Here is a 144,179-nt window from a genome sequence, read left to right as displayed (position 1 = left end):
GTCAGGCGGTTCGGTATTCTGGTCCTTTTCAACATTGCCCTGTCCCAGAAACAATACTTGTGAAATGGCTTCATTAAGTCAGGAATGATCAACTCTCCTGCAGGAGTACAAGATAGGCAACTCCAAAATGGAACTTTGGAACTTTTTTTCTCAAAAGAGTTGTGCTCACCACATTACAGGGAGGACATAATGGCTCTGGAGAGAGTGAGAGGAGATTAACAAGAATGTTACTTGAAAATTGCAGCTAAGAGGAGAGATTGGATAGGCTAGGCTTGTTTTCCTTAGAACAGAGGAGGCTGAGGGGGTGAACATAATTGAGGTGGACAAAATTATGAGGGGCCTAGATAGGGTGGACAGGAAAGACTTGTTTCCCCTAGCAGAGGGGTCAATTACCAAGAGGCATAGATTTAACATGATTGGTATAAGGATTAGAGAGGATATGAGGAAAACATTTTTCACCCAGAGGGTGGTGGGCATGTGGAATTTACAATCTAAGTTGGTGGTTGAGGCTGAAATGTTCAACTCATAAAAAGATACCTGATCTTGCGGCAACCTGCAAGGTTATGGACCAGGTGCTGGAAGGTGGGATTAAAATAAGTGGCCAGTTTCTTTTTTCTCTATTTTTGGCCGGCGCAGACACGATGGGATGAATGGCCTCTTTCTGCACCGTAGCTTTTCTAAGGTTCTACAAAGGTAAGTCAATCGCAGCGCCACATCTCTGAAATTTCGGCGGGAAGATTTCTAGGTTTGACGTTCCCATAAGTAATAGGTTTCAACATCTTCAGCTCTAAAACCTTTGTCCCTGCTGAGCATTTTATTTTGAACCATGCTAATGCTTCATCCACCATATTTGAAAGTTAGATACAGATTGATAAAAGCATCTTGCTGCCTCCGGTCTTTTCTTTAACCTCCTTCCTTGTGGAGAAAGCAGAGATTCCAAGAGCAACCATTCCATGGGCATTGGTTACCAGCTACCAACTGGCCATTGCTCATGATTAAACAGATGACAAACACTGAATTGACGACAAGTGGGCATACTGTCACGCCCCAACTGTGTTAGAATGGGTCATTGATACAATCCAGAGGTCCAAGTAGGACCTCTGAGACCGAGACAGGGACTCCCAGTAAAAACAAAAAGGGTTCAATTTCAAGGCCATCCAAAAACTCAGGAAGGTTACAAATATCTCACATAATCCTTACCTCAGTGCTTCCCGATTCCTCCAAAACATTACGCAGGAGACGAATATATTCTGACGCAGCCCGCAGCACATGAACTTTGCTTGGTTTCCGATCTTTAGGAATCAAGGGAACTATGCTCTTAAGCTTTGAAAAGCCACCGTTTATGCTCTGGACCTAAATAAGAGAAATATTTATCTGTGAAATTAAAGTAACCCACAAAGTTTTATACTGGATTGATGTTTAATGCATCAGCAACATTACAGCTAAAGTACTTTCATACCGGGGAGGCCTTCTAACCCTAAACCCAACTAACATGCTTGAGGATAAAGTATAGGCTCAAAGATCGAACAATTCTTTAGAGAGAAACAATGGAGTGTATAAAAACAGGAAGGAGCCTTCTTTACCCTCATTTGTTTGCTGTGGTGGTTTTAATGATCCAGATTTTGAGATAGTAACAGCGTTCACTGTCATTACTCCTCAGAGACTGACTGGAGCTTCTGGAGCCTGCACATATGCAATTTTGTGATAACAGCACAGGCGGCCATTCATCCCATCGAGTCCCTGCCAGCTCTCTGTAGAGCAATCCAGTCAGTCCCATTCCCCCCATTCTATCCTCATAACCCTGCAAGTTTATCTTCTGTAAACTGCCCATTCAGTTTCCTTTTGAAATCATTCATCGCCTCCGCTTCCACCAACTTCGTAGGCAGCAAGTTCCAACTCATTCCCACCCGCTGTGTAAATAATGTTCTTCCTCACATCCCCCTTGCATCTCTTCCCCAAAGTCTTAAATCTGTGTTCCCCTGGTCCTTGTACAATCAGCCAATGGGAACAGCTTTTTTTTGTCTACCTTATCTAAACCTGTCAGAATCTTGTCCACCTCTATCAAATCTCCCCTCAATCTCCTTTGCTTCAAGGAGAACAACCCCAGCTTCTCCAACCCAACCTTGTAGCTAAAACCCCTCATTCCTGGAACCATTCTGGTAAATCTCCTCTGCACCTCTCAAGGACCCTCAGAGTAAATGATTAAATAATAGTTAATTTAAGTAATTAAATGAGGAAATCTAGAAGGTGCTGGCAGTGATTCTATGCTTCTCCAGAGGAGACAACATTGATTGCATTCTGGGGAGGACATTAATTAGAAATCACTAAGCTGACTAGAACTTAAATTCTTGTGCTCTTAGCCTTGCTGTTAAAAACACTTGAAAAGATTACAGTTTTTTGAATGAGTTGTTTTTAAACAACAAACGAATCTCACAATTACTGCCAAGTACCTTCTCTGGCTCAGATAGTAACTTTTACATTCACTGAGTATCAAATTTCTCCATTATATTAAATTCCATATATTTTTAATTTTGTAAACATTACTTTCCACCTTAATCCCATTTGCATGTTCCACTTATTTATTTCACTATCAGTAAAGGTTAAAAATTGAAAAATTGAAGAGGTTCAATCAACTTTTGCTTGTGTGTTTGCTGTCTGTGGGAATACTTCAATGTGAATGGCTGCCTACGCTAATCATGTTACACTGTTGCTGAACTTCTGGAGATCCCCATCACTTGGCGTCAGATTCAAATTGACTTTGGGAAACGGGAAGCCTGTGCTTCAGAGATCACCTGATCTTTGGGGGGAGCTTTCTCCGAGGTCAGTGATGTGAATTAATGGTTGGTTGATTTATTGTTAAAGATACACAGGTAATGGGCATGGGGCATGGTTTGATTAAGGACTGAGAAAGATATAAAGAGAGTCAGCTGGGACACTGGGTGGGTGGTTGGAGGCAGAGATCTGTAGTGCTGCATCCTGCGAATAAACCTACTAACAAGGAAAAGATCTCTGTTTTGTTTTGTACTTCACCACCTGGCGCGGATCTATTTAACAAAGAATAATGTTACTTTGCTGCAGAGCAAAGAAATCCCACTAATTTTGCAAACTCGATCCGGTTTAGCAAACATGGCAACTTCAATTCATCGATGGCCATTGATCAGCGTTAAAAAGCAGGCACCTTTTACTGATCCAACATACTTACAGCACTGTAACTTCCTCCACATCGGTCTATATGTTCTCAAACATATAAAGCAGATCGTAAATCGTTCGTAAAGTTATGTAAATGCCACAAAAAAGTCTATTATGCAGCCAGAAAAAAGTCAGCTCCCTTGAAACTCATGGGCTGAGCAGCAATGGTTAATTTTCAGTATTGTCTGTTCATGCATTTGGGCTTGTTCCAGATGTCAATATGAAGCCATTAAGTCAAATTTATTGCACATTGGATGAAATACCACTGAATTAGATAGTTCTCTCAGTTTTTCAAACAAAACAGTAATGTAAATATGTATATTGCAAGAGTATAATTCGCTTCATGTAACACTTCCCATCACAATTAAACTTTGTTACTTATTTGTCTGCTTAGATTAAGTAGTCCAAACTTGGCCTCCAAATAGGCGTAACTATTACACACAAAGCCCCACCCTAAGGCCCCTACAATCAGGGGAGGTGGTGGCAGCATTGTGGTATTGTCACTAGACCCAGGGCAATGCTCCAGTGACCTGGTTTCGAATCCCACCACAGCAGATGGTGAAATTTGAATTCAATAAAAATCCATAATTAAAAGTATGATGATGACCATGAAACCATTGCTGATGGTCGTAATGCCCTTTAGGGAGGGAAATCTGCTGCCCTTATCTGGTCTGGCCTACAAGTGATTCCAGGCTCACAGCAATGTGGTTGACTCTTAAACGCCCTCTGAACAAGGGCAATTAGGTGTGGGCAACGGGTGATACCCACATCCCATGAACAAGGAAAATAATTGGCCCTGTGGCCTACTTCTCTCAGGCTTTCTGCCAACCCGCAAGCTTCTGTTCAGCTCCCACTGATGTAACTGGAATGCTTCCTTGAGCAGAAATTTGAAGCACTATTTTAAAAAAAAACTCAAAGCTTCCAATTTCAGAATTTTAAGCTCAAGTTTGGTTTAGGGTCAAGGAAAAAGCACAAGGGAGGCAGGAAGCATACATTTCTAATTTGGAAGCTTTCTTCCCTCCAGAGCTTAATCCTTGAACTAGCTCAAACTTATGAAAAATACCCACCAATACTTCCCAGCATCAAACTTCCCCACTCCCACTTTATAAAGGGCCCTGGTACCTACTTCCCAAACATCATAGTCATTACCAGCTCAAGTCATTGAGGAATGTTCTCCCACTCCATAGCCACCAGACTCCCAACTGTACAGACACCCATTCCCCAGTACTGCTCGACACAGTTCTTATTTACCACCTCCCTCTGTATCCTGGGCTTGACTAAAGCAAAAAGCAGAGACAACTTTTCAAAGTCCTGCCTAAACAAAATGCACAAATCAAACCTTCCAGCTCCAACTGACCATTGATAAAATTGTTTAACTTTCAAATTCAGAAACAGAGTGTTAGTCAGCTTTCAGATGAGGTGTTAAACTGAGGCCATGTCTGCTCTCTCAACGTGTACCTAAAAGATCCTATGGCACTATTTTGAAGAAGAGTGGGGGTGTTCTCCCTCCCCAGGTCCTGGCCAACAATCATTCCTCAACTGACATCACTAAAACAGATTATCAGATCATGTCACGTTGGAGATTGTGGGATCTTGCTGTGCACAAATTAGTAGTTGCATTTCCCACATTACAATAATGACTACACCGAAAAGCCCTTTACGGGACAGAATGTGTTTTGGAATCCAATAAGCTCGTGAAGAATTCTATATAAATGCTCACTTTTACTCTCTGATACTCCTATGATGGAAACAATTTGACTTAAGCTACCATGTATCAATGTCACAAGATGTATTACCTGTATAACTTTAAAGCATGCGGGCATTAACCAATTAACCATGAAACTGTGATCCTTCCAACTTGGGAAGTTGCAAGACTTGCAATCATGGCAACAATCTGTCTCCAAACCCTCAAATTACAAGGCTTTAGCTAGGAGAACTTGAGCTTGCTTATATTGTCAAAAATTAAGTTATGTAACATCCCTCAGAGATGCTCTTAGTCTTCCTCACCCGGTGTCGCTCTCTTGCATTGGCTGCTCGCCTCTTGCCAAACAAGTCCTGCACATCAGTGCTGGGATCATAATGGCCACCAGGCTGTCTCTTGAATTTCCTCACAGGAACCAAAATGGGCAATGGGCCCAGAGTCTGATCCAGGACTTCACTCATTATTTCAGCCTCTGGCACCATTAGGAGCTGCCCAGAAGCAGGTTCTCCATCTTGCTCCAGCTGCAGGAAATCACAATCCTGCAACTCCTCACAATTAACCTCAAAATAAAACTGCATTGCTTTCTCATCCTCCATGTCCCAACACCTCAAATCCATTGCTTCATCTAAGACAAACTCTCCAGGTTATAGACGTGATTCATTGAAGAGCTCCTTCAGTTGACTGACTCCTCACCACATTCCCAATGAGCACAGGTGGGGCAGCGCGCAAGGCATTCTGGGACTTGTAGTTCCAGGAGCCGCTCAGCACACGGCAAGCGGGAGGTCGAACTACTACGCCCGGCGGGCATGGCGGCGGGAACGCATGCGCATTGCTTCCCGCCTCTCTCGAGGCGGCGTGGACAGAGAGAGAGATAGATGGAGAGTGATGAAGGGGGAGATAGAGAGAGGTGGATGGAGGGAGAGAGAGGGGAAAGGAAAGGGAGGATGATGGAGGCAGAGGGAGGGAGAGGGAGGGAAAGTGGAGGGAGAGAGAGGGAGGGAAAGTGGAGGGAGGGAAGAGGGAGGAAGAGGGAGGGAAGGAAAGTGGAGGGAGGGAGGGAGGGAAGGAAAGTGGAGGGAGGGAGGGAAGGAAAGTGGAGGGAGGGGGAGAGAGAGGGAAAGTGGAGGGAGGGAGGGAAAGTGGAGGGAGGGAGGGAAAGTGGAGGGAGAGGGTGGGAAAGTGGAGGGAGGGAAAGTGGAGGGAGGGAAAGTGGAGGGAGAGGGAGGGAAAGTGGAGGGAGGGAGGGAAAGTGGAGGATGGGGAAGTGGAGGGAGGAAAGTAGAGGGAGGGAAAGTGGAGGGAGGGAGAGGGAGGGAAAGTGGGGAGAGGGGGGAAAGTTGAGGGAGGGAAAGGGGAGAGGGAGGGAAAGTGGAGGGAAAGTGGAGGGAGAGGGAGGGAAAGTGGAGGGAGAGAGAGTGGAGGGAGAGGGAGGGAAAGTGGAGGGAGGGAGAGAGAGGGAAAGTGGAGGGAGGGAGGGAAAGTGGAGGGAGGGAGGGAAAGTGGAGGGAGGGAAAGTGGAGGGAGAGGGAGGGAAAGTGGAGGGAGGGAAAGTGGGGAGAGGGGGGAAAGTTGAGGGAGGGAGGGAAAGGGGAGAGGGAGGGAAAGTTGAGGGTGGGAGGGAAAGTGGAGGGAGAGGGAGGGAAAGTGGAGGGAGAGAGAGTGGAGGGAGAGGGAGGGAAAGTGGAGGGAGGGAGAGAGAGGGAAAGTGGAGGGAGAGAGAGGGAAAGTGGAGGGGGGGAGAGGGAGGGAAAGTGGAGGATGGGGAAGTGGAGGGAGGGAAATTGGAGAGAGGGAGAAAAAGTGGAGGGAGGGAGCAAAAGTGGAGGGAGGGAGGAAAAGTGGAGGGAGGGAGGGGGAGAGAGATGGGAGTGCGAGAGAGTAGGGGGAGAAAGAGGAGGGTGGGAGAGAGAGGGATGGGGGGAGCGGAGGGGGAGGAAGAGAGGAGGGGTGGGGGGAGGGGAGGGGACTGGGAAGGAGGGGAGTGGAGGGAGAAGGAAGGAGGAGGAAGGGATGGATGGGGGAGAGGGAGGGAAGGAGTGGGGAGAGAAGGGGGAGGGAAGGTGAGAGGGGGAGAGAGACTGGAGAAGAGGGAGAAAGGAGAGAGCGCGGGACCAAGTGCGAAGGGGAGAGTTGGGTTAGGATAGGGTGGGGGGAGAAAGAGTGGGGCAAGGATAGTGGGGGAAGGAGAGAGAGGGGCAAGGAGGGGGTGGGGAGAGAGATATTTTACTGCAGTCAATTTGATCGTGTTCCTAAACTCTGTCTGACGATTGCAGTAATGTAAGTGGGTTGTAGATTGCTGTGAGTGTTAGACAATATTGCCTCTCCTCATTCTCCCCCTTATGTCACGCTCAGTTCCAGGCTGCCTGCTCCTGCAATGGTGTGATGGATCTCTGCACAAGCGCGGTCTAGTGCACGTGCTCGGTGGCTATCTTCTGTGGCCATACTGCTTAGGCGGGAAACCTAGTGACGTTTGCTTGCAATGCTACCACAATTTAATCGTTGTTGCTCAGATTTTATTTCAATGAAAATGATGGAGGAGGCTTTCAAAAATAAGTGTAAGTGACAATGTGGATCCAAAATTGGTTCAAGCAGGAAGCAATGGTCAATGGGTGTCTTTGTGACTGGAAGGCTGTTTCCAGTAGGGTTCTGCAGGACTCCGTTCCTTGCTTTTTGTGATATATTTGGATTTAAATGTAGGAGGCATGATTTGCAGATGGTATGAAAGTTAGCCGTGTGCTTGATAGCGAGGAGGAAAGCAGTAGACTGCAGAAAGATATCAATGGACAGGTCAGGTGGGTGGAAAATGGAGTTAAAACTAGGGAATTGTGAGGTTACGCATTTGGGGAAGGCTAACAAGTCAAGAAAATACACAATGAAACAAGAACACAAGAAATAGGAGCAAGAATGGACCATACAGACCAGCTCTGCCATTGAATATGATCGTGGCTGATCTTGGGCTTCAACTCCATTTCCCTGCCCATTCCCCATATCCCTATAACCCTTAATTCCCTAAGAGACCAAAAATCTGTTTATCCCAGCCTTAAATGTGTTCAACAATGGAATACCCACAACCCTCTGAAGGAGAGAATCCCAAAGATTCACAGACCTCTTAAGTGAAGAAATTTCACGTCGCCTCAGTCCTAAATGATTGGCCCCTTATCCCGAGACTGTGCTCCCGTGTGTTAGATTTCCTGACCAGTGGAAACAATCTCAGTGTCTACCCTATCAAGCCCCCTCAGAATTTTGTTGGTTTTCAAGGAGATCTCCTCTCACTCTTCTAAAGTCCAGATAATATGAGCCCAATTTACTCAACCTCGCATCATAGGACAAATGCCTCCTCCCAATCACAGGGGCCAATTTAGTGAACCTCCGCTGTACCGCCTCTAGTGTAAGTATATCCATTCTTATATGTGGAGACCAAAACTCCACACAGTACTCCAGATGTGCTCTCACCAAAACCTTGTACAGGTGTAGCAAGACATCTTTATTCTTGTTTTGCAATAAAGACCAACTTGCCATTTTCCTTCCTAATTGCTCGCTGTATTTGCATGTTAATTTTGTATTCCTTGTGCGAGCACATCCACAATCACAGAGCCTTTACAGAGCAGAAAGAGGCCATTCGGCCCATCGACTCTGCACTGGCTCTCTGAAAGAGCATTCCACTGAGTCCCACTCCCCTGCCTTATCCCGTAACCTTGCACATTCATTATTTTCAGACAGCAATCCAATTCAGCTTTGAATACCTCGGTTGAACCTGCCTCCACCACCCTTTCAGGAAATTCATTCCAGACTCCAACCACCCTCTGGGTGAAAAAATTTTTCCTCACATCACGTTTACTCCTTTTGCCCATTATTTTGAAATCTGTGCCCTCTAGTTCTTGATGCTCTCTTAGTGGGAACAATTTCTCACTATTTACCCTCTCCATACCCCTCAGGATCTTGAACCCCTCTATTAATTCTCCTCTCAGCCACCTTTTCTCAAGAAGAACAGTCCCAACCTCTCAAATCTATCCTCATAGCTACAGTTCGTTATCCCTGAAATCATTCTTCTGAATCTCCTCTGTACTGTCTCCAATGCCTTTGCATCCTTCCTCAAGTGTGGCACCCAGAACTGGATGCAGTACTCCAGATGAGGCTTAACTAGTGTCTTATACAACTTTAACATGACCTCCTTACTCTTGTACTCAATGTCCCTATTAAGAAAGCTTAGGATACCATATGCTTTATTAACTGCTCTCTCAACATGCCCTGCTGTCTTCAATGGCCTATGTATGTATACACTGAGGTCCCTCTGTTCCTGCACCTCCTTTAGAGTCTCTCCCTTTATTTTATACTGTCTCACCATATTCTAGCTGCCAAAATGGATCACCTCATACTTCTCTGCTTTGAACTTCATCTGCCACTGGCCTGCCCAAGTCTCTCTCAATATCAATATTTACAAGTTTCACACCTTTTAGAAAATATTCTGCCTGTCTATTTGACCAAAGTGAATACCTTCACACCTCCCTGCATTATATCTGCCATCCTGTTTCCCACTCACTTAACCTGTTTTTATCTCTTTGCAACCTCTCTGTGTCCTCCCCACAGCTAACCTCCCCACCCAGCTTGGTACCATTAGCAAACTTTGATACATTACTCTCCGTCTCTTCATCTAAGTCATTAATATAAATTGTAAGTAGCTGAGGCCCTAACATAAAGGAGTGTAGAGGACCTTGGAGTGCATGTCTACAGATCCCTGAAGGTAGCAGGACCGGTAGATGAGGTAGTTAAGAAGTCCTCTGCAATACGTAGCAATGCAAAGTAAAATTCTAAAATTTGCCCAAACAGTGAGGATGATACCAGTCGACTGCAACAAGGCATAGATAGGCTAGCAGAATGGACAACATGTGGCAGATGGAATTTAATATAGAGAAGTGTGAGGTGATACATTTTGGCAGAAGGGATACAGGAGCCAATATAGACTTAATGGGCCAGTTCTAAAGAGCATACAGAGATGGAAGGATTCGGAGGTTCATCTGCATTGGTCTTTGAAGGTGTTGGGACATATTGAGGCTAGCAAAGCATATGGGATCTTGGGCTTCATAAATAGAGGCATTGAATACAAAAACAGGGAAGGTATGCTGAGCCTTTATAAAACTCTGGTGAGGCCACAACTATAGGATTATGTCCAGTTCTGGTCATCACGCTTTAGGAAGGATGTGAGGGTCTTTGAGAGGGTGCAGAGGAGATTTACCAGAATGGTTCCAGGGATGAGGGGTTTTAGCTACAAGGTTGGGTTGGAAAAGCTGGGGTTGTTCTCCTTGGAGCAAAGGAGACTGAGGGGAGATTTGATAGAGGTGTACAAGATTCTGACAGGTTAAGATAAGGTAGACAAAAGCTGTTTTCCATTAGCAGATTGTACAAGGACTAGGGAGACACAGCTAAGATTTTGGGCAGAAGATATGGGGTGGGTGTTGTGAGGAAGAACTTTTTTACGTAGCGAGTGGCAATGAGCTGGAACTTACTGGGGTGAGCATTGCTGGAAAGTGCAGAATTTATTTCCCATCCCTAATTGCCCTTGAGAACGTGTTGGTGAACCACCTTCTTGAACAGCTGCAGTCCATGTGAGTGTAGGAACCCCCGCAGAGCTGTATTTGTAAGGTGAAAATGCTTTGCCTGGTGTCTGGTTAAGTATATGGGTTATTGTTGCCTTAGTGGAGAGTAATTTGGAAATTTGTTAAAAAGTTATGTTAATAGTAATTTGCAGCCATGTGTATATGTTTAATTTGTTGTAAATTAATAACTACCTTGTTTAGTTTGATATAAAAACCTCTCGAGCTGGTAGTCTTATTCCTGGATGTAGAGCTGCAACTCAAAACATACCAATTGAAAATATAGGTTATGACAGTTGTTTAAAGTTTCCCTCTGGGATTTTAAATAACTCAGCTTTACCAACTGCTGTGTCATAACACTGAGGTGCAGTTCCATGGGTCGCCACTGATTTTTTTGTCTGACCAAATTGGAATTTCTTGGCTTTTACCCATGAAGTCGGAGGAGGGGTTACTGGCAAACCCGACTGTTGACCTGCCCCTGTCTAGGGTTGAACGGGCCACAAGTGGCCCTCTTGCTCAGTTCCATTTCCACCCATGCATCGCAGACTGAGTCATTAAAATCATTCAGGAATCTTTTTATCAAATCCAACCATTTTAAAAAGATTAATAAAGTTTCAATGGCTTTTTCTTGACCTTTGTTAAACACTTGTTTAACCAAGTCAGTCCTAGTGGCATTATGGGGAGCACTTACCTGAGGAATTATCAATTCCTGCTGAGTAATTGTCTCAACATCTACCAGGGTTGTTTGTTCCAGAAGCTTGGCATTGTTCAGTGTCATTCGTTATTAATCATAATTTACTTCCTGTCTGCCAAGGGCTCATCATTTCCACTCCTGAATCTCTGCCAAAGGTCACACCAACATTCATTCTTTCCAGTAGGCTGAAACAGCCCAGGCACAGCAGTAGCATGGAATTCTTTTAAACTGGTTGATCATTACAACGAATACTTTTTGGTGGGTTGTGTTTAGCAAGGCTTCCGAGGGTGAGGATGTCTATGTTTTGGATAGCAAGTGGTCCGGGAGTAACTGAAGGTGAACCACTCCTGTTTACTGTATGTTTAGGATAAGGCAGAGCCAGGGGTCTGTACACAGAATTATGAACATAGGAAATAGGAGCAGGAGTAGGCCATTTGGCCCCTCGAGCCTGCTGCACCATTCAACTGGATCATGGCTGATCTACCTCAACACTTTTGTCCCGGACTAAGCCCATAATCCCTTAATGTCTTTAATATCTAGAAACTTATCGAGCTCTGCTTTGAATGTACTCGGTGTCTGAGCCTGCACAGCCTTCTGGGGTAGAGAATTCCAAAGATTCGCCACACTCCGAGTGACGAAATCCCTCCTCATCTCAGTCCTAAATGGCCTGCCCCTTACTGAGGCTGGGACGCCTGGTCCTAGACCCGGAGCCAGGGGGAATATCTTTCCTGCATCCACCCTGTCGAACTGCTTCCCCACAAGTTTAATTTGAAGGTGGAAGTGTTTAAGGGAAGCAACTTAATCTGAAAAGAGTAACTCCTGCCCAGGTGCTGTGTAGGGCTCAACATAAATCTATATTGTGTTGTTGGGTTGGAGTAGTTTCAAGGATATCCCGGAGACTGTGAGTGATAAACACTCTAACTCCGATTTTAACATATTTACAGATTATGGAGAGCACTCTGACAAGTTTCGGATTATGTTTGCTTTCCTCTTACTTTCATTTTAGACTGTCCCAGATTCTCACGTGAGTGTACCTCACTCTCTTCTGTGGCATCACTGGCTGTTAGAGTTAGGGGTTCACAGCTTGGAAGCAAAGACTCAGTTGTTGGACGTGGGAACTCTGGCTTTGCCCTCAGGTTACAGAGTGCCGCACAAATGTCCTCCTGGCTCAGTGCCGTTCTCCATTTCATTCACACAGTTCAACAGTTCTACCTGAACTTCTCTTGGGTTCATTTCTTGCTGTGGTGCACTGTTGGCCCGGTCACTTCTACTGTAAGCGACAGCATTTGTGGGGCTGAGTTTCACTGCTGACCTTTGGATGATACCTGGTAAGGTCTAAATCTTTTCCATGGTACCCTTCGTGCCCTGGAGGCATCACACATCTTGTTGGTAGGTCGCCTTCACAGCCATTGGCCTCCTGCGAGGATCATCTGCCTCTTCCATCATTCTAGGCTTCATGCACTAAGAGGGGGTGACTTCCCCTGCCAACATCAGACAAACCTGATGGTGCCCTCAGCTCATCAGCTGAGGCTAGGTGCTAGGGCGTGCCCGCAGGTGTCCATTACCAGCTGCTTGGAGGCATAAATGAGAGCCCTGTGGGACGCCAATGAGCCTTGCTCACATTCAACACCAGCTGGCAAATGACCCTGAGGTGCCAGTCCCATCACAGAAATGCCCTGTTTGCCTACTCCAAGTTGTAAAGTAATGTTGCTGAAGTGTTGTTGCTGTAATGTTAGAGGTGGCGATGCTTCCAAAGTACTTCATTGGCTGTAGAGTGCTTTGGGATGTTGTAAAAGGCACTATATAAAAGCAACATTGATTTCCCTTTCCAGTAATTCATTGGAAAGCCTCTGTGTGCTGAGCTGGGCCTTGGATGGTGCTGTTCAGTGAAGCAACAGCAGATGTCCTCAGCGAGCTGCTGTTCATCGAACCACAAACCCAAAGAACTGAGCAAGAAAGGAGTTGTCACTGCAGATCCAGGGGAGCAAATACATTGGGGGCAGCTTCCGTCAGGAGTTTAAAACAACCTTCACTTTCTTGCCATCTTATTGATAATTAACAGGCAGTCTCAACAAGCAAGCGGATGAAATAATGAAGGTGCATTTTTAAAGTGCTTTGTGGGCAAGCAGAGGGGTAGGAGCCAAAGGGGTTACCCAGAAGGAAAAAACTGTTCGAACCAGTACTCTTCCCAGTTTTACTGGTGTTCCATTTTAAAGTGTGCGAGACCAGTTTGGACCAGTACTCTTAGTTCCCAGTTTCTACTATTTTGTCCTTCTGTGTATTTTTTTGTTTGCTGGTTGCAGGCAAGGGGAAGGATGCTGCTGGCCATAAAAAGTAAGACTTAACTTCCCTTTTAGAGACAGACAAAAACCCAGTAAAATTGTCTTACTCAAGCAGGAGCCCAGTTTAACATCTCAATGCACAACATCACAGTTTTGGCACTTCAGCAGCCTTGATAACACACTCGCATCCTGAATTGGGGCCTTGGACCTCCGGCCTGTTGCCTGAGGTGAGAATACTCCAAATTCAGCCCAATCAACACTATGCAAGAAAAGTGTAGTCACTGTTATAATGTAGGAAAACGCAGCAGCTAACCTGTGCACCGCAAGCTCCCACAAACAGCAATGTGATAATGACCAGACAAATTTTATTTTTATGTGATGCTGGTTTAGGGATGAATGTTGGCCAGAATGCCAGGGAGAACTCCCCTGCTCTTCTTCAAAATGGTACCATAGGATCTCTTACATCCACCAAGCAGGCAGGTGCCTCATCTGAACAATGGCGCCTCTGACAATGCAGCCCTCTCACAACCACAGAAAAGTCGTTTCCTCCAAGTGACCCATGAGCTGAGAATTTGTGCGTGTGTGTATGTAACCCCCTTTTAATTTGCGTTGGGTTATTCAATTTAAAAATAGTTAATTTTTATTCTTAAACAGGATAAAGGTTAGTTTATTATAAAACTACTGCTGAAGGTTGCTTAAGTAAAAGTGATGAAATGATTAACTGAAATACAGACACAAAGATTAAAATGCAGATGAAGGAAAAAAAAATACATAAAGATGAGATTTCAAATCAGTCTCTGAGATATTGTTGCAGGCCCATTGCTTGACCTCCTTCTTTCCAAAGTGAAGGAGTTAAAACTTTGAGGTTTGGTTTAGCAGCTGCAATGGCTTATGAAGTTAAATAGTTGGAGTTTCCCTTCTTAGGTAGACTCGATAGGTAGACCAGATGCTGGAAGACAGTATAGGCGCCTTTCCTTACTGGGGACTGCAGGTACCGACACTAGAAGATTGCCCAGTTTCTTCTCAGCAGCTCAGATATAATTTTCCTGGACATTTTACACTGTAACTTCCGATGGCAGGGCACCCCCAGCTCTCCCATATGATTCACATGTTTGTAGTGGGGTTCCCCTAGGGTTGTTATTGGGACCCTTGCTTTTCCAGATGTATATCAATGATCTGGATCTTGCTGTGCAAGGGACACTTGCAAAGCCTGTGATGATAACGAAACCTGGAAGCATTGTAAGCTGTGAGGAACTTCAAAAGGGCATGGACAAGTTGGTGGAATGGGCAGATAGGTGGCAGATGAAATTCAATGCGGAGATGTGTGAGGTGATGCATTTTGGTAGGAGGAACATGGAGAAACAATATAAAATAAGGGGTACAATTCTTAAGGGGGTGCAGGAGCAGCAGCACCCGGGTGTATATGTGCACAGAATGTTCAAGGTGACAGGACAGCTGGAGAGAGCAGTTAATAAAGCATACAGTATCCTGGGTTTTATTAATAGGGACAGAGAATACAAGAGCAAGGAGATTATGTTGAGCTTATATAAGACACTGGTTAGATCTCAGCTGGAGTGTTGTGTACAGTTCTGGGCACCACACTATAGGAAGGATGTGCACACATTGCAGAGAGTGCAGAAGAGGTTTACGAGAATGGTTCTAGGGATGAGAAACTTCAGTTGTGAAGATAGATTGGAGAGGTTGGGACTGTTCTCCTTGAAGAGAAAGTTAAGAGGAGATTTGATAGAGGTGTTCAAAATCATGAGGAGGCTGGATAGAGTAAATAAGGAGAAGCTGTTCCCACTCATAAAAGGATCAAGAACGAGAGGGCACAGATTTAAAGTGATTTGCAAAAGAAACAAATGCAATGTCAGAAAAAACATTTTCACACAACGAGTGGTTCAGGTCTTGGAATGTACTGCCTGGAAGTGTGGTGGAGGCAGGTTCAATCGAGGCATTCAAGAGGACATTAGATGATTAGTTAAATAGAAAGAATGTGCAAGGTTATGGGGGAAAAGGCAGCACAATGCCACGAGGTCATAATGCTCATTTAGAGAGCCGGTACAAACACGATGGGTCAAAAGGCCTCCTTCTGTGCCGCCATAACAATTCTGTGATTCATCCTGCTTCAGCTGAGTGATTTGTGATGTTTTGTCCCTCACACTGCCACGCAAAATGGCTTCTTACAACCTCCTTTATACAGTTCAAGCACACAAAATGGCTATTATCCCAAACGGTCAAATCATACTTCCATATTAGGCATTGGGTTAGTCCCTATCTGGGGGGCATATTCTCAGCCTATGTCTATTTAGCCAAGGTACTTAACTTTTTAAATGCCTCAGCCACTAACTTGATTGGTTCTCACTCTCTCAGCTTTGGAGCGATAGGAAAGAGCTATCCAGGGGAGCCATTGTCAATGAGTTTCTGTTTACCCTTGTGGAAGTGCACACTGATTTTCAAAAGTCTTCATGTGGCTGAATATGCATTCACACAAACATACGAACACACAAACATACGAACATACGAACACGGAGCAGGAGTAGGACATTTGGCCCCTCGAGCCTGCTCTGCCATTTAATAAGATCATGGCTGATCTGATAGTAACCTGAAATCTGCATCCTACCTACCCCCGATAACCTTTTACTCCCTCACTTACCAAGAATCTATCCACCTCTGCCTAAAAATATTCAAAGACTCTGCTTCCACCACCTTTTCAGGAAGAGAGTTCCAAAGACTCATGACCGTCTGAGAGACAAAATTTCACCTCATCTCTGTTTTAAATGGGTGACCCCTTACTTTAAACAGTGACCCCTTGTTCTAGGTTCTCCCACAAGAGGAAACATCTTTTCCACATCCACCCTGTCAAAATCCTTTAAGATCTTATATGTTTCAATCAAGTCGCTTCTGACTTTTCTAAACTCCAGTGGATACAAGCCTAACCTGTCCAACCTTTCCTCATAAGACAACCCGCCCATTCCTGGTATTAACCTGGTAAACTTTTTCTGAACTGCTTCCAACGCATTTACATCCTTCCTTAAATAAGATGCTTGCAATCCACTTGGAAACTTCTAGAAGCTTGGCCCATTGCAGTTGTAAAAGGCCAGGGGACTTTTGGCAGCCATTTTTACAGCTTCTTGTGTCTATTTAAAAGGAAGATTAGCTTCTGTTACAAAATGGATAATATCACAACTGCATGCTCATGACAACTCTCTCAGCACTGAATTGGAGAGTCAACCTTGAATCCCGTGTCCAATTCCTGGTGTGGGGCCTTGTGAGTTAGAGGCTCGAAAGTTACCCATCAAGTCACAGCCAACGTTTCACTATCAATGGTGACAGAGCCTATCCAAACAGTGGCCTCAGTTCAAAGCAGCCAGCTCAATTAGCACCCCATTCACAAACATTCACTCCCTCCATAACCGATGCACAGTGGCAGCAGTGTGTGTATCATCTACAAGACGCATTACAGAAATTCACCAAGGCTCCTTCGATAACACCTTCAAAATCCACGACCACTACCACCTAGAAGGACAAGGGCAGCAGATAAATGGGAACACAACCACCTGCAAGTTCCCCTCCAAACCACTCACCATGCTGACTTGGAAATATAGACCATAAGACGTAGGAGCAGAAATTAGGCCATTCGGCCCATCGAGTCTGCTCCACCATTCAATCATGGCTGATAAGTTTCTCAACCCGATTCTCCCGCCTTCTCCCCATAACCTTTGATCCCCTTACCAATCAAGTACCTATCTAGCTCAGTCTTAAATACACTCAATGGCCTGGCCTCCGCAGCCTTCTGTGGCAATGAATTCCATAGATTCACCACTCTCTGGCTAAAGAAGTTTCTCCTCATCTCTGTTCTAAAAGGTCTTCCCTTTACTCTGAGGCTGTGCCCTCGGATCCTAGTCTCTACTAATGGAAACATCTTCCCCATGTCCACTCTATCCAGGCCTTTCAGTATTCTGTAAGTTTCAATCAGATCCCCCCCTCATCCTTCTAAACTCCATCAAGTATAGACCCAGAGTCCTCAAACGTTGCTCATATGTTAAGCCTTTCATTCCTGGGATCATTCTCGTGAACCTCCTCTGGACCCTCTCCAGGGCCAGCACATCCTTCCTGAAATATGGGGCCCAAAATTGCTCACAATATTCTAAATGTGGTCTGACCAGAGCCTTATAAAGCCTTAGCAGCACATCCCTGCTTTTATATTCTAGTCCTCTTGAAATAAATGCCAACATTGCATTTGCCTTCCTAACTACCGACTCAACCTGCAAGTTAACCTTAAGAGAATCCTGGACTAGGACTCTCAAGTCCCTTTGCACTCCAGATTTCTGAATTCTCTCCCCATTTAGAAAATAGTTTATGCCTCTATTCTTCCTACCAAAGTGCATGACCTCACACTTCCTCATGTTGTATTCCATCTGCCACTTTTTTGCCCATTCTCCAAACCTGTCCAAATCCTTCTGCAGCCTCTCCGCCTCCTCAATACTACCTGTCCCTCCACCTATCTTTGTATCATCTGGAAACCAGGATGCCCTCAGTTTCTTCATCTAGATCATTAATGTATAAAGTGAAAAGTTGTGGTCCCAACACTGACCCCTGGGGAACTCCACTAGTCACCGGCCGCCATCCTGAGAAGGACCCCCTTATCCCCACTCTCTGCCTCCTGCCAGACAGCCAATCTTCTATACATGCTAGTACCTTGCCTCTAACACCATGGGCTCTTATCTTACTGAGCAGCCTCCTGTGCAGCACCTTGTCAAAGGCCTTCTGGAAGTCCAAGTAGATAACATCCATTGGCTCTCCTTTGTCTAACCTACTCGTTACCTCCTCAAAGAATTCTAACAGATTTGTCAGGCATTACCTCCCCTTGATGAAACCATGCTGGCTTTGCCCTATTTTACCATGCACGTCCAAGTATTCTGAAATCTCATCCTTAATAATGGACTCTAAAATCTTACCAATGACCAAGGTCAGGCTAATCGGCCTGTAATTTCCTGTCTTTTGCCTCACTCTCTTATTAAACAGGGGGGTTACATTAGCAATTTTCCTGTCCTCTGGGACCCACCCTGACCCCAGTGATTACTGAAAAATTGCCACTGACGCCTCCACTATCTCTTCAGCTATCTCCTTCAGAACTCTGGGGTGTAATCCATCTGGTCCAGGTGACTTATCCAACTTCAGACCTTTCGGTTTTCCTAGCACCTTCTCCTTGGTAATGGCCACCATACTCACATCTGCCTCCCCGACTCTCTTGAACTTTGGGGATGTCACTCATGTCTTCCACTGTGAAGACTGATGCAAATTACCTATTCAGTTCCTCTGCCATTTCTTTGTTCCCCACTACTACATTACCAGCATCATTTTCCAGCCCTCACGCCTTCTCCTCCCTCCCAGAAACATGATAGGGTCCCCCTTGTCCTCACTTATCACCCCACCAGCCTCCGCATTCAAAGGATCATCCTCCGCCATTTCCGCCAACTCCAGCATGATGCCACCACCAAACACATCTTCCCTTCACGCCCCCCGGCGGCATTCCGTAGGGATCATTCCCTCCGGAACACCCTGGTCCACTCCCCCATCATCCCCTACTCCTCAAACCCCATCTATGGCACCTCCCCATGCCCATGCAAAAGATGCAACACCTGCCCCTTCACTTCCTCTCTCCTCACCATCCAAGGGCCCAAACACTCCTTTCAAGTGAAGCAGCATTTCACTTGCATTTCCCCCAACTTAGTCTACTGCATTCGTTGCTCCCAATGCGGTCTCCTCTACATTGGAGAGATCAAACTTAAACTGGGCGACCGCTTTGCAGAACACCTGCGGTCTGTCCACAAGAATGACCCAAACCTCCCTGTCGCTTGCCATTGTAACACTCCATTCTGCTCTCTTGCCCACATGTCTATCCTTGACTTGCTGCATTGTTTCAGTGAAGCCAACGCAAACTGGAGGAACAGCACCTCATCTTCCGACTAGGGACTTTACAGCCTTCCAGACTGAATATTGAATTCAACAACTTTAGATCTTGAACTCCCTCCTCCATCCCCACCCCGTTTCTGTTTATTCCCCCTTCCTTTTGTTTTTTCCAATAATTTATATAGATTTTTCTTTTCCCACCTATTTCCATTATTTTTAAATCTTTTATGCCCCGCTAGTCTTTCCACCCCACCCCCACTAGAGCTGTACCTTCAGTGCCCTACCATCCGTTCTTAATTAGCACATTCGTTTAGATAATATCACCAAATTCAACAACTCTGTGTTCTTTTGTTCTTTTGTCTGTGACATCTTTTGATTATCTGTTCCTATCACTGCTTGCTTGTCCCTACAACTACACCACCACCACCACCCCCCACTTCTCTCCCCCCATCCAACCCCCCCCCTCCCCCGCCAACCTTAAACCAGCTTATATTTCACCCCTCTCTTTAGATTCACTCAGTTCTGTTGAAGGGTTATGAGGACTCGAAACGTCAACTCTTTTCTTCTCCGCTGATGCTGCCAGACCTTCTGAGTTTTTCCAGGTAATTCTGTTTTTGTTTTGGATTTCCAACATCCGCAGTTTTTTGTTTTTATCATTTTCCAGCGGCCCAATGACCACTTTTGCCTCTCTCTTACCCTTTATATATCTAAAAAAACCTCTTGCTATCTTCTTTTATATTACTGGCTAGTTTACCGTCATATTTAATCTTCTCCCTCCTTATTTCTTTTTTATTTGTCCTCTGTTGGTCTTTGTAGGCTTCCCAATCCCCTGGTTTCCCACTGCTCTTCGCCACATTGTATGCTTTCTCTTTAGCTTTTATGCTGTCCCTGACTTCCCTTGTCAGCCATGGTTGCCTCGTCCTCCCTTTAGTACGCTTCTTCTTCCTAGGGATGAATTTTTGCTGTGTCTCCCAAATTACTTCCAGAAACTCCTGCCATTACTGTTCCACTGTCTTTCCTGCTAGGCTCATCTCCCAGTCAATTCTGGCCAGCTCCTCCCTCATGCCTTTATTCAACTGTAATACCGTTACATCTGATTCCAGCTTTTTCCTCCCAAATTGCAGGACAAATTCTATCATATTATGGTCACTTCCTCCTAAGGGTTCCTTCACCTTAAGCTCCCTTATCAAATCTGCCTCATTACACATCACTAAATCTAGAATTGCCTGTTCCCTAGTGGGCTCCACCACAAGCTGCTCCAAAAAGCCATCTCGTAGACATTCCACAAATTCCTTTTCTTGGGATCCACTACCAACCTGATGTTCCCAGTCTATCTGCATATTGAAATCCCCCATGATCACTGTAACCTTGCCTTTCTTACACACCTTTTCTATCTCCTGGTGTATCTTGTGCCCCACATCCTGACTACTGTTCAGAGGCCTGTACATAACTCCCATTATGGTTTTTTATCTTTGCGGTTCCTCAACTCTACCCACACAGATTCTACATCATCTGACCCTACATCATTTCTTGCTATCGATTTAATTTGATTTCATACTAACAAAGCAACCCCACCCCTTCTGCCAACCTGCCTATCTTTTCCATGAAGTTGAATCCACCATCCCCCCCCCCCACCACACTCGCTAACCTGCTGCTTTGTTTCCCATTAGTCATACTTCTTGGAGTTTTACCCTTCCCTCCCCCCACTTTCTAGTTTAAAGTCCTGTTGACCACCCTATTTACCCTTTTCGCTAGAACATTGGTCCCAGTTAGGTTCAGGTGGAGACCGTCCCAATGGTACAGATCCCTCCTGATGCCAGTGCCCCACTAAATGGAACCCCTCTTTCCCGCACCACTCCTTTAGCCACGTGTTTACTTCCCCTATGCGTCACTATGCCAATTTGCACGTGGCTCGGGTAGTAATCCGGAGATTATAACCCTTGAGGACCTACATCACTGTCGCTGGGTCATAATTCTGGAGGAACACTCTCCCTAACAGCACTGTGGGTGTACCTACACCACATGGACTGCAGCGATTCAAGAAGGCGGCTCACTACCACCTTCTCAAGGGAAATTAGGGCTATAAATGCTGGCTCAGCCAACGACACCCACATCCCATAAATGAATAATAAAACAAACAGACTAACGGGTCTGGCACAATACATTAGAAACAGAAAGAATCACCCCACTGTTAAAGTTACAATAGTTGTTTAGAAATGAAGATCGAAATCAAGACAGAGCTTATCATAAACTCTCCACTGAAGTAACTGACCTCAGCTGTATTCACTTTATTTAACAAATTAGTTTGTTAAATAATTAACAATTGACCTTCCTGAACTGGTTCCTCCCTTAACACCCACTGTAATAGATAGTATTAATATCATTATGCTTGTGTGCCTCAGTGGATAGCAATCTTGCCTGAGTCACAGAATTTAGGGTTCAAACTCTCCTCCAGGACTTGAACACAAAAATCAAGACTTCATGCTCCAGTGTAGTACTGAGGGAGTGCCACACAGTCAGAGGCGCTGTCTTTTGGATGAGACGTTAAACTGAGGTTCCATCTGCTCGTTCAGATCCCATGCACTATCTTGAAGATTAGGAAGGAAGTTATTCCTGGTATCCTGGATACTCCTTATTCCTCAGTTAGCATCACAGCAGTTTATTTAGTGATGATCATATCACTGTTTGTGGGAGCTTGTTGTGTGAATATTGACTGCACTTCAAATGTATATCATTGGCCGTAAAATGTTTCGAGAGATCTTTCAGTCCTATAAAAATGCATGTCTTTCTTCAGGCTAGTAAAGGATGTGGCAGTGTTGACGTAGAGATGACATTTACCCTATAAGTCATAAATTAACCCAAGAGGAAATTCAGGAGAAACCTCTTTCACTATCATAGGAAGTGGCATGGATGTATTTAAGGGAAAGCTAGATGAACTGATGAGGGAGAAATGAACAGGTAGGTATGATGGTGGGCTGGCTAGTAGCTCGTGTGGAGCACCAACACCAGTACAGACCAGTTGGACTGAATGGCCTGTTTCTCTGCTGTACATTATATGTAACATTTGTAGGCAAAGCTAAGTTGGATTTTTCTGGGTCAACATGGTATCGCCAGAATCCATGACTCCAATTTCTTTTTGATGAAAAGGATGAACCACCCGTGGTTAAGAAAGGTGGTCAAGGAGAGCATCCAATCGAAAACTAAGGCATACAAAGCGGCGAGAACTAGTGGTAGGCCAGAGGATGGGGATGATTTTAGGAGCCAGCAGCGGATGACTAAAAAGCTAATAAAGATGGAGAAAATTGGTTATGAAAGTAAATTAGCAAGAAATATGAAAACAAACAACAAGAGATTCTATGGGTATATAAAAAGAAAGTAGCTAAAGTAGGATGCAACTGGAGAATTAATAAAGGGGACCTTTTAAGGCACAAGGGAATGATGCAAGGCTGGATTGTATCTATTTTAACACGAGAAGTCTTACAAGTAAGACAGATGAATGGAGGGCTTTAATTAACGTGGGAATATGATATCATTGCTATCACAGAGACATGGTTGAGGTAAGGGCAGGACTGGCAGCTCAATATCCCAGTATATAGAATCTTCAGGCATGACAAGGTGGTGGGGGGGGGTGTAAATGAAGAGGTGGTATTGCATACTACATTAAGGACGGATGGTATCTTAGAAGGTTCCTCAAATGAGGCCATATGGGTGGAAAAAGGGGGCAATCACTTTGCTGGGAGTGTACTATAGTCCTACAAACAGTCAGCGGGAGATAGAGGAGCAGATGTGTAGCAAGTCTCCGAGAAGTGTAAAAATAATAGGCTTATAATAAGGGGATTTCGGCTTCCCCAATATTAACTGTGATAGTCTTAATGTGAAAGGCTTAGAGGGGGCAGAATTCTTAAAGTGCATCCAGGAGAGCTTTTTGAGCCAGCACCTAGAAAGTCCTACAAGAGAAGGGGCGGTACTGGACCTAATCTTAGGGAATGAAGCCAGGTAAGTGGTAGAAGTGTCAGTGGGGGAGCATTTTGGGGATAGCGACCATAACTCTAAGATTTAAGGTAGTTATGGAAAAGGACAAATATGTACCGGAAATAAAGGCCCTGATTGGGGGAAGGACATTTTCAATGTGATAAGGTAGGATCTGGTCAAAGTGGGCTGGGAACAGCTACTTGTCGGAAAGTCTACATCAGACCAGTAGAACTCATAGAGTTCAGGGCCAGCATGTTCCTGTAAAGGTGAAGGGTAGGACCAACAAGTCCAGGGAACCCTGGATGTCAAGGGATATTGAGGATTGCATAAGGAAAATAAAAGAAGGTTTATGGCAGGTACAGTGAGCTGAAAACAGCGGAAGCCCTAGAAGAGTATAGAAAGTGTAGGGGGGTTCTTAAAAAAGTCATTAGGAGAGCAAAGGGAGGGCATGAAAAAACACTGGCAAGCAAGATGAAAGAAAATCCCAAGGCATTTAATAAATATATTAAGGGCAAGATTGTTTTGGATTGGGGGAGAACAGATTTTAGTAAAATTAGGCAGGATCTGGCCAAGGTAGATTGGGAGCAGCTACTTGTGGCGAAATCTACAGAGGAACAGTGGGGGGCATTCAAAAAGGAAATGGGGAGGGTACAGGCTCAACATGTTCCCTCTAGGGTGATAGGAAGGAGTAACAAGCCCAGAGAACCATGGATGACCAGAGATATTCAGGATACAATGAGAAAGAAAAGAGGCTTTTAACAGGTACAAGGGAAGCAAATCAGTGGAGGCATTAATGGAGCACAGAAAGTGCAGAGTGGAGCTTAAGAAAGCAATTAGGAGAGCAAAGAGGGGATATGAGAAAGCTCTGGCTGGTAAAATTAGGGAAAATCCCAAGATATTCTATAAGTATATCAATGGGAAGAGGATAACCAGGGAAAGAGTAGGGCCCATTAGGGACCAAGGGGGCAATCTATGGGTGGAGCCAGAGGACATCGCTAGAGTGTTGAATGAATACTTCACATCCATCTTCACCCAAGAGAATGAGGATGAAAGTATCGAACTCGGGGAGAGAGACTGAGAGGTTCTTGAGCAAATTGATATAGGGAGTGACAAGGTATTGGAGGCGTTGACAGGCTTAAAAGTGGACAAACCTCTAGGTCCAGATGATTTGTGTCCCAGACTGCTGAGGGAGGCAAGGGAGGAGATCGCAGGGGCTCTGACCCAAATTTTTAATTCCTCCCTGGCCAAGGGGGAGGTGCAGAGGACTGGAGAACAGCTAATGTGGTTCCACTATTTAAGAAGAGTTGTAGAGATAAGCCAGGGAACTACAGGCCAGTGAGTCTCACGTCAGTGGTAAGGAAACTATTGGAGAAAATTCTGAAGGAGGGAATCTATCTCCACTTGGAGAGGCAAGGTTTGATCAGGAATAATCAGCATGGCTTTGTCAGAGGGAGGTCATGCCTAACAAATGTGATTGAATGTTTTGAGGAGGTGACCAGGTGTGTAGATGAGGGGAGTGCAGTTGATGTAGTTTATATGGATTTCAGCAAAGCCTTTGACAAGGTCTCACATGAGAGATTTATAAAGAAGGCAAATGTACATGGGATACAGGATAATTTGATAAGGTGGAAATTTAAATTGGTTTGGTTGTAGGAGGCAGAGGGTGATGACAGAAGGATGCTTTAGTGACTGGAAACCAGTGTCCAGTGGCGTACCACAGGGATCTGTGCTGGGTCCCCTATTATTTGTCATTTATATAAATGACATAGATGACTATGTGTGGGGTAGGATTAGTAAGTTTGCAGATGACACAAAATTGGCCAGGTGGTTAACAGTGAGGTTGAGTGTCTTGGGCTACAGGAAGGTATAGACGGGATGGTCAAATGGGCAGATAAGTGCCAAATGGAATTTAACCCTGAAAAGTGAGAGGTGATACACTTTGGAAGGAGTAATTTGACAAGGAAGTATTCAATGAACGGCATGACACTAGGAAGTACTGAGGAACAATGGGACCTTGGTGTGTGTGTCCATAGATCTCTGAAGGTGGAGCGGCATGTCAGTGGGGTGGTGAAAAAAGTATATGGAACACTTGCCTTTATCAATTGAGGCATAGATTACAAAAGTAGGGAGGTCATGTTGGAATTGTATAGAACCTTGATGAGGCCACAGCTGGAGTACTGTGTGCCGTTCGGGTTGCCACATTATAGGAAGGATATGATTGCACTGGAGAGGGTGCAGAGGAGATTCACCAGGATGTTGCCTGGGATGAAACATTTAAGTTATGAAGAGAGGTTGGATAGACTTGGGTTGTTTTCGTTGGAGCAGAGAAGACTGAGGGGCGACCTGATCAAGGTGTACAAGATTATGAGGGGCATGGACAGGGTGGATAGGGAGCAGCTGTTCCCCTTAGTTGAAGCGTCAGTCACGAGGGGACACAAGTTCAAGGTGAGGGGCAAGAGGTTTAGGGGGGATGTGAGGAAAAACTTTTTTTACCCAGAGGTGGTGATGATCTGGAATGCACTGCCTGGGAGGGTGGTGGAGGCGGGTTGCCTCACATCCTTTAAAAAGTACCTGGATGAGCACTTGGTACATCATAACATTCAAGGCTAAGGGCCAAGTGCTGGTAAATGGGATTAGGTAGGTAGGTCAGGTGTTTCTCAAGTGTCAGTGCAGACTCGATGGGCTGAAGAGCCTCTTCTGCAATGAGAGATTCTGTGATTCTGTGATAACCAGGAAAAGAGTAGGGCCAATTGGGGACCAAAGTGGCAATCTGTGTGCAGAGCCGGAGGACGTGGGTGAGGTTTTAAGTAATTACTTTTTAACTGTGCTCACTATGGAGAAGGACGATGTAGCTGTAGAGATCAGAGAGGGGACTGTGATATACTTAAACAAATTAGCATTGAAAGGGAGGAGGTATTCGTGGTTTTAGAGGGCTTAAAAGTGGATAAATCCCCAGGCCCAGATGAGATGTATCCCAGACTGTTATGTGTGGCAAGGAAGGAGATTGCAGGGGCTCTGAGGCTAATTTTCCAATCCTCTCTGGCCACAGGAGAGGTGCCAGAGGACTGGAGGACAGTGAATGTGGTACCATTATTGAAGAAGGATAGTAGGGATAAACCAGGTAATTATAGGCCAGTTAGTCTTACATCAGTGGTAGGGAAACTATGGGAAAAAAATCTGAGGGACAGGATTAATCTCCACTTGGAGAGGCAGGGATTAATCAGGGATAGTCAGCATGGCTTTGTCAGGGGAAGATCATGTTCAACAAATCTGAATTTTTCGAGGAGTTGACTAGTTGTGTAGATGAGGGTAGTGTAGTTGATGTAGTCTACATGGAATTCAGTAAGGCTTTTGACAAGGTCTCACATGGGAGACTGGTCAAGAAGGTAAGAGCCCATGGGATCCAGGGCAATTTGGCAAATTGGATCCAAAATTGGCCTAATGGCAGGAGGCAGAGGGTGATGGTCGAAGGTTGTTTTTGCAATTGGAAGCCTGTGACGAGTGGTGTACCACAGGGATCAGTGCTGGGACCCTTGCTGTTTGTAGTGTACATTAATGATTTAGATGTGAATATTGGAGGTATGATTAGTAAGTTCACAGCTGACACGAAAATTGGTGGTGTCGTAAATAGTGAGGAGGAAAGCCTTAGATTACAGGACGATATAGATGGGCTGGTAAGATGGGCAGAGCAGTGGCAAATGGAATTTAATCCTGAGAAGTGTGAGGTGATGCATTTTGGGAGGACTAATATGGCAAGGAATACACAATGAATGGTAGGACCCTGGGAAGTACAGAGGATCAGAGGGATCTTGGTATACATGTCCATAGATCCCTGAAGGCAGCAGCACAGGTAGAGAAGGCATATGAGATACTTGCCTTTATTAGCCGAGGCATAGAATATAAGAGCAGAGAGGTTATGTAGGAGCTATATAAAACACTAGTCGGGCCACAGCTGGAGTACTGTGTGCAGTTCTGGTAGCCACACTACAGAAGGGATGTGATTGCACTGGAGAGGGTGCAGAGGAGATTCACCAGGATGTTGCCTGGGCTGGACCGTTTCAGCTAAGAACACAGGCTGGATAGGCTGGAACTATTTTCCTTAGAGCAGAAAAGGCTGAGGGGGGACCTGATAGAGGTATCCAAAATTATGAGTGGCATAGATAGGGTGGATAGGAAGAAACTTTTCCCCTTAGTGGAGGTGTCAATAGGGCATTGATTTAGGGTAAGTGGCAGGAGGTTTACAAGGGGTTTGACGAAAAAAAATTTCACCCAGAGGGTGGTTGGAATCTGGAACACACTGTCTGAGGTGGTGGTAGTGGCTGAGTAGTGGATATTGTAGAGGATAGACATAATCTCCAAAACGATATAGATGGGTTGGTGGAGTGGGCGGTAAAGTGGCAGATGGATTTTAACATAGAGACGTGTGAGGTCATACATTTAGGGAAGTCAAACAGTTAAAGGGATTACACAATAAATGGGAATATACTAAGAGAGGTAGATGAAGTGAGAGATCTTGGTGTACAAGTACACAGGTCCCTGAAGGCAGCAGTTCAAGTAGACAAGGTTGTAAAGAAGGCATATGGAATGCTCTCCTTCATTGGCCGTGGTATAGAATATAAAAGTTAGGATATAATGTTGGAATTGTGTAAAACACTGGTGAGACCACAACAGGAGTATTGTGTGCAGTTCTGGTCACCACATTACAGGAAGGATGTAATAGCTCTGGAGAGAGTGCAGAGGAGGTTTACAAGAATGTTACCAGGGTTAGAAAAGTGTAGCTACGAGGAGAGATTGGATAGGTTGGGGTTATTTTCCTTAGAACAAAAAAGGCTGAAAGGTGACTTGATTGAGGTGTACAAAATTATGAGGGGAATAGATAGAGTGGACAGTTTAAAATTGTTTCCCTTGGTGGAGAATTCTAGTACCAGGGGACAGAGATTCAAGATAAGTGGCAGAAGGTGTAGGGGGGATATGAGGAAGAACGTTTTTACGCAGAGGGTACTGGGTGTCTGGAATTCACTGCATAAGTTGGTGGTAGAGGCAGAAACTCTAAACTCTTTTAAAAAGTACCTGGATCTGCACCTTAAGTGCTATAAGCTGCAGGGCTATGGGCCGAGTGCAGGAAGGTGGGATTGGAAAGGGCACCTGGGTTCCTTGGGCTGGCATGGACAAGATCGGCTGAATGGCCTCCTTCTGTGCTGTAACTTTTCTATGGTTCTATGGTAGAGGCAGGAACCCTCACAACATTTAAGCAGTATTTAGATGAGCACTTGAAATGCCATAGCATACAGGGCTACGGGCTAAGAAAATGGGATTAGAATAGATAGGTGCTTGATGGCCAGCATGGACACAATAGGCCAAAGGACCTGTTTCTGCGCTGTACAACTATATGACTGTATAACTCTATGAACAGGTAAACGGCAGATAATTTAAACCAATATTTTCCATTGGTCTTCATGGTGGAGGATACTATAAACATTCCAAAGATATCAGATAAGCAAGGAACTAATGGGAGGAAAGATCATGTAACAATCTCTCTCACAAGGGACAGAGTATTTGATAAACTAATGGGACTAAAGGCAGACAAGTTGCCAGGACCTGATGACCTGCACCCAAGGGTTTTAAAGGAAGTGGCCGCAGAGATAATGGAGGCATTGGCTGAAAAATTCCAGAACTCACTGGATTCCGGGAGGATCCCAGTAGATTGGAAAACCATTAATGTGATGCCCCTGTTCATGAAGGGAGGGAGAGAAAAATCAGGAAATTTTAGGCCAGTCAGCCAAACATCTGTTGTTGGGAAAATGCTGGAGTCCATTATTAAGGAAGAAATAACAAGACATTTAGAAAAGCTTAATGCAATCAAACAGAGTCAACACGGTTTTGTGAAAGGGAAATCATGTTTGACAAATTTGCTAGACTTCTTTGAGGATACAACAAGCAGAGCTGATAAAGGGGAACCGGTAGATGTAGTGTATTTTGTTTTCCAGAAGGTATTCGATAAGGTGCCACATAAAAGATTATTGCACAAGATAGGAGCTCACAGTGTTGGGAGTAATGTATTAGCATGGATTGAGGATTGGTTAATACACAGAATACAGAGCGTCGGGATTAATGTGTTCTTTTCAGGTTAGAAAGACGTAAGTGGTGGAGTGCCACAAGGATCAGTCCTAGGGCCTCAATTATTTACTATCTATATTAATGACTTGGAAGAGGGGGCAGAGTGTAATGTATCCAAATTTGTTGATGATACAAAAATAGGTGGGAGGGCATGTTGTGATGAGGACACAAGGAATCTGCAAGGGGATATAGACAGGTTGAGTGAGTGGGCAAAAACTTGGCAGCTGGAGTTTAATGTAGCAAAGTGTGAGGTCATGCACTTTGGTAGGAAAAAAATCAAAAGGCGGGCTATTATTTAAATGGAAAGAAACTCCAAAAAAGTGCAGCACAGAGGGACCTGGGTGTTCTTGTGCATGAAACACAAAAAGTTAGCATGCAGGTGCAGCAAGTAATTAAGAAGGCAAATGGGATTTTGGCCTGTATTGCTCGGGGGTTGGAGTTTAAAAATAGGGAAGTCTTGTTACAACTGTACAGGGTGTTGGTGAGGCCGCACCTGGAGTACTGTGTACAGTTTTGGTCCCTGTATTTAAGAAAGGACACTGGCATTGGAGGCAGTTCAGAAGAGATTCACTAGGCTGATTCCTGGGATGAAGGGGTTGACTTATCAAGAATGGCTAAACAAGTTAGGCCTTTATTTATTAGAGTTTAGAAGAATGAGGGGTGACTTACTGAAACGTACAAGATTCTGAGAGGGCTTGATGGGGTAGATGTTGAGAAGATGTTTCCACTAGTGGGGGAATCTCAAACTATGGGACATAGTTACAAAATAAAGGGGCACTCATTTAAGACTGAAATGCAAAGGAATTTCTTCTCTCAGAAGGTAGTGAATGTCTGGAATTCTCTACTCCAGAGAGTTGTGGAGGCTAGATCAGTGAAAGTATTCAAAAAGGAGGTAGATAGATTTTTGAAATATCGGGGAGTTGAGGGCTATGAGGAGCTGGCACGAAAGAGGAGTTGAGGCCTGGGGCAGATCAGCCACGATCTTATTGAATGGCGGAGCAGGTTTGAGGGGCCGAATGGCCTACTCCTGCACCTATTTCTCATGTCTTATGTTCTTTCTAGCTGGCAGAGGTTTGTTGGTGAATCCTAAAGATGAATCACTGGACGGTTCACTGCTTTATAATGAGCTGCTTGGAATCTCTCTGCAGTTGGCAATCCTCCCTGTTGCCGAGGCTACATATACTCCCCAGGTGAAGCAGGTGAGGTCATTGGAAGAGGTGTGCAGATGTGGTACCGATGTAATTTGAGTACCCATTTTGCAGTCACTCGTTTGACCTCTGGTGATATTGCTATTACATTGCTATGTTCCCGCTTCAATTCAGAGCTGCCTCTGTAAATTGATCATATTATAATTACAGTCTCCAACCAGTGGAAAATAATTGGAAGGAGCTTCATGGAAATTCTAATACATTCCATACATGGTAATACCCCTGTAGTATAAGGTGTGAGTTTGTACCCGCCTCACCACTGCACCTCCCCCCCCCGTCTCCCCCTCACCATTTAGTTGCACCCCTAGTGTTGGGAGATCCTCTTCTCCAGGGGTTGCCCAAGATCACAATTGTGATTCAGTGGGTCAGTGGTTTTCAACCAGGGCTGGGTGCACAATGAGGTTTCAAGGGGTGTAAATATTCTAGCTACCATTGCCCCATAAATTAAACCTGTGAGGTAATGCATTTTGGTAGGAAGAACATGGAAAGACAATATAAAATCAGGGGTACAATTCTTGAGGGGGTGCAGGAGCTGAGGGACCTGCATAGATCATTGAAGGTGGCAGGACAGTTGGAGAGAGCTGTTACTAAAGCATTCAGTACCCTAGGCTTTATTAATAGGGGCATAGAATACAAGAGCAGGAAGATTAAGCTGAGCTTATATAGGACACTAGTTAGATCTCAGCTGGAGTATTGTGTACAATTCTGGGCACCACACTATAGGAAGGATGTGAACGCATTGGAGAGAGTGCGGAAGAGGTTTACAAGAATGGTTCCAGGGATGAGAAACTTCAGTTGTGAAGATAGATTGGAGAGGTTGGGACTGTTCTCCTTGAAGAGGAGAAGGTTAAGTGGAGATTTGATAGAAGTGTTCAAAATCATGAGGAGGCTGGATGGAGTAGATAAGGAGAAACCGTTCCCACTCATAAAAGGATCAAGAACGAGAGGGCGCAGTTTTAAAGTGATTTGCAAAAGAAGAAATTGTGTGAGATAAAACTTTTTCACACAACGAGTGGTTCGGGTCTGGAATGCACGGCCTGGAAGTGTGGTGGAGGCAGGTTCAATCGAGACATTCAAGAGGGCGTCAGGTGATTATTTGAATAGAAATAATATGCAGGGGCACGGGGGAAAGGCACTTGGTCATAATGCTCATTCAGAGAGCTGGTGCAGACACGATGGGTCAAATGGCCTCCTTCTGCACTGTAAAATTCTGTGATTCTGTAACTACTGTCTTGAAGGTTAGGCAAAGATGTGGGCTTGGAGAGTACTGAGATCAAAAATGCAGTCCAGAGAAGATAACATTGGAATTTTTGATTCCCTTAAATTGAGGTTTTGGTGTTTAATAAGGTACTTCATTGCAGACGTCAAACAGGGGCAAGGAAACCTCCTACTGATTACCACGTACTGCCCTCCATCAGCTGATGAATCAGTGCTCCTCCATGTTGAACATCACTTGGAGGAAGCACTGAGGGCGGCAAGGGTGCAGAAAGTACTCTGGGTGGGGGACTTCAATGTCCGTCACCAAGGGTAGCTTTGTAGCATCACTAGTGACTGAGATGGCCGAGTCCTAAATGACATAGAAGCTAGACTGGGCCTGCAGCAGGCGGCGAGGGAACCAACAAGAGCGACAAACCTACTTGACCTCATCCTCACCAACCTACCTGTCAGAGATGCATCTGTCCATGACAGTATCAGTCAGAATGACAACTGCACAGTCTTTTTGGAGACAAAGAACCCGCCTTCACATTGAGGATACCTTCCGTCGTGTTATATGGCACTACCACTGTGCTAATTGGGATAGTTTACAAACACATCTAGAAACTCAAAACTGGGTATCCATGAGGCGCGGTGGGCCATCAGCAGCAGCAGAATTGTACTCGAAGACAACCTGTAACCTCGTGGCTCAGCATATCTCCCACTCTACCATTACCACCAAGCCAGGGGATCAACCCTGGTTCAATGATGAGCATAGAACAGCATACCAAGAGTAGCACCAGCCATTTCTAAAAATGAAGTGACAACCTGGTAGAATTACAGCACAGGACTGAACAGCAGAAGCAGCATGCTAAGGACAGAAGCGATCCCACAACCAATGGATCAGATCAATGTTCTGCAGTCCTGCCATATCCAGTCGTGAATGGTGGTAGACAATTGAACAACTAATCGGAGGACATGTGCTCTCTTGCCCACATGTCCCTCCTTGGCTGGCTGTAATGTTCCAGCAAAGCCCAATGCAAACTGGAGGAACTGCGCCTCATCTTCCGACTAGGCACTTTGCAGCCTTCCAGACTTAACACTGAGTTCAACGACTTCAGACCATGAACTCTCTCCTCCATCTTGACCCCCTTTTTAATTGAATTTTTCTTTATTTTCTTTTATTGTATTCTTCTATTTATTTGTTCATTTTTAATCCTTTTTCTCCAACTCTCCCCCTCCCCCCACAGGGCCATCTGTCATTTGTTTCTATGTTGTGCTTTCACAGAGCACTGACCCTTGATCTGCTGTTAACACATTCTGTTATTTAACATAAGACATAGGAGCAGAAATTAGTCCATTCGGCCCATCGGGTCTGCTCCACCATTCAATCGTGGCTTTTAAGTTTCTCAACCCCATTCTCCAGCCTTCTCCCCGTAACCTTTGATCCCCTTACCAATCAAGAACCTATCTATCTCAGTCTTAAATACACTCAATGACTTGGCCTCCACCTTTTACCTTTATGCCGCTATCAGCATCTTCTTTAATCTTTAACACTCCCTTTGTCTTGTGTCCATGACATCTTTGTCAATCTCACTTATCCCTGACCTTCCAGGTTACTCCACCCCCTCTTAAATAATAAAAAATCCATCACGTCACATTTCTACTTCTCTTTAGCTCTGAAGAGGGGTCATACGAACTTGAAACTTTAACTCTGTTTCTGACTCCATAGATGCTGCCAAATAGTATTCTGTCCTCCATTTTGATCTTTTTAAATTTATTTTTTGCCCAACCCGCTTATGTTTTGCTTTCGCACAGCGGTGGCCCTTGTTCTGCTGTCTTAACTTCCTGCCACTATCAGCAGCATCTTTAGTCTTTAACACTACCATTAACACTCTCTTTGTCTTGTGCCGATGATATCTTTGTCAAATCTCTTCTGGACTTCCACCTATCTTGACCTTCTATTTTGCTCCATCCCCCACCTCAAAAGTATAAAATCCATCACATTTCTACCACTCTTCAGATCTGAAGAAAAGTCTTACAGACTCGAAACACTAACTCTGTTTCTCTGTTTCCACAGATGCTGCCAGACCTGCTGAGCTCTTCTAGCATTTTCTGTTTTTATTTCAAAACATACTTTTTTGGCTGTAAGGCACTTTGAGATGCCCTGTGATCATGAAAGGCACTTTGGAAATGAAAGTCTTTCCGTTTTGCTCCCTTTCACCTCTCTCTTGTTCTCTCTCCCCATCACTCCACAGCCACTTCTCTCTCCTCTCCCCTTCACTCTTCGTCCCCCGCTTTGTGTGTGCTCTCTCTGCCCCCTTCACTGTCTCTCCCCCTCTCTTCTCTCACCTCTCCTCTCCATTCCACGCTCTCTCTTTTCTCTACCTCATTCTCTCTCAATCCTTACTCTTTCCCCCCATTTATGAAAAAAACAAGAGACAAGTTGATCAAGATTTTCATCTTGCACTCATCAGGATAGAATCACAAGAACGCCAAATCTCAAAGGGAACCATAAGCAGAGTCCCCTTGCCAAGCAATCAGCACTCTCTTCTCATGCAGTATAAATTGTTGTTCCCTGTGAGGCTTGGCATTCTTGTGAATCTGTCCTGATGAGTGCAAGATGAAAAGCTTCCATAGGATGTCTCTTTTCTCAAGCTCTGAATGTACTAAGTTGATTACCTTAGGCAATTGTATAAGTTGGATCTAGCTGATAAGGATGATGACAGTTAAGAGGGACTCTTGGACTTCTGATAGCTTTTTGTATCACTTCTGAGCAATTTCATTTGGGTGCAATGTACTCTGTAGATAGGAAACAAACAAGAGCAATCTAGTTGTGCCAATAAAAACGGCCTGTGCAAACAGCCAGCTGCACTTAACAATGATGTTTCCTAAGATAACTTTACATTGTGGATAACTCGAGCTTCAGGGTCAGATGGACAGCCTTCCAGCGTTTTGTGCTGCAGTCTGATGATCAGCTTGGCATTCTGCCAGGCTCAATAAAGCATCAGAGCTTGGCTGTTAACATTGCCCTCTGCCGCCAGTCATATAACTGTAATTAATGTGCCCCTGAATGATTCCGAGAGTCACTTCATAAAGCACTTGGGCATTTTTGTTCAAATAAATAATGCAGCTCTTCTTTTCATGAAAAATGTTAGCTGTGTTGCCAAGCTGCCCGGGGTCCAATGGGGATGTAAGACACATGCATAAGTAACTCGGTGTGTCCTAAATAAGCAACCATACCAACAGATGAATTAGGAGCAGGGGTAGGGCACTCGGTCCGGTCCCTCGAGCCTACTTTGCTGTTCAATAAGGTCATGGCTGATCTGATTGTAACCTCAACTCCACAGTCCTGCCTATCTCCCGATAAATTCTTGATTAACAAGGTGGCAAAAGGTTATCTTGCTCTGCCTTAAAAATATTGAGACTCTGCTTCCACCGCCTTTTGAAGAGGAGAGTTCCAAAGACTCACTATCCTCTGAGAGAAAAAAATTCTCCTCATCTCTGTCTTAAGTGAGCATCCCCTTATTTTTAAACAGCATTCAAACAGAAAGTTAAAAATTAACATTAAAGCGAAACAGAAAGGGCATACAGCTCAGAGGCTTATATTTGCTCAGGGTGGGAGAGAGCATGTAATAGTCCAATAAATTTTTTTTGAGTTACTCAGACACAGATCTCACTGAGCATCCTTCATTGTGAGCTATCGTGAAAGTGGAACTATGGACTGAATAGTTAAAAAAAAATAGCCTTGGGACTTGCCCTTATTTCGAAACATCAGTGTTGAGTCATTCTGGATCAGCTCTAGTGACTCACTTTCTTAAAATTCAATCGTCTCGCTTTATCCAAAAGAACTTTTCCTGGAAATGAGAGGAATTGAATCTGTGCACCCAGGAGAGCTCGAAGGAGATAAATGGACTGGAGAGAACCCAAAATTAAATGTGTCTTTGGGTTAGGGTCTTGTACTATAGATTCCTTTAAAGAACAGCAATCTCGCCCCTTTAAAGTGTCAATATTCCATGAATTCTTTCGGTTCACAGTTCCACTTTCACAATAGTTCACAATGTTTCCAATGCTGACTGTTGACATACAGAATTAGATATAGGGGCCAGTGCTGAAAATGAATTGGATCAATGGCTGATGAGAAAAGATAAAGCATCAAAACGATTACAGCAATATCTTTTTTGCATTGTGACACCATAGCTAGTGTAATTGGGAGCTGCTATGATTGCCTGCACTAAATTAAGAGGTATAGAAAGCAGTGCAGATGGAAGTATGAAGGGAATGGGCGGAGCTGTGGCCAATGGCACTTGGTATGGGCCTGTGGATCCAAGATAAATGTGGGAAGACTGGAGCTACAGAGGAACAAAGAGATATGGGGAGTCCAAGTGCACAAACCATGAAAATGCTCTCCGAGACAGTGGCAATCAATTGGCCTGGGTTGTCCAGTCAGCGGTACTGCTGAGGTGTACACCATGCCTCAGAGTGCACTCTTACCTTTCAAATGGACTGCAGCTAGGACTTCCTGTCCCTACTCCAGCACCGAGGGAGCAGAGAGGGCGTTCACAAGAGCTCATGGTGAAACTATGGCCTCCTTGACCTTGTTGGAGGAGTTTACACCTCTTGAGGTCCAGTGGTATTCCGAGAAGCTGTTTCTAAGCATTTTTTTAAACAATTTCTAATATGTTAAACACTTTTAGATGCTTTTTATATGTTTGCTTTTGAGTGTTTACATGTGGTTTCAAGTGTTCTGTAGATGCTTTCTCCAGTGTTCACAAGTATTTATAGGTGTCTTTAAGGCTCTGATGTGATTCCAATGTTTCCTTAATCCAACTTTTAAGTCTGACCCCCTCCCCTCACACCCCCAGCATGGATTAGGCACTCCCCCTTGTTGCCTGGCACCCATGGCTCTATTCACCCCCTCCTCTGACACCCCCAGCTCTCCCTCACCCCGTCACCTCTTTCCACACCCTCCTCCTCTCCCCCAAACACCTCTGACTCTGCCCACACACCCCTCCCGGACCCTCAGCTCCTGGGGCACCACTGACCTGCCCCACCACCCTCTGTTAACTCCCAGCTCCTGGGGCATTGCTCATCCTCTCCCCCATCCCCATCGACTCCCAGCACCTGGAGCACTGCTCACAACCCCCCATCCCCATCACCAGCACCCAACCAGCAACCCCCCTTCTGATTCCCAGCTTCTGGGACACTGCCCAAACCTCACTCCTCCCCCCACTGCTCCCCTCCCCACCCCACCCCTCCCCCCACTGACTCCCAGCTTCTGGGTCACTGCTGCACAGCTCCCTCTCCTCCCCGCCCCCCCTCCCCCCGCCACCCTCTAGATTCCTCGGGCATCACTCATCCCCCACTCCCCACCCCCTGTCCTGTCTTCGAGCTCCTGGGGTACCCATTCACTGACCCCCCCCACCCCCATTCCCCCCTTCTCCTACAGCACCTACTCACCCAGTAGTTAACACACTACACAGTATAATTTAGAAATTCAGTCAGATAACTGGGTGCTGTTGAATATTGGGAAGACAAAGTCATTGTCCTAGTCCCCAGGCACAATCTCCATTCCTTCCCCACAGACTCTGTCACCCTCGCTGATCACTGAGGGTCACTAATTCCCTCTCAATTTGATAAGCTGATGTTCCCAACCCTCATTTACGCCGTATCCTCCCCCGTCTCAGCTCATCCGCTGCGGAAATCCTCACCTTTGTTATGTACAGACTCATAACATAAGAAATATGAACAGGGGTAGACCATTCGGCCCCTCAAGCCTACTCCACTATTCAATAAGATCATGGCTGATCTTGTGTTTCGATTTCCACATTTCCATCTAATACTGATAACCTTTGATTCCCTTGCCTAACAAGAATCTATCTAAGAAAAAAACAAAAAAACTGCGGATGCTGGAAATCCAAAACAAAAACAGAATTACCTGGAAAAACTCAGCAGGTCTGGCAGCATCGGCGGAGAAGAAAAGAGTTGACGTTTCGAGTCCTCATGACCCTTCGACAGAACTCAAGTTCTGTCGAAGGGTCATGAGGACTCGAAACGTCAACTCTTTTCTTCTCCGCCGATGCTGCCAGACCTGCTGAGTTTTTCCAGGTAATTCTGTTTTTGTTAAGAATCTATCTACCTCTGCCTCAAAAATATTCAATGACCCACCTCCACCCCTTCGGAGGCAGAGAGTTCCAAAGTTGCACAACCCTCTGAGAGAAAAAAATTCTCCTCATCTCTGTCCTAAAAGGGTGACCCCTAATTTTAAAACAGTGCCCCCTAGTTCTGGACTCACCCACAAGAGGAAACATCCTTTCCACGTCCACCTTGTCAAGGCCGTTCAGGATCTTGTAAACTTCAATCAAATCACCCCTCACTCTTCTAAACTCCAGTGGAAACAAGCCCAGCCTATCCAACCTTTCCTCATAAGACAACCCACTCATTCCAGGTATCAATCTAATAAACCTCCTCTGAACCGTCTCCAATGCATTTACATCCTTCCTTAAATGAGACCAAAACTGCACACAGCATTTGAAGTGTGATCTTGGCCACTCCAGCACTCCACCCTCCCACCTTGCAACCCCCACAAAACCCCAGCTCATGTGAAACTCTGCTGCCCATATCCTAACTCAGAGCGAGTCCCGTTCACCCATCACCCCTATGCTCATGGATCTATCCCAGTCCGTGCTTTAAGTTCAAAGTCCTCATCTTGTGCTTAAATCCCTTCATGCCTTGCCCATGCCGATCTCCATAACCTCCTCTAGCTCTATAATCTTCAGGGAATTATGCTTCCTCGGATTTTCTTCAGTCCACCATTTTCATCTGCGTCTTCAGTTGCCTAGGCCCCAAACTCTGGCATTCCCTCCCTAATCCTTTCCTGCCTCTGTGCCCCTCTCCCCTCCTTTAAGATGCTCCTTAAAACTTATCTGTTTGACCACGAATTTGCTTGCCCATCCTGATATCTTGCCTCATCATAAGTGAGCATTTAGTTTGAAAATGCCGTTTGCTAAGTACCGTCCTTGAGAGTAGCTCCCACCTTGTTGAGCCACTCTGGGACTGATGTGAGAGGACGCAGTTCATTCCGAGGTTTCCTGCTTCTGCGCAGCTGAAACCATTTCATGCAGCTGGCTGGTACTCTCTTTACAGAGTTCTGTGACAGCTGGCACTCACTCTTCTCATCTCCAAATACATGTTCCCGGGCTGAGGTTGGCGAGCTCAGCACTGAATGAGAATCGAACTTGCCTCACCTGAGTGGCCATTAATCACACGTGACATTGTCGGAGTTAAGGAGTGGCTGCTTCATCAAAGTGACACTGCAGTTGAGACTCGCCATGTCTTTGTCACACACAGGTAGCAGGAGCCACCGCATTGGCGTTGGGAATGGGTATAGTTTTCAGCCTGGCTGAGTGGGTAGCACTCTCTTCTCCTAGTCGGAACACCATGTGCACACATTCAACCACCAGACCCGAGCGCAAAATCCAGGTTGACATTCCCAGCATGGGGGCGGAGGCAGTGCTGCACTGTCAGAGGCATGGTCTTTCAGGTGGGACATTCAACGTGAGGCCCTGTCTGCTCTCACAGGTGAATGTAAAAGATCCCATGGCACTGTCTCAGAGAAGAACAGGGGGCGTCCTTCCCCGGTGTCCTGGCCAATACTTATCCATCAATTGACATCACAGAAACAGAATGGCAGGTCCTTGTCACACTGCTGTTCGTGGGAGCTTGCTGTGCGCAAATCAGGCTCTGCGTTTCCTACATTCCAGCCAGTGTAAAGCAGTTTTGAAAAGAGCTGTAGAGTATTCTGAGACTGTGGCAGGCCCACTGTAAATGCAAGACTTACTTTCCTGGATGCTACAGTTCAGTTACACAGGAGCAACTCATTGAGCAATATGAGAGCTTCCAGTCTGACCCAGTTTCTTTTATTAATTGATAAGTCAGATTCCAGCCGTGAGGTAGTAAAGCTGGACAGATGCCTGCCAGTAACATGAAAAGCACTCTTGTATTGTCACAGAAAGCCTTGTGCTTTCTACAATCGTTTCAACATCTGGGCAATCTGTTCCTATTGCCACCCAGTTAATAGAGACTGCAGTCCCTATCACCACGCAGATGTATCTGTCTTTCGAGCCAGTCACACAAGTATGTTAAGGCCGCTCGCAGATAGGACATGTGCTCTGCTACTGATAATCTGCTGCGGGCATGAACCTGAGAAGATTCCCCTGACTGGAATTGGAATTGCAAACAAAGGGCAGACCCATCGAGAGGAAGGGTTAAGGTGTCACCTTTCACCGGGGTTGGCAGAGTTCATGTTGAAAAAATATGCATTTTAAACAACGCAAGTAGAGTTTAATAGTTTTGTGTTCTCTACCACTCCCTTGTGTTGGATCTCATGTTGCATGCACTGTATCCAGGTGACCGAGCAAATAGGAATCTTAGAAACACAGAGCAGCCCAGAAGGAGGCCATTCAGCCCATCATGTCTGCACCAGCTCTCCGAATGATCATTTCCCCTTGTGCCATTCTCCTGGCTTCTCCCCATAACCCCGCACATTCTCTCTTTTCAAATAATCATCCGATTCCCTCTTGAAGGCCTCGGTTGACCCTGCCTCTGCCACAATCTCAGGCAGCGTATTCCAGATCCCAACCACTCGCTGTGTGAGAAAGTTTCTCCTCATGTTTCCGTTGCTTCTTTTGCCAATCACCTTCAATTGCAGCCCTCTGGTTCTCCAAAGGGAGCAATTTCTCCCTATCTACTCTGTCAAGACTTCTATCAAATCTCTTCTGAACCTTCTTTCTTCCAAGGAGAACAGTCCCAACTTCTCCAATCTATCTTCATAACTGAAGTTTCTCATCCCTGGATCCATTCTCGGGAACCCAGTCTGCACTCTCTCCAATGCCTTCACATCCTTCCTAAAGTGTGGCACCCAGAACTGGATGCAGTACTCCAGCTGAGGTCTAACTAGTCTCTTGTACAAGTTCAACCTAGCTCAGGTGAACTTGTTCCCAAGACTTTGGCAATTCCTCTGGGATAGGAGGAGAAATCTGACATCTTGCCTGCCACTCAGCACAGGAGGCGAGGTCTTCAATCCCAGCCACGAGCTTCACTCCCTAGCAACCAACATCATCCCTCACCCTGTCAGCTGCCCAGGAGGGGGGCTTGTGCTAAAAATAGCACTGCTGCTCGGAGTGCCAGTCCTCCAGCTCCATCCCGCCGTCATTTTCCAGGAGGCGGGAGGGAGGGAGGGTGGTGAGAGGGCTAACTGCCTGAAAGCAGCAGACAGCCAATTGAGCTGCTTAAGAGCATATTGAGGCCTAGTGTCAGAGGCTGAGTGGGATCTTCCAGTTGTCCTGCTGGTTCTCCCAAGTGTTGGGGAACAGTACATCTGCCTGGAGATGGCATCCTTTTGGCCGCTTTGAAAGCCTACCCAATGTCTTTAATCGGACGGCAAGCCTGTTCTCTAGCCCCTAAATGGCTAGTTCAGGGAAAATTGCTGATGAAGGCTGTCCCTCCACACAGCGCGGGCAGCTGACCCACATTCGAGCCCTGACAGCCAGACCCTGAGCCCACCGAGAACATCCTGCCCTTGATGCCATTTTTGATCCTGAGAGAAGTTTTCCCCCACGGGTCCACACCATTCTGAAGACCATCCATCTCCATCTCTATATCATTGGCCGGCTCCTCTTCACCGTTCTGAAGACCATCCATCTCCATCTCTTTATCATTGGCCGGCTCCTCTTCACCATTGTGAAGACCATCTATCTCCATCTCTATATCATTGGCCGGCTCCTCTTCACCATTGTGAAGACCATCCATCTCCATCTCTATATCATTGGCCGGCCCCTCTTCACCATTGTGAAGACCATCCATCTCCATCTCTATATCATTGGCCGGCTCCTCTTCTGTCTCAGCTCATGTGCTGCTGAAATCCTCTTTCATGCCCTTTGCTACTTCTCGCCTTGACTATTAAGGCACCCCCTTGGATGTGAACTCTGCATCCTGCCCTCCGTAAAGTTGAGGCCATCCAGAACTCTGCCTCCCATGCCCCATTGAGCACCATGGCCCAGCCCCTCATCTCCGTGCTCACTCCCCCTCGCTGGCTGCCACTTAAGCAGTGCCTCAGTTTGAAAACCCTCACCCTTCTTTTCAAATCCCTCCACGGCGTACACCTCCCCATCTCCGTAACCTCCTCCAACCTTGCAACCTGGCACGATTTCCACCTTCCTCTCATTCTAATTCCTGGAACATCCCTGATTTTAATCGCTCCACCGTTAGTGGTCAGCTTCTGGAATTCCCTCCCTCATCCTGCCTTGGGATATGTTATTGCATTAAAGATGCTCTATACATACAAGTTGTGCTGTTGTTGTGGTGAGAACACTGCTTTCTTTCATTTAACCCTCCCTCTCCCCAGCAAAGTGTTTATTCTCCACTGGCTACTGAATCCAGTAAAAGCAATAAGCGCTAGAAATATTCTGATTTCATAGCATACATGGAGTGGGGAACATAGTCAACATTTCAAATCGGTGAACTTTCCTCCAGTTACTGGGACCAAGATTGAGGAGTTGCTTGGCAGGAAAACACACCCAGTGAGTTTTAGGCAGTGAGACACTATAGTTTGACTAAATATTTAGGAGAGAAATTTGCTCTAATCACTCAACAACAACAGCTTGCATTTATATAGCACCTTTAAGGTTTAAAACGTCTAACGTTGCATCACCGGAGCATTGATGCAGAGCCGAAGGAGGAGATTGGTGGCCAAATGTTTGGTCAGTGAGATAGGTTGTAGGCCACATCTTAAAGGAGGAAAGAGCTAGAGAGGCAAAAAGGTTTTGGGAGGGAAAACCTGGTGGTGGTTTTCATGGCTCCAGAAGATAGGCCCAGTACATTCAACTATGGCTGGTACAATGTGTCTGGTCAGGCAGATGTTGAAAAAGTCAGTGACCAAGCTTATGTGGACAGCTTTGGGCAAAGGAAGTCGGGGATGGAGTCTCGATTTGGAGGAACATGGAGTTCCAGGAGGCTGGAATAGGTGAGAGAGCGAGGGAGATAAATGTGCTGCCATTTTATGATCAGAAGGTCCCACACACAGTTACAGGGCTGAGTTTGCAGATCTCTGCTCAGATACTTCAGTTGGCCTGGATATGAGTTAGAGATAGGAAAAAATAAGTCAGATTCCATTCCTAATTATTATCCAGTGACCTCCCAAGAACACCTCAATTTATGGGATTCCTTCAGATCAAAGTGGCCAAGGTGCCAGGCCATTGAAAATGCATTGACAGTTGTAAACACCAATTCCTACATTTCAAAATGAAGGAGCTGCGATAGATTTGCAAAGGTTTTGTATAAATCACTTTTCTCCTTTTTAAGCAGACAACAGCAATGAGATGCATGATCAGATGATTTGTGTTTAGTCTAATGAAGGAATGTCTGAATGGGGAGTTGAAGCAGATCCGCTGTGATGCCACTCACGGTGCAGTGCTGCAGGCTCCCAGGCAAAGTGCAACCTGACTGTAATGTGTAAGGAGACTTCAGGAAACCAGGGTGGGGGGGCACAATAACGAGGGAGTGAGAAGTGTGATGGGCTGGAAGTTTCTCCTTACTAACAAACTCGGACTTCCAAACCCCACTGCTGTCTGCTTACATTTGACATGTTCAGTGGGTGGGGGGAGACAGTGGTGTTGTGACATTGCCACTGGACACAGGGTAATGCTCTGGGGACCAGGGTTCAACTCTCATCCCAGCAAATAGTGAAATTTGAATTCAATTTAAAAAAAAATCTGGAATTAAAAGTCTAATGATGACCATGAAACAATTATTGTAAAAATCCATCTGGTTCACTAGTGCCCTTTCCAGAAGGAAATCTGCTGCCCTTGTCTGGTCTGGTCTACATATGACCCCAGCGCCTCAGCAACATGGCTGACTCTTCAATGGCCTGGCTAGCCAATTAGTTCTCAAGGGGCAGATAGGGCGTGGGTGATAAGTGCTGGCCAGACCAGCGATGATTCCATCCCATGAATGATAAAAAAAAATGTTGTGGTGATGTATTTCTTTTTGCCAATTTAAAGAGGGTTCAGTAAATGTATGAAGCTCATCTCCAGAAATAAAGGCTGTGCACGGATTATCTTTGTGTCGGCGTTTAGACAACACAATGTTTCACACGGTACAATAACACCAGCAGATCTATTTGCAGCATGGGTTGTGCTTACACACACACAGCTCACTCCACAGTGCAAATGAGGTCAGCCGCACAGAACTCAATCATTAACTTCAAACAGAAAAGTTCGACTGTGCAGCCAAATTAACCAGGAGGCTGAGTTAAGTGCTATTTCAAGCACCTTAACCAACTGGAGGGACCTGTTAGACGTGAGTTTGGCTTCACCCAACCTCGGGAATGAATGTAAAGAAACTCCTGTACCATGTTGCCACGATGAATAAAGTGTGGTCATTGTTAACAGTTTTGCAGAATGCTTTCGTTATAAACATTGGATTTTCCTATTGGCGAACAGGGGTTAACCGTCTATGATCGAACAAGTCGCTAAGCAGAAAGATGCAGGGGTTTGGAGAGGTATGAACTGAGGGATTTCTGGACTGTCATTATTTACGGCTCTGGCAGAGCTCGCTCTGCCTCCAAATACACGTTCTGCCGCCAGATGTGACAAAGATAATGCTTGGCAGTCTTAAGCTTGCCAAGGATAAGAGAGTGCTTTTCAACCTGGATCGACACAGCTGGCTTTAACTGTTCAAATGCCAGGAGAGGCAGCCGCAGTCTGATTCCGGACTTACCCTTCAAAGTTCGATAAGAAAGCGCAACTTTCTCGCCTGCCTATTTACCCTGCAGACCTGAACTCCTGTTAAAACAGACTTGCCCTGATTGAGCGCATTGCTCCCTTCAGGACGACGTGCATTCGGGGTGGGGGAGTGAGGATTGGCTCTCAGTGAAATTCCGCAGGGTCACAGTGAAATTCCCCCAAAAATGTGCATGTTGCAGATCACGTACTCCAGAATCTAGGTCTTCCCAATGAGAACGCCTTTGGTCGCTGGTTGCCATAGCGAACGCCATGGCAACGGCCCAGAGGGCAGTTGATTGGCCCTGCTGCCTCCAGCTGTGCTGCCCAGGCATTCGTCAAGCATCTGGCAGCGGCCGACAGATGTTGCCCTGAATGGAGCATCCTCCTGGGTCAGTGTGCGCCCAGCTTCGCAAAGGACATTATCGTCCCTCTGCAGCCAATGCGGGATAGATACATAATGCAGACTGGAGCTCCATCAAACCAGACCAGCGAATTACAGCTGTGCCCGGCCAGGCAACTATTGAACCACTCTCTGTCCTGCCCAGGGTGTCACTGCACACAGCGCAAACACCACCGCATTTAAGAGGGATAGCACCCGCGAAACGGTCTTTAACAAGGGCAGGGATATCTCAAGGCTCCGGCGCTATTTTGTTCAAACATTGTGGTGCCGGCACAAAAACAAAAACAGAATTATCTGGAAAAACTCAGCAGGTCTGGCAGCATCGGCGGAGAAGAAAAGAGTTGACGTTTCGAGTCCTCATGACCCTTCGACAGAAATTGAGTTCGAGTCCAAGAAAGAGTTGAAATATGAGCTGGTTTAAGGTGTGTGTGTGGGGGGCGGAGAGAGAGAGAGAGAGGTGGAGGGGGGGTGTGGTTGTAGGGACAAACAAGCAGTGATAGAAGCAGATCATCAAAAGATGTCAACAACAATAATACAAAAGAACACATAGGTGTTAAAGTTAAAGTTGGTGATATTATCTAAACGAATGTGCTAATTAAGAATGGATGGTAGGGCACTCAAGGTATAGCTCTAGTGGGGGTAGGGAGAGCATAAAAGATGTAAAAAAATAAATAAATAAATAAATATTTTTTTTTTCTTTTCTCTTTTATAATGGAAATAGGTGGGAAAAGGAAAATCTATATAATTTATTGGAAAAAAAAGAGAAAAGGAAGGGGGAAACAGAAAGGGGCTGGGGATGGGGGAGGGAGCTCACGACCTAAAGTTGTTGAATTCAATATTCAGTCCGGATGGCTGTAAAGTGCCTAGTTGGAAGATGAGGTGTTGTTCCTCCAGTTTGCGTTGGGCTTCACTGGAACAATGCAGCAAGCCAAGGACAGACATGTGGGCAAGAGAGCAGGGTGGAGTGTTAAAATGGCAAGCGACAGGGAGGTTTGGGTCATTCTTGCGGTCAGACTGCAGGTGTTCTGCAAAGCGGTCGCCCAGTTTACGTTTGGTCTCTCCAATGTAGAGGAGACCACATTGGGAGCAACGAATGCAGTAGACTAAGTTGGGGGAAATGCAAGTGAAATGCTGCTTCACTTGAAAGGATTATTTGGGTCCTTGGACGGTGAGGAGAGAGGAAGTGAAGGGACAGGTGTTGCATCTTTTTCGTGGGCATGGGGTGGTGCCATAGGAGGGGGTTGAGGAGTAGGGGGTGATGGAGGAGTGGACCAGGGTGTCCCGGAGGGAGCGATCCCTACGGAATGCCGATAGGGGGGGTGAAGGGAAGATGTGTTTGGTGGTGGCATCATGCTGGAGTTGGTGGAAATGGTGGAGGATGATCCTTTGAATGCGGAGGCTGGTGGGGTGATAAGTGAGGACAAGGGGGACCCTATCATGTTTCTGGGAGGGAGGAGAATGCGTGAGGGCGGATGCAGCGGAGATAGGCTGGACACAGTTGAGGGCCCTGTTTCCCCGTTGACAGGGCCCTCAACCGTGTCCGGCCCATCTCCCACACATCCGCCCTCACGCCTTCTCCTCCCTCCCAGAAACATGATAGGGTCCCCCTTGTCCTCACTTATCACCCCACCAGCCTCCGCATTCAAAGGATCATCCTCCACCATTTCCACCAACTCCAGCATGATGCCACCACCAAACACATCTTCCCTTCACCCCCCCTATCGGCATTCCGTAGGGATCGCTCCCTCCGGGACACCCTGGTCCACTCCTCCATCACCCCCTACTCCTCAACCCCCTCCTATGGCACAACCCCATGCCCACGCAAAAGATGCAATACCTACCCCTTCAATTCCTCTCTCCTCACCATCCAAGGACCCAAACACTCCTTTCAAGTGAAGCAGCATTTCACTTGCATTTCCCCCAACTTAGTCTACTGCATTCGTTGCTCCCAATGTGGTCTCCTCTACATTGGAGAGACCAAACGTAAACTGGGCGACCGCTTTGCAGAACACCTGCAGTCTGACCGCAAGAATGACCCAAACCTCCCTGTCGCTTGCCATTTTAACACTCCACCCTGCTCTCTTGCCCACATGTCTGTCCTTGGCTTGCTGCATTGTTCCAGTGAAGCCCAACGCAAACTGGAGGAACAACACCTCATCTTCCAACTAGGCACTTTACAGCCATCCGGACTGAATATTGAATTCAACAACTTTAGGTCGTGAGCTCCCTCCCCCATCCCCAGCCCCTTTCTGTTTCCCCCTTCCTTTTCTCTTTTTTTTCCAATAAATTATATAGATTTTCCTTTTCCCACCTATTTCCATTATAAAAAGAGAAAAAGAAAAAAAAAATATTTATTTATTTATTTATTTTTTTACATCTTTTATGCTCTCCCTACCCCCACTAGAGCTATACCTTGAGTGCCCTACCATCCATTCTTAATTAGCACATTCGTTTAGATAATATCACCAACTTTAACTTTAACACCTATGTGTTCTTTTGTATTATTGTTGTTGACATCTCTTGATGATCTGCTTCTATCACTGCTTGTTTGTCCCTACAACCACACCCCCACTCCACCTCTCTCTCTCTCTATCTCTCCGCCCCCCCACACACACACCTTAAACCAGCTTATATTTCAACTCTTTCTTGGACTCGAACTCAAGTTCTGTTGAAGGGTCATGAGGACTCGAAACGTCAACTCTTTTCTTCTCCGCCGATGCTGCCAGACCTGCTGAGTTTTTCCAGGTAATTCTGTTTTTGTTTTTGTTTTGGATTTCCAGCATCCGCAGTTTTTTTGTTTTTATCATTGTGGTGCCGGCACCTGGGAACACGATTGGAGGAGTTTTTGACTATAAAGGAACTACGGAACGGGAGCAGAAGTAGGCCATTCAGCCCCTCGAGCCTGCTCCGCCATTCACTTAAATCATGGCTGATCTGGTGTGTTTTGATTTCCACATTCCGGTCTATCCCCGATAACCTTCGGTTCCTTTGCCTAACAAGAATCTATCTACCTCCGCCTTAAAAAGATCCAGTGATCCCGCCTACACCACCTTCCAAAGCCACACAACCCTCAGGGAAAAAAAAATTCTCTTCATCTCTGCCCTAAAAGGGTAACCCCTAATTTTAAAACAGTGCCCCCTAGTTCTGGACTCACCCACAAGAGGAAACATCCTTTCCATGGTCCACCTTATCAAGGCCATTCAGGGTCTTATATACTTCAAACAAATCACCCCTCACTCTTCTAAACTCCAGTGGAAACATTCCCAGTCTGTCCAACCTTTCCTCATAAGACAACCCACTCATTCCAGGTATCAATCTAGTAAACCTTCTCTGAACTGCCTCCAACACATTTACATCCTTCCTTAAATAAGGAGACAAAAACTGCACACAATTTTTGAGATGTGGTCTCACCAATGCCCTGTATAACTGAAGCATAATATCCTTACTTTTATCTCCAATTCCTCTCGTAATAAAGGATAGCATTCCATTAGCTGCCTTAATTATTTGCTGTACCTGCAAACTAACTTTTAGTGACTCATGTACTAGAACACCTAGATCCCTCTGCACCTCAGAATTCAGCAGTCATTCTCTGTTTAAGTAATACTCTGCTTTTTTTATTCTCCCTGCCAATGTGAACAACTTCACATTTTCCCACATTAAACTCCATTTGTCAGATTTTTGCCCACTCACTCAACCTATCTATATCCATCTGCAAACTCCTTAAGTCTTCTTCACAACATACTTTCCTACCTATCTTTGTGTCATCTGCAAATTTAGCTACCATACCTTTGCTCCCCTTATCTAAGTCATTGATGTAAATTAAGCTGAGGTCCCAGCACAGAACCCTGTGGGATTCCACTAGTCACATCCTTCTAATCAGACAATGACACATTTCTGCATACTCTGTTTGCTGCCAGCCAGCTAATCCTCTATCCATGCGAATATGTTACCCCCTACACCATGAACTTAATTTTCTGTAATAACCTTTGATGTGGCACTTTATCAAAAGCCTTCTGGAAATCCAAGTACAGTACATCTACAGACTCCCCTTTATCCACCGTGCGTTACTCCTTCAAAAAACTCCAATAAATTGATTAAACATGATTTCCCTTTCACAAAACCATGCTGACTCTTCTCAATTACCTTGTGTTTTTCTAAGTGCCCAGCTATAACCTCTTTAATGACCGACTCTAACACTTTCCCCATGACAGACATCATGCTAACTGGCCTATAGCTTCCTGTTTTCTGCCTCTCCCTCCCTTCTTGAATAGAGGGGTTATATTTGCCACTTTCCAGTTTGATGGAACCTTTCCAGAATCTAGGGAATTTTGGAAAATTAACACCAGCTCATTAACCACCTATTTTAAGACACTAGGATGTAGTCCATCAGTTCCCGGAGACTTGCCAGCCTGCAGCTCCATCAATTTGCTCAGTAGCGTTTCCCTAGTGGTTGTAACTTTCTCCCTCCCTTCCACCTGATTTACAGCTGTTACTGGAATGTTTTTTGTATCCTCTACAGTGAAGACAGAAGCAAAATATTAATTCATTTCAACTGCCAAAATAGCACAAATATCATTCAAACTGATAATTGACAGACTAAAAGTTTTTACATAGAATCAGAAGGAGGACATTTGGCCCATCATGTCCATGCCAGCTGGGCAACTTGGCTACTCCCACATTTTTCCCCTTAGCCCTGGAATTTTATTTTCCCTTCAGATAATTATCCAATTCCCTTTTGAAAGTCCCAATTGAACTGGCCTCCACCTACTCCTAGAACCCAGGCACTCACTGCGTTAAAAAACATTCTATGTGTCACCTTCATTTGCTAATCGCCATAACCCTGCGCCCTCTGGCTCTTGGTCCTTCCACCAATGGGAGCAGGTTTTCCTGATGTGCTCAGTCGAGACACCTCATGATTTTGAATGCCTCTATCAAATCTCCTTTGAATCTTCTCTGAAGAGAATAGTTCCAGTTTCTCCAATCTCTCCATGTAACTGAAAGCTGCCATCCCTCGGAGTCACCATGCACATCATCACACTTCAAAGAGTCCTTTACTTTGAACAGGCTGAACTCTTCAATGCTGCTTTCCTCTAATTCTGATCTCTTACACATTCTCAATTTTAAAGGTTTACTGTCATAACTTCAGCTGCAATGGAATTCGCTCCCTTAATCTCTACCCACACACCCCCACCTTGCCACCCCACCCATCTCCTTTAAGATGCTCCTAAAACCCTATTTCTCTGGCCAGGCTTTTGGCCACCTGTTCTAGCATTTCCTTGTGTCAACTTTTTTGCTTCAGGCACCGCTTAAATGCAAGTGTTGTCCCTTTCTTTTGAGTTGGAGTTATGAATTCACAAGCTAACCTACAAACATCTCTCACCAACAACAATGGACTAATTTGCCTTGGAAGGTGCTCGTTTGCTGTAATTTTCAATTTAGTAGTTTTAAGGGGACAGCCGACATTAACACCGCCCCACTTAGCAGCAGGATAATGCATTCTCCAGTTGGACAGGCCACGGTAAGTAGTGGTAGTGTTACTGGACTAATAATCCAGAGAATATGAGGCCAAATTCCACAATTCAGACTGAGCCTTTAAAACAACCTGGGAATCCAAAACTGGTGAGTGGTAAAGGTAGCCATGAATCTGTCTGAAATATTTAGTTGGCTCGCTGTTGACAATAGAGAAGAAATCTGCCTTTTTACATGATTTACTCTTAGCTGTCCAGCCCAATGGCCTAACAAGTTGTGTTGAGGCATCATCAGTGATTCAAGAGAAGGGCCAGCACCTCCAGGCAATCCGGGATGGACAATAAGTCCTCAGTGTACCTGTCCTGTAATGTCAATATACCATGTGCCTGTCCTGTAATGTCAATATACAGTGTACCTGTCCTGTAATGTCAATATACAGTGTACCTGTCCGGTAACATCAATACTCCATGTAGCTGTCCTGTAATGTCAATGCTCCGTGCACCTGTCCGGTAATGTCAATACTCTGTGTACCTGTCCTGTAATGTCAACACTACCCATACTTGTCCTGTAATGCCTATGCTCTGTGTACCTGCCCAGTAATGTCAATACACCATATACCTGTCCAGTAATGTCAATAATCCATGTACCTGTCCAGTAATGACAATAATCCATGTACTTGTCCTGTAATGTCAATATTCTATGTACCTGTCCAGTAATGTCAGTACACCGTGTACCTGTCCGGTAATGTCAATACTGTGTACCTGCCCGGTAATGTCTATACTCCGTGCATTTCACTTGCATTTCCCCCAACTTAGTCTACTGCATTCGTTGCTCCCAATGTGGTCTCCTCTACATTGGAGAGACCAAACGTAAACTGGGCGACCGCTTTGCAGAACACCTGCGGTCTGTCCGCAAGAATGACCCAAACCTCCCTGTCGCTTGCCATTTTAACACTCCACCCTGCTCTCTTGCCCACATGTCTGTCCTTGGCTTGCTGCATTGTTCCAGTGAAGCCCAACGCAAACTGGAGGAACAACACCTCATCTTCCGACTAGGGACTTTACAGCCTTCCGGACCTAATATTGAATTCAACAACTTTAGGTCGTGAGTCCCCTCCCCCATCCCCACCCCCTTTCTGTTTCCCCCTTCTCTTTTTTTTTCCCAATAAATTATAAAGATTTTCCTTTTCCCACCTATTTCCATTATATAAAATAAAAAAAAAACCCACTAGAGCTATACCTTGAGTGCCCTACCATCCATTCTTAATTAGCACATTCGTTTAGATAATATCACCAACTTTATCTTTAACACCTATGTGTTCTATTGTACTATTGTTGTTGACATCTTTTGATGATCTGCTTCTATCACTGCTTGTTTGTCGCTACAACCACACCAACCCCCTCCACCTCTCTGTCTCTCTATCTCTCCGCCCCCCACACACACACCTTAAACCAGCTTATATTTCAGCTCTTTCCTGGACTCGAACTCAAGTTCTGTCGAAGGGTCATGAGGACTCGAAACGTCAACTCTTTTCTTCTCCGCCGATGCTGCCAGACCTGCTGAGTTTTTCCAGGTAATTCTGTTTTTGTTTTGGATTTCCAGCATCCGCAATTTTTTTGTTTTTATATCTATACTCCGTGTGCCTGTCTGATAATGTCAATACACTGTGCACTTGTTTGGTAAGTTCAATGCACCATGTACCTGTCCAGTACTGACAATAAACCATGTACCTGTCCAGTAACGTCAATACTCCATGTACATGTCCGATAATATCACAACACACTTTACCTGTTCGGTAATGTCAATACTCCGTGTACCTGTCTGATGTCAATACGCTGTGTACCTGCCCAATAATGTCAACACCCTCTGTACCTGTCCGGTAATGTCAATATACCGTGTGCCTGTCCTGTAATATCAATGCACCGTGTACCTGTCCTGGAATGTAAATGCACCGTGTACCTGTCCTGGAATGTCAATACTCCATGTACCTATCCGATACTGTCAATACTCCCTGTACCTGTCCAATAATGTCAACACTCTGTGTACCTGTCTGATAATGTCAACACCCTCAGTACCTGTTTGGTAATGTTAATACTCCGTATACCTGTTCGATAATGTCAAAACTCGTGTACCTGTCCGATAATGTCAATACACCATTTACCTGTCCGATAATGTCAATACTCCATGTACCTGCCTGGTAATGTCATTACTCCGTGTACCTATCCAATAATATCAATACTCATTGTAACTGTCTGATAATGTCAATACTCCATGTACCTGTCTGTTAATGTCAATACTCCGCGTACCTGTCCTGTAATGACAATACACCGTGTACCTGTTCAATAATATCAATACTCTGTGTACTGGTGTGGTAATGTCAATACTCCATATACCTGGCCGGTAATGTCAATATACCGTTTACCTGTCTGATAATATCAATACACCGTTTACCTGTCCGATAATGTCAATATTCCAGGTACCTGTCCGATAATGTCAACACACCCTGTACCTGTCTGATAATGTCAATACTCCATGTACCTGTCTGATAACGTCAACACACCCTGTACCTGTCTGATAATGTCAATACTCCGTGTACCTGTCTGATAATGTCAACACACCCTGCACCTGTCTGATAATGTCAACACACTCTGTACCTGTCTTATAATGTCAACACACCCTGTACCTGTCCGATAATGTCAATACTCCATGTACCTGTCTGATAATGTCAATACTCCATGTACCTGTCTGATAATGTCAATACTCCGTGTACCTGTCTGATAATGTCAATATTCCGTGTACCTGTCTGATAACGTCAATACTCCGTGTACCTGTCTGATAACGTCAACACACCCTGTACCTGTCTGATCATGTCAATACTCCATGTACCTGTCTGATAATGTCAATATTCCATGTACCTGTCCGATAATGTCAACACACCCTGTAACTGTCCGATAATATCAATGCTCCATGTACCTGTCTGATAATATCATTACTCCATGTACGATAACATCTGTCGAGTAATGTCGACACACTGTGTACTGATCCGATAATGTCATTACTCCGTGTACCTGTCTGATAATGTCAATATTCCGTGTGCCTGTCCGATAACGTCAATATACCGTGTACTTGTTCGGTAATGTCAATGCGTTGTGTACCTGCTCAGTACTCACGATACACTGTGTACCTGTCCTGTAATGTCAATACTCCATGCACCTATCCAATACTGTCAATACTCTGTGTACCTGTCCGATACTGTCAATACTCTGTGTACCTGTCTGATAATGGCAATACTTTGCGTACCAATCCAATAATGTTAACACACCCTGTACCTGTCCGATAATATCAATTCTCCATGTACCTGTCCGATAATGTCTGTTCTGTTATGTCAACTCACTGTGTACCTGTCTGATATTGTCAATATGTCATGTACCTGTCCAATATTGTCAATACTCTGTGTCAGATAATGTCAATACTCCATGTACCTGTCCGATAATGTCTGTCCAGTAATGTCGACACACTGTGTACCTGTCCAGTAATGTCAATACACCGTGTGTCTGTCTGATAGCGTCACTACTCCGTTAACCTGTATAAACTCACGAGGTTCATATAAGCTGCACAAAATCTCTGACGCTCCGTTACGGTGCCTAATTCATTGCTGTGGTTTACCAACTGCAGATTTTGGCAGTGCCCAAGATGAATAGTAGCTCAATCTTATCTCGGTGGTAATGGCAGCCCACTTATTTCATGACCATATGTACTTGGCATCGCAGCCACCACCTCCCTCTGTCCAGTTGGCCTTCAGGAGACCAGTTGCTGTCTTCATGGGCATAAAGGAATAGAGACACAAGTATGCCTTGCCCTTACTGACCTAGGACCCCACAGTGCATCAAGCTGCCTTGTAGAAATGTCTGCAAATGTTTAAGGACATTTGTGGCTAAATCCAATGGTTTTAATGCCATAGGCCTGAATTTTTCTCAGGTTGGGTGTGGTTGGCGGGAGTCAGCCAGGGCAGTCACAGAGCCGACTGCTGCCTGCGATCGGCTCCACACCACCATTTTACGCAGCGAGCCCATTAAGGCTTGCCCAGCATAATATGCGAGCAGTAGCGCTGAGTGCTACATGTGCAGGCAGAGGGGGGAGGAGGGACTGCCCCAGTGAGATTGAAGCACTTTTGCAAAAAATAAACTAATGCAATAAAAACTTACCGAAACATCCCCTCATGTGACTGTGTGACATGAGATGGGACATGTTTTTATTTTTCCAAAAAAGTTTTTGTTCTATTTGCAAAAGTTTTAGGAAACCTCATCCCGCTTGTGGATGAGGTTTCCTAAAAAACGTAAAGGCCGCTTGTCCTTTCACCTGCCGCCTACTGTTAGGGCAGCCTAAACCTGAAATGAATTAGCTCCTTAATGGCTTTAATGGGTCTTTCAATGATCAGCGAGTGCGTAGCCGACGCTGGTGCGGGCCCACCAAACAAACCATCGCCAGACAGTGCGATGATGTCAGGACGCACGCCTGACATCACCGCGCGTCATTTTACGCACCGGCATGTCGGGCCCGCTCCCGCCCACCGACTGTAAAACCTTGGTGATAGTTTGTGAAATGACCACATTGTAAACACTGTAGTTCTCTTGTTACCTTTGTTGTGTAACTTGGGGTGGGGCAGGGTTTGGTAGGAAGCAGGGAAAGAAAGCTTCCCAACAGGGTTTGCCGTCAGTGGGAGTTGTGTTTTGGCTTAGCTATAATCCGTCTTACAAACATCAAACAACTGCAACGGTTCTGGGTGGATCGTCATTAGTTACTGAGTTCGGCGATCTTCCTTTTACTGGAAGTCAGATCATGAATTTGTGTGTCTCACATGTCAGTGCAGACTCGATGGGCTGAAGGGCCTCTTCTGCACTGTGATTCTGTGAATTTGAGGGAAGTATTGTGACATTAGTATTGAGTTAAACTTAACATCTCACAGCATAGGAAGGTTAAATTCAGCCAGTGCCTATCCAAGATGAACATGGCCCTCACTGGAAATCGCATTGATTGTGTCTGGGCCCACCGGAAACAAATACCACTTGCATGAGAGATCAGAAGACATTAGTCATCCACCACAACTTGTACTTTTGGGGTAAGGAGGTATAACATCAGGTGAAAAAGTCAGTTTTTCCATGAAGAAGGTCTGAATTGCTCCCTCTTTAACACAGGGCCCCAAAATGCCGTGTGTTCCTGGCCCCTGACCTCAACTGCCCTTGCAAATAATATGCAAATGAATTCCCCCTTTCGCATGGAGAGTCATTGGCTTCTATTTGATTAAGAGTGATGGGTTAGTCAACTGAGAGATTTGTAGCTATTCGTTAATGCTTTCAAACGCTCCATAAATACAAGGTAAGGGTTGCTGAATGTTACAACTTAATAATAACCTCACTACTGCCCCCCGGACCCCCTCCCGCCCCTCTATTTCTCATCCAGCTGATAGTCCATGGTGACATCATTTAAAATCATGGCATCAGTTTTCACATGTACACTGATGACATCCATCACTACCTCAGCCCCACCTCTCTTGCCTCCTCCACTGTCTCCAAATTGTCCGATTGCTCATTTGACATTCAGTGCTGGATGAGCAGTAATTTCCTCCAATTAGATATTGGGAAGGCTAAAGTTGCTGTCTTTGGTCCCCATCATAAACCCCCGCCCCACCTCCCATGTCACTGACTGCACCACCCTCATTGGCAACAGTCTAACCAGGCTGTTCACAACTTTGGTGTCATATTTGTCCCTGAGATGAGCTGTCACCCACCTATCAGAACTGTCACTAAGGATTCCTGTTTCTATTTCTGTCTCATCCCTGGTCTTCTGTCACAGAAACCTTCATGCACCCCTTTCCCCCTTCCAGACTTGACTATTTGGTCCTGTTATGGCCCAGCAGTTGGTAAAGCTGAGTTATTTAATCCCAGAGGGAAACTTTAAACAACTGTCATAACCTATATTTTTAAGTGGTATGTTTGAGATGCAATTCCAAATTCAGGAATCAGACCGCCAGTTCTCGAAAAGTTTTTATATCAAACTACATGAGACATTTATTAATTTACACAAGTTAAGTCTATACACATGGCTACAAATTACTACTATCATAACTTTTAATAAATTCCCAAAATAATCTCCATTAAGACAACAGCAACCCATAGACTTTAAGCAGACACCAGACAAAGCACATTCCCCTTACAATTCAAAATGAGGTTCCTTTCACTTTGGTTCCTGTGGAGACAGTGTAGGCTTACAGACTTTGATCTTACATTGCCTCTGCCCTGCACACATGAAACTATCAGTTATACCCAATATTGAATGTAAATTCTCATTGTATCACCAGCCCCTTTGAACTCCACCTCTTCTAACGATAAAACCCCTTTCATAGTACCAATTGTATTAATAATATAAACATTACTTGGTCTCTGCTAGGTAGATGCCAGATTTCACTCCCCTTCTTGAATGGTCTATTCAACAAAATGCAAATGCACTCTACCTCTCACATCTCAAAACTAGTACACATCAAAGCACCCAGAGTAGCTGGCTTTAATCCAATTAAGACACACCCACAGACTAAACCTCTATTTTGAAAGATAATTTCCAATAATATACATTAATATTTTCATGACAGGTCTCTACCCTCCGTAAACTTGAGGGCATCCAAACTCTGCTGCCTATGCCCTAACTTGCCCCAGGTGCCGTTTGCCCATCACTCCCATGCTCGCTAATACTAGGGCAGATGACCAAAAGCTTGGTCAAATAGGAAGGTTTTAAGGTGTGTTTTGACGGAGGATAGCAAGGTAGAGATGGCTTGGGGTCTAATGGTGGAGCAGTTAAAATCAGGGATGCTCGAGAGGCCACATGCACTGCGAGAGTTCAAGAAGGCAACTCACCACCACCTTCTCAGGGGCAACTAGGGATGGGCAATAAATGCTGGCCCAGCCAGCGAAGCCCACATCCTGCGAATGAATAAAGAAAAAAAAGTTCCCCGGTCACCACATCATCCAGCCCAACTCCAAATACCTTCCTGTCCACTGATTCTGGGGTTTTATGTATATTCACTCCCTTTGCCCCATCATTGGTCAGATGTCCTCAACAGCCGTGCCCCTCTAGCTTGAAGATGGCATGAATTGAAGCATTGAAACCTAAGTGTTGAAACCAGGAATAGAGGCCAGCTGTGACAGTGTGCTGTCACACTCCGATCTGTGATGGTTGTGTGCCAGGTTTTGCTGGCAATGCAGGGCTTCGAAAATGTCTTGCCCATTCTGCCAGCTGCAGTTCAGGGATTTGAGCATGTTGCTTGAAGCAGAGAGAATACAAACCTTGCCACATTTAACATTACCACATATGCAAACCTTCAAACCTATCATAAAAGAGATTAATTAAGATTGTGACAACGTGGGGATGATCTGCTGGAGTAACATGGACCCATTCTAATTAACCTTGATTAATCTTCTCTCCATCCCTATGAGAGAACTATACTGCCCTCGATGCTTTACAGAGATGATCTCTGTAATGAGATGCCTGGGTTCTGTGCAGATCACATCAATAATACACACTCTGCCCAATTTCTGAATATGGTTACTTCCGCCATGCCCAGAGCAATTGAAGCAACTGAGAGGTTCAACGAATTCAAGCCAGTAGGTACTGATAGAGCCCTACTGCATACATGGTTCATGTCTTCCATGAGGTACTTAAACAATGAAATAAATATGGACCTTTGTGCTATAATGGAAGAATGGTGTATTCTTTTGTCAGTTTAATATAATTCAACATTACCCTTCTTTTCCTTTGCTCTCCATCACTCCCCAGTTCCCTGCTGAATTTCTTTGTCTATATTTGTCTCTGCATGGTCGTTATATGTTTTATTATTTATTTATTTATTCATGGGATCTGGACATTGTTGGCCAGCATTTATTACCCATCCCTAACTGCCCTTGCAAACTGCCTTCTTGAACCGCTGTCCCTGTGGTGTAGATATATGTGTTAAGGAAGGAGTTCCAGGATTTTGACCCAGTGACAGTGAAGGAACGGCCATATATTTCCAAGTCAGGATGGTGAGTGACTTGGAGGTGAACATCCGGGTGGTGGTGTTCCCATCTATCTGCTGCCCTTGTCCTTCTAGATTATAGTGGTCGTGGGTTTCGAAGGTGCTGTCCAAGGAGGCTTGATGAATTCCTGCAGTGCACCTTGTAGATGGTACACACACTGCTGCTATGGCAGTGTACACAATGTGCGTCAGTGGTGGAGGAGTGAATGTTTGTGAATGTGGTGTCAGTCAAGTGGGCTGCTTTGTCCTGGATGGTATCAAGCTACTTGAGTGTTGTTGGAACTTCACTCATTAATCCAAGTGGAGAGTATTCCATCACACTCCTGACTTGTGCCCTGTAGATGATGGACCGGATTTGGGGAGTCAAAAGGTGAGTTACTCGATGCAGCATTCCAAGCCTCTGACCTGCTCTTGTAGCCACAGTATTTATATGGCTGGCCGAGGATGTTGATAGTGGGGGATTCAGTGATGGTAATGCCATTGAATGCCAAGGGGTGATGATCAGATTCTCTTTTGTTGGAGATGGTCATTGCCTGGCACTTGTGTGGCACGAATGTTACTTTCCACTTGTCAGCCCAAGCCTGGATATTGTCCAGGTCTTGCTGCATTTGGACATGGACCGCATGTTTGCAATTTTTTAACCCAATTACCTGGACTATATATAATTTTTTCAATGTAAGTTACACTGTAATTTAGGCTCTAAGCTGCAGGTATGTTTCTTGAATAAAATATCATTATTGTCATTAATAAGGAAAAGTGGAAGCTAAGGAGTTCAACAGAAGGAAAAGGACTCATACACTGAAGTGAAACTTAACTTAGAGAGCTCAGTGAGACTGTAAGCAGAGGTCTAATGAAGAGTCTTTCAGATTTATAGCTGGAGGTGTGATTTCCCCCACTCTGAACACAAGTTGTGCAGCAAATATGTTTTGGTTCATTCTTGGCATGTTGCAGGGCATGTTAAAGGGTCCAACTGCATTTATTGCCCAACCCTAGTTACCATAGCGATTATTGTAAGAGCTGAGTAACGTGACTCACTTGAGAGGTTATTAGAGCCAACCAGCTTGTGTTTATTTTTCATTTCATCTTGGGAAGTGGGCGTCGCTGCCTAGGCAAGTATTTATTGCTAAACTCTAATTGCCCCTTGAGAAGGTGGTGGTGAGCTGCCTTCTTGAGCTGCTACAGTCCATGTGGTGTAGGTACACCCACAGTGCTGTTAGGGAGGGAGTTCCAGGATTTTGACCCAGAGACAGTGAAGTAACGGTGATATATTTCCAAGTCAGGATGGTGAGTGACTTGAAGGGGAACTTCCAGGTGGTGGTGTTCCCATCTATCTGCCCTTGTCATTGTCCTTCTAGATGGCAGAGGCCATGGGTTTGGAAGGTGCTGCCGAAGGAGCTTTGGCAGGTTGCTGCAGTGCATCTTGTAGATGGTACACATTGCTGCCAATGGGCTCTGTGCTGCTGGAGGGAGTGAGCGTTTAAGGTGGATGGTGGGGTGATGATCAAGCAGGCTGCTTTGTTCTGGATGGTGTTGAAATGTTTGCGTTGTTGGTGCTGGGCTCATCCAGGCAAGCAGAGAGCACCCCTGACTGCTAGATGGATGGTGGACAAGCTTTGGGGAGTCAGGAGTTGAGTTACCTACTGCAGCTTCTGAATTACTGTAGCAATATGGCATTTATGTGTCTGGTCCAGTTGAGTTTCTGTTCAATTGTAATGCCATTGATGCTGGAGTGTGAGACTGGAGCCATAGGTGGCCTGGGTCATTTAGGGATGACAGTTTCCACTCTGTGAAAACCTTTATGACAATGCAGTCATTTATTTGCAGTGCTCACCTCCCGAATTCAGTTTGCCATGGCAGGATTTAAATTCTGGGCTGTTAGTCCATTTCCTGCAATTTGTCTGTTATATGAGGCCAGAAGAGATACACCAAAGAAATCCAAGACGGAATAAACCATGTTCCAACCAATTCACCAAAACTAACCATGTGTTGCATCACTGTCTGCGCTGTCTTGCTGGCTACAAATTGGCATTTCCTTACTTTGGTGGAATGATGGCACTTGGAGTTGAGGCCAAATGAGATCAGCCATGATCATAATGAATGGCGGGGCAGGCTCGAGGGGCTGAATTGCCAACTCCTGCTCCTAGTTCTTATGTTCTTATGTTCAATGTTGCTCATTGGCCGTGATAGGAAATATGTAAATGCAAGTGCTCCTCTTTCTCCTACCTCTATTGCTTCTAAAGATACCACATGCTCGAAGTACTCAACCTGCACTATTCATTGCAAGGAACACAATGTACCTCTGTGGTTTTTCCTTGAGAACAGAATGTATTGTAATGCAGATGACTGATTTCCTTTAATGGATAACGGTTTGCTTTCACTTTGTCGGGGTATTATGTCCTTGGAACACACCAGTGGCCAACATGACGTTGATTTTTCTCTCCTGAAAGTATAAACCCCAGCTGGCGTGCGTTGAGGCAGGAGCCAACATCCCCTGTGCCCTTGTCCATGCTTTGTGTGATGTTTCAACTTGCTCATGGGACCGGCTGCCAGCCTCTATGTTGCCTGGTTCCTCATGATGAATCCCGAGAATGTGATGTGGGAAAACCTGGTCTCGAGCTTGCTCCTGACACCTATGTGTGTTTGCATATTGCAGCTTGGGTTAGTTCATCTGCAGTGAGATCCACGCCAGGCTTTTCTTGTTGCAATTATTCCTCACCACCACCCCACACACCGCGCTCCCCCCACCCCCCCCCTCCACCTCCTTACCCATGTCCTTGGGGCTAATTGCAGTACGATTGCTAATTTAACTCTGGTTGGAGATGCATAAAACTAGTGCTTTGATGAAACACTGAAGGTAGACTCTGGCCGTCAATTCATTTTCAATATAATGCCCTTACAACCATTCTTCACCAAAAGACTGAAATCCATTTGTGGTGAAAGCAAACTGCCACAGATGCTGGCAATCTGAAATAAAAACAGAAAATGCTGGAAAAACTCAGCAGGTCTGGCAGCATCTGTGGAGAGAGAAACAGAGTTAACGTTTTGAGTCTGTGTGTCTCTCCTTCAGAGCTCTGAATAAGAGTTATATGAACTCGAAACGTTAACTATGTTTTTCTCTCCACAGATGCTGCCAGACCTGCTGAGTTTTTCTAGCATTTTCTGTTTTAATGCATTTTTTTGTTTTGGGTGGGATGTCTTTGTTGCGAAAGTCATGATGTAAAGTCTGCCCTTGAACTGTGGCCCAATGTGTTGTCCTGTCAGTTCCTGTTGCCTGTATTTCAAAGGTCCTCAAAGTGACCTTCATTGCACTTTCATTGACATATCCTACATGGTAAAAGCAAAATATTGCGAGTGCTGGAAATATGAATCAAAAATAAAAATAGTTGAGAAAACTCAGCAGGTCTGATAGCAACTCTGATAGCGCAGAGGAACACTGTTGACATTTCGAGTCTGTATGACTCCTTATCAGAACTGTTTTCCTCGCTGCAGATGCTGTCAGACCTGCTGAGTTTTCCCAGCTATTTTTGTTTTTGTGTCCTATATGGCATCTGGGGTGCAGTTGGCAGACTGTGGATGTCAGTGGCTAACTGAAGGCCCATGCCCCTCTGGAGGGCATTTACTTGGTAAAGGCTGCCCCTCACCAGGTTTACCCACCCAAACACACTGGCACTTTCTGGAGGCAGCCTGGATACTTATCTGGCTGGTGCTGACCAGTGAGAGGTACCATTGTTTAATCTTGTTATGGTAGCAGATTTTAATAGCAGGCTGGGCAAACGAGCTTCGCCTTCTCTCCCTTTGCGAGTATGAACCAGAGTAAGAGCTGATGTTGAGGTGGCAGCTTGTCGATTATCGTGACATCCCAAAATGTATCTTCCCAGCGTGAGGAGTTGGAGCAACCAATTTGCACACAACTTGCGACAAGCTGCAATGAGTTAATCAGTTCCCATAGTGCTGCTGGGAGATGAATGTTGGTCTGAACATGAGGAGAGGCCCTTCTTCGAATAGTGGCATGGGTGCTGCTCTGCCAACCTGAGAAGGATCTAAGAGCCACCGTTCAATATCTTGCCCAAATGCCTCAGCTCAGTGATCCAGCACTCTACAGTCTGGTGTCAGTCTGGATGGTGGGCTTAAGCACACTGCAGGACCCTGAGCTTGAACTCACAGGGTGGAATTTTACACCCCCTCCTGCTGGTGGGATTTTCCATTCCCGCCAAAGGCAGTGAGTTTTGAATGGCTCATGGCATTTTATGTCCCTGCCCCTGTCAAGACAGGCTCGCCCACAACCTCCGACTCAGAGGCATGAGTACCACTGGGCCAAGGCTGACGTTTCATCCAACAATAGTTCCACTCACAGGCCCTTTCTGTGCTTGTTCTCACCTCCTCTAATCCCCACACCACCACATTCCGCAACCCCCTCCCTCCTCCCCTCCGCTCCACCTCCTTCAGTGCTATCCCTCTTCCTCAGCTCCTAACACTGCCCCTCCTCCTTATCCAGTCCCTCCCCACTTTTGCCCAACCCATCCCCTCCCCCTCCATTCTCCACCTTGCTCCCTTTCACTGCATCACCTTGTCCCTCCTCTCCCCCATTGCTCGACTTCTGCCCCTCCTCTGCCCCACCCCTTCCTCTGTCTCACCTCTCCTTCCTACTACACTCCTGCCCCTACCCTTTCCCTCCACCCACACTCCCCCTCCCCTTCTGCTCTGTCCTCAAACTCTTAGCCTTTTCCCCTCTGCCCCTACCCCTGTGCAGGTACAGCAGGTAATAAGGAAGGCAAATGGAAATTTGGCATTTATTGCTAAAGGAATAGAGTATAAAAACAGGGAAGTGTTGTTGCAACTGTACAAGGCATTGGTGAGACTGCACCTGGAGTACTGTGCACTGTTTTGGTTCCCTTACTTGAGGAAGGATGTAGTTGCATTGGAGGCGGTTCAGAGGAGGTTCACTAGATTGATTCCAGAGATATGGGGCTTGTCTTGTGAGGAGAGATTGAGCAGGTTAGGCCTATACTCGCTAGAGTTTGGAAGGATGAGAGGAAACCTAATTGAGGTATATAAGATGCTAAAGGGGATAGACAAAGTAGACGTGGAGCGGATGTTCCCCCTTGTGGGGCATTCTAGAATGAGAGGCCATAGTTTTAAGCTAAGGGATGGTAGATTTAAATCAGAGATGAGGAGGAATTACTTTTCTCAAAGGTTCATGAATCTGTGGAATTCACTACCTCAGAGTGCAGTGGATGCCGGGACGCTGAATAAATTTAAGGAGGAGATAGACAGATTTTTAATTAGTAATGGGTTCAAAGGTTATGGGGAGAGGGCAGGAAATTGGAGTTGAGGATGAAATTAGATCAGCCATGATCATATTAAATGGTAGGGCAGGCTCGAGGGGCTGAATTTCCAACTCCTGCTCCAAGCACTTATGTTCTTATGAACCCATTTTCCCCTCTGCCCTCACCTCTTTCCATCTCCCTTCGCTCTTCCCCGCTCTCTCCCCACCACATCTCCCACTTCATACCCTCATCCCACATCTCTCTAACTCTGTGCGTTGTAAAGAAGTCCCGGGCTGCCTGACTCTGTCTGTGTGCTGTAAAGATGTCTCAGGCTGCCTGACTCTGTCTGTGTGCTGTAAAGATGTCCCACGCTGCCTGACTCTGTCTGTGTGCTGTAAAGATGTCTCAGGCTGCCTGACTCTGTCTGTGTGCTGTAAAGATGTCCCACGCTGCCTGACTCTGTCTGTGTGCTGTAAAGATGTCTCAGGCTGCCTGACTCTGTCTGTGTGCTGTAAAGATGTCCCATGCTGCCTGACTCTGTCTGTGTGCTGTAAAGATGTCTCAGGCTACCTGACTCTGTCTGTGTGCTGTAAAGATGCTGCCTGACTCTGTGCTGTAAAGATATATAGATTTTTCTTTTCCCACCTATTTCCTTATTTTTAAATGTATTTCTATCCATTGTTTTATCTCTACCCTATTTCAATCCCTCCACCCCCACTAGGGCTATCTGTAACTCTTTCAAGTACAAACCTATTTCCATCTGTTTCAGATGAAGTTACATTTCTTCATAGTTTGCCATTGTGAGATTTGAACTCTTGATCTTGGGGTTACAAACCCAGTACCATAACCACTTGGCTATTCTTGCTTGTCCTGCTTTCTACCCTTAATTGGCACATTCCTCAGATAATATCACCACCTTCAACACCTATTTGTCTTTTTGTCTGTGACATCTTTTGGTTATCCCCACCTATCACTGGCCCTCTATCCAGCTCTATCTGTCCCAACCCCCCCCCCCCTTAAACAAGGTTATATTTCACCTCCTAGTTTCACCTCCTTTCTATTTTTACTTAGTTCTGTTGAGGAGTCATACGGACTCTAAACATTAACTGTGCTCTTCTCCGCAGATACTGTCAGACCTGCTGAGTTTTTCCAGGTATTTTTGTTTTTGCTGTAAAGATGTCCCGGGCTGTCTGACTCCGGGCTCCTCCAGAAAAGTCTCTGTGCCTTTAAAAGCGGCTCTCTGTCTCAGGCATGCAGTGGGCTGGGATGTTCGAAGCGGCCCATCCCCCTCAAAGTCAAATAAGGAGCTGAGAAACGGGTTAGTCACAGGCACACCCACAGCATCCTGCCAATGGGCAGAGGGAGGCCGAATAGGATGCTGTGACGTGCCTCAAAGAGGCTTTCATCCTGCCAGCGGGAGAAAGATCCGTAGTGGCGTGGAGGCAGTTGTAACAGGCGGCCCAGTCAGTGTGTGTCTCACACTCATTCAGCGTGAGAGCCTGTACAGTAATTCCGTACGGAACCGGCAACGGGGGAATTGTCCCAGTATTAGCACGCTCCACCAATTGCTCGGGTTAACTTTAACCATCTTCCTTTAGCAGATAAAATGATAGCGTCGCACCTTTTGGCTTATTACTTTACAGAGCTGAAACATGATCAGGTACAGAAGGTAAGAAAGTGCTTCTTGTTGGGTAAGTTTTCTCCATTTGCTCTCGTACAATTTCAGCATAAAATGAACTCTTTCCCTTATCACAGCTGACTTACTGTCATCTCCTTCTGCTTCTCGTAATTTGTTTCCGTGCTCTGAAATTATGATGTTTGGGGTAATTCCCCGCAATTGAGAAATCAAGATTTCTTGTGAAACGCAGCTGGAAAAGCAGTGACGGCTTTTGGGGCGGGGGGAGGGAGGTGGGTAGGGAAGGTGCTGCTTCCTGTGGCTTCTTACAAAAGCACGTTGTCTGTCAGGACAATTGCAAAGAGGGCCTCTGAGGGCCTGATAATGCAGCAGAATGCAGAGCTTGTGTGTGGGATATGATTCATTCTCGAAAAGTTGTGAGGGGATGCGATGAATGTGGGGCTGTACGTTTCGTTATTGGGCTTGCCATGTGCTGAGGTGTCTGTATTAAACAGGACAATTTTTTATTATATATTAGCAGGATTTTAACATTGAGAGGCTGAGGTGTCTGTATTAAACAGGACAATTTTTTATTATTATATCTTAGCAGGATTTTAACATTAAGGGGCTGAGGTGTCTGTATTAAACAGGATATTTTTTATTATCATATATTAGCAGGATTTTAACATTGAGGGGCAATGTTTCAAGGTCGAGCGGGGTTCTGATGGACACTGCGTATTGGGTCCTGTGACTGAATGCTCACTTAATGCTTTAGCCTCGTTTCTTCTGCACATGGGCACTGTGACTCTCTTTCTCGTGATCAGTTGGTCCAGGTTTTCCTTTTTTTTGTTGCTGGTTGGTTGTCAAGAACAGAGAAAAAATCCTCACACCTTTGCCCCCACCCCAAATCTTCAAATTCCTCATGAAGATTGAAGGACAGTTCCAATTGGAGACGTTTCTTCTCCATGGTTTCCAGGAAAAGGTTTCTTGATACAGTGAGCAGTAGGAATCGGGCATTTAAATTTCCTTGTGCAGGGGATAAGGCAGGAGACTGGCACTAAGTTAAAACACTGAGAGCCAGTGCTGATGCGATGGGCTGAATGGCTTCCTTCTACACTGTTATAACTGTGATTCTATGTTGGCACCAGAATTTGAGAATTTCCAAAAAGGGTCTTTAAGGATAATTGAAGTACATGTACTAGTTGTTTCTCCTTGTGGGATCATCTGGGACCAGAGGGCATAATCTCAGAGTAAGGGAGTGCCCATTTAAGACAGAGATGAGGAGGGATTTCTTCTCTCAGAGGGTAGTGAATCTGGAATTCTTTACTGTAGAGGGCTGTAGAGGCTGGGTCGTTAAGTATATTCAAAGCTGAGATAGACAGGTTTTTAATCAGTAAGGGTCTTGGGGGTTATGGGGAAAAGGCAGGCAAGTGGAGTTGAGAATAATCAGATCAGCCATGATCACATTGAATGGTGGAGCAGACAGCAGACTCGATGGACCGAATGGCCTACTTCTGCTCCTACCTCTTATGGCCCAGCTATTCCTCGGAAACACATCAACCCAATAGAGGCAAGAAAGTTAATGGACAATAATGACTTACTATACGTGCAGCACCTGACAGCACTTTGCGTGTCTCTATAGTATGTGTGTCTGGAAACAACCAATTTCAATTCGTGGTTAATTCATTTTCATTCCCCAAACTACTGACTGCTGATGCTACTTGGGATGAAAACTCAAAGAACAGCATTGATCACGGCTGAAGTATTTTATAATGAATTTCTTTCCCTATGATTTTCCTGGTCTGATTTTAAGGCTATTGTTCCCTATTCTTAGTTGATTTCCAAAGGGCACATTTTTATGTTTCTGCTGAACTACATGCTGTGGGATTGCCTCTTACCACCTGGAGGTATTTTACTGTCTTTTTAATCCATTGGCCATGGAACTTCAAACCAGGATGTTAAGTTCCCTCACAGTTTTCTGTCAACACTGGCAGATGTTAAACCACTTGCAGACTGCACCCGATATCGCAATGTGAGCACTGCTGGGACACGACAGCACTTTTTTTCAGTGATAGCTACTCAGGTTCTGTTTGCATAACCTATTTCATTCATGCCAGATCAGACTACAAGATGTAGTTGCAAACTGATTAACACCCAATGGCCCTTTCCCAAAATAACAGTTGTGTGAGTCATTCTGTTGCTTTGGGAGATTTGTCTAATTTATCTTGGGTTGGTGTGTTGCTTGCTCACCTGACTGCCTGTGTTCCATGTGTACAGGCAAATTAGACAGGTTGGAGTGCTTGTCTGTAAAGGAATAAACTCCCCTGACCCCAAAACCCCTTTTGATTTTCTGGTGTTTGCTGTGCCTGAGTGATTCAGAAAACCTTCCTCAGTGGCCTTTATCTTTATAACTATATATATAATAACTTTATAACCAGTTCATTGCTAATTTTCTCCCTACTTCCTCATTTTGCAACCCCTTTTAACTCTGCGTCACCTCTTCTCTGGCGTTCATGGCTTCCTCATTTATCAGATAGGGTGGTGTGGTACAGTATGGGAGGCCGTTATTCGGCCCATCGAGTCCCTGATGGTCCTTTGGGAGGGCAGTCCAGTTAGTCCTGCTCCCCTGCTCTTTTCGCTATCCCAGCAATGCTTGCCCTTTCAATCATGTATCCTATTCACCATCCTGTTAGATAGTGTCACAGAATCTTTACCGTGCAGGAGGAGGCCTTTCGGCGCACTGAGTCTGCAGTGGCTCACCGAATGAGCATTCCACCTAGTCCCACTCCCCCTGCCTTATCTTTTCAGGTAGCAATCCAATTCGCTTTTGAATACCTCAGTTGAACCTGCCTCCTGTATCCTTTCAGGAAGTTCATTCCAGACTCCAACCACCCTCTGGGTGAAACATTTTTCCCTCACCTCACTTTTACTCCTTTTGCCAATTATTTTGAATCTGTGCCCTCTAGTTCTCAATATTCTCTTGAGTGGGAACAGTTTCTCACTGTTTACCCTGTCCATACCCCTCAGGATCTTGAATCCCTCTGTCAAGTCTCCTCTCAGCTGCCTTTTCTCCAAGGAAAACAGTCCCAACCTCTCCAATCTATCCTCATAGCTACAGTTCTTCATCCCAGGAATCATTCTTGTGAATCTGCTCTGTACTCCCTCCAATGCTTTCACACTCTTCCTCATATATGGCACCCAGAACTGGGCGCAGTGCTCCAGATGAGGCCTAACTACTGTCTTATACAAGTTTAACATGAGCTCCTTACTCTTGTACTCAATGCCCCTATTAATAAAACCTAAGATACTATATGCTTTATTAACTGCCCTCTCAACCTGCCCTGCTATCTCCAATACCCTATGTATGTACACACCAAGGTCCCTCTATTCCTGCACCTCCTTTGGAGTCTCTCCCTTTATTTTGTCCAGTCACTCCATATTCCTCCTGCCAAAATGAATCACCTCACACTTTATCTGCCCAAGCCACCAACATGTCTGTCCTTTTGAAGTTCAAGACTAGCCCCATCACAGTTGACAACATTTCCAATCTTCGTATCATCTGCAAATTTTGAAATCAGGCCCTGCACACCACAGTCTAGGTCATTAATATATGTCAGAAAGAGCAAGAATCCCAACACTGCCCCCTGGAGTCCTCCATTACAAACCTTCCTCCAATCTGAAAAACAATCATTATCATGATGCTCATTATTTCCTGGCACTCAGCCAATTTCTTATCCAAGTGCCTACTTTTCTTTTTATTCCATGACCTAGAATTTTGCTCTCCAGTCTGCTGTGTAGTGGCAGTGCATCCCAAATCCTAAGCACTTGTGTAAAAATCTTGTGCCGTTGCTGCTTTTTGCCAACTACCTTAAATCTGTACCTTGTGTTTGCCAAGCATTCAGCCATTGGAAACGGTTTCTCCTCACTTACCCCTTGATTTTAAATGTCCCTGTCCAATTCCCTTTCAGCCTCCTCTGCTCGGAGGAGAACAACTCCAGCCGCTGTACCCTATCTGCTTAACTATAATCCCTTATCCCTGGAACCATTCCAGGAAATCCTTCTTCAAAGTCTCCACATCTTAAAGTATGGTGCCCAGAACTGGACACAATACTCTGGCTGGGGCTGAATCGGGGCAATAGTTCACCTTGACCTTTTTTGCTTTTGCACCCTTTCAGCTCTATTGATAAAGCCTAGGATCTTGTATACACCATTCACTGCTTTGCACTCTTTCAGCTCTATTGATAAAGCCTAGGATCTTGTATACACCATTCACTGCTTTGCACTCTTTCAGCTCTATTGATAAAGCCTAGGATCTTGTATACACCATTCACTGATTTGCTAAGCTGCCTTGCCCTTTTCAAAGATATTTAGCATGAATACCCTCGTCTCCCTTTTTTCTTGCATCACCTTTAGAATTGTCTCCCTTCAATCTTTCCTGCATTACTTTTCATTTACCTTGTGCCTGCCCATTCCAACAGCTTGTCTGTCTGTCTCTCTCTCTCTCTCTCTCACTAACTCCCGACTGTTGTTCTCCATTTCCAAGTTCCAGGTCACCTGCAACATTCCAGATTCTGCCCTGTTCTGCAAAACTAAAGTTGTTACTGCACATCTGAAATAGTAGTGGCCCCTACTCCTGAGCTCTGGAGAACACCCCTGTGGTCCTGCTGTTGGCTTTTCGCTGGGCTGGACAGCTACTCTTAACTGTCCCTGAGCCTGGCCAAATGAGGCTGAAATTGTGATAATCTAGGAGAATATTTTGTAAATTCTATCACAAGGAAACAGATAAGGCAGAGTTTACAGGGTGCTGTATAGCTCCAGAACAATGCCTCATATTTATAAAGCATGTTTAATGTACTAAAATAGCCAAAGGTTCTTCACAGGAGCATGATAAGACATGAGAAGATATTAGGCTTGTTAAGAATTGGGATAATCCAGCATTAAGATCTATTATGAATATAGCTGTTCTAGGTTGATTATTCTAAGATCACCTCATGCTTTCTGTAAAGCAGGGGGTGGGGTGATGTTTTATCAAGACGGCTTGGATTTCTATTCAAAGCTGCCCTTTCCTCCAAGGTGTGCTGGGCCCATTCCCCAGACAGCAGGCCCGCTTGCTGGCCTGCACCTCCCAGGATCTGATAAGAGTGGCACTCGTTACAATCGACCAGGCTAGAAGCCTTGGCCCTGGTGTGATTGAAACCTGGGTTGAAATGGTGTGGATTCAGTGGGGGCCAGGGCATGTGGCTGAGTGAAGGGTTTGAATGATGTGGGAGGGTACATTGTATCTCCCCACTTTCACATCACTTTCCCCTCTGAGTGAAGTTTTTAGTGCTGTTCATTTGGGAAGGACAATGGTGCAGGCTGATGATAGCTTTTACCGGACCGCTTCACATTTCTTTCATACTGAGATGGCCCAAGGCTGGATTCTGACCTACCACTGCCGTTGGCCTCTGAAGGGACTTAAGGGAAGTGATTTGTGGTGTTGGAGCAGTAGAGTAATACATGTGATGCCTCAGCCATTGCGAAACTGCACATTCTCCAACCCTGCAAGCATTTCCCAATATGCACAGTTTACTGACCAATTACATCGAGGCTCCATTTTTACAGAATCTCAGCATGCAGAAGAGGCTCTTCGGCCCATCGAGTCTGCACTGACACGTGAGAAAAACCTGACCTACCTACCTAATCCCTTTTACCAGCACTTGGCCCTTAGCCTTGAAGGTTATGATGTACCAAGTGATCATCCAGGTACTTTTTAAAGGATGTGAGGCAACCCGCCTCCACCACCCTCCCAGGCAGCGCATTCCAGACCGTCACCACCCTCTGGGTAAAAAAGTTTTTCCTCACATCCCCCTAAACCTCTTGCCCCTCACCTTGAACTAATGCCCCCTTGTGACTGACCCTTCAACTAAAGGGAACAGCTGCTCCCTATCCACTCTGTCCATACCCCTCATAATCTTGTACACCTCGATCAGGTCGCCCCTCAGTCTTCTCTGCTCCAACCAAAACAACCCAAGCCTATCCAACCTCTCTTCATAACTTAAATGTTTCATCCCAGGCAACATCTTGGCGAATCTCCTCTGCGCCCCCTCCAGTGCAATCACATCCTTCCTTTAATGTGGTGACCAGAGCTGCACACAGTACTCCAGCTGTGGCCTCACCACTGAACAGCCTTTTGATTTTGTGGCTTCGGGTAGCTCAGAGGTGGTCATGTCATCCAGAGAACGTCACTTAAGTCCCTTCTGGCAGTTTGAGAAAGTCTAATTCATTCTTATAAGTCACTGTGATCCGGTCAGATCACTATAAAAATCCACCTGTTTGCAAATGTCCTTTGTGGAAGGACATTTTGGTCCTTACCTAATCCGGTTTATATGTTACTCTGGTCCCAGGCTACTTGTCTGATGTCCAGTACTGCACGAGGGAAAATTTCCTCCCAACTCAGAACACGGAAGCTGTTGTTTTTGGTCCCTGCTCCAAACTCTATTCCCTAGCCACCAACTCCATCCCTCTCCCTGGCAACAGTCTGAGATTGAACCAGAAACAAAAAGAAAAATAGCTGGAAAAACTCAGCAGGTCTGACAGCATCTGCAGAGAGGAACACAGTTAACGTTTCGAGTTTGTATGACTCTTTATCTGAACTGTATTCCTCTCCACAGATGCTGTCAGACCTGCTGAGTTTTTCCAGCTATTTTTATTTCTGTTTCAGATTTCCAGCATCTGCAGTATTTTGTTTTTATCTGAGATTGAACCAGTCTGTTCGCAACCTTGATGTCACATTTGACCCTGAGATGAGTTTCTGAACTCCTATCTGTGCTATTAAGACTGCCTATTTCCACCTCCGTAACATCACCCGACTTCTTCCCTGACTCAGCTTGTCCGCTGCTGAAACCCTCATCCCTGCCTTCGTTACCTCTAGACTTGACTATTCTGACACGCTTCTACCTGGTCTCCCACATTCTACCCTCTGTAAACTGGAGCTCATCCAAAACTCTACTGCCTGAGTCTTAACTCTCAGTGAGTCCCATTCTCTGATCAGCCCCTGTGCTCGCTGACCTACACTGGTTCCCAGTCAAGCAACGTCTTAAATTTTAAAATTCTCAACCATGTTTTCAAATCCCTCCACGGCCTCTCCCGTCCCTATCTCTGTAATCACCTCCATCTCCACAACCCTCCCGAGATATCTGTGCTCCTCTAATTCCGGCCTCTTGAGCATCCCCTAACCCTAACCCTGATTTGAATTGCTCCACCATTGGCAGCCATGCCTTCAGCTGCCTGGGCCCCAAGCTCTGAGATGCCCTCCCTACACCTCTTCCTCCTTTAAGACGCTCCATAAAACCTGCCTTTTTGACCGAGATTTTGGTCATCCGATTTAATACCTCCTCACATGGCTCAGGAGTCACACTTTGTTTTATAATGTTGCTATGAAGCACCTTGGGGTTGGCTTTGAAGGTGCTTTCAAAATATAAGAGGAGATTTACCAGGATGTTGCCTGGGCTGGAGAGTTTTAGTTAGGAGAGATTGGATAGACTAGGGTTATTTTTGCTTGAGCAGAGGAGATTGAGGGGGGACATGATTGAGGTGTATAAAATTATGAGAGGCATAGATAGGGTAGACAGGAAGGAACTTTTCCCCTTGGTGGAGGGATCAATAACCAGGGGACATAGATTTAAGGTAAGGGGCAGGAGGTTTAGAGGGGATGTGAGGAAGAATTTTTTCACCCAGAGGGTGGTGGGAATCTGGAACTCACTGCCTGAAAGGGTGGTAGAGGCAGAAACCCTCATAACATTTAAGAAGTATTTGGATGTGCACTTGCGATGCCATGGCATACAAGGCTATGGGCCTAGTGCTGGAAAATGGGATTAGAATAATTAGGTACTTTCAACACTCCACCCTGCTCTCTTGCCCACGTGTCTGTCCTTGGCTTGCTGCATTGTTCCAGTGAAGCCCAACGCAAACTGGAGGAACAACACCTCATCTCCCGACTAGGGACTTTACAGCCTTCCGGACTGAATATTGAATTCAACAACTTTAGGTCGTGAGCTCCCTCCCCCATCCCCACCCCCTTTCTGTTTCCCCCTTCCCTTTTTTTTCCAATAAATTATAAAGATTTTCCTTTTCCCACCTATTTCCATTATATAAAAAAAAACCATTAGAGCTATACCTTGAGTGCCCTACCATCCATTCTTAATTAGCACATTCGTTTAGATAATATCACCAACTTTAATTTTAACACCTATGTGTTCTATTGTACTATTGTCGTTGACATCTTTTGATGATCTGCTTTTATCACTGCTTGTTTGTCCCTACAACCACAGCCCCCACCCCCCCCCCACCTCTTTGTCTCTCTATCTCTCCGCCCCCCCACACACACACCTTAAACCAGCTTATATTTCAACTCTTTCTTGGACTCGAACGCAAGTTCTGTCGAAGGGTCATGAGGACTCGAAACGTCAACTCTTTTCTTCTCCGCCGATGCTGCCAGACCTGCTGAGTTTTTCCAGGTAATTCTGTTTTTGTTTTGGATTTCCAGCATTCGCAGTTTTTTTGTTTTTATAATTAGGTACTTGTTTGACCGGCACAGATTCGATGGGCCGAAGGACCCTTTTCTGTGCTGTAGACCTCCATGACTAAGTTGTTGTTGTCCTGTGCCAACTTGGCGAACTCTTAACTGCCCTCTGAAGTGACTGGACAACCCTGACCATCACTGTGGTCAATTAGGAGCAGCTAATATATGCTGGTTTTGTCCCAGTGAGGGGAACAAAAGATTGCTTGGTATATTAAAGTATCACATATGATGGATTTGTCTTGAGAACATCAGCTGAGATGAATCCTAAGAATATAATGCACTTTTTGGGTCATGGTGACTCTGTAGGATGCCTTGTCTCATGTCAGTCTGAATGTGTCCTCTCTAGTGGTACATACCAATCTGTGCCTAAAGAGTGTACAGCAGTGTAACATGGAGAAGTAGTTGTGTTGCTCCCTCCTACAGATTATTCAGATGTCCACAATTGAGATCGGTTCAGTTAGTTTCCAGGCTGTGACTATTTAATCATTTGTGCTAATTTAACATGATGTTGCCTATTCTTAGGTAATAAAGACTGACGCAGGTAGCCGAGTAGAAACATAAATGGCCATTAATGGTAAATCAAGCCTTTAATTGGCGCATTCCAATTAAGTGAACACTGTTATTTCACACTTGGGATCAGTTTGACAATGGCTTGCCCATTATAGCCATCCTGCCTCTGTTCAAACAAAGTATCTTTGGCGGATTAACATTGAATTGCCTTCTCTCCACCGCCTCCTGTAGATGATTGCTTCATGCCTTGTGTCACGTAGGCTATAAGCCCAGCATTTCATAACTTGCCTGCAAGCGATTATTTCACGCTTAAAAAGCAGTCTTGAAGCAGAAGGTTAGGATTTATAATTTTCCCAATAAGGGGCAGGGAGAGGGGCTGTAATCTTTTGCAGTGTACGCAAACACATACTTTGACTTTACTGTCACTAATTCGACTGCACCAAACAGAACGACCCCCCCTGACATTTGCCGAGCACTTTTTATTTCCAAAAGGTTTGCGGAACCTAACCTGTGAAGGAAGGTTTCAGTAGTTTTACCTCTCCGCTGAACAACGTCTTGCCAGAGAAATGTAGCCCACTTTCCTCTGCTGAGTGCCTGGTGTGTATGAGGCGGACGACTCGTGTTGATTTTATTCAGAGAGTTGGGGGGGGGGGGGGGTAGAGAGAGAGAGGAAAGAGAACAATGCTTTTGTGAAACGTATGTTCCCTGTAATGTGGAAAGACTCTCACCTGAGCCATGGGTGAGGGCATCACCAGTGGAACTGCCGAACAGCCAAGTGGCACTCTATGGAATCAGCGTTCCAGATTTGACTGGGCTCTACCCAGTGATCGGATTTCCCTCCTGACACCACCCAGGCCTGGCTGTGTACACGTCTACACAGCAATTTATTGGCTGTTGCTATGGACTTCCTTTTCCAGCTTTACCAATCAGGGGGCGGGGCGGGTAGTTAAGGGAGAAAGAGGCAAGAAAAAAACTTGACACTTCAGCCCAAAGTAGCTTCATATTTTTGTGTGTGTGATAAAGAGAGTGAATTAATGTGTTCCTTTAACTCTGTAACATTATTTTGCTCTGTACTGATTAACTGCTGCCCTAACCAGCCCTGGTTGGCAGGCTGATCGACTGGGTCAGGCATCACCACCTATCTCAATCCGAGATTGCTGGCTGATTTCCTGCTTTCACGCTGTGGTTGAATGCAAGGAGGGCAAGGAGCCCATTGCAACAGCCAATAAATTGCTGTGTAGACGTGTACACAGCCAGGCCTGGGTGGTGTCAGGCACCACCTACCTCCAGCTGAGAGGAGCCCATGGGGCCAGGCAGGATCTGTTCCAAAGGCTTTGATCAGTGTTATCCACTGGTGGTTTTTGTTATGGAAGGTTATCGCGATTGGGAGATAATCTCTTTGGCAACTTACCCACCTGCCTTTTCCCCATAGGCCTGCAATTATACTTCAGTATTGCTAAAAAAAGATACACGTCAAAGCTTTTCACCTTGCAATCATCAGGACACTCCAAGCATACCAACATCAGAAGGAAAATATTTGCTGACTCATTCCTCAGGGCAATGCCTTGACCAATCAGGGTCAAGCTGCCTGATTTAAATTTCAAACCATGCTTGGCAGTTAACTACTAGTCACCATCACTGGTACATTCTCCATTGGCAACTCCTTTACCAATCAGAGTCCACTTGCCAACCAATCAGCACTCTCTTCACATACAGTATAAATTGTTGTTTTTCCCTTATATTGGTATTCTTGCAAAGTGTCCGAAGTAGTGCAAGATGGAAAACTTCAACATGCCTCTCTTGTCAGCAATACTCAAGTTCTGTAGCACCAAATGTATAATTATGATTCAATGAAGTGATCTCTCATTCTTCTAAGCCCCAGAGAATAAAGGCCCAAACTATCAGCCTCTCATTATAGAGCACCCTATGCCACCCTAGAAATCGATTTATGGTGACTCTCTGTTGCCTTCAAGGCAGGAATATCCTTCCTTAGATGAAGAAACCAAAATTGTGTACAATGAATGACTCCAGGTCTCACCAGCTACTATTGTAGTCAAAACCTTCCTAATTGCTTGTTGTACCTGCATACTAACTTTGTGTGTTTTTTCTGGCATGGAATGCTGGAACTGGCTCAACTAGTCTGCTGGTTTTTATGTTCCACGTACCCCTCTTCCCCTCATTCTTTCACATCTCGGCCTTTTCAGCACACCTTTCTATGCTATTTTCCCACATGCCAGCACATTCCTTCAACAGCACCTTCCAAACCTACGACTGCTACCATCTAGAAGGACAAGGGCAGCAGATACATGGGAACACCACCGCCTGGAAGTTCCCCTCCCAAATTACACACCATCTTGACTTGGGAATATATCCTCGTCCCTTCACTGTCACTGGGTCAAAATCCTGGAACTCCGTCCCTAACAGCACCGTGGGTGTACCTACACCACATGGACTGCAGCGGTTCAAGAAGGCAGCGCAATTAGGGATGGGTAATAAATGCTGGCCTCGCCAGTGATAGCCATCAATGAATAGAAAAAAATGTCCTTTTATTGACCAGGACACTGGGATAAGTCCCTGCTCCTCTTTATGAAGTTGTTATTTGGATTTTTTCTGCCACCAGACATGCCCTTAGTTTGACATTGCATTTGAAAGACAGCACCTTCGACAGTGCAGCACTCCCTCAGGACTGCACTGAGTTGTCAGCCTGGTGTACAAGCCTCAAGTGGGGTTTATAAAGCACTCCCATTGGGCCAGGCAGGAACCATCCACTAAAATGACAAGTAAAAGTGAGTCAACAGTAAACGTGTGCAGTTTTATTGCCCCTTCACTGGAACTACTCATTTGTTTTTTGTGACATCTCCCTTTGTGCTTCATCTGTGCATACGGGGAGCTTAACAAGCTCCATTTGTCACTGACTTACAGTAAGAGGACTGTCGAATTGACAGACTGCTACAACTTTAGAATTAGGAAGTAATTGACAAACCGTTCCGTTTGTTCCATTCTGTTATGTTGGAGGATGCACTCTCAATAACAGTGCTGGATTAATGAGCCCATTCTTTAGATGGATCTCAGGGTCCCCAGTAATGGCAAAGCTAACAGATGCTGGCTTGCCTCTGTCGCACGCTCGCCTTGTGAGTTAGAAGCTTGTGGGTTCAAGCCTCATTCGAGGGACCCGAGTGTGTAGTTTAGGCTACACTTACTGCCTGGTTCTGAGGGACTGCCGCAGTGTCAGAGGGGCCTTTATTTTGTGGGTGAGGTGAACGTACAAGATACCGTTGCATTTTAGAGGAAGAGCAGGGAAGTTATCCAATGCCCGCCCCACCACTGACATGGCAGGTTATGGGAGGGTAATGGTATTGTCACTGGACTAGTCACCCAGAGACCCAGGTTCAAATCCCACCACGGCTGATGGTGAAATCTAAATTCAATAAAAACCTGCATTTAAAAGTTTTAATGATGACAGTGAAACAATTGTTGTAAAAACCCATCTGGTTCACTAATGTCCTTTAAGGAGGGAAATCTGCTGTCCTTACCTGGTCTGGCCTACATGTGACTCCAGACCCACAGCAATGTGTTTGACACTTAACTGTCCTTTGAAATGGCCAAGCAAGCCACTCAGTTGTAACCTACACCACACGGGGTGCAGTGGTTCAAGAAGGCAGCTCACTACCACCTTCTCAAAGTCAGTTAGGGATGGGTAATAAATGCTGGCCCAGCCAGCGATGCCCACATCCCGTGAATGAATAAAATACAAGTTGCTCCTTTTCTTTCTTAGCCTATGCAATTTGTGGCACTCAATCATCTACTTTGATAATCTTGAGGAGAAATACATTTGTATTGGAAGCTGTTCAGAGAAGGTTCACTAGGCTGATTCCTGGGGTGAAGGGGTTGTTTTATGAAGAAAGGTTGGGCCTATACTCATTGGAGTTTGGAAGAATGAGAGGTGATCTTATTGAAACATATAAGATTCTGAGGGGGCAAGTGACAGGGTAGATGCTGAAATGATGTTTCTCTTTTTGGGGGAATCCAGAACAAGGGAGCACAGTTTAAAAATGAGTCTCCCATTGAAGACAGAGGTGAGGAGGAATTTCTTCTCTCGGGCTTGTTAATCTGTGGAATTCTCTTCCCCAGAGAGCAGTGGGGGCTGGGTCATTGAATGTATTTAAGGCTAAATTCGATAGATTTTTGATCGACAGTGGGGGTCAAGGGTTATTGGAGGACAGACAGGAAAGTGGAGTTAGGGCCACATCCAGTTAGTCAGGATCTTATTGAATGGCAGAGCAGGCTGAATGACCTCCTGCTTCTAATGCTTATGCTCTTATCACTGGACGTTGCCCATCTTGAGAATGTACCAACTAATGAGGAGATGGGCTAAATTCTAAATCTATGTTACATGGCAGCCACGACGTGAGGAAATGAAAGCTGGGCCTGGCTTCAACTGGGTAGTTAGTCGGCCCACCTTTTGTTGGGAAATGACACTGCTCCATGACCTTTCAGCTGGTATTTGCACACGTGCAAGAGGAGGGAGGGGAGGGTGAACAGTAATCGGAAAGTGAATCTTACCAGAGCTCCCCCCACTCTCTAGGTGAGGCATACGAAAACCAGTCAGGTTCTAGTCCGCCCCCAGCCCCCCTCCCCACCCCATAACTCAACCTTCCGACTCAGGCAACCTGACTCCTGTGTCTTTTTACACCAGGTGGACAAGTACCTTTATCACCTGAGGTTGTCAGATGAAACATTGCACGATGTATCCAATCGCTTCCTGATAAAGATGGAGCAAGGCCTTCGGAGAGATACCAACCCAACCTCATCCGTCAAGATGTTGCCGACGTTCGTCAGGTCAACCCCTGACGGAACAGGTAAGGGGAAGTTTTGGGGATAAAAACAAAAATAGCTGGAAAAACTCAGCAGGTCTGACAGCATCTACGGAGAGGAACACAGTTAATGTTTTGAGTCCGAATGACTCTTCATCAGAACTAAGGAAATAGAGAAATGAGGTGAAATATTAGCTGGTTGAGGGGGGTGGGACAGGTAGAGCTGGGTAGAGGGCCAGTGATAGGTGGAGGCAAAGAAGAGATTGCCAAAGATGTCATAGACAAAAGGACAAAGGGGTGTTGATGGCGTGATATTAGCTGAGGAATGTGCTAATGATGAGTTTTGGGAATGCCTTTCCTTTGGATGAGCACGCTCTTTCTTGTGCAATTCGTTTTGACTTCAGGTTTGAATTGCTGTGGCTTTACGTGGCCGAGCACAGGACTAGTGCTCGAGAATGTTGCTGCTAAGAAAGACATATGCTGAAGCTTTTCGTCTTACACTCATGACCTTAGGAAATGGCTGACTGTCATCGATTGGAGAACTAAAGAGTAAAAGGAAATGGTTTAACTGCAATAGTTGCTTCAAATGGAGATTCACGTGCTTAAATCTTTGGAAGTGGCAGGGTATGGAGAGGGAATAATGAAATAAAGATGGAAAATGCTGGGCAAAACTCAGCAGGTCTGGCGGAGAGAGAGGCAGAGTTAACGTTTTGAGTCAGAGTTCTGAAGAAGAGTCATACGGACTCGAAATGTTAACTCTGTTTCTCTCTCAGCAGAAGCTGCCTGATTTTTTTTCCCAGCATTTTCTGTTTTTATTTCGGATTTCCAGCATCTACAGTATTTTGCTTTTATCTTAGAGAGTAATGGGATCTTGGGCTTCATAAATAGAGGTACTGAGTACAAAAGCAGGGAATGTTATACTGAACCTTTATAAAGCTCTGGTTAGGCCACAACTAGAGGATTGTGTCCAGTTCTGGTCACCACACTTTAGGAAGGTTGTGAGGGCCTTGAGAGGGTGAGGAGGAGATTTACCAGAATGGTTCCAGGGATGAGGGGTTTTAGCCACAAGGTTAGGTTGGAGAAGCTGGGGTTGTTCTCCTTGGAGCAAAGGAGATTGAGGGGACATTTGATAGAGGTGGACAAGATTCTGACATGTTAAGATAAGGTAGACAAAGAAAAGCTGTTCCCATTGGCTGATGGTGCAAGGACTAGGGGGACACGGATTTGTGTTTGTAATCAATCACGTATAACTTTTATAAAATCGTAAGAAATTCATTGAATATTAAAGGAATAGCTCTGTCTCATAGAAAGAAAGCCTCCATCGCAATTTCCTGACCTGATAAACGCAAGACAGAGAAGGCCGTTAACTTAGCCAAAGACAAGTTTCAGTGCTTGTGCTAGAGACACAAGAATCCTGATAAGAGCGTGGGAGGTGACCTCATGGCCCTTACGTAATCCTACTACCTAATGGTGAAACAGGACACCCTAACAAGCAATGAGGCACAAGATGGACAAGAGATGCGGAGGACGGTGGGGGGCAATATGAGGAAGAACTGTTTGTTAATGCAGTGGGTGGTAATGAGCTGGAACTCACTGCCTATTGGGTGGTGGAAGTGGAGACGATGAATGATTTCAAAAGGAAATTGGATGGACACTTGAAGGAAATAAACTTGCAGGGCTATGGGGATAGAGCAGGGAATGAGACTGACTGGATTGTTCTATGGCAAGCCAGCACAGAATCGATGGGCCAAATGGCCTCTCGCGCCTTCGTGACTCAGAGGGGAACTCATTTTGCTTTGTATTTATGAGCTGCACACTCTTGCGCATAGCACACTCATACTCGAATTCTACTTCATTATGTTCCGTTGTAGCATGGTGCATTTAAGGGAAGCTAGATAAACACACGAATGAAAAAGGAATAGGAAGCTATGCTGATTGGATGAGATTAAGAGGGATGAGAGGAGGATCATGAAGCATTATAACCAACAATTCCCCTGCCTGGACCGCAATACTTGGCCGAGCGTGTCTCAAGACTTGTGATGGTCTGCTCCATGTTGCACAACCTCACTACCTCGAGGAAACAGCCTTCACCACCATTAACAGGTGAGAAGCTGGGGACCAGGTCCGAGGAGGAGGTGGTAGAAGAAGAGGAAGAGAAAAGGAAGATGCAAGCTAGATTGCGTTTCTGCCTGGTCTGTACGTGAAGTATTAAATCAGTAGCGCAACCAGTATACTCCCTTTGATTTCCCCATTTGCCAAACAGTCCCACAGCCCTCAGCATTCCACTGTCACTGCCCAGCACTGCATCCTGTTAACCAAAGATAAAAGCCAGCACCAAACACACATTTATAAATTAAATTAATTTATAAATTAAATCACATCCTAGTGCCTGCATAAACATCCTTTTACATTTCCCTTAGAGCATATACTCCACATTCCTCATGCTCTGACGCAGTGCTACCCAGCGTGGCTGGTGGAGGAGGCTGCAGAAAGGCTGACCGTGAGCAGCCCTGGGCTGTAAAGGCCGTTGGGGGAAGTGGCAGTGGTGGGAGCACGAATGCTGCCACTCTGAGGGAGGGCAGCAGGTTTGTGCTGCAGGGAGTGGCCGTTGCCACTCCCCGGGGGCAGCGCCTCAGCAACCCGGGGAACCCAGCTGAGAGAGCAGGCGGCTGGGCTGCTGCGGGGGCCTGGAAGCCTCGACAAGCATTGGTCCCTGGCACCATGATGGTAACATCCTGCACCGCCACACTCAGATGTTGGGCAGCTGCTGCTTATGCTGCCACAGAAGCTGAGCCATTGGCACTGCCCTACATTGGCTTTCAAAGGAAGGAACCACTCCTTCCATGCTGGAGAGGATGGGGCCCAAGATCTGTACACAAGTTGGCGTGGATGTGTGTAGTCGATAAACTGCACTGGGAGCACTTAGCAGCATGCAGCAATTATTAGAATGAGCAGACAGCATGAAGCTGGCACCATTGCACACAATGGGCATGGGTTAATCGCGCGTGGCGATGCCCCTTTCTGTTATCAGCTGTTCTCCAATTTAACACACGCAAGCTTAAGAAATAGGAACAGGAGTAGGCCATTCGGCCCCTCGAGCCTGCTCCACCATTCATTAAAATCACAGCTGATCGTCTTAGGTTTCGATTTCCACATTCCCATCTACCTCCGCTAACCTTAGATTCTCGTTAGGCAAGGGAATCAATCTACCTCTGCCTTAAAAAGATTCAGTGACCCTGCCTTCACCACCTTCTGAGGCAGAGAGTTCCAAAGTTGCACAACCCTCTGAGAGAAAAACATTTCTCCTCATCTCTGTCCTAAAAGGGTGACTCCTAATTTTAAAACAGTGCCCCTTTGGCGTGTTTGTTGTTGCGATCCCTTCCCCTCCAGGAACCCAAGTCCCTGTGAGGACCAAGATGGTCAAACCCCATTTTTGATTTTTGAATGAAGCAATCTTAATTTGTTAGTGATTTATTTATTTTTTTTAAAGTGCTGAATGTTGGGGCCAGAGGCAGGAGCACTTGTAGGTGTACTTAACCACATGGACTGCAGCAGCTCAAGAAGGCAGCTCACCACCACCTTCTCAAGGGCAATTAGGGGTGTGTAATAAATGCTGGTCCAGCCAGCAACCCCTTGAAAGAATATTGTATGACTTTAAAAAGAACTTTCCCTGCTTGGTCAGTAGTTAAATGTAAAGCAGGGATGAGACACAGAACAGGTTAGATGCAGAGTAAGCTTCTTGTACTGATAGATATACGAGCGATTATAAAGGGAGAGGTGCTAAATCAGTCATCGACCTTTAGAATCGTCTGCTGTGCACAGCAGTGACCCTGTTGGGCGTGAAGTGGATTATTTTAGCTCTAAATCCCTTAACAATTCAGTGTCTGGGTTCGCTCATGCAGTGCGGCAATGAGAGTAGAGTACAGGAGACCTCCGAGGGGCTGGTAAAGTGATTTCTTATCACAAGCTGGCAATTTCAGGAAAGAAAGCTAAGGGTGAAAATAGTATAGGTTAAAGAAACTATTGACAAGCATTCACCATACAGTAAATTCAGCTGATTTGAATTGGATGGACTCGTGACACCTTTTATTCCATTTAAAACTAAGCCCATAATAGAAGCTTCAAAGGTGTTTGTGGAATGTTTGCTTCTAGTGTAGGATAATACCAGTAAAAACTAGCTTGAAGCAGTTGTGGGGCCTGAGGGGGATGCACCTCACACGGATGGCTGCAGATACCATGCGAACTATTTCGGGGATTTTTTTTTGAGATTCTTGTCTCTTTTCCCTCAGGCCTGGTAAGTTAGAGAATACAAACATATGAAAATGAGGGCCACAGGAGACTAGCCCAGCCCATCAGGCCTTCCAACTAAACCAGTATGCATTTGTATAAAAGACACAGCAAATAAAGATGCCAGGACAACTACTGGCAAAGCCAGCATTTGTTGCCCCTCCCTAATTGCCCCTTGAACTGACTTGGGAGGCTATTTCAGAGGGCAGTTAAGAGTCAACCGCATTGCTGTGGGCCTGGAGTCACATGTAGGCCAGATCGGGTAAGGACGGCAGATTTCCTTCCCTAAAGGTCATTTGTGACCAGATGGGGTGTTTATAACAATCAGCAGTGGTTTCATTGTCACCATTACTGAGACTAGCTGTTAATTTAAACTCCACCAGCCGCCCCTGGTGGGATTTGAACCCATGGCCCCAGAGCATTAGCCTGGGCCTCTGGATTACTAGGCCAGTGACATCATTGCTACGTCATCGTCCCTCCTCTTGCACAGGCTGCCAGCTGTTCAACCAGGACAGCCACATCACCCAGGCACTTTGCTGCAGGTTCAGCATACCTCGGTCTCTCTTGCAGGGCCATGGAGGTGCACAACTGGAGGCAACAGGATCTAACTGGAGGGGGCGCAGGAGCCTCCATGTTTTAACTCCCTCGTGGGGGATGGTGTTGGGGTTTGTTGCGATGCCATTGCTGAGGCTGTAAAACGTCTCGGAGATGAGACCATTGAAGATGATGATGTGCCCAAAGCTAATCCTCCTCCTCTTCACATCCCACCTCCCCCTCATCCCACACACGCTCTTCCGATTTACCGGCTGCAGATGGTGGAAGGATGCACCCTCTTACATTGTCACTGCTCCCTGCACCACAGCCTTGCTTTTGTGTCTTTCCGCTTCTAGGTAAATGGAGCACAATCTGCCCTGGCAGTGGTGCAAGAAGTGAACAGCCAGAAGACACTGATGATGAAGGCACATTGGGTGGAATTAATGGAGACACCACAGGCCTTGCCCGTCACTGGAGAGCCAGCGAGTGCCCTTTCAGGGGAGGGCCACTGTATTTACTACCACTTGGCACTTAACTGGACAGCCCTGGGCCTTCCCTGTGGGATCAAGGCCCTTGAAGCTGGCGGCTCTACTGAACGCAGCACCACTAGGCTGGCAGTGGCTGCTGCTGGTACTACACCCACCTGAGGCCTTGTCTCATCGCTGAATCCCGGGCCACCAGTGAATGATGGTGAGCGGGGGATTGCGGGATGGGGTGTCGTGGGGAGGGCAGCAGGCTGGGAACTGACTCTCAGCAGAGTCGCCCGCCCCTCCTCACCCACCCAACCATGCTGGACCCCTCAGTCAGGCACTGAATGCATTTGAATGAGGACCTCCCCCAACCAATGAGGAGCCTGCAAGCAACCCTGCACTGATTTGCTCATCGTGCTCCTGCATGGCAAGCCCCTCACCTGCTGCTGGGCTAATACCAGTGGTGGTGGCAAAAGGAACTTAAGTGGGCCATTAATTGCCCAATTAAAAACTAAATTGGCAATGGGGTGGGAAGGCCATCTACGAACCTTCCTTCCATAGGCCTTATCGGGGCAGAGGTGGGAAGGTGGTGGGGCCCCAACTTGCCATCCTGTTGCCTGATTAAATGCCAAACCCACACCCCGGCCGCCAAACCTGCCAGGGGACAGGGCATTAAATTGCGCCCACTGTCCCTCGCTTTCACACTCTCTGCCTCTAGCCCAGGTACTGACACTGCACGTGCTTTCGAGGGTCGCTGCATGTGGTGAGGCTCTGAGCATGGGTGGGCTGCAGCCTGGACAGGGGGTAAGGATATAATGGAGGTCCCAGCTCGCCAGAGGGTTCCCCGTACCAAACCTCTTAAATTTCCTCTTGGGCCCACTTGATGTCTGATACTTGTGTGTTAAGCATAAGTGCCTCGAGGAGGGCTGGCAGTTGCAAACGTCGTGTTCCAAAACATAAATTTCTACCCATGACTGAGACACAACAAAGCAGCAAACACTGAACGCACTGTAGAAACTCTTTCAGTACTGAGGGTGCAGCTATGGAGATTGCCGATTGTTTGATCTGTTGCTGCCCCCATATCATTAGAAATTCTAACATTGTGTTTTGAAAGTAAGCTGAACTCCCAAGCTGAGTTTTCATCTGTACTCTGAATGTATCCAGTCTTGTACTGGATTGCTCAGATTTCAAATTCAAATTGCCCTTGTGTCTTTCCGCTTCCAGATAAATGGAGCACAATCTGCCCAGGCAGTGGTGCAAGAAATGAACAGCAAGAAGACAGTTACGATGAAGGCATATTGGGCGGTATTTAATGGAGGCGACACTGGTCTTGCCCGTCGCTGGAGAGCCAGCGAGTGCCCTTTAAGGGGAGGGCCGCTGTATTTACTACCACCAGGCACTTAACTGGACAGCCCTGTGGGAGCAAGGCCCTTGAAGCCAGCGGCTCTACTGAATGCAGTGCCACTAGGCAGGTGGTGGCTTCTGTTGGTACTACACCCACCCGAGGCCTTATCTCATCGCTGAATCTTGGGCCACCGGTTAATGATGGTGGGCGGGGGATTGCGGGATGGGGTGGGCAATTAATGGCCCACTTAACTGCCTCTTGCCAAGCCTGGTAATCGTTTGCTATCGTTGAAGGGGACAACTGACTCTGCTCTTGATCATCAGCAAAGTGACAGGAGGTGTTGTCGATAGTGCTGTTGAGTGGCACTTACCCATTAACCTGCTCACTGTTGCCCAGTTTGGGTTCCGCCAAGGCCGCTTGGCTCCCTACCTCATTACAGCCTCCCGAGGTGAGGTGAGAGTGACTGCCCATGACATCGAGGCAGCATTTGACCAAGTCTGGCATTAAGGAAAACTGGAGTCAATGGGAATCATGGGGAAAACTCTCCGCTGGTTGGAGTCATACACAGCACAAAGGAAGATGGTTGTGGTTATTGGAAGTCAGTGTTCCCAGCTCCAGGACATCGCTGCAGGAGTTCCTCAGGGTAGTGTCCTCGGCCCAACCATCTTCAGCTGCTTCATCAATGACCTTCCTTCCATCATAAGGTCAGAAATGGGGATGTTCACTGATAATTGCAAAATGTTCAGCACCATTCGCGACTCCTCAGATACTGAAGCAGTCCATGTCCAAATGCAGCAAGACCTGATCAATATCCAGGCTTGGGCTGATAAGTAGCAAGTAACATTTGTACTGCACAAGTGCCAACAATGGCCATCTCTAACAAGGGAGGGTCTGAATATGTCAGGGCACCGACCCCGCTGACCTGGTAAGTGCACATTGTGAGAGATGAAAAGCATCTGACAGCTTTGCCTCATCCTGATCTAACCTAAACAGAACTGCTGTCCATCAGGGGCTTCGGGAGGGAATCGGAAGCTGCAGACTGCGCTGATAGTTAGTCAAAGTGTGGCTTTACCTCTGCTTGATCCTCAACTCCTGAAGCCATTGACACTTTGACGCTGCTGCATGATGGCAATGCTGCCTGAATGAAGCAGGAATTCTTACGATAAGAAGCTGGGCATTGGCACAGGTTGTCTGAACCTGAACCCCTGTTGCCCAGTGTTGGCACACATTCCAGCAGTGTAAATGTTAATTGGGTTTGGTCATACCTCAGGCTGATGGAATGTGCTTTTTGATTATGTGATTTAACAGCAATCCCTTTGTGTGGCCATCAGTGTCACTGGGAAAGTAATTGTCACAGCTCCGTCTGACCCAGCACTTTTCCCCACTGTATTCAGTGTCCGCACTGCTGAAGGAGCATTTCTGCACTCTGGCACCAAAGGCCCTTTCTGCTGGTGTTGGACTTGCAGGGCCATCAGCTGAATGTCAGATGAGCAGAGTGCAGAGGATCGCATCGCCATTGCCAGCATGATACGTAGTGTGAGCAGGTGAACGTCCTACACTGAGGGCTTCACTTTGCCAACTGATGTTGATTTGATATTGAAACATCAGTTTTTAATCTGCCCCGTGTTTGTTCTCATTGTAAACTCTCCTGAACCTCTTGTGCGTTGCTGCGTTTCCCTTGCTGTCATGCAGCTGTCGGGTACTTGCTCCCTGATCGCTGTGAAAGCTTCCTCTGTTTACTCAAAGATAAGAGGCTGATAATGAGGATACCATTTGTTTGCAAAATTTATCAACTTTCCTTTCAGTGGCTTCTGAGAAACCGGTTCCCAAGGTTGTGCTGTGGAAGAATATTTTTTCTTATTCCTCACAGGATGTAGGTGTCAGGCCAGCATTTATTGCCCATCCCTAATTGCCCTTGAGAAACTGGGGTGGCTTCCTAGGCTATTGAAGAGGCAACCACATTGCTGTGGGTTTGGAGTCACATGTAGGCCAGACGGCATATTTCCTTCCCTAAAGGATATTAGTGAACCAGATAGGTTTTTACAATCGACAATGCCAGATTTTTTATTGAATTTAAATTCCACCATCTGCCCAGGTGGGATTTGAACCCAGCTGCATTACCCTGGGCCTCTGGAATACTAGCCCAGTGACAATGCCACTAGGCCACTGCCTCCCCCTGCAGAATAGTTTGTGACCCCTCTTTTCATGCGTGTGTGCACAGGAAGTTAGTTTTCCGCTTGTTCCCCCAGGGTGCAATGTGGAAATCCTCCTCCGAAGTTACTGCTGAAAAGAGGGAGAGCAGCAAATCTTAAACCCCCGCCTCTCCCTCTGCTGAGTTTTCCTTGTCACTTAAAGGTGCTCAGGTCTGTCCCCCCACCACCACCAGACTGACCATCTTTCATGTGTGAGCAGAGCTGGCGAGCACTTGTTGATGGGAGCTTGGTCAAAGCAGGTCAGAACGATTCACATCCAAATACCACCAATATTCAGGAGAAAATAATTGAGAACAGGAAACCAAGCTGGTTTCTTTTCCTGCCCTTTAATCTACACTTTCGTAGAATCATAGAATGTTTATGGCACAGAAAACTGCCACTTTGCCCATTGTGTCTGTGCCGGCTGAGAAACGAGGCCCCCTACCCCCATAGCCCTGCAGGTTGTGGTACTTGAGGTGCATATCCAGGCAGCTTTTAAATGAGTTGAGGGTTTCTGCCTCTCCCACCCTTGCAGGCAGTGAGCTCCAGACCGCTACAAGCCTCTGGGTGAAAACATTTTTGCTCACCTCCCCTCTAGTCTTTCGACCAATCATTTTAAGTCTGTGCCCCCTATGCAAACTATGTTTCAAAGATCCATTAGAGGTCTGATCCAGATCTTGGGATCAACTGTAGAATGATGCCTGAAGTCTTCCTTTAAGCTTTCAATCCTTCATTATTTCCCTGAGTAAGATTGTCAGGGAATGCGAAAAAAAAACCTGTGTTAGCAAGTCACAAAGGCCCTGCCTTTGGTAATAGGGAAGGCAACTGGAATGTTGGCCTTTATTCCAAAGGGAATGGAGTATAAAAATAGGGAAGTCTTGCTAAAACTATACAAGGCATTAGTTAGACCACACCTAGAATACTGTGAATAGTTTTGGTCCCCTTATCTAAGGAAAGATATTCTGGCATTGGAGGCAGTCCAGAGAAGGTTCACTAGGTTGATCCCGGGTGTGGCAGGATTTTCTTATGAGGAGAGGTTGAGTAGCTTGGGCCTGTACTCTCTGGAGTTTAGAAGAATGAGAGGCAACCTTATTGAAACATATAAGGTTCTTAGGGGGCTTGACAGGGTAGATGCTGAGAGGTTGTTTCCTCTTGTGGGAGAGTCTAGGGCCAGAGGGCCTAATCTCAAACTAAGCGGGTGCTCATTTAAGAGAGAGATGAGGAGGAATTTCTTCTCAGAGGTTAGTGAATCTGGAATTCTTTACCGCAGAGGGCTGTAGAGGCTGGGATGTTAAGTATATTCAAGCTGAGATAGACAGATTTTTAATAAGTAAGGGAATCAAGGGTTATGGGGAAAAGGCAGGAAAGTGGAGTTGAGGATTATCAGATTAGCCATGATCTCATTGAATGGGGGAGCAGATTCAATAGGCCGAATGGCCTACTTCTGCTCCTACATCTTATGGTCTGTACAAAGTAGCACTTAAAGGATCAAAGCTGTACATTTTCCATGTGCTCTTGGTTACAAAGTTCCAGCCTGTAACTCCTCCAGAGAACCTTACGGAGTCAGAGCGACCATACACCACCATCGAGTGAGAGTAATTGCTCGACCATAACAACAATTGCAACAAATGTGCTGAAGTATGGCCTGTTTTGATTTTAAAAAAATTTGTTATTCTTCAAGGGACGTGGGCTTCACTGGCTGGGCCAGCATTTATTGCCCATCCCTAATTGCCCCTTGAGAAGGTGGTGGTGAGCTGCCTTCTTGAACCGTTGCAGCCCATGTAGTGTAGGTACACCCACAGTGCTGTTAGGGAGGGAGTTCCAGGATTTTGACCCAGTGACAGTGAAGGAACGGCGATATATTTCCCAGTCAGGATGGTGAGTGGCTTGGAGGGGAACTTCCAGGTGGTGGTGTTCCCATGCGTCTGCTCTCCTCGTCCTTTTAGATGGTAGTGGTCGTGGGTTTGCTCGTTGGCTTTTTGTTTGTTAACTTCTAGTACCAGTAGCTCCCTATCTCTGCCCTTTTATGATATTATTTAAGCAGATTAGTGCCAGGGATTACTATTGTGTTTGCAGACATGAACCATTAGTATGTTCACAAAAAAATGTTACATCCAGTCGGACTCTGGTCAACGAGAGTGCAAATGTCTGGGTTACACAGCTCGTCAACCTGTGCCATTGGTGGTTGATTGAATTTAGTTTGCGTGAATCCGGTGTTGTGTTCCATCAGTTCACCCCTTCACTTGTGGGCATGGACTCATTTGGAGGTACTATTCGAAGCAGGCAATCTGCCTGCCCATCTCTCTCCCCAGTGTGTGTGAGCTCAGTCGCTGAATGTTGGTCAGCTGCCTGACTTACGAACATGTCACAGCTGAGCTGAGTGTCACACACAAGTGCAATCCCTGGCAGGAATCATTGCAAAGCATTGGGAAAGGAAGGCTAGCTCTCTGACCTTCCTCTACCCCAGCTGTGGGGCATTGAAGTCAATCCAAGCCACCTCCAGTTCCTGTCTAAGTGTGATTGGCTGACTCGCTAAAGACTGCGATTGAGCCATCCTCCATTTTATGGGCCTGTTATTTGGTGTATTTTGTTGAGGCATTGTTCACGGTAGATGGTGCTGAACATGGACCAAGAAAACCCAGACGCAGTCATGCCCACTATTTGAGCTCTGTGTTGACTTTTGACAGTTTGCTGCGACTTAATTAGGTATTGTGGTGACAGGCAGTCGATAGAAGCTTTGCTCGAGAGCAGCCACAGGAGTTGATAGCCTCTGCCGAGCTGGCTGCCTGCCTGGAAACTAGGCCAGGCTCCCTTCTCAGTGGCTGAGCTGGGAGGCACAGTGAGCTTGGCAGGAACAGAGAGTCACAAAGGGGCATAGGCAGGCCAAGCAAGTCTCTGGTGGATGAAATTCAATGCCATATTGGAGTTTAATCGAAGATTGACAGGCTGAAATGGGTGTTTTTCTGAGGCTGAAATTGAGGCACTTTTCACAAAAGGCTAGGAATTGAGGACTTGTGTCTCTCCATCAAAACAGTATAGCCCATCGCAAAACTACAACCTGAAGGCCCATTGCAAATTTGACGTACACTTCAATCAAGTCACCCCTCACTCTCCTAAACCCCAATGAAAGTAGATTAGGAGTTGAATTGGAGGGAACAGTGTGCAGATGTGTGGCCAAGGGATACATCCAATTATGCCCAAAAAATTAAAATCTTTTCGTGTAGGCCCCACAGTCATGAAACTCTCCTATACGGCTGTGGATGAGAGTGGGCTGTCTTGCCTGTTGCCTTAGGAACGCAGAGTCTTTAAGGGCACAGCGATTATTGAACTGGGCAGGAAGGGTATTTGATGAGCAGATCCTCCTGCAACCGAATCTGCTCTCGAAGAATTTTTACAAAGGGGAAGAGTGGCGACGTGAGAAATGCAGGTCCCTTTAAGAGTGAACCATGACAATCTTCGGAGTGAGTTGAGGGCAAGTGATGCTCATTGAAGCTTGAGAGCTGAGTTTCTCCCCCCAGTCGGGGAGTTTGCTTCTGGACACGGAGAGAATGCAGAAGGGTTGAGTGTGAACTGGTATTTGGTACAGAACTATCGTTCATCAATAAAACGGTTGTGATTCACAGAACGTCTCTGGCTGCCTGATTTGGTCAATGGATATCCACCTAATAAACACACAGCCTCATGAACAATAAGAAATCACCCCTTGTCCCAGCATTTACTCTTGGATGCATTCGGGGAAAAGGTTATAATCCCTCACATGCAAGAAAAATCGGTTCTCCAATGTGTTTGTGCTAGAACTTTAACAGGAGTCTGATAGATGGACAAGGATATACACAGGGTGGGACTCGCTGACTGGTTATTTTAACACATTGGAATAGTTTTTAATACACAATTAAAAGTGAGATCTCTGTGAGATTTTATCTTTTATTGTTATTATTCATTTATATATATTTTTAATGAATGTGCAAAGTCCCCAAAATGAATTTCCATCTGAACGTATAGATAATAAAGTAGAATTGAAAATAATCTAGGCTGCCCCTTCACTTCAGCAGCATCAGGTGGATGTCAAAGATCCCCTGATCCTATCTGGAAGAGCTGGTGAGTTCTCCCTGGTGTCCTGGCCAGTGTTTATCCCTCAATCAACATAGCTTAAACAAGTTAACTGGTCATGATTGCACTGCTGTTTGTGGGAGCTTGCTGCACGCAAATTGGGCTGCTGCACTTCCCATGTTGCAACAGTGACTGCTCTTAAAAAGCACACGGTTGGCTGTAAATTAGGACGTCTGCTGGCGGTGAAAGGCGCTAGATAAAGGCAAGGCTTTCTCCTTGAAAGCTGTCACTCTCCAACGTTTTCCTGCTTTGATGAAAGGTCATCAAGTTGGGGTGGTTGGGGGTGCAAGGGGCAGGGCGGCGAGTCTTGGGGGAGTGGGGGGAGTCTGGTGTTCTCTCGGGGTGTTGGGGGGGTGTCCCATGGCCTGTGGGGGGGTGTCGGGGGTGCGGGGTAGTGGGCAGATTCCCTGGATGTGTGGTGGGGAGGGGTGTTCTGTGGCCTGTTTGGGATGGGGGGGACTAGTGGGGAATGGGGGAGACCCATGGGCTGGGGAGGGTCGGGGGTGTGGTGGGGCAGTGAGGGTGGGTCAGCACTATAGTTGCCCAGAAGCCAGAAATGGTTTTAATTCTTCTAAATTTTTCTGGGTGACTCTTGCTGTAAGGTAGTCAGAACCGACCGAAGTCTGCGATTTAAAATTGCGTTTTTGGATGGTTCCCAGTGCCCGTCGGAAGTTTGAGCTTCCTGGGCAGTGGCTGTGCAATCCTTCCCCGGGAATGTCCAGGCTGTGGTGTGGAGGGAGGGAGGCGTGGTTCCAGCCTGCATCTTTGGGCCAGCCTCCAGAGCACACTGCGCCAGAGCTCGGCCGTTACGTGCCAACGAGTCACCAAGCTGGAAATTTCGGTAACTCTCCATGCCGAGTTGCTCAGATTTGAGCGATGCGCCTTTGGGAATACTTGAAAGGCCAAAAGATTTGGCGGGGGACACGTGCAAATGAACAGGCTGCTCTAATTGAAGCCTTCAAAGTGTTGAAAGGGTTTGATAAAGGCAGATGGAGAGAAGCAATCTCCTGGCGGTTTGAGTGGGGGAAGCCTAGATCCAAAAGGCCTTACTTTAAAAGGAGAGCCAGGCTGTTCAGGGATGATGCCGGGAAGCACCACTTCACACAAAGGGGAGCGCAAATCTGGAACTCTCTTCCTCCCCAAAGAGGGCGCTGAGACGGAGGGTCGATTGAAAATAAGTGCTGAGGTTGCTAGGTTTTTGTTAGGTGACGGTGTATCGTGGGGCAAGTTGGGTGGATGGAGTTAAGATATATAAAAAATATCGGCCACGACCTAACAGAATGAATGGTGGGCCAGGCTTAGGCTGCTGAATGACGTAGATTTGGTCCTTTAGAACAAAACGCTAGCCAGTGACTTGGGGCCTTCTTCCAGATAGTGGAATGTTGTCGCCCTCGGCTCCCATTCTCGACCATGCCCGGAATTTTCTGGTCTGCCATCAGTCCATCTTCCCAATGCGAAGAGCTCTAGCTGCACTGAGGGGCCTACAATTCCGCACTGAACCTGTACAAAATGGCCAACCTCAAAACCAAGACTTTGTGGTTATTGGAAATTGAAATGCTGAGGTCATGAGTGTATTTTTTTTTAGTTGGTTCGGGCACAGGAATTCAACGAGCTACATGAGGCTCATCCTGGTAATCTTTGACTGCCAGAGTTAAAACCAAATGCTTGACCTCCTCAGCACTGATGGCTGCACCTTCAGTGCGGAAAATCTCCAATGTAAGGTGGCTTCCATGTGAGCATACAAAACAGGGTCTAAACTGTCTGTGGTGGCGATCGGCAAGTGCCTAGAAAATTGACTCCAGCTTTATTGTCCTGGCAGAGAGCGGGGATTTTCTGGCCCTTGACTTGGGAGGAACCAACTTCCGTGTTTTGCGAGTCAAAGTTTCAGACAACGGCAAGCAGAAGGTGGAGATTGAGAATCGGATCTGTGCCATTCCTCAGGATATCATGCTTGGCACTGGCGCTCAGGTGGGAGCCCCTGATACCCTTCTCTCCCCCGCACCACCCTACCCCCAGTCTTTGGCAGCTGTGCAGACTCGACTACTTCGCTGCTCCCCCCTGACTGACTACCTCCCCACCCAACATCTTTCACTCTGTAGCAACATCAGCCTCACCGAAATCTCTGCTGCCCTTGTACCAGCTCCCACTTGATCATCACCAGTGTCTTTTCTGAACTGTGCTGGTGGCTGGTCTCCAAACATCTTTAATTTAAACTTCTCACATTTATATTTAAATACTTCTGAGGGCTAAACTGTCCCTGCATCCCTCTATCTTCACTGTCCCCTCAACTTTGTTCCTCTGACCTTTATTGCAATCCCGCTTCCCTTCACTCCAGAGGCTTCCCTGCCAACCCCCACCATTGCCTTTGTCCCACCATTGGTGGTCATTCTTTCAGCCTTCTGGAACCAAAGCTCTTGAATAAACTTCCTCAACTCCTCCGCTTTAAGACCCTCCTCAAAACCCACCTCATTTGACCACACTCCTGATCACCTCCCTGACCATTGCCTCCGTTTTAACAGCCATTGTATGGTCGTACACTCATGGAGTGCCTTGGGATGGTTTTTCTATGCTCAAGGTACTATCTAAATCAAAGTTGTTCTTATTTGACAAATTCACGTATGTTACACTCAAAGTATTCAGCCTGTTGGTACCACAAACTACAAGACAAAAGCCTAGTTAAACCACCACATGGTAATGTTGTTCCAATGATATTCATAATTCCGTACCTTAAGTTCATAGCCTATCTCGCCATGTGCTTTTAGGGTATTTATAGTTCTTAGCTCTTTCTCATGAGGTTTCAAAGTTAGAAGATAGAAACATAGAAACTAGGAGCAGGAGTAGGCCATTCGGCCCTTCGAGCCTGCTCCACCACTCATTATGATCATGGCTGATCATCCAACTCAATAGCCTGCTCCTGCTTTCCCTCCATATCCTTCAATTCCTTCCGCCCCAAGAGCTATATCCAACTCCTTCTTCTTGAAAACATACAATGTTTTGGCCTCAACTACTTTCTGTGATAGTGAATTCCACAGACTCACCACTTTCTGGGTGAAGAAATTTCTCCTCATCTCAGTCCTAAATGGTCTACCCCATATCCTCAGACTGTGACCCCTGGTTCTGGACTCCCCCACCATCAGGAACATCTTTCCTGCATCTACCCTTTCTAGTCCTGTTAGAATTTTATAGGTTTCTATGAGGTCCCCCCTCATTCTTCTGAATCCAGTGAATATAATCCTAACAGACTCAATCTCTCCTCATTTGTCAGTCCCACCATCCCAGGAATCAGTCTGGTGAACCTTCGCTTCACTCCTGCTATAGCAAGTACATCCTTCCTCAGATAAGGAGACCAAAACTGCACAATATATTCCAGGTGTGGTCTCACCAAGGCCCTGTACAATTGCAGCAAGACATCCCTGTTCCTGTACTCGAATCCCCTTGCTATGAAGGTCAACATACCTTCGGGTCAAGATACATGATACATGGGAACACCCACCATCTGGAAGTTCCCCTCATAACCCCTCACCATCCTAACTTGGTACTATATTGTTGCAGGAAGCTGAGTTTTTGAGGAGAATCATCAGGCCCTCCAGTTAAATAGAGGGGATTGTGAATGCAGAGTAGATGATGTGTGAATGGAAATTACTGCTGGTGCCAATGGGCCTGAACCAAGGTTGTAGGACGTGGCATTGAAGGGAACTCAGTTGAGAGAATTGGCCTCCTTTCTTCCTAAGATAAAAGCAAAATATTGCGGATGCTGGAAGTCTGAAATAAAAACAGGGAATGCTGGAAAAACTCAGCAGGTGCGATAGCATCTGTGGAGAGAGAAACAGTTGATGTTTCGAATATGAATGACACGTCTTCAGAGAGCTAAACGGAAGTTGAAATCTAAAGTAGAAATTCTACTTCTCTTGAGCTCTGAAGAAGAGTCATACGGACGTGAAATGCTAACTGTGTTTCTCTCCCCACAGATGCTGTCAGACCTGCTGAGTTCTTCCAGCATTTCCTGTTTTGATCTCCTTTCTTCCTAACTGTCAAGGAGGCAGCTCAGCTTCTCGAGGGTGATTAGAGACATGTGAATAAATGGTGACCAAAGAGGCTTGCATCCCATGAATGAATAAAGAAAAAGAAGGATCCCTGCTAAAGATGTGCATGTGTGAATGTCCGGGACCTCGTTCTGCTGACCATAGTGCCCTTCCCGCTTGATTTGGCCACTGGGAGCATAGGGCTACAGTAACAGGGGTAGGACATTTAGTTCCTCAATGAAATCTTGACTGACCTCCAACTGAATGGTGGCCATGTAGAGGAACCTTTACCTCTTTTCCCTGAGTATTCTTTGGTTAACAAAAAAAAATCAGTCAAATTTTGGCTTTAAAATGAACGTTTGACCTAGCATTAATTTTCATTTGCAGAAGAGAGCTCCGAACTTCCCCCTCCATTTGTGTGTGCGTGTAGAAGTGTTTCCTCTTTCTGCTCTTCAAAGGCCTGGCCCTAATTTTCAGTCCATGCCTTCTAGCCCCAGTCAGCAGGAAGAGTTTCTTTCTATCTACCCTGTTCGACAGCCCACTCCCTTTGTATCTTGAACAATTTGTTCAAATCATCCCCGAATTTTTGAAATTCTAGAAAATACACCCCTAGATTGTGTTGTCACCCTTCATAGTTTAGCCTTTGGTCTCCATGGTATGGTTCTGGTTAACCTATATTTGCACTCTCTTGAAGCACAATGTACCCTCCCTGAAGGTCCTGAACTGCTCACAGTGACTCAAAGTGTGGTCTAACCAGGGCTTTGTATAGCTGAAGCATGACTTCACCCCACACCCCCCACCACACCCGCACTCCAACCCCACCCCGGTCCATTCTCGCCCTCTCACTATAAAGGGTCACATTCCATTAGTTGTTTTGATTACTTTCCTGTTCATGACACTTGAATGAGATTTGTAGCTGGGGCCACCTTTGAACCATTGTTTCCAGCTTCTCCACATTTCGAAAGCACCCTGTTCTCTCCTTCCTGGGTCCAAAATGGGTGACCTTACATTTGCCTGCGTTGAAAACCATTTGCCACAGTTTTGTCAATTCAGTTCATTGATCAACATCTCTTTTAGTAATTTTCTGCTTCCATCTACACTGTTTGCAATATTGTCCACTTTTCTGTCATTAGCGACGGTGGCCTAGTGGTATTATGACTGGATTACTAACCCAGAGGCCCAGGCTAATGCTGTGGGGACATGAGTTCAAATCCCACCATAGCAGCTTAATTCAATTAATAAATCTGGATTATAAAATTAGCCTCTGTAATGGTGACCATGAAGCTACCATTGATTGTTGTAAAAACCCCATCTACCTTTAGGGAAAGAAATCTGCCATTCTTACCCGGTCTGGCCTACATGTGACTCCAAATTTAACTCTTAACTTCCCTCTGAAATGGCCACTCAGTTCAAAGGGCAATTAGGGATGGGCAACACCACATGCCCTGCATCCCATGAAAGAATAAAGAAAAAAAAACGTGGCTTTCTCGCCCATGATCTAATCCATTAATAGACATGATGAAGAGTTGAAGGCCCATCATGGATTCTTGCTGGAAGTAGAGCGCCTGTCCATTGGCTCCAGCTGCTCAGACCGTCTCTGAACCAAGTCAATCATTTGCCTTCAACTGTCAGAGCTCCTCTTAGGACTGCTTCCTGCCATATAAATATAGTTAACTACCTTCCGGCCATCACTTCAAAAGATTCAGTCAGCTTGGTCGGGTATGATCTCCCCTTTACAAATCCATTCTGGGATCTCTCTGATCACAGCTAAGGTGTTCAGTCACCCTATCTCTAATCATAGACTGGAGTCATTTCCCGACAGTCAATGCTAGGCTCACCGCTCGACAATTCCCTAGTTTCCATCTGTCACCTTTTATTTAAACAGCTGAGTGACATGAGCCATTTTGCAATCTTCCTGGATTGAGGGGACTTTGGAAGGTTATGGCTTAGGGTATGTGAAATATTCTGACTCCTCGAAAACCCTGAGATAAAACAGTGCCTAGTCTTTAGGGTCAAAATCCTGGAACTCCCTCCCTAACAGCACTGTGGGTGTACCTACACCACATGGACTGCAGCGGTTCAAGAAGGCACCCCCACCTTTCAAGGGTAACTAGGGATGGGCAATAAATGCTGACCCAGCCAGCGAAGCTCACATCCCAAGAAGGAATTTTTTAAAAATTATTTTCTTCATTACTGTTGACTCTGGTGTGTCCCGGCTCTGATTTAATATTTAGTTTCCTCGCTGACCTCTTCCCCTACATGTCCACCATTTCTTCATTTCCCCAAACAATATCACTGTTATCAGTTTTTAAGGGGCCCACATTGCTGTTAACCACCATTTGTTTCTTCCTGATATAATTGTAAAAATGTATGCATCAGTTTAGAAACCCCTTTCACACCCCCATTTGCAGCTCCCACCATCTGTTTGGTCACCCATTGCTACTCTTTGCCAGTTGCCAGGATATATTTTTATTTCTGCCTTTTTTCTCTTTTTGCTGTTTTCTCTCACCTTTTTGGCTCTTGTTTCCAGTAAGTGGAGCTCTTGGCCCTGACTGGATCTCTATCACGTCCAGTTCCTTTTTGAACCTCTCTCGTTTGACCCGTTGACCTATTTTGTTCCCTGGATCAGTTTGTGCTGGAATAATTGTTGGGTCAGGTACCCGAAAGTGAGCAATTCTCATGGAATCAAAGGCTTCTGGGGTGGTGGTTGGGGGTGGGGGGGTGTGGGGGGAGTGGTTGTGGCAAGGGAAATGCAAGACAAAAATTAGTGACCCATTAGTTCATTAAGGTGCAGCTCCCCTCCCTTTCTCCCCACCACTCCTTGCTCCCACCCCATTCCCTCCTCCCTCCCTCTCCCCATCCCACCCCTCTATCCCCATCCCTCCCTCTCTCCTCATCCCACCCCTCACCCTCCCTTTCTCTCCATCCTACACCTCACCCTCCCTTTCTCCCCATCCCTCCCTCCTTCTATCCCCCATCCCTCCCTCCCTCTCTCTCCATCCCAGTCTTCTCCCAGTTCCTTACTCCCCATTGCCCCTCCCTCCCTCATCCCCTCTTCCCATCTCCCTCCCTTCCTCCCCATTGCATCCTTCCCCAATCCATTTCTCTGCATCCCCCTCCCTCCCTCTCTCTCCATCCCTCTCCCCTCCCATCCCTTTCTCCCCATTCTCCCCTCCCTCTCTCCTTTTCTCCCCATTCCCCTCCCTCCCCATTTTTCGTCCCATCAACAATCCTCCCTCCCTTTCTCCCCATCCCTCCCTCTCTCTCTATCCCCCATCCTTCCCTCCCTCCCTCCCCATGCCCCTCCTGCTGCCTCTCTCTCCCCATCCTCCCTCCTATCCCCCTTCCCTCCCTTTCTCTCCATACCATCCCTGCCTCCTTCCTTTTCCCCCTCATCTCACTCAGACAGGTGCACATTAGGTAGCTTCCCACCGCCCTCTACTGTTCCCCAGGTGGCAATGCACATTGAACCTGTTATTTTTTTCCCTTCAGCTGTTTGATCACATTGCAGACTGTTTGGGCAACGTCATGGAGGAATTGGACATCAAGGATAAGAAGCTTCCCCTTGGTTTCACGTTTTCCTTTCCCTGTCAGCAAACGAAGCTTGATGAGGTGAGCAAGCACTCTCAGCTGCTGCGAATAAGTAGCAGTTGAACAGTGAATATAGATGGAGCAGCGGCGAATGTCATTCTGTGCTCTTCACATTCTGGGCCCTCCTGAGTTTCCATGAATAATTCTGGGGCTAAATGGATGTGTGAGTGATTGTTTTAACTCGATGGTCGTGACAAATCTTAGCTGCTTTTTGTTTCCAGTGATCCAAAAATTTAGGGTGGCAATGGGACTAATAAATCCTAAAAGATTTGTGGGGGTGGAGTGGGGAGATGGGGGGAGGCTTTGCAGATTATTTGTACATTCTCTGTGATTTCCCTATCTCAGCCTGGTTGCCATGTGGAAAAGGGAGGCCCATATGAGAGGAGCCGCTCCGTCATTTAGGGCAAGATGGCGGCGGGGTGGTAATGTCACTGGCTGAGTAAAGTAGAGACCCAAACCCTGGGGCAAGTGTTCAAATCCCATCAGGGCAGCTGGTGGATTTTAAGTTCTATTAATTAATAAATTCAACTCATTAATTTAAAAAAAAAATCTGGAATTGGAAACCATTCTCAGTATTGGTGACCAGGAAACTATTCATTGTTGTAAAAACCCATCTGGTTCACTAATGTCCTTTCGGGGAGGAAATCTGCCAACCTTACCTGGTCTGGCCTACTCCAGATCCACAGCAATGTGGTTGCCTCTTAAATGGCTGAGCAAGCCACTCAGTTCATGGACAGTCAGGGATGGGCACCAAATGCTGGCCTTGCCAGTGACGCCCAAATCCCATGAAAGTTTTAAAAGAAAAATATTTTCCAATAATATTATATACATTAATAGCTTCATGACAGATGGAAATGTGCAAGAAGGATTCATTCTTGGCCTTATGCACACAACCCACTGTGGGTCAGGAATCCCGTTTGCACGCAACAATTCCTGTCCCATTGAATTCCCAGCTGAGCAGTTTGGTTACCTATCCCTAATGCGCAGCTCGCGGACAAATCCTTTTTGATGAACTCTCCTGACTTGGGAATATATCACCATTCCTTCGCTGTCGCTGGGTCCAAATCCTGGAACTCCCTCCCCAACAGCACTGTGGGTGTACCTACACCACAGGGACAAAATCCTGGAACTCCCTCCCTAACAGCACTGTGGGTGTACCTACACCACAGGGACAAAATCCTGGAACTCCCTCCCTAACAGCACTGTGGGTGTACCTACACCACAGGGACAAAATCCTGGAACTCTCTCCCTAACAGCACTGTGGGTGTACCTACACCACAGGGACAAAATCCTGGAACTCCCTCCCTAACAGCACTGTGGGTGTACCTACACCACAGGGACAAAATCCTGGAACTCCCTCCCTAACAGCACTGTGGGTGTACCCATACCACATGGACAAAATCCTGGAACTCCCTCCCTAACAGCACTGTGGGTGTACCTACACCACATGGACTGCAGCTGTTCAAGAAAATGGCTCATCACCACTTTCTCAAGGGCAGTTAGGGATGGGTAGTAAATGCTGGCCCAACCAGTGACTCTCACATCCTGTAAATTAATAGAACAAAAGTGCCTTGATTTCTATTCAAACCTATTACTAATTCCATAATCCATTGTTTTGGTGTTTTGTTTAACTCAATTTCTGTTTATGTGCCACAGAGTCTATTAGTTAATTGGACGAAAGGATTCAAGGCAAGTGGTGTGGAGGGACGAGACGTGGTTAACCTTCTGCGGCAAGCCATAAAGAGGAGAGGGGTAGGTGCCAGTCATTGTCGAAGCAACAATTGCTTTTGAGATCAGTGCAGAAATGTAGTTAGCCGGACATACCTGAGATTGAGTCTGTCTTTTTTTGAGAAAGTATTGACCTGTTTGTATTATCTTTTTGTGTTCCTTGGGCAGGATTTTGAGATTGACGTTGTTGCAGTGGTGAACGACACTGTAGGCACCATGATGTCTTGTGGATATGATGACCACAACTGCGAGATAGGGCTGATTGTTGGTAGGTTGGCCTGTGTTTTTTTGTTGTTGTTTCTTGGTTGCATCAGTGCTTGGCTGTGACAGGCTGTATCTCTGCAATCCCAGGGGTTTGGAAGGAGGTTGCCCTGCAACACGTGGGAAAGACCAGCTTCATTTCCTGTCCTTGTGTTGGTGTTTGAGAGCAAAACCAGTTCATATCAAACATGTGAATTGGGATCAGGAGTAGGCTACTCGGCCCCTCCAGGCTGCTCCCCCATTCAATAAGATCATGGCTGATCTGATTGTAACCTCAGCCCCACATTCCTGCCCACCCCTTTCATCCCCTTGCTTATCAAGAATCCATCCAGCTCTGCCTTAAAAATATTCAAAGACTCTGCTTCCACTGCCTTTTCAGGAAGAGAGGTCCAAAGATTCACCACCCTCTCTGTCTTAAATGGGTGACCTCTTATTTTTAAACAGTGAGCCCTTGTTCTAGACTCTCCCACAAGAGGAAATATCCTCTGCACTTCCACCCTGTCAAGACCCCTCAGGATCTTAAAGGTTTCAATTAAGTCACCTCTTACTTTTCTAAACTCCAGCGGATACGAGTCTAACCTGTCCAACCATTCCTCATAAGACAACCCGCCCATTCCTGGTATTAGTCAGGTAAACCTTCCCTGAACTGCTTCCAACGCAAATCTGTCTGAGCTGTTGAGACAGTTTGACCATCTTGCTGCCCTGCCTGGAATGATCCCACACTGAAGGAGGCCATTCGGCTCAGTGTGCCTGTACTAGCTCGGTGAAAGAGCTATCCAATTAGCTCCCCCCTCCCCTGGGCTCTGCTTGTAGCCCTGCAAACAACTTCTCTTCATGTTTTTCCACTTTAGAAAGATAATCTGCTTCCACCACCTTTTCAGGTTAAGCTTTTTAGTGCCTAACAACTTGCCGCCCAGATATTTAAAAAAAAACTTCTCCTTATCTCCTCTGGTTCTCTCTTTTATTCCTCTCTCATTTCTCTTCCTTGTTTGTCTGGACGCTTACCTGAGTTGCTGCTGGACAAAGTGTCCTTATTAACCTTCTCCTCAGCTTGATTGTTTTCTGTGTCCTGATAGCTCGGATAAGGGATAGTCCTGTGCCCGCAATCGGATGAGGGACAGAGTGGTAGTGAGGCACGTTAGAGCTGCTTTGAGTTGTGTTACAGAGCTGTACGATTTGCAATTTCTCATGCCAAAGCCTGGCACTCAGTGGAAGAGCAGGGTGAACAAACTTCTGTTATGAAGATGCAAGAGACCCTCAAGGTTAAAGAACTGGAGAGAGAGAAGCCAAGAGGATGAATTGGATAGACTAATTCATCTTACATACATACATACATATCAATTAGGAGTAGGAGTGGGGCACTCGGCTTCTTGAGCCTGTACCGTCATTCAATATGATCACGGCTGATCTGATTGTAACCTCCCGCTGCCCAGCTCTCCCCCCCACCACCCCCCCCACCACCCCCCCCACCCCGGGATAACGTTTCACCCTCTTGTTCATCAAGGATCTATCTAGCTCAGCCTTAAAAATATTCGGGGACTTTGCTTCCATTGTCTTTTGAGGAAGAGAGTTCCAGAGACTCTCTACTCTCTGAGAGAGAAGATTCCTCCTCATCTCCATCTTAAATGAGCGACCCCTTATTTTTAAACAGTGAACCTTGGTCTCTTCACTGGAAAACAAATGAGTGGGGATAATATTACGTAAACTGAGACACACCGGGCAAAACCAAATGCTTCTTTGGAGCATTGTTAAGCCCGGCTAATAACTGTAAAATATGTCTCGGTGTCCGTCTCCTTGTGGTAACTCAGTTGCTTGTTCTTTTTTAGGTACAGGCACCAATGCTTGTTATATGGAAGAAATGCAGCACATTGATTTGGTGGAAGGTGATGAAGGGAGAATGTGTATCAACATGGAATGGGGGGCGTTTGGTGATCTGGGAGAGCTGGATGACGTTCGAACTGAATTTGACCATGAGATTGACAGAGGCTCCATCAACCCAGGGAAACAGCTGTAAGTCTAGAACCAGGGCGGGTAGCATAGTGGTAACGTTACTGGACGAGTGATTCAGAGGCCTCGGTTCAAGTAATTCATTCAACAGAACCGTAGAAAAGTTACGGTACAGAAAGAGGCCATTCAGCCCATCGTCTCTGCGCTGGGCAAAAAGAGAAAAAAACTGGCCGCTCATTTTAACCCCACTTTCCAGCACCTGGTCTGCAGCCTTGCAGGTTCCAGCACTTCAGATGCAGATCCAGATACTGTTTAAATGAATTGATCATTTCAGGCAGTGAATTCCAGACACCCACCACCCTCTTGGTGAAAATGTTTTTTCTCATGACCCCCTAATCCTTCTACAGATCACTTTAACTCTGTGGCCCCCTAGTAATTGACCCCTCAGCTGGGGGAAACGGGTCTTTCCTGTCTTCCCTAATTTGGCCCCTCATAATTTTGTCCACCTCAATTAGGTTCACCCCCTCAGCCTCCTCTGTTCTAAGGAAAACAACCCCAGCATATCCAATCTCTCCTCATAGCCGTAATTTTCAAGCCCTGGCAACATTCTGGAATAACACATTAATCCCATTAATAAGGGACATGATTGTCATTAAAACCCATCTGGTCCACTCGCTTCCTTCAGGGGGAGGGGCTCTGCTGTCCTTAACTGGCAGGGCAAGGGCACAGCAAGCCACTCAGTTGTGTACACACAACTGAAAAACAAACCATTGCAGGTGTGCCTACGCCACATGGACTGCAGCGACTCAAGGAGGTGGCTCACCACCTTAGCACGAGCTGCAAATAAGGGTCAGCCTGCTTTCCCAAGGCCTGACACGTGTCCTTTCCTCCAGTGACCACAAACGTTCTTACAAAGTAGAAGGGAATCTTTGGTCTGGACTGAGTTCCCTGTCAGTAGGGTCTGTTTCATTGTGCCTCTGAATGAGATGATAATCTGTTAGAGTTCCTCATGCAGTGCCACCTCTCTGGGAAATATGAGTGCATGCACGGGCTTGACTGTGAAGCCTTCACAGCTGAATAGTCACCCGGCACCCACTGCCTAGGCTGACGCTTGAACAAGAACCACCTCGGCGAGGGCCAAGAGTGCCTGCCGATGAAATTCTGAAGAGCACACGTGGGGAAATGGGGCTGGGCGGGTTGGGGAATTCAAATAGAAGCTCGCAATTTGCAAGCTGTGTGTCAGCACTTGAGCTCTGGAGGGGTTCACAGGGAATTCAGGCGGCCAACGCTCCAGGACTAGCCAGGAGCCTCCAGGAATTGAAGATCATGCTCCAGGACACTATTTCCATTATTTTTAAATGTATTTCCATCCCATTGTTTTATCTCTACCTTTTAGCCTATTTCAATTCCTTTACCCCAGCCCACCCCCACTAGGTCTATCTGTACCTTAAACAAAAACAGAATTACCTGGAAAAACTCAGCAGGTCTGGCAGCATCGGCGGAGAAGAAAAGAGTTGACGTTTCGAGTCCTCATGACCCTTCGACAGAACTTGCGTTCGAGTCCAAGAAAGAGTTGAAATATAAGCTGGTTTAAGGTGTGTGTGTGGGGGGCGGAGAGATAGAGAGACAAAGAGGTGGAGGGGGGGGTGTGGTTGTAGGGACAAACAAGCAGTGATAGAAGCAGATCATCAAAAGATGTCAACGACAATAGTACAATAGAACACATAGGTGTTAAAGTTAAAGTTGGTGATATTATCTAAACGAATGTGCTAATTAAGAATGGATGGTAGGGCACTCAAGGTATAGCTCTAGTGGGTTTTTTTTTATATAATGGAAGTAGGTGGGAAAAGGAAAATCTTTATAATTTATTGGAAAAAAAAGGGAAGGGGGAAACAGAAAGGGGGTGGGGATGGGGGATGGAGCTTATGACCTAAAGTTGTTGAATTCAATATTCAGTCCGGAAGGCTGTAAAGTCCCTAGTCGGAAGATGAGGTGTTGTTCCTCCAGTTTGCGTTGGGCTTCACTGGAACAATGCAGCAAGCCAAGGACAGACATGTGGGCAAGAGAGCAGGGTGGAGTGTTGAAATGGCAAGCGACAGGGAGGTTTGGGTCATTCTTGCGGACAGACCGCAGGTGTTCTGCAAAGCGGTCGCCCAGTTTACGTTTGGTCTCTCCAATGTAGAGGAGACCACATTGGGAGCAACGAATGCAGTAGACTAAGTTGGGGGAAATGCAAGTGAAATGCTGCTTCACTTGAAAGGAGTGTTTGGGTCCTTGGACGGTGAGGAGAGAGGAAGTGAAGGGACAGGTGTTGCATCTTTTGCGTGGGCATGGGGTGGTGCCATAGGAGGGGGTTGAGGAGTAGGGGGTGATGGAGGAGTGGACCAGGGTGTCCCGGAGGGAGCGATCCCTACGGAATGCCGATAAGGGGGGTGAAGGGAAGATGTGTTTGGTGGTGGCATCATGCTGGAGTTGGCGGAAATGGCGGAGGATGATCCTTTGAATGCGGAGGCTGGTGGGGTGATAAGTGAGGACAAGGGGGACCCTATCATGTTTCTGGGAGGGAGGAGAAGGCGTGAGGGCGGATGCGCGGGAGATGGGCCGGACACGGTTGAGGGCCCTGTCAACGACCGTGGGTGGAAAACCTCGGTTAAGGAAGAAGGAGGACATGTCAGAGGAACTGTTTTTGAATGTAGCATCATCGGAACAGATGCGACGGAGGCGAAGGAACTGAGAGAATGGGATGGAGTCCTTACAGGAAGCGGGGTGTGAGGAGCTGTAGTCGAGATAGCTGTGGGAGTCGGTGGGTTTGTAATGGATATTGGTGGACAGTCTATCACCAGAGATTGAGACAGAGAGGTCAAGGAAGGGAAGGGAAGTGTCAGAGATGGACCACGTGAAAATGATGGAGGGGTGGAGATTGGAAGCAAAATTAATAAATTTTTCCAAGTCCTGACGAGAACATGAAGCGGCACCGAAGTAATCATCGATGTACCGGAGAAAGAGTTGTGGAAGGGGGCCGGAGTAGGACTGCAACAAGGAATGTTCCACATACCCCATAAAGAGACAGGCATAGCGGGGGCCCATGCGGGTACCCATAGCCACACCTTTTATTTGGAGGAAGTGAGAGGAGTTGAAGGAGAAATTGTTCAGTGTGAGAACAAGTTCAGCCAGACGGAGGAGAGTAGTGGTGGATGGGGATTGTTCGGGCCTCTGTTCGAGGAAGAAGCTAAGGGCCCTCAGACCATCCTGGTGGGGGATGGAGGTGTAGAAGGATTGGACGTCCATGGTGAAGAGGAAACGGTTGGGGCCAGGGAACTGGAAATTGTTGATGTGACGTAAGGTGTCAGAGGAATCACGGATGTAGGTGGGAAGGGACTGGACAAGGGGAGAGAGAAGGGAGTCAAGATAACGAGAAATGAGTTCTGTGGGGCAGGAACAAGCTGAGACGATCGGTCTACCGGGGCAGTTCTGTTTGTGGATTTTGGGTAGGAGATAGAAGCGGGCCGTCCGAGGTTGGGAGACTATCAGGTTGGAAGCTGTGGGAGGGAGATCCCCAGAGGAGATGAGGTCAGTGACAGTCCTGGAAACAATGGCTTGATGTTCAGTGGTGGGGTCATGGTCCAGGGAGAGGTAGGAGGAAGTGTCTGCGAGTTGACGCTCAGCCTCCGCGAGGTAGAGGTCAGTGCGCCAGACAACAACAGCACCACCCTTGTCAGCGGGTTTGATGACAATGTCAGGGTTGGACCTGAGAGAATGGAGTGCAGTAAGTTCAGAGAGAGACAGGTTAGAATGGGTGAGAGGAGCAGAGAAATTGAGACGACTAATGTCGCGCCGACAGTTCTCAATGAAAAGATCAAGAGAAGGTAAGAATCCAGAGGGAGGGGTCCAGGTGGAGGGAGAATATTGGAGATGGGTAAAAGGATCCGTTGAACTGGGAGAGGACTCCTGCCCAAAGAAGTGAGCCCGGAGACGAAGACGGCGGAAGAAGAGTTCAGCATCATGCCGAGCCCGAAATTCATTGAGGTGAGGGCGTAAGGGTATGAAACTAAGTCCTTTGCTGAGCACTGAACGTTCAGCATCGGAGAGGGGAAGGTCAGGGGGTATAGTGAATACAAGGCTGGTGTTGGGATTGGAAGAAAGGGTGGGGACGGAGGAACAGGCAGGGGTGGAGGGTCCTAGATGGGTCCCGACTAGGGACTTTACAGCCTTCCGGACTGAATATTGAATTCAACAACTTTAGGTCGTAAGCTCCCTCCCCCATCCCCACCCCCTTTCTGTTTCCCCCTCCCTTTTTTTTCCAATAAATTATAAAGATTTTCCTTTTCCCACCTATTTCCATTATATATAAAAAAACCCCACTAGAGCTATACCTTAAGTGCCCTACCATCCATTCTTAATTAGCACATTCGTTTAGATAATATCACCAACTTTAATTTTAACACCTATGTGTTCTATTGTACTATTGTCATTGACATCTTTTGATGATCTGCTTCTATCACTGCTTGTTTGTCCCTACAACCACACCCCCCCCCTCCACCTCTTTGTCTCTCTATCTCTCCGCCCCCCACACACACACCTTAAACCAACTTATATTTCAACTCTTTCTTGGACTCGAACGCAAGTTCTGTCGAAGGGTCATGAGGACTCGAAACGTCAACTCTTTTCTTCTCCGCCGATGCTGCCAGACCTGCTGAGTTTTTCCAGGTAATTCTGTTTTTGTTTTGGATTTCCAGCATCCGCAGTTTTTTTGTTTTTTTCTATCTGTACCTTGCTCATCCTGCTTTCTACCCTCAATTAGCACATTCCTTAGATAATATCACCACCTTCAACACCTCTTTGTTCTTTTGTCTGTGACATCTTTTGGTTATCTCCACCTATCACTGGCCCTCTATCCAGCTCTACCTGTCCCCCCCACCCCCCAACCCCCAAACCTTAAACCAGCTTATATTTCACCTCTTTTCTATTTTTCCTTAGTTCTGTTGAAGAGTCATACGGACTCGAAACGTTAACTGTGTTCCTCTCCGCAGATGCTGAGTTTTTCCAGTATTTTTATTTTTGTTTTGGATTTCCGGCATCCGCAGTTTTTTGCTTTTATCTTAGAGAAATATCATCGGGACATGAAAAGGGATAAGTTTTTTTTCATCTCCTTTGAACGTTTCTCTTGGCTGGATATGAAAATATCAAAAATGGGCAGGGTGGAGGAGGAGGAGGAAAGGCTGATGGTCAACTGAGTCTTTTTGCTTTCCAATTGATGTAGGAAGGCAGAATGTTCTGGATGTGTTAGTCGGCTAAGAGCTGGAATGTGGGGGCAAGTCATATGATGAAACCTCCAGGAATACTTTGAATCACAGTTGGCAACCCGACGTGGAATATTTACAAACCAAAATAACTGCACAAATCAGGGAACTTAGCAGTGAAATTGAAGTTGACTTTGGAGTAACCCTGGTCAGTGGTTGGGTTCATTCCTGATAGGATGAAAAAGAATTGAAGCAGTTTGTGTTTTTCCCCTTTTTGGTCCCAGGGTTCTGCTTTTTTTTTGCTTTTCCAGGACATGATAAGGAATCAGGATGGAGTCGGGGTGGGAACAGCGTGGACGGAGGGAGGGAGGATGGAGGGAGGGAGGACGGAGGGAGGGAGGACGGAGGGAGGGAGGACGGAGGGAGGGAGGACGGAGGGAGGGAGGACGGAGGGAGGGAGGACGGAGGGAGGGAGGACGGAGGGAGGGAGGACGCAGGGAGGGATGGACGCAGGGAGGGAGGACGCAGGGAGGGAGGAGGGAGGGAGGACGCAGGGAGGATGGACGCAGGGAGGAGGGAAGACGGACGGAGGGAGGGAGGGAGGACGGAGGGAGGATGGACGGAGGGAGGGAGGATGGAGGGAGGACGGAGGGAGGGAGGATGGACGGTGGGAGGGAGGACGGTGGGAGGGAGGACGGAGGGAGGGAGGACGGAGGGAGGGAGGACGGAGGGAGGGAGGACGGAGGGAGGACGGAGGGAGGACGGACGGACGGACGGAGGACGGACGGAGGGAGGACGGAGGGAGGGAGGACGGAGGGAGGGAGGGCGGACGGAGGCAGGGAGGGCGGACGGAGGCAGGGAGGGCGGAGGGAGGGAGGACGGAGGGAGGGAGGACGGAGGGAGGGAGGAGGGAGGGAGGACGGACGGAGGCAGGGAGGACGGGCGGAGGGAGGACGGGCGGAGGGAGGACGGGCGGAGGGAGGACGGGCGGAGGGAGGACGGGCGGAGGGAGGACGGGCGGAGGGAGGACGGAGGGAGGGAGGACGGAGGGAGGGAGGACGGAGGGAGGGAGGACGGAGGCAGGGAGGACGGACGGAGGCAGGGAGGACGGACGGAGGCAGGGAGGACGGACTGAGGGAGGACGGACTGAGGGAGGACGGACGGAGGGAGGACGGGCGGAGGGAGGGAGGACGGAGGGAGGGAGGACGGAGGGAGGGAGGACGGGCGGAAGGAGGACGGGCGGAGGGAGGACGGAGGGAGGGAGGGAGGATGGACGGAGGGAGGATGGACGGAGGGAGGATGGACGGAGGACGGAGGGAGGGAGGACGGAGGGAGGATGGACGGAGGGAGGATGGAGGGAGGACGGAGGGAGGGAGGACGGAGGGAGGGAGGACGGAGGGAGGGAGGACGGAGGGAGGGAGGGAGGACGGAGGGAGGACGGACGGAGGGAGCGAGAACGGACGGAGGGAGGGAGCGAGGACGGAGGGAGGGAGGGAGGACGGAGGGAGGGAGGACGGACGGAGGGAGGGAGGGAGGACGGAGGGAGGGAGGACGGACGGAGGGAGGGAGGGAGGACGGAGGGAGGGAGGACGGACGAGAGGGAGGGAGGGAGGACGGACGAGAGGGAGGGAGGGAGGACGGAGGGAGGGAGGACGGAGGGAGGAGGGAGGACGGAGGGAGGAGGGAGGACGGAGGGAGGAGGGAGGACAGACAGAGGGAGGGAGGGAGGACGGAGGGAGGGAGGACGGAGGGAAGGAGGGAGGATGGAGGGAGGGAGGATGGAGGGAGGGAGGACGGAGGGAGGATGGACGGAGGGAGGGAGGACAGAGGGAGGACGGAGGGAGGGAGGACAGAGGGAGGACGGAGGGAGGACGGAAGGAGGGAGGACAGAGGGATGACGGAGGGAGGGAGGACGGAGGGAGGGAGGACGGAAGGAGGGAGGACGGAAGGAGGGAGGACGGAGGGAGGGAGGACGGAGGGAGGGAGGACAGAGGGAGGACGGACGGAGGGAGGGAGGACGGAGGGAGGGAGGGAGGATGTAGGGAGGGAGGACAGATGGAGGGAGGGAGGACGGAGGACGGACGGAGGGACGGAGGACGGACAGAGGGACGGAGGACGGACAGAGGGACGGAGGACGGAGGGATGGAGGACGGAGGGATGGAGGACGGAGGGAGGGAGGGAGGACGGAGGGAGGGAGGGAGGGAGGGAGGACGGAGGGAGGACGTAGGGAGGGAGGACGTAGGGAGGGAGGACGGACGGAGGGAGGACGGACGGAGGGAGGGAGGACGGAGGGAGGGAGGACGGAAGGAGGACCGCCGGAGGGAGGACGGAGGGAAGGAGGGAGGACGGACAGAGGGAGGGAGGGAGGACGGAAGGAGGGAGGGAGGACGGAAGGAGGGAGGGAGGACGGACGGAGGACGGACGGAGGGAGGGAGGACGGAGGGAGGGAGGACGGAGGGAGGACGGGCGGAGGGAGGACGGGCGGAGGGAGGGAGGACGGAGGGAGGGAGGACGGAGGGAGGGAGGGAGGACGGAGGGAGGGAGGGAGGACGGAAGGAGGGAGGGAGGACGGACGGAAGGAGGGAGGGAGGACAGGCGGAGGGAGGATGGGTGGAGGGATTGAGGGAGGGAGGATGGAGGGAGGGAGGACGGATGGAGGGAGAGAAGGAGAATGGAGGGAGGATGGAGGGAGGGAGGATGGAGGGAGGGAGGATGGAGGGAGGGAGGGAGGACGGACGGAGGGAGGGAGGACGGACGGAGGGAAGGAGGACGGACGGAGGGAAGGAGGACGGACGGAGGGAGGGAGGGAGGGCGGGAGGGAGGACGGAGGGAGGGCGGGAGGGAGGGAGGACGGAGGGAGGGAGGGAGAATGGAGGGAGGACGGATGGAGGGAGGATGGATGGACGGAGGATGGACGGAGGGAGGGAGGATGGACGGAGGGAGGGAGGATGGACGGAGGGAGGATGGAGGGAGGGAGGATGGAGGGAGGGAGGACGGATGGAGGGAGGACGGATGGAGGGAGGGAGGATGGACGGAGGGAGGATGGACGGAGGGAGGGAGGACGGAGGGAGGGAGGACAGACGGAGGGAGGCGGGAGGGAGGGAGGATGGAGGGAGGGAGAATGGATGGAGGGAGGGAGGGAGGATGGAGGGAGGACGGATGGACGGAGGGAGGGAGGATGGAGGGAGGGAGGATGGAGGGAGGGAGGATGGAGGGAGGGAGGACAGACGGAGGGAGGAGGGAGGGAGGATGGAGGGAGGGAGGATGGAGGGAGGGAGGGAGGATGGACAGAAGGAGGGAGGATGGAGGGAGGACGGAGGGAGGGAGGACGGACGGAAGGAGGGAGGATGGAGGGAGGACGGACGGAGGGAGGGAGGATGGACGGAAGGAGGGAGGATGGAGGGAGGACGGACGGAGGGAGGGAGGATGGACGGAGGGAGGGAGGATGGAGGGAGGACGGACGGAGTGAGGGAGGATGGACGTGCCTGGTCACGATATTGTCAGGCATCTTGTTTATGAAACATGTCCGATGGGCCAACATGTCTTTTCCTCACTTTCATGTCTTTGTGTTGGCAATGCTGCATGAGTGGACATTGCTGGTGGATTCCTCTTCTTTATTCGTTTACAGGATGTGGGCCTCGCTGGCTGGGTGGCTGGGCCAGCATTTGTTACCCATCCCTAATTGCCCTGGAGAAGGTGCTGGGTGAGCTGCCTTCTTGAACCACTGCAGTCCATGTGGTGTAGGTACACCCACAGTGCTGTTAGGGAGGGAGTTCCAGGATTTTGACCCAGCAACAGTGAAGGAACGGAGATATATTTCCAAGTCAGGATGGTGAGTGACTTGGAAGGGAACTTGCAGGTGGTGATGTTCCCATCTATCTGCTGCCCTTGTCCTTCTAGATGGTAGTGGTCGTGGGTTTGGAAGTTGCTGTTGAAGGGGCTTTGTTGAGTTGCTGCAGTGTATCTTGTAGATGGGACAAACTGCTGCTACTGTGCGTCGGTGGTGGAGGGAGTGAATGTTTAAGGTGGTGAATGTGGTGCCATTCAAGTGGACTGCTTTGTCCCGGATGGTGTCGAGCTTCTTGAGTGTGTGGGAGCTGCAGTCATCTAGGCGAGTGGGGAGTATTCCATCACATTCCTGACTTGTGCCTTGTAGATGGTGGACAGGCTTTAGGGAGTCAGGAGGTGAGTTACTCCTGGAGAATTCTCAGCCTCTGGCCTGCTCTTGTAGCCACAGTATTTATGTGGCTAGCCCAGTTCAGTTTCCGGTCAATGGTAACCCCCAGGATGTTGATAGTGGGGGATTCAGTGATGGTAATGCCATTGAACATCAAGGGGCGATGGTTAGATTCTCTCTTGTTAGAGATGGTCATTGCCTGACACTTGTGTGGCACGAATGTTACTTGCCACTTGTCAGCCCAAGCCTGGATATTGTCCAGGTCTTGCTGCATTTGGACATGGACTACTTCAGTATCTGAGGAGTCGCGATGGTGCTGAACTTTGTGCAATCGTCAGTGAACATCCCCACTTCCGACCTTATGATGGAAGGAAGGTCAACCTGTTAACGACTCAGACCACAACAAACACAGCAGAGCCAATTAACCCTTTCCTTTCCATCTTATAGGTTTGAGAAGATGATCAGTGGAATGTACATGGGCGAGCTTGTTCGAATTATCCTCGTGAAGATGGCTAAGGATGGATTGCTGTTTGGTGGAAATATTTCACCAGAACTGCTCATCAAGGGGCACTTTGAGACAAGATATGTCTCAGCAATAGAGAAGTAAGTATAAAGTTCCACCCAGTCCAATATCTCTCTTGTTCTCTGGATCACTTTTGTGAGCACTGCACCACTGTACTCAGTTTAAGAGAGGGGGTGGGGGGTGGTTTGTGTGGGGGGTGGGGTAGATTGGAAATGTGATGAGATGGCAAAGATGGGCCTGTTTCCAAAACATCTTATAAGGACCATGATTCACAGAGGAATCGAATCTCTAGTGTAAGAGTGCAGTTGGGAATCAAGGTTTTGGGCGTAAGGAGAATGAAATTGTTTCTTCTCTACTTCAGAGACAGCGATGGATTGCAGAAGGCACAAGAGATTCTAACCAAACTGGGTCTGCAGCCAACCCCCGATGACTGTGTAGCGACACAGCGGATTTGCACTATCGTATCGACTCGATCGGCGAACCTCTGTGCTGCCACACTTGCGGCTGTCCTGAGACGTATCAAGGAGAACAAAGGCGTCCAAAGACTGCGGACCACCATTGGTGTGGATGGATCTGTCTACAAGAAGCATCCACAGTAAGAAATGAGTAGCTGGAGTTTTTCTTTAGGTCTCGCCATGAACTTGCTGTTAATGCTAAAAGGATGGGGGTGGTTTCAAATGCTTACAACTCTAAACATTCAAGTTTACTTATCCTCCTGTAAAGAGAGCAAATAGTTATTTTGTAGCAGAGAGCTTGAGCATTGCTGAAGAATGAGACATGTTGAAGCTTTTCATCTTGGACTCATCAGGATTCTCCGCAAGAATACCAATGTAAGGGAAAAATAACAATTTATACTGTATGAGAAGAGTGCTGATTGGTTAGTAAGTGGACTCTGGTGGAGTTACCATGGAGAATGTGCTACTGATGGTAACTGACAATTAACTGCCAAGCATTGTTTGAAATTTAAACCACACTGATTGGCCAAGGCAATGCCCTGAGGAATGAGTCAGCAAATGGCTGTCATTTATTTTGTTTGCTTGGAACAGGCAAACAGAACATGTAAACATATTGCGCCTGTTCCAGCTAAACAAAATAAATGACAGCCTTCCGCTGACTCATTCCTCAGGGTAATGCCTTGACCAATCAGGGTCCAGCTGCCTGGTTTAAATTTCAAACGATGCTTGGAAGTTAACTGTCAGTCACCATCATTAGTGCATTCTCCATGGCAACAACCCCACCAGAGTCTGCTTACCAACCAATCAGCACTCTCTTCCCATACAGTATAAATTGTTGTTTTTGCCTTACATTGGTATTCTTGCAGAGTGTCCTGATGAGTGCAAGACAAAAAACTTCAACATTTCTTTTTCAGCAATATTCAAGTAATGACAGCAATGGCCTGATTGAATCGTCGCTCCCTTTCAATAGGTTTTCCCGGCGGCTGCACAAGGCTGTGCGACGGCTGGTCCCCACCTGCGAAGTGCGGTTCATGCCCTCCGAAGATGGGAGCGGAAAGGGTGCTGCCATGGTGACAGCAGTGGCCTACAGACTGGCCAAGCAGCAAAAGATGAGGGAGGAGATTTTGTCTGCCTTTCTCTTGAGGGATGAGCAGCTTCTGGAGGTGAAGAAAAGGATGAGGATGCAAATGGAACGGGGGTTGAAGAAGGAAACCCATTCCACGGCGGCCGTGAAGATGTTAGCGACTTACGTTCGCTCCACCCCAGACGGAACAGGTATTGGAATGATCAGGGCTGAATCCTGGAGTGGGTTAATCCACTGTTAATCCTGGAGTGGGTTATCCACTGTTCGTTCAGATTTTGACCTGAGGCTCAACCTAGTCTGACTGTCGTTTGGGAGTACAGAACTCGAGTATTGCTGAAAAAGGACATTTCGTTGAAGCTTAAACTCATCAGGATGATCACAAGAAAGCCAATGTCAGGGGGAGCAACAACTTTCTACTGTATGCGAGTCCACTTGCCAACCAGTCAGCACTCTCTTCCCATACAGTATAAAGTTATTGCTTCCCCCGACATTGCTATTCTTGTGAATGCCCTGATGAGTGTAAGATGAAAAGCTTTGATGTGTTTCTTTTTTCCTTCTGCAATACTCAAGTCTGACGCATTGGATAATGTTCTTTTCTCTTTAGCTATAAGTGCCCTGATTTTGATAACATGAATTCAATACGAGTTAGAGCTAAGTTGAGAATCCTGGTTAAAGTGGTTTGACGAATTAGATCACGTATTGTGTTGAGCCTGCAGCACAGACTCAGGCCACTTCACATTCAGCGACTCCCACATTCCCGCCACTCTATGGCTGGGATTTTCCAGCCTCATCGCGGCAGGACCCGCCGCAGGAGCCCAGCCGGAAATCCATTGACATTTCAGCGGGACTGGATGATCCCGGAAGCGGCTGGGGCTGGACAATCGTACTCTTTGGCTGAAGACATTTCTCCTGGGTTCTTTATTGGATTTATTGGTGACTCTCTCGAATCTGTCATCCCAGGTTTTGGATGACTCGATCAAACTGCTTCAGAACTTGAGCGACCTCCATAAGGTCACCCCTCAGCCTCCTGTTTTGTTGAAAATGGACCCCACTTTGGAAATAGAAATAGTGCTTAAAGAGTGATTTTCCTGAGGTTGTGAGGGAATTGTGATATTAATTGAGACGTGAGAGGAATCTGCATCCCGGCTGTGATGCACCTAATTGAGGCAATATGGGGATAGTTTTTACTGTGAATTTCATCTGTGCCCTGGGATGAGAATGTTTGGATTAGTGCACAGAGAGCTTTACCCCATACTGGCTTATTTTTAAACATGCCCTGGGTTGTATTTATTTCAGATAAAACTAATTGTTTTTTTCTTTTTCCCTATCCCAGAAAAGGGAGATTTCCTGGCGCTGGATCTCGGTGGGACAAATTTCCGAGTGTTGATGGTGAAGATTCGGAGTGGGAAGCGTCGAGCTGTTGAGATGCACAATAAGATCTATGCTATCCCCATGGACGCCATGGAGGGAACAGGAGAGGAGGTGAGCACAAGGCTGCTGGCCAGGTCAATGTGGACATCGGCCTTTCTCTAGATTCACCAATTCCTGGGCCTGGGTTTTGTTGAGAAATCCATGGGTGTATCATTTACTGTCTCCTCTTATAAGCAAACAAACTCTCAGCCCTCCTCCCTGTCACCCCCTTCCCACTCCGCCCTCACCCCCCCTTTCCTGCATTGCCCTTGCCCCCCCGCTCCCCCCACACCCTTCCCGCTCTCCCTTCATCTCTCTTTCTTCTGGTGACCATGAGGTGCTGTGGGCCATCAGCAGAATTGCATTCAATCACAACCTGTAGCCCCTTGGCCTGGCATATCCTCCACTCTACCCTTCCTGTCAGGGGATCAATCCTGGTTCAATGAAGAGTGCAGGAGGGCATGCCAGGAGCAGCACCAGGCCTCCTTTAAAATGAGGTGTTAACCTGGTGAGGCTACAGCACAGGATGACATGCATGCCAAACAGTGAAGCAGCATGGGATAAATGGTTCCAGAATCCTTCCATCCACAAAAGATGATGGACACGCAGCAAGGAAATCCATTTCAGATGGCATGTCTCCAAATGGTGCACCTTTACTGATGGCTGAAGAGGCCAATCCTCGAGAGGCAGCTTCTGTCACGGGTGCCACATACAAAGCTGCCAAGTGTTGTGGTGGATTGTTATTTTCAGCGATGCAAAGCTGCTGAAGTGGTCATCACGGTGGCGTGTGCCAGCCACAGGAGGTGTCGCCAGAACAGAATAGCCCCGAAACCAACAGATCAGAGCTAAGCTCTACAGTCCTGCCACATCCAGTCGGGAATGGCGGTGGACAAATAAATAACTCACTAGTGGAGGAGGAGGCTCCACAAATATCCCCAGCCTCAATGATAGAGGAGCCCAGCACATCAGTGCAAAAGATAAGGCTGAAGCATTTGCTACAGTCTTTAGCCAGGAGTGACGAGTGGATGATCCATCTCGGCCTCCTCCAGAGGTCCCCAGCATCACAGATGCCAGTCTTCAGCCAATTCGGTTCACTCCGCGTGAAACGGCGGCAGACACTGGATACTGCAAAGGCTCTGGGCCCTGACAATATTCCGGCAATAGTACTGAAGACTTGTGCTCCAGAACTTGCCGCGCCCCTACCAAGCTGTTCCAGTACAGCTACAACACTGGCATCTACCCGGCTATGTGGAAAATTGCCCAGGTATGTCCTGTACACAAAATGCAGGACAAATCCAACCCTGCCAATTACTGCCCCATCAGTCTACTCTTGATCATCAATAAAGTGATGGAAGGGGTCATCAACAGTGGCAGTTACTCAGCAATAACCTGCTCACTGATGTTCAGTTTGGGTTCTGCCAGGATCACTCAGCTCCTGACCTCATTACAGCCTTGGTTCAAACATGGACAAAAGAGCTGAACTCCCGAGGTGAGGTGAGAGCGACTGCCCTTGACATCAAGGCAGCATTTGACTTACCATAGTTCCTCAGGGAAGCCATATAAATACTGTGGCTACAACGGCAGGTCAGAGGCTGGGAATCCTGCAACGAGTAACTCACCTCCTGACTCCCCAATGCCTGTCCACCAACTACATGGCACAAGTCAGGAATGTGATGGAATACTCCCCACTTGCCTGGATGAGTGTAGCTCCAACGACACTCTAGAAGCTTGACACCATCCAGGACAAAGCAGACCACATAATTGGCATCCCATCCACAAATATTCACTCCCTTCACCACCGACGCACAGTAACATCAGTGTGTACCATCAACAAGATGCACTGTAGCGACTCACCAAGGCTCCTTAGACAGCACCTTCCAAACCCATGACCGCTACCATCTAGAAGGACAAGGGCAGCAGATAGATGGGAACACCAGCACCTGGAGGTTCCCCTTCAAGCCACTCACCATCCTGAGTTGGAAATATATCGCCATTCCTTCAGCAAGATCCTGGAACTCCCTCCCTAACAGCACTGTGGGTGTACCTACACCACATGGACTGCAGTGGTTCAAGAAGGCAGCTCACCACCACCTTCTGAAGGGGTAATTAGGGATGGGCAATAAGTCATTGTCATAGAGGTCTACAGCACAGAAAAAGGCCCTTTGCCTCATCGAGTCTGCGCTGGTCAAACAAGTAGCAAACTATTCTAATCCCAGCCCAGCCAGCAGCACTTGCATCCCACGAGCAAATGCAAAAAAAGTTACTCACAGCGACCTAACCAATATTTATTCCTCCCCTAACATTATTAGAAGCAATTATCTGGTCTTTATGCCATTGCTGTTAGTGCTGTGTGAAACCTGCCTGGAGTAGTTTCCGACGTTACAAGCCTGACTGTACTTCACTGGATGCGGAGCGCTTTTTGGTGGGCCCCCAGGCAGTGTAAAGCACTTTGCAGGTATAAATTGTGCAGGGTGTAGGTTCAGGCTGTTCACTGGGGATCGGATGGGTTGCAACATGTCACGTTTCTGTTTGTTTTGCAGCTATTTGACCACATTGTCCACTGCATCTCCGATTTTCTGGAATATATGGGGATGAAGGATTGTGTCCTCCCATTGGGCTTCACTTTCTCCTTCCCCTGTGAGCAGAGGAAGCTCGATCAGGTCAGTCATACGCATCAATCCTCATTCAATACCGAGTTGGGGAGACAATGCTGAGAAGCACTTGAGATAACTCGTTGGTGTTGTAGTCCCAGAGGCAGTGGGTTGTGAGGGAGCCTTACACAGCTTCTGCTTCAGTTGTGTGGGGTCACAGACTAACCTCCGCACCCCATCAATGTTTACGTGGGTACCACCTGCCGAACTGCGAGACCTGCCAATGGAAACTTTCAAATGGAAATAATGTGTGTTGGCTCGATATGTTTTTAAAACATTTGGCTCAGATATAAACTAATAAGGTTAATCTTTCCTCTTCTTGTCTCATCCTTATAGCCACAGAGGGCTGGCACAGAGTTGATGTGCCAGATGCTCTGTGTCTGAGCCCCTAGTGACCCTGTGGCTCTAACTGAGGTCAGTCGCGGCCCCGTTCAATTGGGATGAATTGCGCGTGGAAAACTGGCCAGAGTTTAGCGATTGGTGAAGTGACTCGAGGGAATATTGTGGAAAATTCCTGCCCTTGTGGGAGAGGGAGAGCTGAAACTGTGTGCGTTTCTGGCCTATTTTTGGTCATATCATTGAGGAAGGGTGAAACTTTATTCTGCGTTATTCTCCAATAGTTTTCACCCAACAGTGCTGGCAACAGTTGAAAACACTTCTTTGCTTCTTAGCTTTGTTCCTCCCTGTCTTAAAATCATCAGGAATAAAGTGTTAAAGATCTGCAGAACCTCTTAATACAAGTTGTTACCTTTTTTAAGTACATCTGATTAGATTTAAAAAGATCACTTTAAGGCAGTGTTGGTAATCGGGGAAGCGCTCGGAGGTGGGAGGGCAGAGGTGAGGGGTCAGTCACCTCCCAGTGGAGACTGAGAGAACATAGTTGCCCTGATGTTAGGGCCTATAAGGGAGAGGGCCCAGGTGGGCAAGTGAGCAAAGCAGGCGCATCCACGGGTCACGACAGCTCTGTCACTGACCTTTGTCTTTTTTATACTCTCCAGGGTATTCTTTTAAAGTGGACCAAAGGGTTCAAAGCGACAGGCTGTGAGGGTGAGGATGTTGTCGACCTTCTCCGAGAAGCCATCAGGAGGAGAGAGGTAAGAAAGGGTTGGCCCATCAACAGGCCTCCTGCGCCCACGTCCCCATCTGGTGGCATTAAACGGGTGGCAGTACATGGGAACAGGAGGAGGCCATTCATCTTCTGCCCTGCCATTCAGTCAGACGGTGGCTGATCTGTACCTTGATTCGAAATCCCCGCACACTCCTAACACCCAACAAAGGTCTATCAGTTTTGAAATTTGGAATTGACTCCTGAGCATCCACAGCTTTTTGGGGGGGCAAGAGCTCCAGTACCCTCTGTGTGAAGAAGCCCTTTCTGACATCCCATCCTAAGTGAGGAGGGTTTAATTTTAGGGCTATAACATCTTGTTCTGGATTCCCCTACTAGAGGCAACAGTCTCTCTCTCTCTCTTTCTCTGTCTCTCTCTCTCTGTCTCTCTCTCTCTCTCTGTCTCTGTCTCTCTCTCTCTCTGTCTCTCTCTCTCTCTGTCTCTTTCTCACTCTCTGTCTCTCACTCGCTGTCAGTCACTCTGTCTCTGTCTCTGTCTCTCTTTCTGTCTTTGTCTCTGTCTCTCTCTCTCTGTCTCTCTCTCTGTCTCTGTCTCTCTTTCTCTCTTTGTCTCTCTCTCTATCTCTGTCTCTCTCTCTCTCTCTCGCTGTCAGTCTCTGTCTCTCTCTCTTTCTGTCTCTCTTTCTCTGTCTCTCTCTCGCCGTCAGTCTCTCTCTCTGTCTCTCTCTCTCTCTCTGTCTCTCTCACTCGCTGTCAGTCACTCTGTCTCTGTCTCTCTGTCTGTCTCTCTCTCTCTCTGTCTCTCTCTCTCTGTCTCTGTCTCTCTCTCTGTTTCTCTCTCTGTCTCTGTCTCTCTCTCTCGCTGTCAGTCTCTCTCTGTCTCTCTCTCTCTCTCTGTCTGTCTGTCTCTGTCTCTCTCTCTCTCTGTCTCTCTCTGTCTCTCTGTCTCTGTCTTTGTCTCTCTCTCTCTCTCTCGCTGTCAGTCTCTCTCTGTCTCTCTCTCTCTCTCTGTCTGTCTGTCTCTGTCTCTCTCTCTCTCTGTCTCTCTCTGTCTCTCTGTCTCTGTCTTTGTCTCTCTCTCTCTCTCGCTGTCAGTCTCTCTCTGTCTCTGTCTCTGTCTCTCTGTCTCTCTCTGTTTCTCTCTCTCTTTCTCTCACTGTCAGTCTCTCTCTCTCTGTCTCTCTGCCTCTCTCAATTCCTGTAATCATCCCTACACCTCAATTAAATCATCATTTAATCTTCAATAATCAAAGGAGTCATGGTGAACAATGCTGTCCCCATAATTTAACCCTTTTCGCACAGATGTCATTCTGGTGCATCTGTGCTCTGTTCACTCCCACCTGAGTTTCAGTACCCAGAATGCAGTTACTCCAGTAGGTTTTGATACACTGTGTAAATTCTTGGTAATATTCTGAAATACTCTAACACCCGGTGTTCAGCTGAAGGCTGAGCTTCAGTTTCAAGGTCATATTAGGCCGAAGCTGAATGGCCTCTTGATTTCCAGGGAGCTGTTTTGTTTTCTTGCGGTGATAAATGAGTGATGGGGCCAGAGGCATTCAAACCTCTTCTATCAACACCTTCGCTCAGTCCACAAGCATGACCCAGACCTCCCTGTCACTTGCCATTTTAACACTCCCCCCTGCTCTCATGCCCACATGTCTGTCCTTGGCCTGCTGCATTGTCCAGTGAAGCTCAACGCAAACTGGAGGAACAGCACCTCATCTTCCGATTAGACACTTTATAGCCTTTCAGAGTTAATGTTGAGTTCAACAACTTCAGACCGTGAACTCTCTCCTCCATTGTTACCCTTTTTAATTCAATTTTTCTCCCCCACTCCATCCATCTCCACAGGACCATCTGTCACTGGTTTCTATGTTGTGCTTTCACAGAGCACTGGCCCTTGTTCTGCTATTTACACATTCTGCTATTTACCTTTATGCTGCTATCAGCACCTTCTTTAGTCTTTAACACTACCATTAACACTCCCTTTGTCTTGTGTCTATGACGTCTTTGTCGATCTCTCCTGAGCTCCCACCTATCCCTGACCTTCTATTTCACTCCGCCTGCTCCACCCCTCTTAAACAGTATAAAATCCATCACATTCCTACTTCTCTTTAACTCTGAAGAAGAGTCACACGGACTCGAAACGTTAACTCTGTTTCTCTGTCCACAGGTGCTGCCAGACCTGCTGAGATTTTCCAGCATTTTTTGTCTAATTTCTCCAGTTTCTGCTCCTGTGTCGAATGTTAACATCAGAGGATGTCAGACATTCTGGACACTGGGCCTGTGAACTGGAATGTGAATTTGTTAACTGATTCTGTCTCATGACCTCTACCTTTCAGGAGTTTGAATTGGATGTTGTGGCAATCGTTAATGACACGGTTGGAACAATGATGTCCTGTGGCTATGACGATCCTTTTTGTGAAGTTGGCCTCATAGTCGGTGAGTACACAAATGAAAGCCCCAGTTCCAAGTCTCAACAAGGCTTTCTCGGGTTAAACTAGGGAAGTGAGAACCCGCTTTTCAAAGTTCGAATCCAGTTGATGTTTGCTTTTGATTTGAAGCCCCTTGTTCACTATTCCCTAACGAATATGTGACTCTGCTGCAAGGACAAGGGCCCCTCGAGCTGTTTAAAGCATTTGGTTTTATCTTGTCCTTTAGTTGGCTCTCTATTCTTTTGTTCTGTGGAGAAATGGGGAACATTTCAGGGGAATCAGCCTGAGTTTTACCATTGCAGGACAAGTGAATGAGAGCTAGAAAAACATGCTGGGGTCAGTGAACAAGGTCATTGGAGGTGAGAATAAAAGTAAATGGAGCATCTGGACAAGGCTCTCTCAATTACTATTGTATGATTCTGATCACTCAGTTCATCCATTCTAAGCACGCGACTTGTGCAAGCATGACCTAGGCATTCCTGTTACTTGCCATTTCAACTCATCACCCTGCTCTCATGCCCACGTATCCGTCCTTGGCCTGCTGTAATGTTCCAGTGAAGCTCAATGCAAACTGGAGGAGCAGCACCTCATCTTCCAACTAGGCACTTTACAACCTTCCAGAATTAACATTGAGTTCAACAACTTCAGACCATGAACTATCTGACCCCTCAATTTCTCCATTTCCACTTGAAATTTTCTCAGCTGGGAATTAACATTCTGACCTTGAGTGTTGCTGAAGAAAAGAGACATGCTGTTGAAGCTTTTTGTCTTGCACTCATCAGGACAGATGCAAGAATGCCAAATTTCAAAGGGAACAGCGATTTATACTGCATGAGGAAAGGTGCTAATTGGTTGGCAAGTGGACATTATTGGAGGCGTTGGCATGGAGAATGCACTGGGGAGCAGTTATCCCGTAAGATTTTGTTTCAATTCAAAAAGAGACAAGTTGACTCTGATCGTAGCATTGCCATGAGGAATGCACCAGGCAACAATTGCCCCCATGCTTTTGTTTAATTGAAAAAGGCACAATGCCTGGGCATGTTCTTTCTGCTTGCAGCGGATAGGACCCTGCCTATGAATATATGTAGCTCCCAGTGAGTGCGAATGAGCCAACCTTGTGAGCCTGACTGATAATTTTAAATTGATTCTTAGCACACTTTGGATTGTTCAGAAAGTGCTGTCCAATTTCAGAAATGTATCTAATCTTGGACACTATGTTCTGAGTTCTGAAAGAACAGGCTGGTTGAGTACAGTCAGTACTGTGCCTGTTGTGAACAGCCGAGGGGACGTGCTGTTTGGAATGATCAGCCAGTCATTGGGATGAACGGCCTACATACCTGGTTTCACACTGGCACTGAAATTTATTTACCATGTTACTCACTAGTGTGGTAGGCAGAATGTCTAGCACCTTCAGAATTGTGCAGTAAGTGCTGTCCAATCGCGGAATCACATTTAATGTTAGGCAATACATTCTGAGTCTTCAGAATGTCTGTTTGGCATGATGGTAGAATCCAGTTAGTGGACAACACCACTATTGTTGCAACTGCATAGTTGCAGCCTGAAATGGCCAGCTTCACCTGTTGCTCAAACATACCCCTTCCAGGGCAATTTGAGGTAGACTGGGCACTTTTTAGGGCCATGAGTGCTGGCCTTAGGGCCACTCGTGAGTATGTGTGATACACAGTGAGCAATGATCTGATCAGGGTTGCCATTACCCTGCAGGATAGCTTTGATACGTCCTATTTCGGTATGTCCCAATGGCTGTTAGATTATATCAAACAGCATGTCCCTTTGGCTGTTCACAATAGGTAGTGTATTGACCATACTCAACCAGCCTGTGCTTGCAAACTCAGAACACAGTGTCTAACGTTAAATGTGATTCCGCGATTGGACAGCACTTAATGAAAAATTCTGAATGTGCTAAGAATTATTCAGACAACCCAAGTTAAAATTATCAGTCAGGCTCGAAACATTGGCTCACTTACACTTGCTGACAGCTACATATATTCATAGGCAGGGCCCTGTCCTCTGCAAACAGAAAGAACATGTCCAGGCATTGCGACTTTTTCAGTTAAACAAAAGGATGGGGGCAACTGTTCTCTGGTGCATTTTTCCATGGCAACACCTCAACCAATTAGTGTCCAGTTGCCAACCAATCAGCACCCTTTTCTCGTGCGGTATAAATTGTTGTTCACTTTGCAGTTTGGTATTCTTGCGTCTGTCCTATTGAGTGCAAGATGAAAAGCTTGCACAGTATGTCTCTTTTTTCTGCAATAATCAATGTTCTCCTGGCTTCTGGATCCAGTCTTAAGATCGCTATTCCTTTCACTTCACTGGCAACTCCCTCGGGGGTTTCTTTCTCTTGCAACTTGAACCTTGGCCATCAGCTGCCATCTTGTGGTCTTTCTTTCCCCCCCCCCCCACACCCACCCAAAGCTCCTCTTTAAGTTCTCCTGACTGTAATAGTGGGTGCATTTTAACCTAACTAGGGGTTGACACCAAGTTTAAAGTTACCTGGGCATCCTGGCCATTCCTGCTGTTTGTCTTCATCAGCGAATGCTGGATCTTTGCTTGAATTTGGCTTCCAACTCCTCTTGAGCCCTCACCCCTCCACTGGCCTACACACTGCTGTGTCTCTGACCTGCTACTCAGTTGCCTACAGATTGAGGTAACTTTGTCTAGCCTTCAGTTCGTCACCACTGCTCCTGTTGCCCACTGAACTAATGGCTGCCTGACAGATGTCTTGGTCCCAAATGCTGATCAGGAATTAATTGCCCTGGCTGAAGCCCATTTCTCTGCCTCTCTGCTTCCTGTGCAACTGTTTTCCTGTCCACCAATCAATCCTGCACATCTCTTGGGTCTTTGTTGCCATGAGAGCCCTTCCTGCAAATGTGTCCATCCATATTCTACCCTTCTAAGCTCACTGGCCCTCGCTGCCAATCAACACTCTGTCCATGTTCTAAACTGACTCCCCTCCTCCCAACGTCAGCCTTATCTCACTATGATTCTCCGACATGATTTTTAAAGAAAAAATAAAATTCCTCCCTTATTTTCATATCCCTCCATGGCCTTTGTCCTGCTGCCATCTAACTTCAGCCTCACAATCTTGCGAAATGCCTGGATTCTGGGGCCTTTTGAGCGTCTCTGGTTTTTAATCACTCCCCACCATTTGTGGCAGAGGCCCTAAGCTTTAGAAGCCCCTCCCTAAATCTCCCCACTTCACCACTTAAATCCTGTAAACTACCTCTTCCACCAAGGTTTTATGCAGCTGTCTTAGAATCTCCTCGTGTGATAGCAGTGCTAAATGTTGTTGATAACTGATATCATGCCTGTGAGGAGCCTTGCGATGTGTTACCATGTTAACGACGCTTTGCAAAGATTTGCTGCTGTTGCCCCTTTTGTGGTTTGAAGAAGCTGCTTCACCTTGAGAGGCTTCCTGTCTGCAGGAACTGGCTGTAATGCCTGTTACATGGAAGAGATGAAGAATGTGGAGATGGTGGAAGGTGATGAGGGACAGATGTGCATTAACATGGAGTGGGGAGCATTTGGGGACGATGGCTGCCTGGACGACGTCAGGACAGAGTTTGACCGCGACGTGGACCAACTTTCATTGAATCCTGGCAAGCAGAGGTATGGTGACTCCGGGGAGCATTCCCAAACTCCTGACCGGATCCGATCCCACTCGGCACTAGTCACTGTCATTCTGGTCGGTGGTGACATTATGGAAGCTGCAGCTTTGCTGCACCAGGGAAGTGAAACCAGTTGGAAGTGCCCAGGATTCTTGCCTGGTGACCTGCCACTGGGAGGTGTGGAATGTCAGCTGGTTGGGTTCAGTTCATATATAAACAATGGTTGGAAGTCCTGTTGCCAATGTAGAAATTGCTTACATTTTGAAGTAATTATTTTACATAAATATATAAATTGCTTATATTTTGAAGTAACTCTATATCAACAATAGTTGCTTGGGATAAGGTGTTAGAAAGTCACCAATGTCCAAGTAGCAGCAAGATTCAGAGAGTTCAGGAAAGAAGGGGAGATTATGAGGGGCGCAGAAGGGTGGATAGGGAGCAGCTGTTCCCCTTAGTTGAAGGGTCATTCACGAGGGGATATAAGTTCAAGGTGAGGGGCAGGAGGTTTAGGGGGGATGTGAGGAAAAACTTTTTTACCCTGAGGGTGGTGACAGTCTGGAATGCGCTGCCTGGGAGGGTGGTGGAGGAGGGTTGCCTCACATCCTTTAAAAAGTACCTGGATGAGCACTTGGCGCATCATAACATTCAAGGCTATGGGCCAAGTGCTGGTAAATGGGGTTAGGTAGGTAGGTCAGGTGTTTCTCACGTGTCGGTGCAGACTCGATGGGCAGAAGGTCCTCTTCTGCACTGTGAGATTCTGTCTGTTAAGCGCATGACCTCCCAACATGGCTGGCTGTTCAGGCCACATTTCTCATTCATTTCCTTACTAGAATGGAAGGCCTTATGTTATTGAACAGGGACAGGAGTCGACCGTTAGGAGGATTGAAGCATCAAACAGGTTTACCGTGGTGACGGGGGTGGGGTGGTGCTGTTATAGGCAGTTTGTCTGGTATTTGCTTACAGCGAAACGGTATTGACATCTTTCCCTTTCTGACTGACGCTGTAGATACGAGAAGATGATCAGCGGCATGTACCTGGGAGAGATTGTGCGTAACATTCTTATCAGCTTCACCAAGCGAGGGCTGCTGTTCCGAGGACAAATCTCAGAAAGACTTAAGACACGGGGGATTTTTGAAACCAAATTCCTGTCTCACATTGAGAGGTGAGTGACCATGTCTGACCAAAAAAGCGTTAAGGTTTTAGGCAAGAGACTCGGGGTGGTGGGGGGAAGGAGCTGGGAGGAAGAAGATTTTTACACAGCCATTTGTAATGAGCTGCAACTCTGGCCCATGAGGGTTGTGGAAGTGGAGGAGATCAGTGATTTCAAAAGGAGATTGGTGTAGAGCGGGGGGAAATTGGGACTGACTGGATTACTCCACAGGGAGCCAGCATGGACTGGAGGGGACAAATAGCCACTTCCTAATGACTCTGTGACTTGCAGCCCTGTAAGTATTTATTTAGGTTCCCAAGGATCACCCTTTCCGGGTGTTCATGTGAGTCCGAGGTACAGGGGTTTGTGGGGTCCCTTGGCCAGGTTTAGCCCTACTCACTCCCACCATGATACAGGGTCACTCCCAATTGGTCTCCCACACAACTCTGGCTCACTCTAAAGCTGCCCTTCCCCATCCCTTTCCCACAATCTGCGTGAGATGAGGTAACTTGATACAGATTAGGGATTAAACTCCGGACCTCTCAGCACCCACGGTGCAGTGCAACATTAGCCAACGGGAGACTTCAAAGAGTTGAGGTGCGTCTTTTGCTCTTCAGGTTCCTTTTGAGGTTTTGCTCTACACTCCATTGGGCCTCACAATCTCTCCATGTGGCCTTTTCATTCAGGATGTGAGGTTGCATTCTGAAAGGCGGCAGTTGTTGAGCTGAGTGATTGCCCTTGACATTAAGGCAGCATTTGACCGAGTGTGGCATCAAGGACCCCCAGCAAAACTGGAGTCAATGGGAATCAGGGGGAAACTCTCCACTGTTTGGAGTCATTCACAGCACACAGGAAGAAGGTTGTGGTTGTTGGAGGTCAGTCATCTCAGCTCCAGGACATCACTGCAGGAGTTCCTCAGGGTAGTGTCCTCGGCCCAACCATCTTCAGCTGCTTCATCAATGACCTTCCTTCCATCATGAGGTCAGAAGTGGGGATGTTTGCTGATGATTCGCTGATGATTGCACAATGTTCAGCACCATTCGCAACTCCTCAGATACTGAAACAGTCCATGTCCAAATGCAGCAAGATATGGATAATATCCAGGCTTGGACTGACAAGTGGCAAATAACATTCATGCCACACAAGTGTCAGACAAGTGTCATCCAACAAGAGAAAATCTAACCATCTCCCCTTGATGTTCAATTGCATTACCATCACTGAATTCCCCACTATCAACATCCTGGGGGTTACCATTGACCGGAAACTGAACTGGACTAGCCATATAAATACTGTGGATACAAGAGCAGGTCAGAGGCTCGGAATCCTGCAGAGAGTAACTCACCTCCTGACTCCCCAAAGCCTGTCCACCATCTACAAGGCACAAGTCAGGATTGTGATGGAATACTCCCCACTTGCCTGGATGAGTGCAGCTCCCACAACACTCAAGAAGCTCGACACCATCCAGGACAAAGTAGTCTGTTTGATTGATACCACATCCACAAACATTCACTCCCTCCACCACCGATGCACAGTAGCAGCAGTGTGTACCATCTACAAGATGCACTGCAGAATTCACCAAGGCTCCTTCGACAGCATCTTCCAAACCTGTGACCCTACCATCTAGAAGGACAAGGGCAGCAGATAGATGGGAACACCACCACCTGGAAGTTCCCCTCCAAGTCACTCACCATCCTGACTCGGAAATATATCGCCGTTCCTTCACTGTCGCTGGGTCAAAATCCTGGAACTGCCTCCCTAACAGCACTGTGGGTGTACCTACTCCACATGGACTGCAGCGGTACAAGAAGGCAGCTCACCACCACCTTCTCAAGGGCAACTAGGGATGGGCAATAAATGCTGGTCCAGCCAGCGAAGCCCACATCTCGTGATTGAATAAAAAAGAAATGTTATGGTAGCCGAGATTTCGTGCTGGCTATTTGAACATAGCTTTCAAAGCTTTGCGGGGATGCTTCTGTTCACAGGCCTAGTGGACAGTGAGGCCTTGTTTTCCTAGTTCTGTCACTAGCCATATGTCGTTGAGCACAGAATGAATCCTCGCTTTGCCCCAATCTCTCTCTGTCTCTCTCTCTGTCTCTCTGTCTCTCTGTCTCTCTGTCTCTCTGTCTCTCTGTCTCTGTCTCTCTGTCTCTGTCTCTCTCTCTGTCTCTCTCTCTGTCTGTCTTTCTCTCTGTCTCTCTCTCTCTGTCTGTCTGTCTGTCTCTCTCTCTCTCTGTCTCTGTCTCTCTCTGTCTGTCTCTGTCTCTGTCTCTGTCTCTGTCTCTCTCTGTCTCTCTCTAGTATGCCCTGTCACACTGGTGTGGTCACTTTTCACTTTTTCTTTGCAAAAATAGACTTTAAATTTAAGTTCCTATAAGTTAATAGTGCCAGACTGTTCCCACTCAAGGGAGCACCAAGAACGAGGGGGTATAGGATCAAAATAACTGGCAGAAGGAGTAGAAGTGATGTGAGGGAATACTTGGTCACCCAGAGGGTTTGAGTCTGGAATGAACTTCCTGAAAGGGTGGTGCAGGTTCAATCGAGGTATTCAAAAGGGAATTGGATTGCTACCTGAAAAACATGTGGGATGCTTTTTCAGAGAGCCAGTGCAGACTCAAGGGCTGAATGGCCCCCTTCTGTGCTGTAAGGCTTCTGAAAACACCTCAAAATAGCCGTCAAAGAGGGTGCAATGATATTCAACTTTTTGACATAGATCATGTTGCACTCTGAGGTGCTTCAGTACAATTGTGACCCGTGTAATATTTGCTGTACACATTCAATGCGAACCATACAACCCAATGGGTCTATACAATTCCTAGACCCTCGATGCACTATGGCTGAAAGGTCTTAGCGACCTTTTCCCCACTGCGTCTCTCTCTGCGGCTGCCCCAAGCTTTAGTGTGTTCCTCAGCACGTAGCCCTGGACCTTGGAGTGTGCAGTCACTTCCCATTTCTCAATTCTCACTTCCCGCTTCAACCATTGCCAAAGAAAAGCAGGCCCCACATTGACGTAGCGTCTTTCACAACCTCAGGATGTTAAGAAAGCACTTTGCAGCCAGTGTCACTGTTGTAACGTAGGAAACGTAGCAGCCAATACACAGCAAGCTCCCACAAACAGCAATGTGATAATGACCTAGATAATCTGTTTTTGTGATGTAGGTTGAGGGGCAAATGCTGGGCAGGCTTCACATGAGCTGCCTCTTACCCCCCCTCATCGAATCCGATCGGCATTATGTGTTAATCCAGATTCCCCTTCAACGCATTTCTGCATTTCTCTCTAACCACTCCCTGTGGTAGCGATTTCCACATTCTCCCTACCCTTTGGATAAGGACATTCCTCCTGAATTCCCTGTTGGATTTATCAGTGACTGTTTCATAATTGTGGCCCCTAGTCCTGTATAAGTAAAAATATCGACCCCTTCTCTATCTACCTGATCAAACCCCTTCGTGATTTGAAGACCACTGTAAAGCCACCCCTCAGCCTCCTTTTTTGGTGAAGTCAATCCCAGCCTGTTGGGCCTGAAAATAGTGCTCAGTGAGTACGCCCCCGAGATTGTGTTGATATGATGATTTGATTACTTAATGTTAAGACATCACCTCTACATGAGAGGATTCTGCGCCTCGGTTGTGGTTTGGCCTGAGCTCCCTTTTCAATTTATTAGTGACTTTCTTCTATTTAAGGCCCCCAGTTTTGGATTTCATAGGAACATAGAAAATAGAAGCATGAGTAGGCCATTCGGCCCTTCGAGCCTGCTCCACCATTCAATATCATCATGGCTGATCCTCTATCTCAACGCCGTTCTCCCCTCTCTCCCCATACTGCTTGACACCTTTGGAGTCTAGAAATCTATCTATTTCCTTCTTAAATGTATTCAATGACTTGGTCTTCTGTGGTAGAGAATCCCACAGGTTCACCGCCCTCTGACTGAAGACCTTCCTCCTCTTCTCAGTCCTAAATGGTCTACCCCGTATCCTGACACTGTGACCCCTTGTTCCAGACCCACTCTCAGCCAGAGGAAAGATCAGCCCTGTCAGAATTTTATACATTTCAATGAAATGAAATGAGATTTCCCATGAATCTTTTCTATATGTCTATCCCATCGACACCTTTCACAATATCTATTCGGTCCCTCAGCCCTCCGGCCAGTACAATCTTTGTGATAGGTATACCCACTCCGTTCTGGTATTATTGTAGTAAATCGTTTTTTTGCATCTGCCTCAATATTCTTTTTATAATATGGAAACCAGAACTGCAGTATTCTAGGGGTGAGCCAGCCCTGTTCCATATCAATTTAACATAACTTTGATTTTCGGTTCGATCTCTCTAGGGGTGAGCGGCAGTGTTTATGTTCCCTCTTTACTAACTTGAATTGCTGCTTTTAGCGGTTTGTGCGTTAACTGTAAGCCCTGGCTCTCTTTGCTGTTGTACCCCATTGAGATTCTTCTTATCCAAGGATTATGTGATCTTTATAGTCTTCCCACCAAAATCCACCAGCCCACATTTGTCTCTCTTGAAGTTTCTTTGGCACTTGTGTGCCCAAGCTTGGGGGTGCCCTCATTCTGCCTTTCTGCTTGTTCCAGTGATCGATTGGCATTGCTTCAGGTTCGTGCCATCCTCCAGCAGCTGGGGTTGCAAAGCACCTGTGACGACAGCATCATTGTCAAGGAGGTGTGTGGAGTGGTCTCCCGGCGAGCGGCCCAGCTCTGTGGCGCAGGAATGGCGGCTGTTGTCGACAAGATCAGGGAGAACCGCAACCTGGAGCAGCTCAAGGTCACTGTTGGGATGGACGGAACGCTGTACAAACTACACCCACAGTAAGTCAGCTGAGGGAAGAGGGCTCTTGCCAGGGGTCAATCTCAGAAGGCCGGGCTTAGCGACTTCAGACATAATGGTGGCATGGTGGTCATGTCACTGGACGAGTAACCCCAGAGACCCAGGCTAATGCCCTGGGAATGTGGGTTCAAGTCCTGCTACAGCAGCTGGTGGAATTAGTATTCAATTAGTTAATAAATCTGGAATATAAAGCTATAAAACGATTATCGATTGTGGTAAAACCCCATCTGGTTCACTCATCCCCTTTAGGGAGGGAAATCTGCCACCCCTGCCCGGCCTGGTCTACATGTAACTTCAGGCCCACAGGAATGTGGTTGACTCTTAACTGCCCTCTGAAAGGGCCAAGCAAGCCACTCAGTTGTACCAATCCAGTACAGAAAGGCTGCATTGCTTTAGGAAGGTGGCTCACCACCACCTTCATGAGGGCAATTAGGGTGGGCAACAAATGCTGGCCTAGCCAGCGATGCCCACATCCCATCCAAAACTTAAAAAAAACACAGGTACCCTCTCCGCTCAACAGGGCAGACGTTCTGCGTTTGGATTTTAAAGGTGATTTTTCAAATGGATGTTCATTATTGTGTTGGCACTGGTGTCATTTGAATCCAATTGGCTAAGTGATGGGAATTGAAATTTTTGAGAGTGGTAGGGAGGTGTAGCTTTAAATAAATGGCCTTTGGCAAAAGATGGCCAACAAGTTAAAGAAAGCCATCATTTGCATTTATGACTTGTTTTCCCACAACCTCAGGGAGCCCAAAGTGCTTCCTAGCCAATCAGCTACTTTGGAGCGTAGCCACTGGTTCAGGAATCACAGAAAGATCCTGTTACCAGCAACAAGACAGATGACTGGGTAACTTTATTTTCGGTGAGGGCTAAATATTGGCCAGAGCACCGGAGGGCGCCCCCATGCCCATTTGAAGAGTGCCCTGGAGTTTGTCATGTCTGAAATGCTGAAAAGCCTCATTCCTCTGGTGCCAGCCTGGAATGTGGGCCCAAGTCCCTGCAGCTCACAACCCGCTGGACTTGCAGATGGGACTCCGAGGCAAGGCTGAATTTGTAGAAGGCATTGGTTGGGGAACATTTGGAGAAAGCTATTCCATCCGGGGGTTGGAGGGGCTTCTCATTATAGGAAAATATTCCAGCCAGGGAAGGCTATATAGAGAAGATTCCCTGGAATGATGCCAGGAATGTGAAGTCTGTGGGGGTGTGAAGGGTGGAGCTGATCAATATTTCCAAAATCTGAGAGAACAAACAGGCAAAAATTGTCCCCATTGGTGAATGGATCATTTTGAAAAAATATTCGTTCTTGGGGTGAGGGTGTCGCTGGCTGGGCCCAGCATTTATTGCCCATCCCTAATTGCCCCTTGAGAAGGTGGTGGTTAGCTGCCTTCTTGAACCAATGCAGTCTGTGTGGTGTAGGGAGATAATAAAGACACGGACAGGATTATCACTGTAGGAAGCTTTTTGTCACAGGTGTTTCGGAATATAAATTTTGGTACAAACATTGTGGCAGTTGTTTCGAATACTGTTTTGAATGGAATTGGATAAATATGTGAAGAGGGAGGATTTATTTTTTTTTAAAATGCAAGGAAGTGAGATTAGAATTGATGGATCCAATTGAAGATCTGGGATAGTTCTAGAATCTGAATGGCTGCTTCCTTTGCGGCACATTTTATGATTGAATTGATGTGAAATATCACTGTGTCCCTGGGTTTGTTTAGCTCCCAGAAAGACAGAAATGAGATTTGGGTGAAACCTCTTATCTTCCCAGACCAGGCAGGCTGTGTGCAGATTGGACACGCTTATCATTTGAGTGATACGTGTTTAATTTGGTTACACTGTTGTACCTACTTCCTGGTCCAGGGCAGTCACCAATGTGTAGGCATGTGTTTACCATTGTAGCTCTAGGCAGTGACCCTGTGGGGAAAAAATAGAGCGAGCTCCAGTCAGTGAACTATCCCTTTTTAATGTGGATCATTGGACCAGGGACAGCTTGATGTAGACTTCGTTCTTTTATAAGTAAAAAGAATCTACACCCCATGAGTTTAGGAGAATGAGAAGTGATTGGATTGAAGCATTGGAGACTCACAGGATTGTTTTGACGCCGAAGGAGGCCATTCAGCCCATCGTGTCTGCACCGGCTCTCCGAATGAGCATTATACGGCTCAGTGCCATTCTCCTGACTTTTTCCCCTGTGACCCTGCACATTGTATCCATTTAAACCATCACCTCGAATGCCTCGGTTTGAGGCGATTTTCACAGGGTGTGTGCTGAGGAGGTTGAGTTGTCTGGCTGGAGATGCTCAACCTGAGGGTCGCAGCCTCATTGAGGGCTGAGGCGAGGAGAGATTTTCTTCACTCAAGAGGGTTGTGAATCGGCCGCAGATAGCTGTGGCTGCCCAGTATATTCAGGACTAATCTTTGGAGTGTAAGGAAGTTAAGGGAGACGGAGATTGGGCAGGAACGTGTGGCTGAGGTAGATCAGCCATGATGGTAGCAAATGAAGGGACAGGTTAGAGAGGAGATATGGCTGAGCTCTGCTCCCTATATCCACCTGCTTTTTGATCATTTGTATTTTGCTCTGGATCCTTGTTTAATGGAAGCTTTCTCTCTCCCTTCTTTCCAGCTTCTCTACAGTCATGCATCAGACAGTCGAGCGCCTGGCACCCAAATGCCTGGTGTCCTTCGTTCAGTCGGAAGACGGGAGCGGCAAGGGAGCAGCCCTGATTACTGCAGTCGCCTGTCGCATCCGAGAGGCTGGGCAGCACTAGGGGGCACACTGGCAGCGAGCTTCCTGTGCCAGCTGCAGCAAACGCTTCCCCCTTTTCCCCCTCCAACCAGCACCCACTCCCACACCACCCGCCCCACCCCCACACCACCCGCCCCTCCCCCTCCCACCCCCACACCACCCGCCCCACCCCCACACCACCCGCCCCTCCCCCTCCCACCCCCACACCACCTGCCCCTCCCCCAACCCCACACCACCCGCCCCACCCCCACACCACCCGCCCCTCCCCCTCCCACCCCCACACCACCCGCCCCTCCCCCTCCCACCCCCCACACCACCCGCCCCTCCCCCTCCCACCCCCACAGCACCCGCCCCTCCCCCTCCCACACCCACACCACCCGCCCCTCCCCCTCCCACCCCCACACCACCCGCCCCTCCCCCTCCCACCCCCACACCACCCGCCCCTCCCCCTCCCACCCCCACAGCACCTGCCCCTCCCCCTCCCACCCCCACACCACCCGCCCCTCCCCCTCCCACCCCCACACCACCCGCCCCTCCCCCTCCCACCCCCACACCACCCGCCCCTCCCCCAACCCCACACCACCCGCCCCACCCCCACACCACCCGCCCCTCCCCCTCCCACCCCCAGACCATCTGCCCCTCCCCCTCCCACTCCAGACCATCTGCCCCTCCCCCTCCCAGCCCCACACCATCTGCCCCTCCCTCCCCCACCCCCACACCACACGCCCCTCCCACCCCCACACCATCTGCCCTTCCCCCTCCCACCCCCAGACCATCTGCCCCTCCCCCTCCCACCCCCACACCACACGCCCCTCCCACCCCCAGACCATCTGCCCCTCCCCCTCCCACCCCCAGACCATCTGCCCCTCCCCCTCCCAGCCCCACACCATCCGCCCCTCCCTCCCCAACCCCCACAGCACCCACCCCTCCCCCTCTCACCCCCACACCATCTGCCCCTCCCCCTACCCCTCCCAGCCCCACACCACCCACCCCTCCCACAACCCCCACATCACCTGCCCCAACCTCCTCCCACCCCCACACCTCCCTCCCCTCAACACCTCCCAACTCCCTACCGCCCCACATCCATCTCCACACCACCTGGCCCCCCACCCCACCTCTGCACCTCCATATGCCCTTCCATCCCTCCCCCCCACCTCCCCCCCACCTACAAACATTCCCACTCCTCCACCACTTCCAAACCACCCACCCCCCCAACCCCTCCCACCCGGTGTGGAGAGATGACAGGAACAAGGAGGAGCTGAGCCCCCCCCCTCCCCCACCACAAACACAGGCGGGTTGAGAGATGCTGCCCCTTTGGAAAGAATGTGAGCCGCAGACTGAGAGCAGATGTTGGGTCACTCGAGTTGCTCACTGTGCTCCCTGCACCACCCCTAGTGCTGTCCAGCCTCGCTTGTTGCCCGCACAGGGGGCGGTGTTAATGGGCCGACTCTGAATCTGCCCCTCGGCCAGCAAACTGAGTGTCCGATTGGAGCCTGTTTCCCCCTGGGATCTGCAACTGGGGCTGCTTGGAGCCCTTTACCCCTCAGCGACTTCGCTCCATTGATGCTGGGGGCCTGAGTGCTGGCAGTTTGCAAGGGGAAGGGGGGCTTCCAGGCAGAGCTCACCTGTCATTTACCAAGTGAGAGACCCTCGCCCTTTCTCATAGTGCCACCCCGCAGCTATCTTTCTGCTTCTAGAGCAGGTCCTTGGGCAAGGTTGGAAGCTTCCTTTGGCTTCCAGTCTGAGCCACATTTACACATCAGGTACAAACCCAGGAAATGAAGGGAGGCTGAATTCACCAGCGATCTTTTCAAGCTATTATGTGTTGTCTCTTTTACAATGTGTGGGAGCGAACAATGGTGTGGGTGCAGCGGGGGTGGGGGGGTGTCGGTGGTGGGGTGGTCAGTGAGTGACTTCTCACTGCCTCACTCGCTGAGTTGGAGCCGTGCACCTTTCTCACCCTGAGGAGGGAGCTGGGCTGGATGAATTGAGGGGAATCCTAGGGGCTGTGAGACTGTGTCTGCAATTTATCCCTCACACTCTCATTCCTGCTGCTGCCGGCTGCTTTGGAGATATTTGTGGCAAAGCACAGAAAACATGTCTGAAACTTTGAGCTCTCAATTTAAGAAAGGAAAAGAAAATATATAGATATATATTTTTATACCAAAGTAATTTTGTTGTTAATTACTTGAATGGGATCTGGGTGGAGGATTCACTGGAAAGATTATCACTGTGGCTGCCCTATATTAGGCTCAGAGCAGTCGAGGCCTGGTCCATATATTAGACATGTCTATTGATAGGAATGATATTTGCTTCCTGACATGGAGGGGGTGGGGTGGGGGTATGGGTTTCTTTGGGAGGGCTGGAATAAAGCAGGAAATTGTAGTCATTGGGTTAGCCTCAGGATACCTCTTGTTGTAACTCCCTTTAGAATTATATTCCGGGGCACTGAAGGATGTGGACTTTTGGGAAGGCAATATACCTGAACCTCAGGTTAGCAAGGTTAAGGAGCACAATCATTCCCTGAGCTAATACTGCTCCATGTGGAAGGCAATGATTGTTCAGTTTCCCTGTTTTGACTTGCTGTGACTGCACGCCGGGGAAGGAATGATTTTGCAGAGCACTTGGCTCTCGACTGAACGCTTCAAGCACCTTCAGATCAAGAGCCTCTTTGAGGTGAAGCAGGCGAGACCCAGCACATGGGATCACCAAGGCCAAGAAGGAATATCTGAGGATGCTTTGAGCTGTCAAAAACAGGAAGCAATACAGAGCAAATTTGTTTGGTTTGAGAAGAGGCGTGAGCTTGAAATAGGCAAAGGATCCTTTTGGCTTGCCTGTTACATTGGTTTAATTGTCCTCGAGTTTTGCTCAATTTATTTATTCTTGTGTTTTGTTGAAACAAATTTTGCTTGATAAGGGACGTTTTATTTTAGGGGTGGGGGAGCAGTGTGGGGGTAGGGGTTTGGGGATGTGTAGGTTTTTGTGAGAATCGTGGCGGTAATTCCTCCTTCCCAACCTTCCCTTGTACATTTTCTCAAGCTTTGTCCAAGTGTAACATTGGCCAAAACAAAAACAGAATTACCTGGAAAAACTCAGCAGGTCTGGCAGCATCGGCGGAGAAGAAAAGAGTTGACGTTTCGAGTCCTCATGACCCTTCGACAGAACTTGAGTTCGAGTCCAGGAAAGAGCTGAAATATAAGCTGGTTTAAGGTGTGTGTGTGGGGGGCGGAGAGATAGAGAGACAGAGAGGTGGAGGGGGGGGTTGTGGTTGTAGGGACGAACAAGCAGTGATAGAAGCAGATCATCATAAGATGTCAACGACAATAGTACAAAAGAACACATAGGTGTTAAAGTTAAAGTTGGTGATATTATCTAAACGAATGTGCTAATTAAGAATGGATGGTGGGGCACTCAAGGTATAGCTCTAGTGGGGTTTTTTTTAATATATAATGGAAATAGGTGGGAAAAGGAAAATCTTTATAATTTGTTGGAAAAAAAAAGGGAGGGGGAAACAGAAAGGGGGTGGGGATGGAGGAGGGAGCTCACGACCTAAAGTTGTTGAATTCAATATTCACCACCTATTTCCATTATATAAAAAAAACCCCGCTAGAGCTATACCCCTTGAGTGCCCCACCATCCATTCTTAATTAGCACATTCGTTTAGATAATATCACCAACTTTAACTTTAACACCTATGTGTTCTATTGTACTATTGTCGTTGACATCTTTTGATGATCTGCTTCTATCACTGCTTGTTTGTTCCTACAACCACAACGCCCCCCTCCACCTCTCTGTCTCTCTATCTCTCCGCCCCCCACACACACACCTTAAACCAGCTTATATTTCAGCTCTTTCCTGGACTCGAACTCAAGTTCTGTCGAAGGGTCATGAGGACTCGAAACGTCAACTCTTTTCTTCTCCGCCGATGCTGCCAGACCTGCTGAGTTTTTCCAGGTAATTCTGTTTTTGTTTTGTAACATTGGCCTTCTGTCTTTGGAAAGAATCGCCCTTTATGATTTGGAACTAACGTATTAAATCACTCTTTATCCTCCTCTCCTCTTAGCACTCCCAGCTTCTCTAAACTCTCCACATAATTAAGCTCCCTCATCCCTGGTACCATTTCAGTAAATCTCCTTTTGCAGTCTGCCCAGAGGCCTTGCCATTCTTTCCTAAAGTGCGGTGCCCAGAATTGGAAGCAATGCACCAGCTCAGGGGCAAACCAGTGGTTGAGAAAGATTTACAATAACTTCCATGCAGTCTGCACAGGCTTAACCTGCCACCCATGTCCGGTGTTTTCTGTTGGTAAAATTAGGGCCCGGTTGGTTGCCATGCAACTAAAAGAACCAGCAGGCAATCAATTTGGCAAATTTCTCTCCTCGTGGTTGGCGCTCAGTCGCTCAGCTTAGTTTGGGGTGTGAAGGAAGCCGGGCTTTCTGTAGTTAGTTCGGTAGTTTTTGTATTTTTGAGAGGAGGGTGCATAATGTAACTGTGTGTATCTGTAGATAGTCCCCCCCATGCGCACAACATGCCCTCGTGCACCAAGCAACAGACCAATTCTTGTAGCCACTGCTGTGAGGATTTGGGGGTCAGGAGACAGCGAATGGTGCTGCTGTTTAATGAAGAGAGCTGGAAAAGAATTGATGCTTACCTCATCTTTTCACCTGAAGGAGGGGACAAAACTCCTTTTGAAGAATAGTAAAGCAATAGAGAAAGTAATAGTTGATAATCAGTTCTTCTAGTACGTACAGCACATTTAGGTCACTGGGAATTATTTCCTGTTGGAAAGTTCCACAGCATTGTGGTAGGAAATCTGTTCCACTGGATTTGTCCCCATTTCTGGTCCCATACAACCATTTGAAGGAATTCTGGGTGGAGGCATGTGGGATAATGTGAGTATTCTGGGCTGTCAGAGAGCCAACTGATTGATTGTGTAACACACTGGCTTCTGGAATGGTTGTGGTTAAGCAGCAATGTCACTTTCTAACCAGAATTTGATTTGTTTCGCTTTGGGTCACTGTCTCCTGCTCGGTGCTCATCGGTAACTTAGGAAAGTTGAGCATTAGTTTGAGGGTTAGTTCCCTTGTGACATGGCAAGCGAGCATCTGGTCTGCTGGATAAGAGAGGAGAACCTGTTCCTCAATCTCCCGGTTGGAAGCAGAGGGTTAGCTTAGCTTTGTTTAAATACGAGCAACTTTGAGCTGCAGCATTGCAATAATAGATGCAACGGGAGGGAGTGTTGCAGCGAATTGGGGATAGGTACTGCGCCCTGGCAATGAGTGAACTGAGCTCGGGCCAGGCTCTAACCAGTATGAGCCCCGAGCACAAAGCAGCTCCAATGGACACTGCTGGGCAATTTCACTCAGAAGTGGCCACAAGTGTGGAGAAGTGAAATAGGTTGGTCCTTGAAGTTGGAGCTGAGGTCACCCTCTGCTTCTAATCCATGCTATACCTCAACTGGGGGTGTACTTAGTGCAGGCTTTAGATACAAAATGGGGACCATAATTTTGTTTCTCAGCATCTCGAAGAGTAGGGAGTCTTAAGCTGGCTTTTTTTAAAGGTCTCTAAGTTTAGATTGAGCAGAGCGCATTTATACAAGGCCTTCGGAGCCATGATCCCAGCTGGTTACAGGGCAGCTTTTGGGTATTTGTGTCCAGTTATGTGCACACACAGAGAAAAGCTGTTCCCAGTTCTAATCCTCTATTATGAAGCACAGGGCAATGATTTTTAGATAGCATGCAATGATTTTTCAGAATGAACAGGGCAGGTTTGAGTGTTCCCTCTCTGCAGTCTGTTCTAAGAAACAGCAAAGAGTTGAGGTGATATATGAAGATGTCCATTACCTCCAGTCACAGTTGACTGTCCTGTTTGTGTCATTTTAGCCGGAAAATGGCTTGTGTTTTGGAAATGCGCTCAGTGAAGGGAGGGAACGCAGTGAGTTTTGGTGTTGGGACTTGCACAGGGAGGGGAGACAGGCTGTAACCAGTGGTCCATGGCAGCACTATGACTGCACGCTCTGATATGAGGACCCTGCCCTCGGCTGTCAGCTCAGGTACTCAGGTGGGCACTCGGGTCAGTCCAGGCGATGCAGCCTCAGACGAGGCTCTGACCGTTTCCCTCCAAGTTCCTTTTGGCCAAGAGCACAAGCAGTTTCCCTGCTGTGGCTCATCTTGGCTGAGCACTGGTGTGGGGAGACACTTTGCCCTCTTTAAGTTTTGGTTGGGGGAGGGGATGGGGTGGGGTCCTTTCCAAGGTTTTGTGAGTTTCTACAGAAGTAACAGCTTCCCAAGAAGCTGCCTGTTACTGTCCTTTTCATGCAAATCAGACCCAGGTGAAAAAAGAAACTCCTGATATGGTAAAATTGCAACATTTCCCTTCAACTAAAAAGTAAATCTTCGTTATACTTAATAGCTAATGATGTTTGTGGTCACAGCAAAACCACTCCGGCCCAAGTAAATCTGTATACATTTATCTGTATACTTCCCAAAAACCGAGGAATCAGCTTGATTCCGCTTCCGGATGGAAATGTGCGAGGGCAGTAACTGGGTCATCGGTACAGAGAATCAGGTTGTAAACTCCTGAGAAATCGGTTATTGGAAGCTGCTGATCTGGGTGGAGATTGTGCAATAGGTGTGAGCCTTGCCATTACAGACCTGGAAATGTGGGGAAGCAGCTCTGTTATTTATTCATATTTATTTGAATGGTTAAGTGTCATGGAGCAGGTCTGTTATTTTTCTATAATGTCTGGGCTGTTTATAAGGCTGCTATCACTGTTCCATTTCACTGTTTACTCCTCCTTTTCACATTCAGTGGGTTAAATTAAAGAATAGATTTTCCCAATTAAAAAGGGTCTTGTGATTATTTTGCCTCTGGTTTGATGTTTCGCCAAGTGAGGGAGACTTGTCCAGGAGACTGTCTGACAGGATCCACCATCTCCACAAGGCCGTGAGGATGTTACATGCACTGCCTGATGGACTTGCGGTCAAGGGCGTTTCCCTGCACAACTTTGTCCGTGAGGGGCCAGTGGCGCTGCGCTGCCTGACCCAATGGACAGCCGCGAGGTCAGAACACAGCAACGTGGCCAGACTCTTCGCTTGCAACATTGGGGGGTGGGGGTGATGGGACAGATAGAACCTCAGCATCTGGTGACACTGATGTTTGCGTACCAAGGGTCTGCGCACAGCTTGCTGCAGCCACCCCCAAAGGCAGCCATTGGGATGAGGGCGATGGTGGCTGGGTGGGTGCGTTTTATCCCCCCTTGATTTTCTACACGTCCCCACAGGCACGGCTCCTTTTCAATGCATAAGTAAAGCAGGAGGTGGTTGGGGGCGATGGTCACAGTGTATGACTCGGGTACACAATGTGGTGAGTACCTCACACCCGCTGACCAAGCTCTTGCCCACAACGGAGAAGGAGCATCATTCCCGCATCACCAGTTTCTACTTTGCCATGGTTACATGATCCTTCAGCACATGCTCTGGTCCTCCCCAACCATATCCACAGCACCTTTAGGTGTCTGACATGATGGTGAAGGGGATCAAATAATGTTTATACTTTATTCATTTGCACATCTTCACACTAATTACACACTTCAGTCCACATTATGTTCATTGTTAACGCTTTCCCCACGTTTTTTTTCCCTTGTGTGACATTTCCACATACTTTTCTGCCGACCTGATTAATTTTCACATTTTGCTTCACACTTCCCTGCTTTCACGCTTTGTTGTGTTTATCCACAGGTCTCACACTTCCTCAGTCTTGCACACTTTTTAGACAATTTTTCAGTTCACTTTCACTCTGCATTTTCCAGGTATTTCTTGGCATTTTCACGCATTTTGATGTCTGCATATTTGACGTGTTTTCCATGTGTTACCCATTTTTCACTCTTGTACATTTACACAACTGGTTACACATTTTTATACTATTTCCTCCTTAAAGCTTGCCCACATTTTACTCACATTTTTGAAGTGATTGATATTTTCACATATTTTACGACTGTGCATATTTCATGCAATTTTTTTACACTTTTCGTGTAAATAGTGTGAAAAATTTGTGCAAACGATGAAAAACGTCGAACAATGTAAAACCCAGGGAAAATGCATCAAAGATGCGAAAAGATATGGGCCGGAATTTGAAACCGACAGGATACGCAAGAAACATGCGTGGAGACCTTTACGTTGAAACTGGTATGAAAAGTTGTGTATAGTATTTGAAAACATGCAAGATTGAGAATCATGCAAAGCAAGCTTGCAGGGACATGGGGGCCTGAAGATAATATCAAAGGAATAACTTGTGGCACAGAATACTGGGAGGAATGGATAGCACTGGAAAACTGATCAGTAAGTTAATGGTTGGAGTCAGAACAGTAAGTAATTTACTGTGCATGTATGTGCAAGCACAGAATGTGGTAAATAAGATTGGTGAATTACAGGTGCAGATTGCCTTGTGTGTATGACATGGGTCAAGTGAAGGCCAGCAATGAGTATTCAATACCCCAGGATACAAGTTGTTCAGGAAAGTTAGGAAAGGAAGAAAAGGGGGAGGGCTACTGATACTGATTCAGGAGGACATTGCAGTGCTGGAGAGAGAGGATACCCAATAGGGGTCAAGGACAGAACCCCTTTGGCTAGAGCTAAAGTACAAAAAAGGTGTGATTACAATGTTTGGAGTAGTCTACAGGTCACTGTTGTGGACGATGATCGGAGGAGTGTGCTAGCCCCACTTTTCCACAGGCCAAAACAATAGTTCAAATGTTTAATTCACCCACAAAACTGGCCAATTGTTACCCAAAGATAGTATTATTCCAAGCATAAAAAGACTCTAACCAGGCTTCTTTCATAAGCACAAGAAAATTGATCTATTTTAAAACAAACTACTTTTTAAATTAAAAACAAGTTAATAAACTAGTTAATGTACAAGTTGTAGTTTAGAAGTGTAACCATTTTACGC

At 47.0% G+C, this 144,179-nt stretch overlaps 2 protein-coding genes across 3 annotated transcripts in view; one reads left to right on the top strand and one right to left on the bottom strand.

Moving 5' to 3' along the window:
* figla (folliculogenesis specific bHLH transcription factor) overlaps window positions 1-5,519 on the bottom strand; it is a 15,775-nt gene extending 10,256 nt beyond the window's left edge. Inside the window, exons 1-3 of the mRNA XM_041210545.1 lie at window positions 5,197-5,519; window positions 1,201-1,353; window positions 1-39 (exon numbers count right to left, since the gene is read on the bottom strand). The exon at window positions 1-39 is cut by the window's left edge and continues 192 nt beyond it. Of these exons, the coding sequence (XP_041066479.1) occupies window positions 1-39; window positions 1,201-1,353; window positions 5,197-5,508 (504 nt within the window). The 5' untranslated portion in view covers window positions 5,509-5,519. The remainder of the gene's footprint in view (window positions 40-1,200; window positions 1,354-5,196) is intronic.
* Window positions 5,520-65,295: 59,776 nt separating this feature from the next.
* On the top strand, window positions 65,296-135,343 carry LOC121289826 (hexokinase-2-like). Of its 2 annotated transcripts, XM_041209707.1 has the most exons (18): window positions 65,296-65,517; window positions 79,233-79,395; window positions 94,108-94,256; window positions 99,803-99,922; window positions 101,558-101,653; window positions 101,798-101,897; window positions 103,717-103,900; window positions 113,702-113,857; window positions 114,139-114,372; window positions 115,203-115,507; window positions 116,650-116,798; window positions 119,267-119,386; window positions 120,376-120,471; window positions 122,786-122,885; window positions 126,325-126,508; window positions 127,514-127,669; window positions 132,236-132,469; window positions 135,111-135,343. In XM_041209707.1, the coding sequence occupies exons 1-18, from the start codon at window positions 65,455-65,457 to the stop codon at window positions 135,253-135,255; spliced, it is 2,754 nt and encodes a 917-aa protein (XP_041065641.1). In that variant the 5' UTR covers window positions 65,296-65,454; the 3' UTR covers window positions 135,256-135,343. The 2 variants fall into 2 exon arrangements, with proteins under 2 accessions (XP_041065641.1, XP_041065642.1); XM_041209708.1 differs by lacking the exons at window positions 65,296-65,517; window positions 94,108-94,256 and having other exon boundaries at window positions 79,288-79,395.
* Window positions 135,344-144,179: the final 8,836 nt, after the last annotated feature.

The sequence above is a fragment of the Carcharodon carcharias genome, chromosome 17 (assembly GCF_017639515.1).
Source record: "Carcharodon carcharias isolate sCarCar2 chromosome 17, sCarCar2.pri, whole genome shotgun sequence".
Taxonomy (NCBI): Eukaryota; Metazoa; Chordata; class Chondrichthyes; order Lamniformes; family Lamnidae; genus Carcharodon; species Carcharodon carcharias.
The sequence above is the reverse complement of the archived record's forward strand: the minus strand, read 5'-3'. Positions and strand labels throughout refer to the sequence as shown.

Coding starts and splice junctions, on each gene's coding strand:
- LOC121289826 (XM_041209707.1), top strand. CDS start 65,455: ATGATAGCGTCGCACCTTTTGGCTTATTACTTTACAGAGCTGAAACAT. Junction 94,257..99,802: donor TGCTTGGCACTGGCGCTCAG/GTGGGAGCCCCT, acceptor TTTTCCCTTCAG/CTGTTTGATCACATTGCAGA. Junction 101,898..103,716: donor CGAGATAGGGCTGATTGTTG/GTAGGTTGGCCT, acceptor GTTCTTTTTTAG/GTACAGGCACCAATGCTTGT.